General features: G+C 37.6%; 1 protein-coding gene, 3 non-coding genes and 1 pseudogene across 6 annotated transcripts; all 5 read right to left on the bottom strand.

Moving 5' to 3' along the window:
* Window positions 1–63,655: 63,655 nt before the first annotated feature.
* Window positions 63,656–118,472, bottom strand: LOC112773152 (uncharacterized). Of its 3 annotated transcripts, none has more exons than XM_072225181.1 (13): window positions 118,198–118,472; window positions 117,515–117,704; window positions 116,703–116,774; window positions 116,503–116,574; window positions 116,246–116,317; window positions 115,950–116,021; window positions 115,765–115,836; window positions 115,586–115,657; window positions 115,416–115,487; window positions 115,239–115,310; window positions 114,570–114,641; window positions 114,408–114,485; window positions 63,656–64,273 (listed from the first exon to the last, which is right to left on the bottom strand). In XM_072225181.1, exons 1-13 carry the CDS (start codon window positions 118,307–118,309, stop codon window positions 64,222–64,224), a joined length of 1,080 nt encoding a protein of 359 aa, XP_072081282.1. In that variant the 5' UTR covers window positions 118,310–118,472; the 3' UTR covers window positions 63,656–64,221. The 3 variants fall into 3 exon arrangements, with proteins under 3 accessions (XP_072081282.1, XP_072081283.1, XP_025673998.2); XM_072225182.1 differs by lacking the exon at window positions 63,656–64,273 and adding an exon at window positions 81,913–82,375; XM_025818213.3 differs by lacking the exon at window positions 63,656–64,273 and adding an exon at window positions 83,316–83,982.
* LOC112774075 (small nucleolar RNA R71) lies at window positions 90,449–90,544 on the bottom strand (annotated as a pseudogene).
* On the bottom strand, window positions 95,816–95,919 carry LOC112774610 (small nucleolar RNA R71). The gene has a single exon (XR_003189088.1). It is a non-coding gene; the product is annotated as a small nucleolar RNA R71 (small nucleolar RNA).
* Window positions 118,473–130,687: 12,215 nt separating the features above from the next.
* Window positions 130,688–130,791, bottom strand: LOC112773763 (small nucleolar RNA R71). Its single transcript, XR_003188295.1, has one exon. It is a non-coding gene; the product is annotated as a small nucleolar RNA R71 (small nucleolar RNA).
* Window positions 130,792–141,870: 11,079 nt separating this feature from the next.
* On the bottom strand, window positions 141,871–141,978 carry LOC112774713 (small nucleolar RNA R71). Its single transcript, XR_003189179.1, has one exon. It is a non-coding gene; the product is annotated as a small nucleolar RNA R71 (small nucleolar RNA).
* Window positions 141,979–144,179: the final 2,201 nt, after the last annotated feature.

The following is a 144,179-nucleotide window of genomic DNA, read 5'->3' as shown; positions in this document are numbered from 1 at the left end:
ATCCAAGAGAGGAGTGCAAGGCTGTCACCTTGATAAGTGGACAAGTGGCAAGTAAGGAAACACAAGTTACTGAGGAGTCGGTTGAAAAAGAAGCTCCATAGCAGACTGAAGACACAGTAGTACACGCCCTCCTAGGCGTGCAGACAACCCCTTCCCAATCTCTCTTGACACTCATCCTACATTGCCTAAAGCTCCTGAGTACAAGCCCAAGATGCTATATCCTCAGAGACTTCAAAAGGAACCAAGGACAAACAGTTTTCAAAGTTCTTGAAAGTTTTTAGAAAGTTACAAATCAATATTTCTTTTGCTGAGGTTTTGAAGCAAATGCCTCTCCATGTTAAATTGATGAAAGAGTTGTTGTCAAAAAAGAAGCCTTTAAAGGGAGATGAGACAGTGGTTCTGACTAAGGAATGTAGTACCATCATTCAGAATAACTTGCCAAGGAAGATGCCAGATCCAGGGAGCTTTCAAATTTCATGCACCATTGGGAGCACAACCTTTGAGAAAGCTTTATGTGATCTGGGAGCAAGCATCAATTTAATGCCCTTATCTGTGATGAAGAAGTTGTAAATCCAAGAGGCACAACCCACAAGGATAGCATTACAGATGGCAGACAAATCTATAAAGCCTGCATATGGATTAGTGGAGAATATCTTGGTCAAAGTGGGTAAGTTCTTCTTCCCAGCAGATTTTGTGATTCTTGACACAGGGGAGGATGAGAATACCTCTATAATTTTAGGAAGACCATTTATAGCCACTGAGCTTATTAATCCAAACCTTCAAGAGTCCCCTAATGATGCACAACAAAATCTGCAGCTCAAACCTCTTTTGGTGACAATCAATAAAATTTCTCCTGACATCAAACCTAAGTTTGGTGTCGGAAATGCATCATCCACCAAGGAGGAGATTCCCAAAAAGAAAAAAATACCTAGGGAATGGAGAAACAAAAAGATTCCCACTGAAGACTTCTCCATAGGAATGAAGGTGGTATTCACTACATGTTCAATCCTGCCTCATACAATGAACAGGAATCTGTCTCTTGAGCATATAAAGTTGATCAGTGGGAGCACAAGAAAGAAGTTCACAGTGAGGGGTGAAGAGCTGAGCCCCTATGATTCTCCTCCTTAAAGGAGCTGACCGTCAAGCTAGTAACGGTAAAGAAGCGCTTGTCGGAAAGCAATCCGATGTTTTCGTATCCTTGAGTTTGAACTTTATCTTGATATTTTTATTTTTATTTCATTATTTTTGTTTGAGTTTCTATTGTTTTTCCTTTGTTTTATATGTATTTTGATCATGCAGAGTGATTAGAATAGAAACATGTGCATGAAGACAGAGTTTCAGACACCCTAAAAAAACTAGTTTCGGACTGGCTGGCGCCTAACTTCACTTTCTGAAGTTAGGTGCCACATATAAGCTGATTTTGGAAGAATGTTTCGGGAGGGGTGACACCTAACTTCACATAATTAGGCGCGAGAGAAAGCATAACATACGGGAGGCCTAGGGCCTAACTTCGCCATTTTCAAGTTTGGCGCCAAGTGAGAAACATGCTTCAAGTTAAGCGCCATGGGGGAGAGAAGCATATGAAGTTAGGCGCTGAGTTATTAAAGTTAGGCGCCAGCTACACTTCCCTCCACTAATTCCAAACCAAATCCCACTTATCATGAAGCATATCTCAAAACTTATCCCCACACACCCTTCCAACCCGTCACCCCAACCATTCATATATATATATAGATATATATCCCTTCCATACACTCACACTACAAGAAAAAGCGTGTTTTTCGACGCCAAAAATCGACGGCTATCTCTGCCGTCGATAATTTTTGATGGCCTGCTGTCGATATTACTAAAAAAATAATTAAAAAAAAAAATATTAAAATCGACAGCCTAGTCGTCGATATTTTTATAATGCATTAATTTATTTCCCTATTATCGTCATATTGTAGGCGAACCAGAAGTCGAAAATAAAATCGACGAATATGGCGTCTATTTTATTATTTTAAATATCGACAACTTTGCCGTCGATAAATTTGAACGGTCTAGATTACTTTCTAAAATGGGATGAACGGTCTAAATTTAATCTATATAATAGACGCTATATTATTTGTTTTTTTTATATTAAAATCGACGAATATGGCGTCTATTTTATTATTTTAAATATCGACAACTTTGCCGTCGATAAATTTGAACGGTCTAGATTACTTTCTAAAATGGAATGAATGGTCTAAAATTAATCTATATAATAGACGCTATATGTGTTGTTTATTTTATATTAAAATCGACGAATATGTCGTCTATTTTATTATTTAAAATATCGACACCTTTGCCGTCGATAAATTTGAACGGTCTTGATTGCTTTCTAAAGTGGAATGAACGATGTAAATTTAATCTATAAAATAGACGCTATATATGTTGTTTTTTTAATTAAAATCAACAAATAGGCCGTTGATAAGCCACTATTTCATGGTTTATCTTGTGCTCAATTGAGTGATTTTTATCAACTCTTTACCCACTTATTCATACTATTTGCATGGTTACGTTCTACATTTGCCTTCCTAATTATGTGCTTTGATTGAAAACATGCTTCTTTGGCCTTTAAATTGCTAATTATTAATCCTCTCTTATTACCATTAGATGCCTTGATATGTGTGTTAAGTGATTTCAGAGATTACAGGGCAGGAATGGCTCAGAGGATGGAAAAGAAGCATGCAAAAGTGGAAGGAATACAAGAAGTTGGAGAAATTGCTAAGCTGTCCAGCCTGACCTCTCAGCACTCAAACGGCTATAACTTTAGCTACAGAGGTCCAAACGACGCGGTTTCAGTTGCGTTGGAAAGTTAACGTCTGGGGCTTCGATTTGATATATAATATATCATAGTTGCCCTTACTCTAGGTGACGCGACCGCGTGCTCCATGCGGCCGCATCGCAGTGACGAAAATCAGCGTGTTTGAATTCTTCTCCAGCGATTTCCGGGCTGTTTTCGACCCAGTTTGCGGCCCAGAAAACACAGATTAGAGGCTATAAAGTGGGAGAACGCATCCATTCATAAACAAGCTTTCAACTTCACTTTGTATATTTTAGATGTAGTTTTTAGAGAGAGAGGTTCTCTCCTCTCTCTTAGGATTAGGATTTAAGACTTCTCGTAGTTTTAGAAGTGACTCTCAATCCCAGGTTCAATGTTCTTTTTATTTCTTTTCTCACTTTTGTTTATGACTCTTTATGATTGATTTTCTATTTTAATATATTTTGAGGTATTTCAGACTTATGATTGCTCTCTTTAATTTTTGTTACTGTTGCTTCCCATTTGAAGGCATTTTTATTCCGGTAAATTTACTTTTTCCCTTTTGGTCTTGGTTAAGAAAGCAGTAACTCAGGAGTTACCTTATCTCAACATAATTGATAACTGTTATCTTTGCTAATTGAACTGAACTTCAAATAATGCCAACCTTTTCTTAGGAAATAAATAGGATTCGAAGATCAAACTAATTAGTCCCTTGACTTTCCTTTGCTTTAGTAAAGGTCAACTAAGTGGAATTAAGATTCAACTTTCATTATTATTGATAAGGATAACTAAGTCTGGACTTCTAATTTCTTATACCTTGCCAAGAGATTTTATTATCATTACTTTATTTTACTTGTCATTTAAATATACCTGTGCCCATTGCCCAAACTCAACATTCCCCAGAAAACTCATAACCAATAATAAATACACCTCCCTGCAATTCCTTGAGAAGACGACCCGAGGTTTAAATACTCGGTTATCAATTTTAAAGGGGTTTGTTACTCGTGACAACCAAAACGTTTGTACGAAGGGATTTCTGTCGGTTTAGAGACTATATCTATAACGCGAATGTTTTTATGAAATTCTTTACTGGCAAAAATCCTAACGTCAAAATGGCGCCGTTGCCGGGGAGTTGCAAACGTGTGCCTTATTATTGGTTATTGTAAATATTTTATTTTTGCTTGTTTATTTGTTTTATTTTTGTTTTTATTTTTGCTTTTTCTTAAGTTAAGAGGTTATTGGTTTTTATTTTAAAATTTTTATTTTATCTTATCTTATTTCAAAAATCAATTTTCAAAATTTCAAAATTTAATTTTCAAAATTTAAATAACCTTTTAATTTAAAGTTGTTTTTATTTTTTATTTGCTACTATAAACTCTCACCCCTTTGGCTATGAGTCTGGTTACAATTATGTTGCAGGAAGAAGAAATTACAATGAGAACGGGCATCAAGGTTGGAACAATCAAAGATGGGAGGAGCCACAAGAATTTGATCAACCCTCATGGCAACAACCACCTCCAATGGACTATCAACAACTACCACCATATTTCTATAAACCCTCTCCTCAACATGACTTTGGACCACCATACTCACAAGCCCCTTTTCACCATTCACCTCCATATGACCCTAACCCATATCCACCATACCAACCACCTTATGAGCCATATGAACCATATATAGAACCACCCCAATTCCAACCCAATTACTCACAAGAACCACCACTTCAATATTCACCATCTCCATATCCATCAATCCAAGAGCACTATGATCCTATTTATGAAAGCCGAGCATCAAGAGATAAAGGATCGTTTCAAAGAAACAGTGGATCGATTTCAGGCAACCATTCATCAATTGGGGCAAGCAATAATGAGTCAATTAGCTTCCCGATGTTCAGACACTCAAGGAACCCCCATGGCTTCATGTGGACAATCTAATGAAGAACGTAGTATGAAGGAGATGCTAGAAACTCCAATGAACAGTACGGAGCATGACTTTGTACTGGAACAAGTAGAGGAAGCCGGAGTTATTGAAGAAGAAGAATTGGTTGAAGACTTAGGAGATGCTGAACCTCCTTGGGAAAGTCAAAACATAGAGCCTCCTTCCAAGACGGTTGCAATTGATGTTGAGGAGGGTGTACAACTTCCAAGGCATATCACAGTTGAAGATTTGGAAGAGGTTGATCAAGTGTTAGAGATTCAAGAAGAAGAAGCACAACCTCCCATGCCCTTGGAAAGCAATGAAGAGGAGATTGAATTGAAAGAGAGCTACCAAGAGGAAGAGGTTGAAATTAAAGAAGCTTGCAAAGAGGTGGTAGTTATCAGAAAAGAGCACAAGGGAGTGGAGCTTGCAATTCCATTAAAGATGCCTCCCCCTAAGTTACCATCATCCTTCACAACATTCAAGTGGGTAAAATTCATATCCCTTTGCTTTCTAATCCCACTTGAATATGGGCTACTGGAGACGGATGGTCAACTTAGAGCTCTTTGTGGCATTAAGAGTAAGAGGAAGATGGCCAGTGGTAAGAATTGTCAAGCAAGGTTCAACATGGTTGTGTGCTCAAAGTTTAAATGCAAAGGTTGGTGTAAAGCTCAACTGAATGGGTCTAGGAAGTTGTTTGGCCGCTTACGTGATAGTTTAGACTGCTTGCCACCCGGATGGAACAATATTGCTCAACCAAACGACGGGTGCAAAGGCAAGGTCTGGGACCCCGGAATTCAATCTAGAAATCAGCACTCTTGGGGCCTTGTCACTTGCTTTAACTTACTTGAAGGCTTTCTGCGCCTAGTTTGGGACCCCGGAGGCCATTGGAATCACAAACATTGGTGGAGATTCCTAGATGAGTTCAAGCATAAGCCGCCATGACAAGGAGCTCGCCAAATGTCCAACTTAAGGACTTTAACTAAAAGTGCTAGGTGGGAGACAACCCACCATGGTATGATTGTTCCTTTTTCATTTTTATTTAGTTTTATTTGTTTTTGAGTTTCATTTTATTTTATTATATTGAACCTGGAGTTTTGCATCACATTCATATTAACACTGCATTCTGCATTTTTTCAGATTATCAAAAAAAAAAAACACGCACGCGACGCGGCAGCGTCGCTGACGCGTCCGCGTCACCAGTGCATTAAGAGGAAAAGAAATTGAACAGAGAGTTACGCAGGAATAAGGCTGGAGGCGTGCCAATGGCACAAATCGTCCCACGCGACCGCGTCGCTGATGCTGCTGCGTCATTTGCAAAATAGCTTCCCCACGCGTCCGCGTCACCCACGCGACCGCGTGGCCCTGTAAATCAACGTAACAAGGGTGTATGGCCGAAAGTTGAGCTGGAATTGGGCTGGATCCGTGCTAGCAGCACAAGCCCTGCCACGCAAACGCGTCACCCACGCGTCCACGTCATATTGGAAATAAGGCCACCCGCTTGATCGCGTCGACCACGCGACCGCGTCACCCTGGGTTTTGGCAATACCAAGTTTCGAACAGAGAGTTGTGCGACCGCGAGACTGCACTCGCGCCACTAGCATAAATCAAGTCACGCGATCGCGTGCCCCACGCGTCCGCGTCGCCTGACCTTATTGCGCACCACGCGACCGCGTCGCCAGCGTCACACAACCTATCCAGATTAGTGCCAATTTTCTTCTCTTTTCTTCTCTAATCCTAATTTCTTCTATCTTTTCTTCTTTCTTCTTTCTTTCTTACTTTATTTCTTTTCCTTCTCATTCTTCTTATCTTTTATTTTATTTTATTTATTTGCATACTTTCATTCATTGCATATTTTTATTTTTCTAAATTTATTATTTTACCATTGGTGTTCAAATGTTCTTATTCAACTGTTACATCTTTTCTGGTATTTTCTTGGTGCTTAATGACTTGTTTAATTCTGATTGAGTAATATTATTTAAATCAATGCCAATCTTTTATATCTGTATTACTTTTGCATTGACATGAATTTATATTATCTCTCCTTCCCCATTGTTGTACATTTTGTACCACTGGCATGCCATGGCTTCTATTATTTTCTCATTTGCATGTTGTAGCTACCATGTAATTGAGACCCTTATTATTTGGCATTAACCCACCCATACTGTATTTATTTTCCTATCTTTATTTCTGGGTTACTCTTCTTCCCTTTTTCTTTCAGGATGGCCACCCGGAAGAGAACCGGAAGACGTTTACATGAGGAGACATGCAAGTCAATCTGCACAATCTATAGAGAAAAGCATCAGTTGAAGTCACCCGTCCACTTGCACATCTTAGCATGCACCGAGGACGGTGCAATCTTTAAGTGTGGGGAGGTCGATACCAATCTCCTTGGGTTAGTTATTTCCTGACTCAACACCAAAATTTTTATTTTATTTGTTTGTTCATTGTTGCATTTGCATGTTTGAATACATTTTTGTTTAATTTTGTGCATATTTTACCACTTGGTTGAAGTAATATTTTCTTTTTCAAGAAACCTTTTAGAGCATTTCACTAATTTGAATAAAATTTAATGTTACACTTGTTTGAAGAGATATTATACTGGAACATGGTTTAGAGCTCGAACACACAAAACCTGTGAGATTTTGAGCCTATTTGAATTGGTTGTATTTTTCAACCAATATTTTATTTTTGATGTGTATTTTTCTCTCTAAAATTGTGATCTTTGTCTTGCTTAATTCTATATTTCCATGGTTTGATGTATACATGCACTTATATGATTAAGGCCTTTGTTTCACTGAGCTTACATACCCATATGGCCTTACCTTTCATTATCCTTTGCAAACCAATTTGAGCCTATTTTACCCCTTTTATTCTTTACTTTAGCTCATCATTAACTCTAAGAGAAAAATAATAATGCCTTAATTTGAATCCTTGGTAAGCTTAGACTAGTGAGATGCTTATGATTTAAGTGTGGAAAAATTGAATTGGTTTGAAAATTGAGTATGTTAGAATTTTCTAAAAATGTGAAAAAAAATGTTTAGGACATGATTCATGCATCCAATAATTTAATCATATGCATTGAGAAAAATAAAAGAAAACAAATATATATTAAAAAAAAGAAAAGAAAAAGAACAAATAAGGAAAAAGGGGACAAAATGTCCCAAAGTAAGTGGTGAAAGCAATGCATATGTACTGTACTTAAAATTAGGATGCATGAATACGTGGAAACATGGTTAATGGATAGTTAGGGGTGGTATTATGATTACATGGATTGTCTAAAAGTTAGGTGGAAAGTTTAAGTTAATTAAGGATTCAAATTTTAGTCCACTTGGCCAAATACAATCCTACCTTGACCCTAACCCTATTACAACCCTTAAAAGACCTCTTGATTTGTGTATTTATGCATTAAATTTATGTTGATTGTTAGATGAAGAGCAAGCCTTAGAAAGCAAGGTTAGTAGAGAATTGAGAGAATCGAACCTTAAACACTTGAGAGACTAGAGTGATATACACTACCAGTAAGGGTTCAATGCTTAATTCTATGTTCCCTGCTTTCATGAGCTATCTTCTTACAAGTTTATTTGCTTTTTATTGTATGATTTGAATTAGTAAAATCCAGTTCATGTATGTTCTTAAAAGATTTGTTTACTTTTAACCAAGTAGGTAGAATCATATTGCAGGTAGTTGCATTCATATAGGTAGGTTGCATTTCATACTCTCTATCATTCCTCTTCATCTTTATAGCTTCTCTTGAGCTTAGCATGAGGACATGCTAATGTTTAAGTGTGGGGAGGTTGATAAATCACTATTTCATGGTTTATCTTGTACTCAATTGAGTGATTTTTATCAACTCTTTACCCACTGGTGCACGAATTGTAAATCACACTTTTTACAACTCGTACCACTAACCAGCAAGTGCACTGGGTCGTCCAAGTAATACCTTACGTGAGTAAGGGTCGATCCCACGGAGATTGTTGGCTTGAAGCAATCTATGGTTATCTTGTAACTCTTAGTCAGGAAAACAATAAAATAATTCACTTATCAAATTTGATTGCAAGGAATAAAAAGGCAGAACACAAATTATACTTGTATGCACTGATGGAGAGTATGTTGGAGTTTTGGAGATGCTTTGCCTTCTGAAATTCTGCTTTCCTCTGTTTTTTGATTCACGCATGCACGTCCTCCTATGGCAAGCTGTGTGTTGGGGGATCACCGTTGTCAATGGCTACCATCCATCCTTCCAGTGAAAAGGGTCCAGGTGCGCTGTCACCGCACGGCTAATCATCTGCAGGTTCTTAGTCGTACCGGAATAGGATTTACTATCCTTTTGCGTCTGTCACTACGCCCAGCACTCGCGAGTTTGAAGCTCGTCACAGTCATTCAATCCCTGAATCCTACTCGGAATACCACAGACAAGGTTTAGACTTTCCGGATTCTCTTGAATGCTGCCATCAATCTAGCTTATACCACGAAGATTCCGATTAAGAGATCTAAGAGATATTCATTCATTCTATGGTGGAACGTAAGTGGTTGTCAGGCACGCGTTCGTGGAGGAATGATGATGATTGTCACGTTCATCACATTCATATTAAAGTTTGAATGGATATCTTAGATAGGAACACGTATGTTTGAATGGAAAACAGAAATACTTGCATTAATTCATCGAGACACAGCAGAGCTCCTCACCCCCAACAATGGAGTTTAGAGACTCATGCCGTCAAAAGGTACAAAGTTCAGATCTAAAATGTCATCAGATGCGAAATAAACCTCTAAAAGTTGTTTAAATACTAAACTAGTAACCTAGGTTTACAGAAAATGAACAAACTATGATCGATGGTGCAGAAATCCACTTCTGGGGCCCACTTGGTGTGTGCAGAGACTGAGACATAAGCTAATCACGTGCATAGGGCTGTTTTGGGCGTTCAACGCCAGCTTTGGATCCTTTTCTGGCGTTGAACTCCAACTTGTAACTTGTTTCTGGCGCTGGACGCCAGACAGCAACATGGAACTGGCGTTGAACGCCAGTTTACGTCGTCTATCCTTGAGCAAAGTATGGACTATTATATATTGCTGGAAAGCCCTGGATGTCTACTTTCCAACGCAATTGGAAGCGCGCCATTTGGAGTTCTCTATAGCTCCAGAAAATCCACTTTGAGTGCTGGGAGGTCAGAATCCAATAGCATCAACAGTCCTTTTTCAGCCTGAATCAGATTTTTGCTCAGCTCCCTCAATTTTAGCCAGAAAATACCTGAAATAACAGAAAAACACACAAACTCATAGTAAAGTCCAGAAATATAAATTTTGCCTAGAAACTACTGAAAATAAACTAAAAACTAACTAAAACACACTAAAAACTATATGAAATTAACCCCAAAAAGCGTATAAAATATCCGCTCATCACAACACCAAACTTAAACTGTTGCTTGTCCTCAAGCAACTAGATAAATAAAATAGAATACAAATAATTTTAAGAAGCAATAATATCTCAGAGTTTTTTGAGTGAAGCTCAGATTCTAATTAGATGAGCGGGACTAGTAGCTTTTTGCTTCTGAATAGTTTTGGCATCTCACTTTATCCATTGAAGCTCAGAGTGATTGGCATCTATAGGAACTCAAAATTCAGATAGTGATATTGATTCTCCTAGTTCGGTATGTTGATTCTTGAACACAGCTACTTTATGAGTCTTGGCCGTGGCCCTAAGCACTTTGTTTTCCAGTATTACCACCGGATACATAAATACCACAGACACATAATTGGGTGAACCTTTTCAGATTGTGACTCAGCTTTGCTAAAGTCCCCAATTAGAGGTGTCTAGGGTTCTTAAGCACACTCTTCTTTTTGCTTTGGACCTTGACTTTAACCGCTCAGTCTCAAGTTTTCACTTGACACCTTCATGCCACAAGCACATGGTTAGGGACAGCTTGGTTTAGCCGCTTAGGCCGGGATTTTATTCCTTTAGGCCCTCCTATCCACTGATACTCAAAGCCTTGGGGTCCTTTTTATTTACCCTTGCCTTTTGGTTTTAAGGGCTATTGCCTTTTTTTGCTCTTGCCTTTTGGTTTTAAGAGCTTTGGCTTTTTCTGCTTGCTTTCTCTTTTTCTTTCTCTATATATATATATAATTTTTTTTTCTGCAAGCTTTGTTCTTTGCTGCTTTTTCTTGCTTCAAGAATCATTTTTATGATTTTTCAGATTATCAATAACATGTCTCATGTTCATCATTCTTTCAAGAGCCAACATATTTAACAGTCTTAAACATCAAATTCAAAAGACATATGCACTGTTCAAGCATTCATTCAGAAGACAGAGAGCATTGCCACCACATATAAATAATTAGAATTTATCTTATTAAAAACTCGAAAAAATATTGCCTCTTATTCTAAAGAAATTCTTCTATTTTATTCATGTTTACTGATGATGATAAAATTAAATTATAGATTAATTGGGGATAAAATAAAAAATATAGATACTAATTACTACTATATGACTCCTAAGGTAAAACTAATAAAAATATTTATCACAGAGTTAAGGCTAAGATTGGAATTTAACAACCTTTGTTCTGGGAAGTGGATGTTCCTCTAATCTGCGGGGTGCTTGGTCCTTCAAGAGATAATTTCTGGCGCTTCAATTCCCTTAAATCACGCCCTTGCTCCTCCTGTTCTTTAAGCAAATAGCAAAGAATGCTACTTTGTTCCTTCTGTTCTTTCTGTATTTGTTCCATAGCTTCTTGCATCTTGGTAATAGATGTTTCAAGATACTCCCAGTATTCAGATTGAGGGATTTCTGGGAGAATTTCCTATGTTCTCTTCTTGATGGGGTCATCCTGTGCTTGTTGTTTTTCCATTGATGCTTTGGTGATTGGCCGCTCAACTGAGATATACTCAGTTATTCCCATCCTTACTCCAGTGTCCTTGCAGAGCATAGAAATCAAGCTTGGATAAGCCAACCTGGCATCTTTGGAATTTTTGTTTGCAATTTTGTAGAATTCAGTTGAAATCAGTTGATGAACTTCCACTTCTTTTCCCATCATGATGGAATGGATCATCACTGCTCTTCTAATAGTGACTTCAGAACGGTTGCTAGTGGGCAGCAGAGAATGCCCAATGAAGTCCAGCCATCCTCTGGCGACTGGTTTGAGATCTTCTCTTTTGAGTTGGATTGGGACACCCTTCGTGCTGGTGGTCCACCTGGCTCCAGGGATACATATATCCTCTAGAATCTTATCCAGGCCCTTGTCTGCTCTCATCATTCTCCTATTGAAGGAGTCTGGATCATCTTTCAGCTGAGGTAGCTTTAAGATCTCCCTGATCTTGTCAGGGTGGGTATGAACAATCTTTCTTTTGACCAAGGTCCGATAGTCATAGATAGCAGATCCAGATAGTCTTTGCCTGTCTGTATGCCACATATTAGCATAGAACTCCTGGACCATATTCCTTCCCATTTTTGTTTCAGGATTGGCTAGGATCTCCCAGTTCCTGATTCGGATTTGCTCCTGGATCTCCGGATATTCGTCTTCTTTCAGATCGAATCTAACTTCCGAAATCACTGATCTTAGACACATTATTTTGTAATAATGGTCTGAATGTTCTTTAGTTAAGAACTTCCCTTGATTCCAAAGTGGTTTTGGAATACTCTCTTTCTTGCCTCTTGGAGTGGGTTGTTTTCCTTTAGGAGCCATGATCTTAGTGGGTATGGTTTAGTGATCACGGATAAACACACCAAACTTAGAGGTTTGCTTGTCCTCAAGCAAAAGAAAGGAGAGGGATAGAAGGAGAGCTAGTGTAGGATGGTGGATGAGAGGGGAGGGAGGCCGAATCCATATTTAAAAGGAGAGGGGGGTGGGTTATTTCGAAAATACAAAGAAAGATAAGATAGAAGATATGATTTAAGATTGAAAAGATATGAAAGATATTTGAAAAAGATAGATTTGGATTTTTGAAAAAGATAGTATGGAAATTTGAAAAAGATATTGATTATTTGAAAAGATTTTTGAATGAAAAGAGATAGATTTGTTTTGAAAATTTATAAAAAGGGTTGAATTGGATAAAAAAAGGATCTGTGCTTATGGATTAAGATATATTTGATATTTTTAAAATAGGGTTTTTAGAAATTAGGGATTTTAGAAATCAGGGTTCTTAACATGTTTATGCAAGAAATCATGAATTGAAACATGAAAATTAAATTTAGAATGAAAAATGTGAAGTAAAAACGAATTCACCTCCTCCCCACCATCCTGGCGTCTGAACGCCCAAACGCTGCATGTTTTGGGCGTTCAACGCCCAAATGCTGCCTCTCCTGGGCGTTCAACGCCCAGCTGTTGCTTCTTTTTGGCGTTGAACGCCAGGAACTCCTTTGTCACTAGGCGTTTTTCTGAACGCCCAGGACGCTGTAAATCTGGTGTTAAACGCCCAGAAGGAGCTTCTTTCTGGCGTTCAATGCCCAGAAGATGCTTCTTTCTGGCGTTTAACGCCCAGATGGCTATCCTTACTGGCGTTCAACGCCCAGTGGATGCTTCTTTTGGGCGTTGATCGCCCAAAACAGACTTTTACTGGCGTTTTCTTGCCAGTGAGCTCTTTTTCTCTGTTTTGTGTGCAGAATCCTTCTGTAGCCCTGTGAACTTATACAATTGACTCTTTACCTTAGTATCAGTGAACTTTATATAAACAAATAAAATCAAGAATAGGGCAAAATGCTTAGAGGAAGTGATGCCACATGGCTGGGTTGCCTCCTAGCAAGCACTTCTTTATTGTCTTTAGCTGGACCTTGCTGAGCTTTTAATCTAGCTTCAGCCTTGAGCACTCTTGCTCAACATTGCCTTCAAGATAGTGCTTGATTCTCTGTCCATTAACAATGAACTTCTTATCAGAATCAATGTCTTGAAGCTCTACATAACCATATGGTGATACACTTGTAATCACATATGGTCCCCTCCACCGGGACTTCAGTTTCCTGGGGAATAGCCTGAGCCTAGAGTTAAACAACAGAACCTTTTGTCCTGGTTCAAAGATTCTAGATGACAGCTTTCTATCATGCCACTTTTTTTATTTTTCTTTATAAAGCTTGGCATTTTCGAAAGCAGTGAATCTGAATTCCTCTAGCTCATTTAGCTGGAGCAATCTTTTTTCTCCAGCTAATTTGGCATCAAAGTTTAGGAATCTGGTTGCCCAGTAGGCTTTATGTTCCAGTTCCACGGGCAGGTGGCATGCCTTACCATACACAAGTTGGTATGGAGAGGTCCCTATAGGAGTCTTGAATGCTGTTCTGTAAGCCCACAGAGCATCATCCAAGCTTCGTGCCCAATCCTTTCTACGGGTGCTTACAGTCCGTTCCAGGATTCTTTTTAGTTCTCTGTTAGAGACTTTAGCTTGCCCATTTGTCTGTGGATGATATGGAGTCGCCACCTTGTGGTGAATCCCATACCGGACCATGGCAGAGTAAAGCTGTTTGTTGCAGAAGTGAGTGCCCCCATCACTGATTAGTACCCTGGGGACACCAAACCTGCTGAATATATGTTTCTGGAGGAATTTTAGCACTGTTTTAGTATCATTGGTGGGTGTGGCAATGGCCTCAACCCATTTTGATACATAGTCAACTGCCACCGGAATATAAGTGTTTGAGTATGATGGTGGGAAAGGCCCCATGAAATCAATACCCCATACATCAAACAACTCAATCTCCAAGATTCCTTGTTGAGGCATGGCGTAACTGTGAGGCAAATTACCAGCTCTCTGGCAACTGTCACAGTTACGTACAAACTCTTGGGAATCTCTGTAGAGTGTAGGCCAGTAGAAGCCACATTGGAGGAGCTTGGTGGCTGTTCGCTCACCTCCGAAATGACCTCTATATTGTGACCCATGGCAATGCCATAAGATCCTTTGTGCTTCTTCTTTAGGCACACACCTATGGATTATGCCATCTGCACATCTCTTAAAGAGATAAGGTTCATCCCACAAGTAGTACTTTGCATCAGTAATTAATTTTTTCTTTTGTTGCCTGCTGTACTCCTTGGGAATGAACCTTGCAGCTTTGTAGTTTGCAATGTCTGCAAACCATGGTGTTTCCTGAATGGCAAACAAATGCTCATCAGGAAAGGTCTCAGAGATTTCAAGAGAGGGGAATGACGTCCCTTCTATTGGCTCTATCCAGGATAGATAGTCAGCCACTTGGTTCTCTGTCCCTTTTCTGTCTCTTATTTCTATATCAAACTCTTGCAGAAGCAACACCCATCTTATGAGTCTGGGTTTTGAATCCTGCTTTGTGAGTAGATATTTAAGAGCAGCATGATCTGTGTACACAATCACTTTTGATCCTACTAAGTATGATCTAAACTTGTCAATGGCATAAACCACTGCAAGCAATTCTTTTTCTGTGGTTGTGTAATTTTTCTGGGCATCATTCAAAACACGGCTAGCATAATAAATGACATGCAGAAGCTTGTCATGCCTCTGCCCCTGTACTGCACCGATGGCGTGATCATTGGCATTACACATTAGCTCAAATGGTAATGTCCAGTCTGGTGCAGAAATAACTGGTGCTGTGACCAGCTTGGCTTTCAGCGTGTCAAACGCCTGCAGACACTCTGTGTCAAACACAAATGGCGTGTCAGTAGCTAGCAGATTGCTCAGAGGTTTTGCGATTTTTGAAAAATCCTTTATAAACCTCCTATAGAATCCTGCATGCCCCAAAAAGCTTCTGATTGCCTTAACATTGGCAGGTGGTGGTAATTTTTCAATTACCTCTATTTTTGCTTGATCCACCTCTATTCCCTTGTTTGAAATTTTATGCCCAAGGAGAATCCCTTCAGTCACCATAAAGTGACATTTTTCCCAGTTTAAAACTAGGTTGGTCTCTTGGCATCTTTTCAGAACTAGTTTTAGGTGATCAAGACAGGAGCTGAATGAGTCTCCATATACTGAGAAGTCATCCATGAAGACTTCCAGAAATTTTTCCACCATATCAGAGAAAATAGAGAGCATGCATCTCTGGAAGGTTGCAGGCGCATTACACAGTCCAAATGGCATCCTTCTATAAGCAAACACTCCAGATGGACATGTGAATGCTGTTTTCTCTTGATCTTGGGGATCTACAGCAATCTGGTTATAGCCTGAGTAGCCATCCAAAAAGCAGTAATAATCATGACCTGCCAATCTTTCTAGCATCTGGTCTATGAATGGTAAAGGAAAATGATCCTTTCTGGTGGCTGTATTGAGCCTTCTGTAGTCAATACACATGCGCCACCTTGTAACTGTTCTTGTAGGAACCAGTTCATTCTTTTCATTATGAACCACTGTCATGCCTCCTTTTTTGGGGACAACTTGAACAGGGCACACCCAAGGGCTATCAGAAATATGATAAATAATCCCAGCCTCCAGTAATTTGGTGACCTCTTTCTGCACCACTTCCTTCATGGCTGGATTTAGCCGCCTCTGTGGTTGAGCCACTGGTTTAGCATTATCCTCCAATAAGATTTTGTGCATGCATCTGGCTGGGCTTATGCCCTTAAGGTCACCTATGGACCACCCAAGAGCTGTCTTGTGTGTCCTTAGCACTTGAATAAGTGCTTCCTCTTCCTGTGGATTTAAAGCAGAGCTTATGATCACTGGAAAAGTGTCACCTTCTCCCAGAAATGCATATTTCAGGGATGGTGGTAATGGTTTGAGCTCGGGTTTAGGAGGTTTTTCCTCTTCCAGAGGAAATTTCAGAGGCTCTTTCATTTCCTCTGAATCCTCTAAATCAGGCTGAACATCTTTAAAGATGTCTTCCAACTCTGATTCGAGACTCACAGCCATGTTGATCTCTTCTACCAAAGATTCAATAAGATCAACTTTCATGCAGTCTTTTGATGTGTCTGGATGCTGCATGGCTTTGACAGCATTCAACTTAAACTCATCATCATTGACTCTCAGGGTTATTTCCCCCTGTTGGACATCAATGAGAGTTCGTCCAGTTGCTAGGAAGGGTCTTCCTAGAATGAGAGTAGCACTCTTGTGCTCCTCTATTTCCAGCACTACAAAGTCAGTGGGAAAGGCGAATGGCCCAACTCTGACAATCATGTCTTTAATCATGCCTGATGGGTATTTAATGGAGCCATCAGCAAGTTGGAGACATATCCGGGTTGGTTTAACTTCTTCAGTTAAACCAAGCTTTCTGATAGTGGATGCATGTATTAGGTTGATGCTTGCCCCAAGATCACATAAAGCTGTCTTGGTATAATTACCTTCTAATGTGCATAGTATCAGAAAACTCCCAGGGTCTTTAAGCTTTTCAGGAAAGCTTTTCAGAATGACTACACTGCATTCTTCAGTGAGGAGAACTCTTTTAGTTTCTCTCCAATCCTTCTTATAACTCAAGATCTCTTTCATGAACTTGGCATAAGAAGGTATTTGCTCAAGTGCCTCTGCAAATGGAATCTTTATTTCAAGAGTCCTGAGATAATCTGCAAAGCGAGCAAATTGCTTATCCTGCTCCTCTTGGCGGAGTTTTTGAGGATAAGGTATCTTGGCTTTATATTCCTCAACCTTAGTTGGTGTCAGTTTATTTCCTATAGAAGTGGTTGAGGAAGCCTTTTTAGATGGGTTGTCATCAGCACTTGTGTGTGTCTGATCCCTCACTGGCAATTGAGTGCCAGAGTTAGAGGCTGGAGTTACGTTAGACGCCAGCTCCTCATCTGTTCCTGGCATTTGAACGCCAGAACTGTGCTTCTTTTGGGCGTTCAACGCCAGATCCTTGCTTGTTTCTGGCGTTGAACGCCAGTCCTGAGCATGGTCTGGGCGTTCAGCGCTAGCCTTCCACCCAACTTCTGGCGTTTTAACGCCAGAATTATTTTTCCCTGGGCTCTTACTGTCCTCAGATGGATTTTGGGTGGTTTGCTCATTTCTTGGTTTCCTGCTGCTTTGAAGTGGGGTATTTAGTGCTTTCCCACTTCTTAATTGAACTGCTTGGCATTCTTCTGTTATTTGTTTTGACAGCTGCTACTTTGTTTGCTTTAATTGTACTTCCATGTTTATATTAGCCATCCTTGTCTCTTGTAGTTTATCCTTGAATTCAGCCAACTGCTTTGTTAGAAAATCCAATTGCTGATTGAATTCAGCAGCTTGCTCTGCAGGACTGAGTTCAGCAGTTACTGTTTTAGCCTCTTCTTTCATGGAAGAGTCACTGCTTAGGTACAGATGCTAATTTCTAGCAACTGTATCAATGAGCTCTTGAGCTTCTTCAATTGTCTTTCTCATGTGGATAGATCGACCAGCTGAGCAATCTAAAGAGATCTGAGCTCTTTCTGTAAGCCCATAATAGAAGATGTCTAACTGAACCTACTCTGAAAACATTTCAGAGGGGCATTTTCGTAGCATCTCTCTGTATCTCTCCCAGGCATCATAAAGGGATTCATTATCTCCTTGTTTAAAGCCTTGGATGTCTAGCCTTAGCTGTGTCATCCGTTTTGGAGGAAAGTATTGATTCAGGAATTTTTCTGTCAGCTGTTTCCATGTCCTTATGCTAGCCTTAGGTTGGTTATTTAACCACCTCTTGGCTTGGTCTTTTACAGCAAATGGAAACAGTAATAGTCTGTAGACATCCTGATCTACTTCCTTATCATGTACTATGTCAGCAATTTGTAAAAACTGTGCCAGAAACTCTGTAGGTTCTTCCTGTGGAAGACCGGAATACTAGCAGCTTTGTTGCACCATGATAATGAGCTGAGGATTCAACTCAAAGCTACTGACTCCAATAGAGGGTATGCAGATACTACTCCCATATGAAGCAGTAGAGGGGTTAGCATATGACCCCAGAGTCCTCTTGGACTGTTCATTTCTACTTAGATCCATGATGGAGAAAGGGAGATGATGTAAAATAAAAAATTTATTTTTATTTATTTATTTATTTATTTAATTATTTCAAAGATAAAATAAATTAAAATAAAATAAATAAAAATAGGTGAAGATTTTCAAAAAAATGAGGAGAGAGAAAGTGGTCAGGAAGTTTTGAAAAAGATATGAATTGAAAAAGATTTTAAATTTTGAAAAAAAAATCTGAATTTTAAAAATAATATTTGAAAATTTGTTTTTAAAAATAGAGAGAAAAGATATTTTGGAATTTAAAGAGGAAAGAGAGAAACAATAAGATAGCCCAAGATTTAAAATTTTTAGATCTAATGCTCCTTGTTTTCGAAAATTCTGGAGGGAAAACACCAAAGAACACCAAACTTAAAAAATTTAAGATCAAGACGCAAGGAAAACTCAATAACACTTTGAAGACTCGCAAGAACACAAGAACATGAAGAAAGAACACCAAACTTAAAATTTTTAGAAAACCAAGATAAAATTTTTAAAAAACAAAGGAAAACCAACCAGAAAACACCAAACTTAAAGTTTGGCACGAGATTTAATAGAAAAATTATTTTTTGAAAAATTTTTGAAAAGAAAATAAAAGACTCTGACCCAAAAGACAAAAATTTCCTAATCTAAGCAACAAGATTCACCGTCAGTTGTGCAAACTCAAACAATCCCCGGCAACAGCGCCAAAAACTTGGTGCACGAATTGTAAATCACACTTTTTACAACTCGTACCACTAACCAGCAAGTGCACTGGGTCGTCCAAGTAATACCTTACGTGAGTAAGGGTCGATCCCACGGAGATTGTTGGCTTGAAGCAATCTATGGTTATCTTGTAACTCTTAGTCAGGAAAACAATAAAATAATTCACTTATCAAATTTGATTGCAAGGAATAAAAGGGCAGAACACAAATTATACTTGTATGCACTGATGGAGAGTATGTTGGAGTTTTGGAGATGCTTTGCCTTCTGAAATTCTGCTTTCCTCTGTTTTCTGATTCACGCATGCACGTCCTCCTATGGCAAGCTGTGTGTTGGGGGATCACCGTTGTCAATGGCTACCATCCATCCTTCTAGTGAAAAGGGTCCAGGTGCGCTGTCACCGCACGGCTAATCATCTGCAGGTTCTCAGTCGTACCGGAATAGGATTTACTATCCTTTTGCGTCTGTCACTACGCCCAGCACTCGCGAGTTTGAAGCTCGTCACAGTCATTCAATCCCTGAATCCTACTCGGAATACCACAGACAAGGTTTAGACTTTCTGGATTCTCTTGAATGCTGCTATCAATCTAGCTTATACCACGAAGATTCCGATTAAGAGATCTAAGAGATATTCATTCATTCTATGGTGGAACGTAAGTGGTTGTCAGGCACGCGTTCGTGGAGGAATGATGATGATTGTCACGTTCATCACATTCATATTGAAGTTCGAATGGATATCTTAGATAGGAACACGCATGTTTAAATGAAAACAGAAATACTTGCATTAATTCATCGAGACACAACAGAGCTCCTCACCCCCAACAATGGAGTTTATAGACTCATGCCGTCAAAAGATACAAAGTTCAGATCTAAAATGTCATCAGATGCGAAATAAACCTCTAAAAGTTGTTTAAATACTAAACTAGTAACCTAGGTTTACAGAAAATGAAAAAACTATGATAGATGGTGCAGAAATCCACTTCTAGGGCCCACTTGGTGTGTGCTGGGGCTGAGACTTAAGCTAATCATGTGCATAGGGCTGTTTTGGGCATTCAACGCCAGCTTTGGATCCTTTTCTGGCGTTGAACTCCAACTTGTAACTTGTTTCTGGCGCTGGACGCCAGACAGCAACATGGAACTGGCGTTGAATGCCAGTTTACATCCTCTATCCTTGAGCAAAGTATGGACTATTATATATTGCTGGAAAGCCCTGGATGTCTACTTTCCAACGCAGTTTGAAACGCACCATTTGAAATTCTGTAGCTCCAGAAAATCCACTTTGAGTGCAGAGAGGTCAGAATCCAACAGCATTAGCAGTCCTTTTTCAGCCTGAATCAGATTTTTGCTCAGCTCCCTTAATTTCAGCCAAAAAATACCTGAAATCACAGAAAAACACAAAAACTCATAGTAAAGTCCAGAAAGATGAATTTTGCCTAGAAACTACTGAAAATAAACTAAAAACTAACTAAAACACACTAAAAACTATATGAAATTAACCCCAAAAAGCGTATAAAATATCCGCTCATCACCCACTTATACTATTTGCATGGTTCTACATTTGCCTTCCTAATTATGTGCTTTGATTGAAAACATGCTTCTTTGGCCTTTAAATTGCTAATTATTAATCTTCTCTTATTACCATTAGATACCTTGATATGTGTGTTAAGTGATTTCAGAGATTACAGGGCAGGAATGGCTCAGAGGATGGAAAAGAAGCATGCAAAAGTGGAAGAAATACAAGAAGTTGGAGAAATTGCTAAGCTGTCCAGCCTGACTTCTCTGCACTCAAACGGCTATAAATTTAGCTACAGAGATCCAAACGACGCGGTTCCAGTTGCGTTGGAAAGCTAACGTCTGGGGCTTCGATTTGATATATAATATGCCATAGTTGCCCTTACGCTAGGCGACGCGACCGCATGCTCCATGCGGCCGCGTCGCAGTGACGGAAATCAGCGTGTTTGAATTCTTCTCCAGCGATTTCCGGGCTGTTTTCGACCCAGTTTGCGGCCCAGAAAACACAGATTATAGGCTATAAAGTGGGGGAATACATTCATTCATAAACAGGCTTTCAAATTCACTTTTCATGTTTTAGATGTAGTTTTTAGAGAGAAAGGTTCTCTCCTCTCTCTTAGGATTAGGATTTAAGACTTCTCTTAGTTTTAGGAGTGACTCTCAATCCCATGTTCAATGTTCTTTTTATTTATTTTCTCACTTTTTTTTATGACTCTTTATGATTGATTTTCTATTTTAATATATTTTGAGGTATTTCAGACTTATGATTGCTCTCTTTAATTTATGTTACTGTTGCTTCCCATCTGAAGGCATTTTTATTCCGGTAAATTTACTTTTTCCCTTTTGGTCTTGGTTAAGAAAGCAGTAACTCAGGAGTTACCTTATCTCAACATAATTGATAACTGTTATCTTTGCTAATTGAACTGAACTTCAAATAATCCCAACCTTTTCTTAGGAAATAAATAGGATTCGAAGATCAAACTAATTAGTCCCTTGACTTTCCTTTGCTTTAGTAAAGGTCAACTAAGTGGAATTAAGATTCAACTTTCATTATTATTGATAAGGATAACTAAGTCTGGACTTCTAATTTCTTATACCTTGCCAAGAGATTTTATTATTATTACTTTATTTTACTTGTCATTTAAATATACCTGTGTCCATTGCCCAAACTCAACATTCTCCAGAAAACTCATAACCAATAATAAATACACCTCCCTGTAATTCCTTGAGAAGACGACCCGAGGTTTAAATACTCGGTTATCAATTTTAAAGGGGTTTGTTACTCGTGACAACCAAAACGTTTGTACGAAGGGATTTCTGTCAGTTTAGAGACTATATCTACAACGCGAATGTTTTTATGAAATTCTTTACTGGAAAAAATCCTAACGTCAGCCGTCAAATTTTATCACTAAAAACACATGTTCTCGCATCAACTCTCGCTTCCAAAGTTCAGAAACGCATACTTCCCCAAATTCAAGCTAGGTATTCTTTGGCTGACTTCGCTAGGTATTCTAGGTATCCTTTGGTTGAATTCGCTTTCTCTTCAACACCGCCTCCGTCCGACACCACCACCGGCGACCACCATCGCCTACCCTCTCTCTCTTCCTTATTCTCTTTCTTCCCCATTTCTCCATTTTTTCGTTCCTGCGTGCGACACCCCTGTTCGTGGAGTCACCCTCTGTCCGCGTTTTCAAGCACCGACAAGCAACCACCAACGGCGGCGACCTTCTGTGCCACTGCGACATCACCACCACCCCACCGCCTCTCCGTTCTTCTTCCTCCTTTCATCAATGCAGGTTCCCTTCCCTTGTTTCCTGTCTTTCTTTTCTTTATTTTCACTGCTTTTTTATTCTATTTTTAGAAATTTTGGTTAGGCTTAGGTTTGTTAAAACTTGTGTTTCTGGACTGAAATTGTTGTTGGCTGTATCTTTCTGAAATTACTGGGTTGAATGTTGCTTAGATTGAATTGAAATTTACTATTTTGAACTCTGCGCACCACATGTTCAAAGAAATGCCTGAATGGAATTTTTGATTTAATTTCCATGTCTGATCAGTATAGGCTTTACATTATGGTGATACTGCTAATGCTAACTTCACAACTTCCACGTGACTAGATCAGCATTACTCAACGTCACAGCATTACTATTTATTTGTTAAGTAGTAGTGAGTGTGGTAGCTAATAGGATTGCTAGCAATAATAAAGTAAAGACAAAAAGGGGTTTCACTACTTATATTCACTATTAATAGGATAGCTAGCAATATACTTATGTGATTTCTGATTCTCTCTTTTCTTTTTTTCTAAACAAAAATAGTATTCATATTGTTATAATAATAAAAATAAATATTTCAGTGCATGCCCATTGCTATTGCCATTGCCATATTTAAAAAAAAAGTAGTACTTGTCTTAGTCTCAGGCCTTTCTTTTTGATTTTGCTTCTATTCTTTGCACTTCATTTGTTTTACCCTTCCTTTCTTTTCCAATTGACATGTTTTTCACTTGTCCTTTCCCATTATAGAGAGCCGGTTTTTTGGTTAATTATAACTACAAACTGTTGAGTTATTTATCATAAGCACTATAGTATATTGTTGTTCTCTTAATTACTTGTAAGCCATAATTAAGGATAGATAGAGATAAGACTTCACTATTTTTCTGAACCCCAATTTGAATTTACAGCTGCATGTGAATCTGCTAGCTATATCTGGCCTTCTTCTTGTTGCCAACTACATACACCATCTCATTTTTATAAAAGTGGAAGTTGTCACCTTTGTTATTATTATCATGTACTTTTACTTTGGATGTATAGAAATGGAAGGACATTTAGGAACACGTACTATCATCTTTCTTCCAGTTCTATCTTATTACAAAAAAATATTGCTAACTTATTTGTTGATCATTAAAAGTTTTCAAATAAAATGTCATGGCTCGAGTTTTGATTTTATTTAATCTATTTACCTTGATCAATTATATTTTCTGGTACTATTACTACACTGTTTAGTTTTAGATTATGGTGCTTATGGTATTAGTTCAACTTGCTAGCTATATTTCAATGTCTCTAAATTGCATGCATTAATTTATGATTAATAGATAAGATCCATAACAATGGTCATTAGTGGACTGTTCTCTAGAATTAAACAGTTTAGTTGTGTATGACACAATCAAGATTTTGATCGGAACTATATGCCTGCCTGCCTCACAGACTGGCCGTCGACTAAAAATTACTTCGATCAGCATGTGGCTCGACGAATGTGGTGCGGTAGTGTGCCATTTTACAGAACCCATGTCAACCTAACCGTTTCATGAGTTTTGCTTAGGCTTGCCCAATAAAAAAGGGCTCACATGCTAATTACCAGTTTGGTTTTTCTTTTTATTTTTAGTGTCCTTTTAAGATATTTTGAACTGAATAGTGAAATCAAGAATGGGCTTATCGACATCATTATTCCTGTCTTAATGTTGAAACTACTGAAAATAGAAATCGAAATCGAAATCGAAGTGGTTGTAAACCTTGTGTATGCACCAATATCTCACTGCTGGAATTACTATCACTAGTTACTAGCTGGTGGAGAATTGATGTTTTACATAAAAATAGATGTTTCCAAAGTACATTATGGCCTCAAATAGATTCTTCTTCAGATGTTCTGTTTTCCTTTTGAAATCTGGAACAAATCTATTGGCTCTCTGGATTCCATCCTCATTTTTATTAATAATAGTCTCAAGACAAAAATATAAAAATATTAAAATAAATATTTTTTTATTGTTTCAATACCTTATAGTTTATATAGTATTTTAACGTGACTTCCATTTCTTCTCAAACATTTAGAGTTATATCTATAGATTGCAATGATTCCCTGTTCCTAACTTTATATTTTGATTTTCTAACAACAGCATATACATTTGAAGCAGCTTTCTTAAAAGATTCCCTCTCTCTCTGGTGCTGCAAAGTTAGGGTTTCCTATGACCAGGTACACTACCCTTTTCATTTCTTCAATTACTGCTTGCTGTAATTTCAGCTCAGGTATTAGCAATTGCCAACTTCTGCTTATTCTTCATGTGTTGATTGCTTGCTTGATTTCTTGTTAGCTAGGTTTAAGTTTGTTGAAATTTGAAATTTGGTTACTGATTAAGCATTTTGTTACTAACTGATTCTGTTTTCTGGTTTAGCTTCTTGGAGCTTAGTTAGTTTTCTGCTTCTTTGTGAAGTATGAGGAATCATCAATATTGAAAGAATATTCAGTTTTTTGCTACCGAACTCAAGATTCTGATATACTCTTTTGTAATATTTGATATTTCTATGCAGCATTTCATAGTGGGAACTATAGTGGTGTGGGTCAATAGAATCTTTTGATCAAAGAAACAATAGTGGAGTATTTGGTTCTTCAGCATATACACTATCACAAAGTATTGGTAGAGTTTAAGACTCCCAGAAAAGCTATTCAAGGTTTAACCTTCTACTTTTTTATTTATTTATTATCTCTGTTAAATTATTGAGTTTTATTTTATCTTTATCTTTATCTTTATTATCTCTGTTAAATTATTATGCATGCTTATCTATACTTACTTATGTATGCTTGTTTGTGTAAACTATTCATAGTGAAAGTATAAATTATATTGATGATAAGATTTTTATTTGTTGTGGTTTCTCGTTGAATAAAAAAATTAAAAGGTGAATATCATTCCTTTGATATATAGGAAATTAAATTCATTAATAATGGAAAACCAGAACCGAAGTTGGATGTATGATAGAACGTATGATCAGAGGCGGGGTCTTAAACCCAGTTTTATTAAAGGGGTAAATGAATTTGTTGATGTGTGTACTAGAACTCATGAATTTCTCAGAGGAGGTTTAGTTAGGTGTCTATGTGCCAGATGTCAATGTGGGACGTTTAAACAGTTGATCGACATTAAGATTGATCTATATACTCATGGGTTTAAACCTAATTATTGGGTTTGGACAGAGCATGGAGAAGAGATACCCACAGAGAATCAGATTAGGATAGAAGAAGACATTGAAAGTAGCTCTGAATTAGATGGTGTTACATGGGAAGAAAATTTTGATCGTTATCATGAGATGGTTGTTGATGCTTTGCAACCTGAGTTTCACATGTACATGCAACCAACAGTGGAGGAACCAAATCGAGATGCTAAGAGATTTTATGACCTCTTAGATTCAGTTAGTAAACCCTTGTGGGAAAATTGTATCCATTTACGATTATCACTTGCCAGTAGGATGCTGAGTATAAAATCAGAGACTAATCCCAGGGATCTTTTGACCAATGGGCAACTTTGTTTAGAGAAATGCAAATAACTCCAAATGAAATTCCTGCTAATTACTATGAAGCTAAGAAAATTGTTTCCCAACTTGGGTTTAAGGAGGTTAAGATAGATTGTTGTGTCAATGGTTGTATGATATATTACAAAGAGGACAAAGATCTTAGACAATGTAAATTTTGTGGGGAGCAGAGATTTAAGCCTAGGAAGGGAAAAAATAAAGAGGTGCCATATAAAAGAATGCATTATTTGCCATTGATTCCAAGGCTACAAAGGTTGTATGCATCAATGAGTACTGCCCCTCATATGTTGTGGCATCACCGAAATCGCAGAAAAATCTTCCATTAAAGAAAAATCTGCTTCTGCTATATTCTTTACCCAATTTCACTCATTTGTGGCATATCATCCAAAACACGCTGCTTTTTACTACTAGCTGATGTCACTACTAGCTGATTTTACTTTAATTGCATATTTGCTAATACTCCTCTTACTGCTGCTACTTCAATGAGCTGGCACTGCAGGGTTAGTATATGCTGTAAAAAAATCCTACAGCCATTGATTCCTTTAAACTTTGAAACATGCATTTTCCTCTCATCTTCCTACTCTTCCTTCCTATGCATTTTCCTTCCTACTCTTCCTACTCTTCCTACTCTTTACTGAATTCAAATCCGCAAAAGCATTTTACTACTAGCTGATTTTACTTTAATTGCATTTTACTTTAACTAGTATGGATAATAACTTGCTTATTTTAATGTGTACAGGATATCGTTGGTAGAGACAGAGATCGCGGTCGTGGTCGTGGCCGTGGCCGTGGCCGTGGCCGAGGCCAAAAGGGGAGGCCTAGGCTTTCTACTGGTCAGCCCCTTGACTTGGATCCATACTCTCTCGTTGGATCATCATCCGACACGACTGCTCCGACCAAGGGTACTATATGTACTGTACCTTTTGTTATTAACTTAATAATAATCTGACAGACAAGGGTAGTTTTAATCCTCCTTATAGGATTTGTTTTGAATGCATCCATGAATAATTAATTACATTAAAGACGCGAGTTTCTTCCTTTATAAAATAATTCTGATATCTTTTGCTATTAGAGAGAAATCTGATATCTTTAGATTATTATTACTTGTTAAACTCAGCATTACTTGTTATTTATTTGTCAGCAAAATAAATTTGTATCTGTTCAGAGGCTAAATTTTATTCCAATGATTTTTTTAAAATAGAAATACTTTGACATTATTGATACAGAAGAGGATGATATCTATCAAGCTTGGAGGTTTAGCGCTACCAAGTGCTTGCGAGGTATGCTCCATGCCATTCGCAAAAAAGGTGCCCGTCCATATTGGATCCCACCAGAAGTTCTTGGTGAATTGATGAGACGTTGGAACATTGATGCCTATAGACAATTACAGGCGAGAAATACAGCTGCCAGGAAATCGACTCGAGGTACTTCCCTTTACACTGCAGGAGGCACCACCTTTCCAGAAGCGAGGTTACGCTTGGTAAGTTGCTTATAGACACTCTTTACTATGATATTTGCTGTTCTGAAAGTTGTTTAATAGAAATGATCTCAAATGTCAATCAGTGAATGGTGACAGTTGCAAATGTTATGTTCCATGATACTAATAAACACACGTAACTGCCGAATGCCCATTACCATTTTCACACTTAGAATTTTATACAGATTCAAAATTTTATGTGCATTTTCAATATTTGTGAAGTTTTGATTGTCTATGTGTGGCTTGAATAATGATAATAATTGATGAAAGCCATGCATGAACCTTTTCTCTACAAGTTATGGACAAATTTGGCTAGCTAAATCTATATTCAGACGAGGCAAGCATTCTGTTTATATATAACTGACACTTTTTTACCAACACAAGATACATACCTATATATATAAATAAATAAATTAGTATAATTTGTATTTATATTATACAAAATTTTAATATAAATTGATAAAATAAATAATATGTATTTGCATGCACTATACATAGAAAGGACACAGTAGATAGCCTGCTTTATAATTCCTACTAATTATTAGATATTAGATTTAGAAAAAAATAAAAATAAATAAGTGTTTCCATTGTGTCGTTTACCTGGTAATTGGTATGTGAAAATATACAACTATACAAGGAAGCGTTAATGATATTAGTGTTCACTTCAATGTGGATGATGAAAATATGATACTTTCAAATGATTGATGAAGATACTGATTAATTAGCTAAGGGAAGAGTGAAGGAAACTGGAAAATATATAGAAATGACAAAAAAAGAAAAAAAAATCGTGAGGCTGACATGAAAAAGAGAAAACTACCACATATAGAAGTAAAGAATTTGTTCTTTAGTTAATTTTTTGTTTAGGTACCAATTGTTTATTCAAGCTATTCCCTTGCATTCTGATTGTTTATTCTTCCCTTCCCTTTAGTTATCAAAACTTACATACATCTCCTGAAGTTGCATCGATTTTCTGATTTTCAATACTAGCTTTGTTTATGAACTTCACTGCAGTTCTTCTGGATTTTCATGAGGTTTATCATTAGTAGTATGGTTCTGCACGAATTTTCTTGCTTATTTTATATCCAAATTCTCTGCATATGTAGATATGATTGAATTGGTTATTTGGTTATGCTTTGGTAAGCCTTAATCAATAGAGAGTGAAATCCGTTCTTAATAATGATCTTGATCTAGTTTCTTCTTGAATTGATGCAAACTGCTGAGTTTTATTTTCTGCTTAATCAATTGCTTAGTACAATACATCACATATTACATGATAATTTGGTTACATTATGTAGAATCATTCTCTTGGAAGACAATCACGTATGGATGAGTTTTTTGAGCACACTCATACTCGCAAAGAGGATAGGACTCAATGGGTTGATGAACACTCCCGAAAGACAAAGGTAACTTACCTTTATTAATTGTAACTATTTTGTTATCTAATTGTTATACATTATTAATACTTATAGTAGTTTATCAATCATTTCTCCTCATTGTAGGATATATTTCAAGAGCGTATGTTTCAGGCTGAGCAAGAGCGGCAGGCTGCTATAGAGGCTGGTGTAATTGATCCACCGTCTGTCTCTGAGGAAAGCATATGGATTGAGATAGTGGGTACAAAACGAAGAGGTAAGGTATATGGCATGGGTGAGGTAAGGGACTCTACCATGAGTTGATAGGCCAACCACGACCACCAGCACTGATGTTTTGGATCTTAGAGAATGAATCATAATACTCAATAGGGAAGCTGAACAACATGCTGCTAAATATAGAGAGCTTGAAGACCACTACCAAAGGGAGAAAAGAGAGTGGCAACAGACTGTTGAATCCTTGCGTGAGGATCTCAACATCAGTAACTCACAGATAGATCAATTTAGTCATCAGTTGAGCAGTTTGACTGAGTATGTGAGAGCCATGGGTCCTAGTAGTTGGATCACGTGTTCCCCCACCTCCTCCTTTTACTTTTCCAAGCTCTCAGAAAAGCACAGCCCCAGCCCCAGGTAGAAAACTCCCACCTATTCTGCTGCGACCAGGACAACCACAGAGTTCTCAAAGGGAGGATGATTCTGACGATTTTGATGACTCAGATGATTATTTAGACGAGTATGAGTAGGTTATTTAATTACTTTACTTTGAATATTTTGTATTATTATTATATTGCAATTTAAACGAATATAAGTCTAAGTTTAGTTATTTATCTTGTCTTGATTCTTTATGTTAGAGGGTTATTTATTATTTTGATAAGTTTGTAAACTCATTATCTAATATTTAGTATAAATTTTATTTTTATATTTAAAAGTTTATTTGTATTAACGGTTTACTATTTTTCAAATAGAAAAAAAAATAAAACATATAACTATTAAAATCGACGGCAAAGTTGTCGCTTTTAAAAGTTAAAATAGACAAATCTAAATAATTAAATCGACGACAACGGTGTCGATTTTATTCAAGCACATATCGACGGCCTTGACGTCGATTTTATTAAATATATTATAGACAAAAGTGTTGTTGATTTTATTGAGTTAAATATCGACACAAAGGCTGTCGATTTTATTGAATCAATTATCGACAAAGAGGACCTCGATTTTAAATAATAATATCGACGGCGATGTTGTCGATTTTATTAAGAATGTAAAATTCTCACACCCATATTACAGACGGAATGAACGTCGATTTTATTAAATTATTATCGACGGCAATGAAAGCTGTCGATTTTATTAACATTTTGAAAAATCGACAAGCTTTATAGCGACCAACTGCGCCGTCTATTTTGCCGTCGAATTTCAATATTATCAACGGCTAGGCCGTCGATTTGGCCGTCAATTTTAACGACGTTTTTTGTAGTGTCAATACCAACGTCCCCTTCCCCTCCACATTTCCTTTAATTCCTATTCCAGTTTTCCATTCCAAGAAAAAAATAAAAAAATAAATAAAAATAAAAAATAATAAATAATAAATAATAATAATAATTATATATATATATATATAAATTTTAATTTTAATTTTTCTTGCCCTTTTTTTTCATTTATGACTTCTTTTGTAATAATTTTTGTTTTACTCATCCGTGCACTTTTATATCCCTTCCTGTTTTCAATTTTTCTTTGCTTGAGGACAAGCAAACTTTTAAATTTGGTGTTGTCGCTTCGCTTGTGGCTTTTCCGTTTATTTTAATGACACCAAAGGGAGGCGAATCATCTTCACGGAGGAGCACAGCCTGAAGAATGAGACGACCAGTAGGATAACTGAGGTGGTTGAGTTCCTTTCATTCTATATCTCCTTCCATTCTTATTATGTTATATTCCTGTTTTCTCCTATTTTACTTGAATGTCTGCATGATCTTTGGTTGTTTTCATTCCTAGGTTCTAGTTTAATTTTGCTATTTTTAATTTTGTGCTGTCTCATGTACCACTCACTGAGCTTGAATCCAAAGAAAAAGAAAAGAAGTGATGTATTGCATGAGAAATTGAGTTTATATTTAATAGTAGTCTTATTTACTTAAATGTGGTGGTATTATTTGTGATTCTGAATGCATAATGTAAACAGTGCATATTTGAATTTGAATCAAAAGATGTTGATGCATGAGGAACAGAAATTTAGAGAAAAGAAATTAATCATTGAAGCAAAAGAAACAGCAAAAAGAAAATAAAGAAAAGCAAGGTCCAAGGCTCTAAGCATCAATGACTAGGAAGGTCAAATATGATTAAAAGCTCAAAGAGTTATTTTCCTAGTCATATACTTGTGGTGTAAATGTGTCAAGTGATCCTTGAGATAGAGCACCAAGAGTCGAGATCAAATGCATATAACAGAGTATGCCAAAGGCTTTGAGCACCACTGTCTGGAAGTAATTAACAAAAAAATCATAACTTAAAGAGAGTTCCCCAGTTAAGTGCTTGTGGTGTAGTTGTGTCAAGTAAAACTTTAGACAAAACATTTAAAGTCACGGCTAGGCTCAAAGTGCAAAGCACCAAAGAAGAAGGATAAAAGAAAATTTGCTATTTTCAAGGATTAATCCGAAGTAAAAAGGCCAGAAAATTAATAATACTATCCGGATTCTAATCCCGAATGACAGTGACATTCCTTAGATTCAAAGGATAGTGAGATGCCAACTCTATTAAGAATTGCAGTATATAAACTCCATTTTAAGGAGAGACAGCAGCTTAATTGAATACTCGCTTCTCATGCAAATTCACATCTGAAACCTGTATCAGTTTTGGTTGCTTGAGGACAAGCAACAATTCAAGTTTGGTGTTGTGATGCGTGAGCATCTTTCCTATCTTTTCCTAGTGAATTTGCATTCAAATTGTTAAGTTTAATCAAGAATTAATTATCTTTTAGCCACCATGTATGCTACTTTGAGTCGTGTGCAATTCTATTTATTTCAGGTAGCATTTGGATGGATTTGATGGACTTTCTATAGAAAAAGAGAAGAAAGCGAATGATGCTATCAACCCTGATCTCCTTGCACTTTAACCTAAATAATTCAAGCTACAGAGGTCCAATTGACGTGATTCTCATGGCGTTGGAAAGCTAACTTTTAGAGCTTTTCAACGATGTATAATAGTCCACATTTCTTCTCCATAAACTCAGCAAGGGTGGTGCCAAACTCTAGGTTTCTCAAGTTAGGCACCAAGATGAACATAATCCATGAATCCAAGGCAGCACAACGGTGATGCCCTACATAAAGCTTGCCATGGGAAGGAGTAGGAAAGATTGGATGAAGACAGCAGGAAAGCAGAGGTTCAGAGGAACGAAAGGCATCTCTATACGCTTATCTGAAATTCTCACCAATGAATTACATAAGTATCTCTATCCTAGTTTATATCTCAATTATGTTTTAATTATCAAATCTCCATAACTATCTGAATCCGCCTGACTGAGATTTACAAGGTGACCATAGCTTGCTTCAAGCCGACAATCTCCGTGGGATCGACCCTTACTCACGTAAGGTTTATTACTTGGACGACCCAGTGCACTTGCTGGTTAGTTGTGCGGAATTGTAGCAAAGTGTGATTCACATTTGAGAGCACCAAGCCATTGGCACCAATGTTGAAGATCATGATTTCGTGCACCAGTATGGTGGGTAAGGATCATGGTCATATGGAGGTGTTTGGTGAAAAGTAGCTTGTAAGTATGGTTGAGGGCTATGTTGAGGATATGGTTCATAGGCATATGGTGGTGGTTCTTGGAAATCACAAGGAGAGTCACCATAGCCATTGGATTGATATGCATCATAGAATGGCTCTTCTTCATAGTGTATTGGTGGAGGTTGTTGCCAAGAGGATTGATCATATGCATATGGCTACTGCCACCTTTGATTGTTCCATCCTTGATGCATTTTTTCATTGTAGCTCTCATTTCCTACAACATAGTTATAATCACACTCATAGCCAAAGTGAGAATTCATGATAGCAAGAGAAAATGAAAATAAAATCAAATAAGAAACAATGGAAACCAAATCCTAAAACTAGCAAGAACTAACAAAGAAGCAAAAGGCAAACATATTCACATATATACAATAACCAATAACACAACACCATTGCAATTCCCCGGCAACGGCGCTGATACATAAAAAATTAATTTCCCGTAATTACCAGCAAGTATACCGGGTCGTATCAAGTAATAAAACTCACTAAGAGTGAGGTCGATCCCACGGAGATTGGTAGATTAAGCAACTTTAGTTAAATGGTAGATTTAGTCAAGCAAACATGGTTTTGATATCATGAGAGTTGTTATTTTTGAACATAATTGCAAAAATTTAAATGGCAAAGAATTTAAAGAATTAGAAGAGAGAAAGAAGATGAAAGTAAATAACTGAAACTTAAAATGCAAGAAACTTAAATGACATTAAAGATAAATTGCAAGAAAGTAAAGATTTCAGAATTTTAAAGAGCATAAGAGTAAATAGCAAGAAATATAGAAACAGAATGTAAATGACAAGAATAATGAATTGCAAGAATGTAGAAGGGAATTGGGTAATGGGTATTCAAACAACTAAAGAGCAAAAGAAATGAGAATTGATGATGGAGAGGATCATTAGGGATCAGAGATGCAAATTTTCCTGAATTGATGTTGATCAATTCCTTCTCAATCATGGGTATAGATCCATGGCAAATTGTGGGTAATTGAGTCCCAATCTCTTGGTAACTCAATTTCTCTCAACACAACCAATTGCCACTCTCGTGATCTAATTGTTCATGAGAAGAGATGAAGTTCAATTTCTAATCCAAGCCACATAACTTCCAGAATCTCAACTAAGGAAGGTTACATCTCACATACCAACCAAAGTGTATTGATCAAGGAAATCATGAAAGGATGAACTCTAAACTGAATTATGTGACTCCTTTCTCAAATTCACCACATAATTCATATAGATTAATCCCTCTCTCGATGGTGATTGAATCTTTGAAGAACAAGAGTTTCCTCTTGGATTAACCACTTGAATTAAGAAGGAGGAGAAGAGTTATCAATTCATTCAAACAAGCAGAGCTCTTCCCCCTAATGAAAGTGGGGTTTAGTAAATCATAGCTCTAATTTCAATAACAATTGCAGTAGATGAAAATTAAACTAAGTGTGGAGAAAAATGAAGAAGAAGAAGAAGTTCTTAAAACTGAAATTCAAAGTTGCAAGGGAAACAAAATAGAAGACCGGTGAGAAAAAGTAAAGAATAGAAATTGCTAATGTAATAGAAAATGTCTAAGTGTCAAAAAGTCTAAAAACAAGTTTTAAAGCAAAAAGTCCTCTAAGTATCAAACTCTTCTCTATTTATACTACTCCTCAAACTCCTTCAGAGATCTTTAATTTGGGCTAGCAATGTGGGCTTTATCTTTGTTGAATTCTTGGCTCAATTGAAGAAGTATTGCTAAACAGGGAAGAAGGGGCTCATTCATAATGTTACTGGCCTATTGAGGGGCGTTACTGGCAAACACACCAGTGTTGTAGCACGTTGGCAACGTGCTTGTGATTGTCCTGGGCTGGTGGCTTGGTGCTGGGCGTTGTTAGCCCAAGTTGTTTCATTCTTGCTTCAATGCCTTCTTGTTTCATCACCTATCATTAACAAGGGTAATTGCTTCAAAGTCTTACCAATCCATGCAATCAATTTCATGAGATTCATTCATACTCATTCATTTATTCATTCCTTGAATCATTTGCATGAATTTGGCTACAATTAACCTGGTTCTTGGTACTTGAGTGCATGGAGATGGAACTCATTAAAATGCTTGTTTATTTCAAAGAAAATGAATGAATTTAAGCTAAAACTACTTCAACTAACTAGCTAATATAGCAAAGATGCAAATGCATCAGGCGCCATTTTGATGATTGGACTTTTGTGTGTTTAGAATTCACAATAAATTCTCGTTGCAATATAGTTTCTAAACCAACATCAATCTTTTCATACAAAAGATTGTTTGTCACTAAAACAAACTCCTAAATTTATAAACTGAAGTATTGAACCTCGGGTTGTTCTCCATAGGAATTATAATAGAGTGTTCTTGTTATTGGTTATGGGTCGTATATTGGGGTTTTTGAGATAGGAGACAAGAAATGTAAAATGTAATAAAAATAAACTAGCAACTAACAAAAATCTTGGCAAGGTATGAGAACTAGAAGTCCTATCCTAGTTATCCTCCTCAATTGTGACCACAATTGTCCATTGCTACCACTTAGTTAACCTCTAACTATGAAGGAAAGTCAAGTGGATGAATCAACTTGATTCCACAAGTCCTAGCCAACTCCCAAGGGAAAGACTAGCTTTAGTGGTATCCAAATCAATTAGCAACTTCTAATTATCAATCAACAAGGGAATTAGATAACTCAAGCATCACTAATTACTCTACCAAAGCCAAGAGGAACAAAATCTACACTAAAATCCAACCAAGAATTTCATCAAAAACTTGGAAGGCATAAAAGGAAAGCATAGTAAAAAGTACAAGGAAAGTAAATCTACACTACTCAATTGCGAGAAATTAAACAACAACAAATCAAATGAACAATAAAGGACCATGAATCATAAATTGCATTAAAGGAAAATAGAAGAACAAAAATGCATCAACATAAAAGCAAGGGATTACAAGAATTAAAAGCAAAATTAGAGAGAGGAAAGGTAGAAGGAGAAGAATTACAAAGAGAAAAGAAAATCAAAGCATGAAATTAGACTAGATCTAAGAGTTCCTAATCTAGATCTAACCTACTCCTAATTCTAGAGAGAAGTGAGAGCTTCTCTCTCTAGAAACTAACTAAAGGCATGTGAAAACTAAAATAAAACTAAACTAATGACTAGATTTCTCATCCCCCTTCAATCTTTGGATCAAATAGCATCAGAAATGAGTTGGATTGGGACCACAAGGCTTTAGAATTCGCTGGCCACGTATTGCTTTAAGTGGATCATATGGTAGCAACGATGTGTGCACGTACAGTGCGCGTACGCGTCACCATACGTGTAGCAACTATGGCAAATTTTATATCTTTTCGAAGCCCCAGATGTTAGCTTTCCAACGCAACTAAAACCGCATCATTTGGACTTTTGTAGCTCAAGTTATGGTTGATTAAGTGCGAAGAGGTCGGCTTGACAGCTTTTGCGATTCCTTCATTTCTTCATGAGTTCTCCATTTTTACATGCTTTTCCTTCATTCCCTTGATCCAATCTTTGCCTCCTAAATATGAAATCACTTAACAAACATATCAAGACATCTAATGGGATCAAAGGTAAATCAAGATTAAACAATTAAGGGCCTAAAAAGCATGTTTTCACACTTAAGCACAAATTAGGAGACAATCATGAAACCATGCTATTTCATTGGATAAATGTGGGAAAGGATGATAAAATCCCCCCTAAAATCAATACAAGATAAACCCTTAATATGTGGTTTATCAATCGCCGTACCGTTTATGACCACATGACTGCAGCGTCAAGCTCTACAAAGCCCATAAGGTAGTGTAAGAGGTAATCCACGTTTTCCTTCCAGTTTTTCCAACACTTAATTTCAAAATTATTGGGTAAAAAGTGTTGAGATTTTGAGCTTTTGATGTTATAGGATCCAATTATCTTGAGAAAAATACTTAATCTTTCCTCTTTGATCCTTGGTTGTGGTAAGAATTCTCAATCCTTGTGGAATTCTTGATTTATTGTATATGGGTGTTAGGTTGCTATGTTTAAATGTGATATTGTGGAATAGGTAGTGTAAATATGTATATTAGAGCTTGATTGAGGTTATGAAAAGCTTGAAAGTGGAGCTATATGCTGGAAAATTTGTTGGTGAGGTGTTGAGGCCTTGGAAGCTTGAGGATAAGTAAATTGAGAGTGTTTCGAGTTTGATAAGGGAATTAGCCAAGGTATAGTTTCGATTTCTCGTATCTAAAATATAATGTAATGTGAAAATTTAGGCTAGTGACCCTAGGATAAGAATTAAACTGTTGATGTTGAAGATTGGTTAAAAATGATTATTATGCATGTGGTTAATATCCTTGGAGATTGTGAATTTGTACTCTTGTTGATGAATGTATGAATTGTTCATGATATGGACTAGGTTGTGTATAATGATTGGTGAATTTGGAGTTGATATTGCATTTAATATGGATATTTAATGAGTTATATTGATTGTTGTGAAATTGAAAATATTCGGTTGGAACTTGATGAAAATGGAGAATTGGTTAGATGTGGATATAATGAGAAAGTTGATTATATGGATTGAGAATTCTTGATGTTGAATTGGTAAGTTTGGGTTGGTTTAAAGAGGATTTGAAATTGGGATATTTTAAAAATGGAGGTTTTGCAAGTTTTGTGAAAATTGTGATTCTGGCCCAACTTTGATGGAGCATAACTTGGTTTCTGAACCCCCGATTTGTGTAAAACATGTTTAGAAATAAAATTTAGTCCAAGATGTTTATGCCGTTCAAAGAACGGGGAAAAATGTTTTTAAATGAGGAGGTTATGCTCAATCATAGTTTGGTGTGCAAAACTGAAATAATTGTGTTTGTAACAACTGGTTCCTGTGGTGGTTGGGAGGTTTGAAGGAGTTGGAAAGGGGAGTTTTAGATAGACCGAAGACGCTTAGCTAGTTGCCTCTTACTTTTTCATGGCTTAGTTATGTTTATAAGCTTTAATTATATGTCAGAATTTTTAGGATTGCCTTCGGCTTTCCCAGGACATTATATGTTAGATATGTGGGCACTGTTACCATGCTGAGAACCTCCGGTTCTCGCCCATGCATATTTTGTGGTTTTCAGATGCAGGATGTGAAGCTCCTCGTTGAGACATGCTGGAAGCTTCTGATTTAGCGAAGACTCTTATCTCTCAGGGTTTTGTTTTGGTTATATGTATTTACATAGATACTTATTATCTCCATTGCTTATATATATATATATATATGATGTATTAGCTTCCTCTTAGAGGTTATTTTGGAGACACAGGTTTTGTAACTCTGTATTGGGGGTTTTTCGGGTTTTCCTATATATATCTGTATGTATATTTATATGCTCGGCCGGTTACCTTCCAAATCAAGTCTTGAGCTTTGTTATCTGTATTTTGGCACTCTTCTGTATATATACCTGTGTTATTTTATCTTTTACCTAGCTTCGCTTACGTTATTGGTTTTGGGAGTGTTGCGCTTTTCAATTTAACGACTTTGCTTAACGCTTTTCTTTAAAAGCTCCTAGTTATAAATATTTTTCCACACTATTATATATATATATAATTTTGTTTTTAGAGGTCGTAATACCTCGCCACCTCTGTTTTATGACTTAAGCATAAGACTTTGTGTGGCTGGCTATTACATTATGGTATTAGAGCAGTTCATTCTTGTAGAGCCTGAGGGATGGGCTGACTATGCTTCTGTGCATTCTCTGTGTATGTTTTTATGTGCTATTAGGATATCTTATTGATATAACTGGCATAAATTTTCATGAGCATGCATTTGGGACTTTGAATTACTAGATTTCCGATATTGAGACTGATCAACTTGATATCGACTATTTGGTGTGTATAGGAACCAGATGGCGCCTCATGGACGCGGTCGAGGCCGTGGGAGAGGTCATACTAGTACTCAGGGGCCGAAAACTGACACGCATAACCCGGTAAACTTTTTGGCAGCATTAAAGAATATGGCTGCTGCTATGCAGGCCACTGTTGAGGTGCTAGGGCAGCAAATGAACAATAATAATAATGGTGGAAATGTTGGAAATAGGCCGATGACACTGTCTGCATTCTTGAAGGTTAACCCGCCAGTTTTTAGGGGAACCACCAATCCGACTGAAGCCGATACTTGGTTTCAGGCCATGGAGCAACACTGCAAGCACAACTGGTGCCTAAAGAGTAGTGTGTCGAATTTGTTACCTATCAGCTTACTGGGGAAGCACTGCATTGGTGGCAGGCTACTCAATGCCTCTTACAGCATGGCGATGATCCTATCTCCTGGGATACTTTCCAGGTAGAATTTTATAAGAAGTACTTCCCAAATTCTATCAGGACGGCAAAAGAACTTGAGTTACTACAACTGAAGCAGGATGCTATGTCCGTGTCTGAGTATACTAACAAGTTCGAGGAACTATGCCGATTTTCTCGTATTTGTCAAGGGGCTCCTAAAGACTTAAGGAGTGGAAGTGCATTAAGTTTGAAGGAGGGCTTTGAAGTGACATCTTTAGTTCAGTAGGGCCAATGGAGATAAGGACTTTCTCAGAGTTGGTGAAAAAGAGCAGAGTGGCTCAGACTGTGTGAAAAGGGTAGCTGCAGAGAAAGGAAGTAATAGGGGGCCATTTCAGCAGAATCGAGGAAGGAGCTTTGCTCCTAGGGGTCAGACTTTCAAGCGTGGAGGCTTCGTACCACAGCAGACTCAAGGTTAGAATAACTTCAGAAGGCCCAACAATAACAATTATACTGGGAGAAAATTTGGGAAGCAGCCTCTGAATGAGTAAGCTTTTTCTAGATGCGGGAGTCATCATCCGGGAGTCCCGGGCAAGGCGGGATGGGGCTTGTGCTACTCTTGTGGTAAGGTGGGGGCATAAAGCCTCAAACTATCCAGAGAAGCAAAGGCAAGGTGCTGGGAGAGCACATCAGCCTGGTCGAGTGTTCACTACCTCAACTGTAGGTGCAGATGGGTCTGAAACACTTATCCGAGGTAAATACGAAATAGCTGGTAAAACTTTGAATGCTTTATTTGATTCTAGAGCTACCCATTCATTCATTGCATTTAAGAGGGCTAGTGAATTAGAACTGAAGATAATTGTGTTAGATTATGATATGAATGTGCATAATGCTACTTCGGAAGCCGTTGTGACTAGGTTAGGCTGTCCACAAGTGTCATTCCGAGTTAAACAGTGAGAGTTCGTACATGATCTGATTTGTTTATCAATGACTGGTCTGGATCTCATTCTGGGACTGGATTAGTTATCTAACAATCATGTTTTGCTTGACTGTTCTGAGAAGTCGTTATACTTTATGCTGGAAGGATCAGAGAGGCCGGTAGAAGTGAATGGCTATTATTTGAATTCTATGGTAGTAAGTTGTTCTGGATACGAATGCCAGGGTGTTATGTAATGCGTGAGCATCTTTCCTATCTTTTTCGAGTGAATTTGCATTCAAATTGTTGAGTTTAATTAAGAATTTATCTTTTAGCCACTATGGATGCTACTATGAGTCAATTGCAATTCTGTTTATTTCAGGTAGCATTTGGATGGATTTGATAGAGTTTCTGTAGAAAAAGAGAAGAAAGCGAATGATGCTGTTAACCCTGACATCCCTGCACTCTAACCTGAATAACAAGAGCTACAAAGGTCCAATTGATATGATTCTAGTGGCGTTGGAAAGCTAACTTTCAGAGCTTTTCAACGATATATAATAGTCCATACTTCTTCTCCAACAACTCAGCAGGGGTGGTGCCTAACTTGAGGTTTCTCAAGTTAGGCGCCAAGATGAACATAATCCATGAATCCAAGGCTGCATAAGTGGCGCCTAACTTGGGTTTTACTAAGTTAAGCACCAGAACAAGGGAAAGCATTAACGGAATTCTACCAAGGTGGCGCCTAACTTGAGATTTCTCAAGTTAGGCGCCAGACACAGCAATAACACTCACTTGGATGCTGCCTCCTCCAAGTTAGGCGTCAGGAATGCCCAGTTAGGCGCCAGGTGTAGCTAACTCACTCAATCCGATTCGGCCAGGTCCAAGTTAGGTGCCACTCCCCTCCAAGTTAGGCGCAACACTAAGAAGCAAAATGGTCCCACATCTAAATGGCCAAGCCACGAAGATCCTTATTTAATTCTGATTAAACTTTATTTTATTTAAAAATAGGAAATGATATTATTTAGTTTTAGAAAATATAATTTATATTAATTAGGATAGATATAAAAGGGAAAGGAATTAGCCCTTCGGGTTTTCTTCTCTTCTACCTCATTCTGGAATTTACAGTTTTTCTGAATCCTAGTTTTCTCTCTAAACCATGAGTAGCTAAACCTCCACTGTTAAGGTTAGGAGCTCTGTCTATTGTATGGATTGATACTATTATTTTTCTATTTTAATTCATGTACTGATTTCTATTTCAAGAATTGTTTTCGTTCTTTATCTTATGAATTTGGGTGAAACGGAAGTATGACCCTTGTTCTAATTGAGTTCTTACATAACTTGGAAAAGCTTTTTACTTGAACAACAGCTTGAAAAGAATTTCTCCTAAATTTTTAATTATCTGGACTTAACAGGATACGTGACATATAATCCTCTTATATTTGGGTAATTAGGGTTTTTGTGGCATATAAACTAGAATTGAACTTCACCCTCTAATTGGAATCAAGTGACCAAGTAATTGGTGGTTGATGAAAGTTAGAGGAGACTAAAAAGGTCTAAGGAATTAGGGTTTAATCACATATAGTTTGCCATGAATTGAATCTTGCATGATTAAAATAGTTAATAAGAAAAGTTAATCCGGAAGATAGATATCTCTGAAACCTTAACTGTTTTCTCCATATATATTTCACCTCAATTTACTGCTTGTTTTCTGATTTTCTGAATTACTGTTTGATGCATTTGAACTCTCAACACTCTTTTCTGTTTGTCTAACTAAGTGAATCACTTAACCATTGTTGCTTAGTTCATCAATCCTCATAGGATTGACCCTCATTCACTTGAGGTACTACTTGGTACGACCCGGTGCACTTGCCGGTTAGTTTGGGGACTTTAAATTCCTTCTTTATTTTCATTCATTTTCATTTTTCCTTCTTTATTTTCTTTTATTATTTTTATTTTTCTTATTTTATTAGTCTCATTTAAATTTTCAAAATTTTGCTCAACTATTTCTTTTTAATTTTTGAAATTAAGTTTGGTGTCTCCTAGTTATTTTTATTTTTATTTTTCTGTTTAATTTTTTATATATATAAATTTTGAAATTTTCATTCCCATTTTTCTTATAATTTTTAAAATTTTACTACTTTAATTATTTAGTAGTTTTATTTTATTTCTTTACACATGTTACCTCACTGGGAATTCTCTGTACTCTGAAGTAGAGATCCCCACTTTCCTTTGTTTTCTTTTTGTTTACGAGAAGGAACAGGGATAAAGAGCCCCCTTCTTGATTTTGATCCTAAACCTGAAAGGACTTTGAGGCGGCACTTGTAACAAGCTAGACTTTACAAGGCTAGTGAAAATCTGAGTGAGACTTTTAAAAAGGAAGCTGCAGAGTCCACTGTGGATCATAATCATGCTGTTAATGCCAATGTGGCTATTCCGAATGAGAATGAACAACCTAGAAGAGTTCTTGGCTCATACACTACCCCCAATGCAGATTTTTATGGGAAAAGTATTGTGGTGCCTCCTATAGCTGCAAACAACTTTGAACTGAAGCCTCAGCTATTCACTCTTATGCAATAAAATTGTCAGTATCATGGACTTCCTCAAGAAGACCCAAATCAATTTATTTCTCATTTCCTGCAGATTTGTGATACTGTGAAGAAGAATGGAGTGAATCCTGAGGTTTACAAATTCATGCTCTTCCTATTTGCTATGAAGGATAGAGTAAAGCTGTGGCTAGATTCTTAACCCAAGGAGAGCCTAGATACTTGGGATAAGGTGGTCACTGGATTTCTGACTAAATTTTTCCCACTACAAAAGCTGACTGAGCTAAGGGTGGAGGTTCAGACCGTCAAACAGAAAGATGGTGAGACCCTGTATGAAGCCTGGGAGAGATATAAGCTGCTGACCAGGCAATGCCCTCCGAACATGTTTTTTAAATGGACTCAACTGTATATCTTTTATGAGGGCTTATGTGAAATATCCAAAATATGTTTAGATAATTCTACAGGTGGTTCATTGCACATGAAGAAGACACCAGAGGAGACAACTGAGCTTATTGAGTTGGTTGCTAACAACCAATATCTCTACTCATCTAACAGGAATCCTGTGAACTTTGGGACCCCTCAAAAGAAAGGCATTTTGGAAGTAGAGGCTTTTGATGCTCTTCTTGCTCAGAACAAAATTTTTTCTCAGTAGATGAATCTGATTACTCAACAATTGAGTAGGATGCAAGTTTCAGCTGTTAATACTCAGAATGCACCTCAAGAGGCTCCTTATGACATGACTAGTAGCTTTATGCAAGGTGAGAATTATGATTATACTCAATTTCCTTTTGAACAGGTCAACTACATAGAGAATGCTCCTAAAAACCCCAATAATGATCCATATGCTATGACCTATAATCAGGGGTGGAGAAATCACCCAAATTTGGGGTGGAGAGAGCAACCTCAGAGACCACAGAATTTTAATAATAATTTTCAGGGCGATTTTTAACAGAATAATTTTAATAACCACCAGTTTCAGTCATCTCAGCAAGCAAATCCTCAATCTGAGAAGACTACTGATTTGGAAGCACTAATGGCGAGTTTTATACATAAAACCAGAGCATCAGTCAAGAACTTGGAGATTCAGATGGGTCAATTAGCCACAAAAGTTAATGAAATTGATCAGAGGACCACTAATAGCCTTCCTGGTAACACAATTCTAAATCCAAGAGAGGAGTGCAAGGCTGTCACCTTGATAAGTGGACAAGTGGCAAGTAAGGAAGCACAAGTTACTGAGGAGTCGGTTGAAAAAGAAGCTCCATAGCAGACTGAAGACACAGTAGTACACGCCCTCCTAGGCGTGCAGACAACCCCTTCCCAGTCTCTCTTGACACTCATCCTACATTGCCTAAAGCTCCTGAGTACAAGCCCAAGATGCTATATCCTCAGAGACTTCAAAAGGAATCAAGGACAAACAGTTTTCAAAGTTCTTGAAAGTTTTTAGAAAGTTACAAATCAATATTTCTTTTGCTGAGGTTTTGAAGCAAATGCCTCTCCATGTTAAATTCATGAAGGAGTTGTTGTCAAAAAAGAAGCCTTTAAAGGGAGATGAGACAGTGGTCCTGACTAAGGAATGTAGTGCCATCATTCAGAATAACTTGCCAAGGAAGATGCCAGATCCAGGGAGCTTTCAAATTTCATGCACCATTGGGAGCACAACCTTTGAGAAAGCTTTATGTGATCTGGGAGCAAGCATCAATTTAATGCCCTTATCTGTGATGAAGAAGTTGTAAATCCAAGAGGCACAACCCACAAGGATAGCATTACAGATGGGAGACAAATCTATAAAGCCTGCATATAGATTAGTGGAGAATATCTTGGTCAAAGTGGGTAAGTTCTTCTTCCCAACAGATTTTGTGATTCTTGACACAGGGGAGGATGAGAATACCTCTATAATTTTAGGAAGACCATTCATAGCCACTGGAAGAGCTATGATTGATGTGGAAAAAGGTGAATTAGTGCTTAGAGTGCATAATGAGCAACTGGTCATTCATGTCTTCAAAGATATACATTCAGCAGGTGAAGAAGAGAGGTGCATGCAGACTGAGCTTATTAATCCAAACCTTCAAGAGTTCCCTAATGATGCACAACAGAATCTGCAGCTCAAACCTCTTTTGGTGACAATCAATAAATTTTCTCCTGACATCAAACCTAAGTTTGGTGTCGAAAATGCATCATCCACCAAGGAGGAGATTCCCAAAAAGAAAAAAATACCTAGGGAATGGAGAAACAAAAAGATTCCCACTGAAGACTTCTCCACAGGAATGAAGGTGGTATTCACTACATGTTCAATCCTGCCTCATACAGTGAACAGGAATCTGTCTCTTGAGCATATAAAGTTGATCAGTGGGAGCACAAGAAAGAAGTTCACAGTGAGGGGTGAAGAGCTGAGCCCCTATGATTCTCCTCCTTAAAGGAGCTGACCGTCAAGCTAGTAACGGTAAAGAAGCGCTTGTCGGAAAGCAATCTGATGTTTTCGTATCCTTGAGTTTGAATTTTATCTTGATATTTTTATTTTTATTTCATTATTTTTGTTTGAGTTTCTATTGTTTTTCCTTTGTTTTATATGTATTTTGATCATGCAGAGTGATTAGAATAGAAACATGTGCATGAAGACAGAGTTTCAGACACCCTAAAAAAACTGGTTTCGGACTGGCTAGCGCCTAACTTCACTTTCTGAAGTTAGGTGCCACATATAAGCTGATTTTGGAAGAATGTTTCGGGAGGGGTGACGCCTAACTTCACATAATTAGGCGCGAGAGAAAGCATAACATACGGGAGGCCTAGGGCCTAACTTCGCCATTTTCAAGTTTGGCGCCAGGTGAGAAACATGCTTCAAGTTAAGCGCCATGGGGGAGAGAAGCATATGAAGTTAGGCGCTGAGTTATTAAAGTTAGGCGCCAGCTACACTTCCCTCCACTAATTCCAAACCAAATCCCACTTATCATGAAGCATATCTCAAAACTTATCCCCACACACCCTTCCAACCCGTCACCCCAACCATTCATATATATATATAGATATATATCCCTTCCATACACACTCACACTACAAGAAAAAGCGTGTTTTTTGACGCCAAAAATCGACGGCTATCTCTGCCGTCGATAATTTTCGACGGCCTGCTGTCGATATTACTAAAAAAATAATTAAAAATAAAAAATATTAAAATCGACAGCCTAGTCGTCGATATTTTTATAATGCATTAATTTATTTCCCTATTATCATCATATTGTAGGCGAACTAGAAGTCGAAAATAAAATCGACGAATATGGCGTCTATTTTATTATTTTAAATATCGACAACTTTGCCATCGATAAATTTGAACGGTCTAGATTACTTTCTAAAATGGGATGAACAGTCTAAATTTAATCTATATAATAGACACTATATTTTTTGTTTTTTTTATATTAAAATCGACGAATATGGTGTCTATTTTATTATTTTAAATATCGACAACTTTGCCGTCGATAAATTTGAACGGTCTAGATTACTTTCTAAAATGGAATGAATGGTCTAAAATTAATCTATATAATAGACGCTATATGTGTTGTTTATTTTATATTAAAATCGACGAATATGTCATCTATTTTATTATTTAAAATATCGACACCTTTGCCGTCGATATATTTGAACGGTCTTGATTGCTTTCTAAATTGGAATGAACGATGTAAATTTAATCTATAAAATAGACGCTATATATGTTGTTTTTTTAATTAAAATCGACAAATAGGCCGTTGATAAGCCACTATTTCATGATTTATCTTGTGCTCAATTGAGTGGTTTTTATCAACTCTTTACCCACTTATTCATACTATTTGCATGGTTACGTTCTACATTTGCCTTCCAATTATGTGCTTTGATTGAAAACATGCTTCTTTGGCCTTTAAATTGCTAATTATTAATCCTTTCTTATTACCATTAGATGCCTTGATATGTGTGTTAAGTGATTTCAGAGATTACAGGGCAGGAATGGCTCAGAGGATGGAAAAGAAGCATGCAAAAGTGGAAGGAATACAAGAAGTTGGAGAAATTGCTAAGCTGTCCAGCCTGACCTCTCTGCACTCAAACGGCTATAACTTTAGCTACAGAGGTCCAAACGATGCGGTTCCCGTTGCGTTGGAAAGCTAACGTTTGGGGCTTCGATTTGATATATAATATACCATAGTTGCCCTTACTCTAGGTGACGCGACCGCGTGCTCCATGCGGCCGCGTTGCAGTGACGGAAATCAGCGTGTTTGAATTCTTCTCCAGCGATTTCTGGGCTGTTTTCGACCCAGTTTGCGGCCCAGAAAACACAGATTAGAAGCTATAAAGTGGGGAAATGCATCCATTCATAAACAAGCTTTCAAATTCACTTTTCATATTTTAGATGTAGTTTTTAGAGAGAGAGGTTCTCTCCTCTCTCTTAGGATTAGGATTTAAGACTTCTCGTAGTTTTAGGAGTGACTCTCAATCCCAGGTTCAATGTTCTTTTTATTTCTTTTCTCACTTTTGTTTATGACTCTTTATGATTGATTTTCTATTTTAATATATTTTGAGGTATTTCAGACTTATGATTGCTCTCTTTAATTTATGTTACTGTTGCTTCCCATCTGAAGGCATTTTTATTCCGGTAAATTTACTTTTTCCCTTTTGGTCTTGGTTAAGAAAGCAGTAACTCAGGAGTTACCTTATCTCAACATAATTGATAACTGTTATCTTTGCTAATTGAACTGAACTTCAAATAATGCCAACCTTTTCTTAGGAAATAAATAGGATTCGAAGATCAAACTAATTAGTCCCTTGACTTTCCTTTGCTTTAGTAAAGGTCAACTAAGTAGAATTAAGATTTAACTTTCATTATTATTGATAAGGATAACTAAGTCTGGACTTCTAATTTCTTATACCTTGCCAAGAGATTTTATTATTATTACTTTATTTTACTTGTCATTTAAATATACCTGTGCCCATTGCCCAAACTCAACATTCCCCAGAAAACTCATAACCAATAATAAATACACCTCCCTGCAATTCCTTGAGAAGACGACCCGAGGTTTAAATACTCGGTTATCAATTTTAAAGGGGTTTGTTACTCGTGACAACCAAAATGTTTGGACGAAGGGATTTCTGTCGGTTTAGAGACTATATCTATAACGCGAATGTTTTTATGAAATTCTTTATTGGCAAAAATCCTAACGCAAAATGGCGCCATTACCGGGGAGTTGCAAACGTGTGCCTTATTATTGGTTATTGTAAATATTTTATTTTTGCTTGTTTATTTGTTTTATTTTTGTTTTTATTTTTGCTTTTTCTTAAGTTAAGAGGTTATTGGTTTTTATTTTAAAATATTTATTTTATCTTATCTTATTTCAAAAATTAATTTTCAAAATTCAAATTTAAAAATTTTCAAATTTCAAATTTTAAAAATTCAAAATTCAAAAATTTAAAATTCAAAATTTCAAAATTTAATTTTTAAAATTTAAATAACCTTTTAATTTAAATTTGTTTTTATTTTTTATTTGCTACTATAAACTCTCACCCCTTTGGCTGAGTCTGGTTACAATTATGTTGCTGGAAGAAGAAATTACAATGAGAACAGGCATCAAGGTTGGAACAATCAAAGATGGGAGGAGCCACAAGGATTTGATCAACCCTCATGGCAACAACCACCTCCAATGGACTATCAACAACTACCACCATATTTCTATAAACCCTCTCCTCAACATGACTTTGGACCACCATACTCACAAGCCCCTTTTCACCATTCACCTCCATATGACCCTAACCCATATCCACCATACCAACCACCTTATGAGCCATATGAACCATATATAGAACCACCCCAATTCCAACCCAATTACTCACAAGAACCACCACTTTAATATTCACCATCTCCATATCCATCAATCCAAGAGTACTATGATCCTATTTATGAAAGCCGAGCATCAAGAGATAAAGGATCGTTTCAAAGAAACAGTGGATCGATTTTAGGCAACCATTCATCAATTGGGGCAAGCAATAATGAGTCAATTAGCTTCCCGACGTTCGGACACTCAAGGAACCCCCATGGCTTCATGTGGCAATCTAATGAAGAACGTAGTATGAATGAGATACTAGAAACTCCAGTGAACAGTACGGAGCATGACTTTGTACTGGAACAAGTAGAGGAAGCCGGAGTTATTGAAGAAGAAGAATTGGTTGAAGACTTAGGAGATGCTGAACCTCCTTGGGAAAGTCAAAACATAGAGCCTCCTTCCAAGGCATATCACAGTTGAAGACTTGGAAGAGGTTGATCAAGTGTTAGAGATTCAAGAAGAAGAAGCACAACCTCTCATGCCCTTGGAAAGCAATGAAGAGGAGATTGAATTGGAAGAGAGCTACCAAGAGGAAGAGGTTGAAATTAAAGAAGCTTGCAAAGAGGTGGTAGTTATCAGAAAAGAGCACAAGGGAGTGGAGCTTGCAATTCCATTAAAGATGCCTCCCCCTAAGTTACCATCATCCTTCACAACATTCAAGTGGGTAAAATTCATATCCCTTTGCTTTCTAATCCCACTTGAATATGGGCTACTGGAGACGGATGGTCAACTTAGAGCTCTTTGTGGCATTAAGAGTAAGAGGAAGATGGCCAATGGTAAGAATTGTCAAGCAAGGTTCAACATGGTTGTGTGCTCAAAGTTTAAATGCAAAGGTTGGTGTAAAGCTCAACTGAATGGGTCTAGGAAGTTGTTTGGCCGCTTACGTGAGAATTCAGACTGCTTGCCACCCGGATGGAAAAATATTGCTCAACCAAAAGACGGGTGCAAAGGCAAGGTCTGGGACCCCGGAATTCAATCTAGAAATCAGCACTCTTGGGGCCTTGTCACTTGCTTTAACTTACTTGAAGGCTTTCTGCGCCTAGTTTGGGACCCCGGAGGCCATTGGAATCACAAATATTGGTGGAGATTCCTAGATGAGTTCAAGCATAAGCCGCCATGACAAGGAGCTCGACAAATGTCCAACTTAAGGACTTTAACTAAAAGTGCTAGGTGGGAGACAACCCACCATGGTATGATTGTTCCTTTTTCATTTTTATTTAGTTTTATTTATTTTTGAGTTTCATTTTATTTTATTATATTGAACCTGGAGTTTTGCATCACATTCATATTAACACTGCATTCTGCATTTTTTTCAGATTATCAAAAAAAAAAAAAAACACGCACGCGACGCGGCAGCGTCTCTGACGCGTCCGCGTCACCAGTGCATTAAGAGGAAAATAAATTGAACAGAGAGTTACGCAGGAATAAGGCTGGAGGCGTGCCAATGGCACAAATTGTCCCACGCGACCGCGTCGCTGATGCTGCCGCGTCATTTGCAAAATAGCTTCCCACGCATCCGCGTCACCCACGCGACCGTGTGGTCCTGTAAATCGACGTAACAAGGGTGTATGGCCGAAAGTTGAGCTGGAATTGGGCTGGATCCGTGCTAGCAACACAAGCCCTGCCATGCAAACGCGTCACCCACGCGTCCACATCATATTGGAAATAAGGCCACCCGCGCGATCGCGTCGACCACGCGATCGCGTCACCCTAGGTTTTGGCAATACCAAGTTTCGAACAGAGAGTTGTGCTACCGCGAGGCTGCACTCGCGCCACTAGCATAAATCAAGTCACGCGATCGCATACTCCACGCGTCCGCGTCGCCTGACCTTATTGCGCACTACGCGACCGCGTCACCCACGCGACCGCGTCGCCAGCGTCACACAACCTATCCAGATTAGTGCCAATTTTCTTCTCTTTTCTTCTCTAATCCTAATTTCTTCTATCTTTTCTTCTTTCTTCTTTCTTTCTTACTTTATTTCTTTTCCTTCTCATTCTTCTTATCTTTTATTTTATTTTATTTATTTGCATACTTTCATTCATTGCATATTTTTATTTTTCTAAATTTTTTATTTTACCATTGGTGTTCAAATGTTCTTATTCAACTGTTACATCTTTTCTGGTATTTTCTTGGTGCTTAATGACTTGTTTAATTCTGATTGAGTAATACTATTTAATCAATGCCAATCTTTTATATCTGTATTACTTTTGCATTGACATGAATTTATATTATCTCTCCTTCCCCACTCTCTTCCCCATTGTTGTACATTTTGTACCACTGGCATGCCATGGCTTCTATTATTTTCTCACTTGCATGTTGTAGCTACCATGTAATTGAGACCCTTATTATTTGGCATTAACCCACCCATACTGTATTTATTTTCCTATCTTTATTTTTGGGTTACTCTTCTTCCCTTTTTCTTTCAGGATGGCCACCCGGAAGAGAACCGGAAGACGTTTACATGAGGAGACATGCAAGTCAATCTGCATAATCTATAGAGAAAAGCATCAGTTGAAGTCACCCATCCACTTGCACATCTTAGCATGCACCGAGGACGGTGCAATCTTTAAGTGTGGGGAGGTCGATACCGATCTCCATGGGTTAGTTATTTCCTGACTCAACACCAAAATTTTTATTTTATTTGTTTGTTCATTGTTGCATTTGCATGTTTGAATACATTTTTGTTTAATTTTGTGCATATTTTACCACTTGGTTGAAGTAATATTTTCTTTTTCAAGAAACCTTTTAGAGCATTTCACTAATTTGAATAAAATTTAATGTTACACTTGTTTGAAGAGATATTATACTGGAACATGGTTTAGAGCTCGAACACACAAAACCTGTGAGATTTTGAGCCTATTTGAATTGGTTGTATTTTTCAACCAATATTTTATTTTTGATGTGTGTTTTTCTCTCTAAAATTGTGATCTTTGTCTTGCTTAATTCTATATTTCCATGGTTTGATGTATACATGCACTTATATGATTGAGGCCTTTGTTTCACTGAGCTTACATACCCATATGGCCTTACCTTTCATTATCCTTTGCAAACCAATTTGAGCCTATTTTACCCCTTTTATTCTTTACTTTAGCTCATCATTAACTCTAAGCGAAAAATAATAATGCCTTAATTTGAATCCTTGGTAAGCTTAGACTAGTGAGATGCTTATGATTTAAGTGTGGGAAAATTGAATTGGTTTGAAAATTGAGTATGTTAGAATTTTCTAAAAATGTGAAAAAAAATGTTTAGGACATGATTCATGCATCCAATAATTTAATCATATGCATTGAGAAAAATAAAAGAAAACAAATATATATTAAAAAAAAGAAAAGAAAAAGAACAAATAAGGAAAAAGGGGACAAAATGCCCCAAAGTAAGTGGTGAAAGCAATGCATATGTACTATACTTAAAATTAGGATGCATGAATACGTGGAAACATGGTTAATGGATAGTTAGGGGTGGTATTATGATTACATGGATTGTCTAAAAGTTAGGTGGAAAGTTTAAGTTAATTAAGGATTCAAATTTTAGTCCACTTGGCTAAATACAATCCTACCTTGACCCTAACCCCATTACAACCCTTAAAAGACCTCTTGATTTGTGTATTTATGCATTAAATTTATGTTGATTGTTAGATGAAGAGCAAGCCTTAGAAAGCAAGGTTAGTAGAGAATTGAGAGAATCGAACCTTAAACACTTGAGAGACTAGAGTGATATACACTACCAGTAAGGGTTCAATGCTTAATTCTATGTTCCCTGCTTTCATGAGCTATCTTCTTACAAGTTTATTTGCTTTTTATTGTATGATTTGAATTAGTGAAATCCAGTTCATGTATGTTTTTAAAAGATTTGTTTACTTTTAACCAAGTAGGTAGAATCATTTTGCAGGTAGTTGCATTCATATAGGTAGGTTGCATTTCATACTCTCTATCATTCCTCTTCATCTTTATAGCTTCTCTTGAGCTTAGCATGAGGACATGCTAATGTTTAAGTGTGGGGAGGTTGATAAATCACTATTTCATGGTTTATCTTGTGCTCAATTGAGTGATTTTTATCAACTCTTTACCCACTGGTGCACGAATTGTAAATCACACTTTTTACAACTCGTACCACTAACCAGCAAGTGCACTGGGTCGTCCAAGTAATACCTTACGTGAGTAAGGGTCGATCCCACGGAGATTGTTGGCTTGAAGCAATCTATGGTTATCTTGTAACTCTTAGTCAGGAAAACAATAAAATAATTCACTTATCAAATTTGATTGCAAGGAATAAAAGGGTAGAACACAAATTATACTTGTATGCACTGATGGAGAGTATGTTGGAGTTTTGGAGATGCTTTGCCTTCAGAAATTCTACTTTCCTCTGTTTTCTAATTCACGCATGCACGTCCTCCTATGGCAAGCTGTGTGTTGGGGGATCACCGTTGTAAATGGCTACCATCCATCCTTCCAGTGAAAAGGGTCCAGGTGCGCTGTCACCGCACGACTAATCATCTGCAGGTTCTTAGTCGTACCGGAATAGGATTTACTATCCTTTTGCGTCTGTCACTATGCCCAGCACTCGCGAGTTTGAAGCTCGTCACAGTCATTCAATCCCTGAATCCTACTCGGAATACCACAAACAAGGTTTAGACTTTCCGGATTCTCTTGAATGCTGCCATCAATCTAGCTTATACCACGAAGATTCCGATTAAGAGATCTAAGAGATATTCATTCATTCTATGGTGGAACGTAAGTGGTTGTCAGGCACGCGTTCGTGGAGGAATGATGATGATTGTCACGTTCATCACATTCATATTAAAGTTCGAATGGATATCTTAGATAGGAACACGCATGTTTGAATGGAAAACAGAAATACTTGCATTAATTCATCGAGACACAGTAGAGCTCCTCACCCCCAACAATGGAGTTTAGAGACTCATGCCGTCAAAAGGTACAAAGTTTAGATCTAAAATGTCATCAGATGCGAAATAAACCTCTAAAAGTTGTTTAAATACTAAACTAGTAACCTAGGTTTACAGAAAATGAACAAACTATGATAGATGGTGCAGAAATCCACTTCTGGGGCCCACTTGGTGTGTGCTGGGGCTGAGACATAAGCTAATCACATGCATAGGGCTGTTTTGGGCGTTCAACGCCAGCTTTGGATCCTTTTCTGGCATTGAACTCCAACTTGTAACTTGTTTCTGGCGCTGGACGCCAGACAGTAACATGGAACTGGCGTTGAACGCCAGTTTACGTCGTCTATCCTTGAGCAAAGTATGGACTATTATATATTGATGGAAAGCCCTGGATGTCTACTTTCCAACGCAATTGGAAGCGCGCCATTTGGAGTTTTCTATAGCTCCAGAAAATCCACTTTGAGTGTAGGGAGGTCAGAATCCAACAGCATCAACAGTCCTTTTTCAGCCTGAATCAGATTTTTGCTCAGCTCCCTCAATTTCAGCCAGAAAATACCTGAAATAACAGAAAAATACACAAACTCATAGTAAAGTCCAGAAATATGAATTTTGCCTAGAAACTACTGAAAATAAACTAAAAACTAACTAAAACACACTAAAAACTATATAAAATTAACCCCAAAAAGCGTATAAAATATCCGCTCATCACAACACCAAACTTAAACTGTTGCTTGTCCTCAAGCAACTAGATAAATAAAATAGAATACAAATAATTTTAAGAAGCAATAATATCTCAGAGTTTTTTGAGTGAAGCTCAGATTCTAATTAGATGAGCGGGACTAGTAGCTTTTTGCTTCTGAATAGTTTTGGCATCTCACTTTATCCATTGAAGCTCAGAGTGATTGGCATCTATAGGAACTCAAAATTCAGATAGTGATATTGATTCTCCTAGTTCGGTATGTTGATTCTTGAACACAGCTACTTTATGAGTCTTGGTCGTGGCCCTAAGCACTTTGTTTTCCAGTATTACCACCGGATACATAAATGCCACAGACACATAATTGGGTGAACCTTTTCAGATTGTGACTCAGCTTTGCTAAAGTCCCCAATTAGAGGTGTTTAGGGTTCTTAAGCACACTCTTCTTTTTGCTTTGGACCTTGACTTTAACCGCTCAGTCTCAAGTTTTCACTTGACACCTTCACGCCACAAGCACATGGTTAGGGACAGCTTGGTTTAGCCGCTTAGGTCGGGATTTTATTCCTTTAGGCCCTCCTATCCACTGATGCTCAAAGCCTTGGGGTCCTTTTTATTTACCCTTGTCTTTTGGTTTTAAGGGCTATTGGCTTTTTTTGCTCTTGCCTTTTGGTTTTAAGAGCTTTGGCTTTTTCTGCTTGCTTTCTCTTTTTCTTTCTCTATATATATATATATAATTTTTTTTTTCTGCAAGCTTTGTTCTTTGCTGCTTTTTCTTGCTTCAAGAATCATTTTTATGATTTTTCAGATTATCAATAACATGTCTCATGTTCATCATTCTTTCAAGAGCCAACATATTTAACAGTCTTAAACATCAAATTCAAAAGACATATGCACTGTTCAAGCATTCATTCAGAAGACAGAGAGCATTGCCACCACATATAAATAATTAGAATTTATCTTATTAAAAACTCGAAAAAATATTGCCTCTTATTCTAAAGAAATTCTTCTATTTTATTCATGTTTACTGATGATGATAAAATTAAATTATAGATTAATTGGGGATAAAATCAAAAATATAGATACTAATTACTACTATATGACTCCTAAGGTAAAACTAATAAAAATAGTTATCACAGAGTTAAGGCTAAGATTGGAATTTAACAACCTTTGTTCTGGGAAGTGGATGTTCCTCTAATCTGCGGGGTGCTTGGTCCTTCAAGAGATAATTTCTGGCGCTTCAATTCCCTTAAATCACGCCCTTGCTCCTCCTGTTCTTTAAGCAAATAGCAAAGAATGCTACTTTGTTCCTTTTGTTCTTTCTGTATTTGTTCCATAGCTTCTTACATCTTGGTAATAGATGTTTCAAGATACTCCCAGTATTCAGATTGAGGGATTTCTGGGAGAATTTCCTGTGTTCTCTTCTTGATGGGGTCATCCTGTGCTTGTTGTTTTTCCATTGATGCTTTGGTGATTGGCCGCTCAACTGAGATATACTCAGTTATTCCCATCCTTACTCCAGCGTCCTTGCAGAGCATAGAAATCAAGCTTGGATAAGCCAACCTGGCATCTTTAGAATTTTTGTTTGCAATTTTGTAGAATTCAGTTGAAATCAGTTGATGAACTTCCACTTCTTTTCCCATCATGATGCAATGGATCATCACTGCTCTTCTAATAGTGACTTCAGAACGGTTGCTAGTGGGCAGCAGAGAATGCCCAATGAAGTCCAGCCATCCTCTGGCGACTGGTTTGAGATCTTCTCTTTTGAGTTGGATTGGGACACCCTTCGTGCTGGTGGTCCACCTGGCTCCAGGGATACATATATCCTCTAGAATCTTATCCAGGCCCTTGTCTGTTCTCATCATTCTCCTATTGAAGGAGTCTGGATCATCTTTCAGCTGAGGTAGCTTTAAGATCTCCCTGATCTTGTCAGGGTGGGTATGGACAATCTTTCTTCTGACCAAGGTCCGATAGTCATAGATAGCAGATCCAGATAGTCTTTGTCTGTCTGTATGCCACATATTAGCATAGAACTCCTGGACCATATTCCTTCCCATTTTCGTTTCAGGATTGGCTAGGATCTCCCAGTTCCTGATTCGAATTTGCTCCTGGATCTCCGGATATTCGTCTTCTTTCAGATCGAATCTAACTTCCGGGATCACTGATCTTAGAACCATTATTTTGTAATAATGGTCTGAATTTTCTTTAGTTAAGAACTTCCCTTGATTCCAAAGTGGTTTTGGAATACTCTCTTTCTTGCCTCTTGGAGTGGGTTGTTTTCCTTTAGGAGCCATGATCTTAGTGGGTATGGTTTAGTGATCACGGATAAACACACCAAACTTAGAGGTTTGCTTGTCCTCAAGCAAAAGAAAGGAGAGGGATAGAAGGAGAGCTAGTGTAGGATGGTGGAAGAGAGGGAAGGAGGCCGAATCCATATTTAAAGGGAGAGGGGGGTGGGTTATTTCGAAAATACAAAGAAAGATAAGATAGAAGATATGATTTAAGATTGAAAAGATATGAAAGATATTTGAAAAAGATAGATTTGGATTTTTGAAAAAGATAGTATGGAAATTTGAAAAAGATATTGATTAGTTGAAAAGATTTTTGAATGAAAAGAGATAGATTTGTTTTGAAAATTTTGAAAAAGGGTTGAATTGGATAAAAAAAAGGATTTGTGCTTATGGATTAAGATATATTTGATATTTTTAAAATAGAGTTTTTAGAAATTAGGGATTTTAGAAATCAGGGTTCTTAACATGTTTATGCAAGAAATCATGAATTGAAACATGAAAATTAAATTTAGAATGAAAAATGTGAAGTAAAAACGAATTCACCTCCTCCCCACCATCCTGGCGTCTGAACGCCCAAACGCTGCATGTTTTGGGCGTTCAACGCCCAAATGCTGCCTCTCCTGGGCGTTCAACGCCCAGCTGTTGCTTCTTTCTGGCGTTGAACGCCAGGAACTCCTTTGTCACTGGGCGTTTTTCTGAACGCCCAGGACGCTGTAAATCTGGCGTTAAACGCCCAGAAAGAGCTTCTTTCTGGCGTTCAATGCCCAGAAGATGCTTCTTTCTGGCGTTTAACACCCAGATGGCTATCCTTACTGGCGTTCAACGCCCAGTGGATGCTTCTTTTGGGCGTTGATCGCCCAAAACAGACTTTTACTGGCATTTTCTTGCCAGTGAGCTCTTTTTCTCTGTTTTGTGTGCAGAATCCTTCTGTAGCCCTGTGAACTTATACAATTGACTCTTTACCTTAGTATCAGTGAACTTTATATAAACAAATAAAATCAAGAATAGGGCAAAATGCTTAGAGGAAGTGATGCCCCATGGCTGGGTTGCCTCCTAGCAAGCGCTTCTTTATTGTCTTTAGCTGGACCTTGCTGAGCTTTTAATCTAGCTTCAGCCTTGAGCACTCTTGCTCAACATTGCCTTCAAGATAGTGCTTGATTCTCTGTCCATTAACAATGAACTTCTTATCAGAATCAATGTCTTGAAGCTCTACATAACCATATGGTGATACACTTGTAATCACATATGGTCCCCTCCACCGGGACTTCAGTTTCCCGGGGAATAGCCTGAGCCTAGAGTTAAACAACAGAACCTTTTGTCCTGGTTCAAAGATTCTAGATGACAGCTTTCTGTCATGCCACTTTTTTTATTTTTCTTTATAAAGCTTGGCATTTTTGAAAGCAGTGAATCTGAATTCCTCTAGCTCATTTAGCTGGAGCAATCTTTTTTCTCCAGCTAATTTGGCATCAAAGTTTAGGAATCTGGTTGCCTAGTAGGCTTTATGTTCCAGTTCCACGGGCAGGTGGCATGCCTTACCATACACAAGTTGGTATGGAGAGATCCCTATAGGAGTCTTGAATGCTGTTCTGTAAGCCCACAGAGCATCATCCAAGCTTCGTGCCCAATCCTTTCTACGGGTGCTTACAGTCCATTCCAGGATTCTTTTTAGTTCTCTGTTAGAGACTTCAGCTTGCCCATTTGTCTATGGATGATATGGAGTCGCCACCTTGTGGCGAATCCCATACCGGACCATGGCAGAGTAAAGCTGTTTGTTGTAGAAGTGAGTGCCCCCATCACTGATCAGTACCCTGGGGACACCAAACCTGCTGAATATATGTTTCTGGAGGAATTTTAGCACTGTTTTAGTATCATTGGTGGGTGTGGCAATGGCCTTAACCCATTTTGATACATAGTCAACTGCCACCAGAATATAAGTGTTTGAGTATGATGGTGGGAAAGGCCCCATGAAATCAATACCCCATACATCAAACAACTCAATCTCCAAGATTCCTTGTTGAGGCATGGCATAACTGTGAGGCAAATTACCAGCTCTCTGGCAACTGTCACAGTTACGTACAAAATCTCGGGAATCTCTGTAGAGTGTAGGCCAGTAGAAGCCACATTGGAGGACCTTGGTGGCTGTTCGCTCACCTCCGAAATGACCTCTATATTGTGACCCATGGCAATGCCATAAGATCCTTTATGCTTCTTCTTTAGGCACACACCTACGGATTATGCCATCTGCACATCTCTTAAAGAGATAGGGTTCATCCCACAAGTAGTACTTTGCATCAGTAATTAATTTTTTCTTTTGTTGCCTGCTGTACTCCTTGGGAATGAACCTTGCAGATTTGTAGTTTGCAATGTCTTCAAACCATGGTGTTTCCTGAATGGCAAACAAATACTCATCAGGAAAGGTCTCAGAGATTTCAAGAGAGGGGAATGATGTCCCTTCTATTGGCTCTATCCGGGATAGATGGTCAGCCACTTGGTTCTCTGTCCCTTTTCTGTCTCTTATTTCTATATCAAACTCTTGCAGAAGCAACACCCATCTTATGAGTCTGGGTTTTGAATCCTGCTTTGTGAGTAGATATTTAAGAGTAGCATGATCTGTGTACACAATCACTTTTGGTCCTACTAAGTATGATCTAAACTTGTCAATGGCATAAACCACTGCAAGCAATTCTTTTTCTGTGGTTGTGTAATTTTTCTGGGCATCATTCAAAACACGGCTAGCATAATAAATGACATGCAGAAGCTTGTCATGCCTCTACCCCAGTACTGCACCGATGGTGTGATCATTGGCATCACACATTAGCTCAAATGGTAATGTCCAGTCTGGTGCAGAAATAACTGGTGCTGTGACCAGCTTGGCTTTCAGCGTGTCAAACGCCTGTAGACACTCTGTGTCAAACACAAATGGCGTGTCAGCAGCTAGCAGATTGCTCAGAGGTTTTGCGATTTTTGAAAAATCCTTTATAAACCTCCTATAGAATCCTGCATGCCCCAAAAAGCTTCTGATTGCCTTAACATTGGCAGGTGGTGGTAATTTTTCAATTACCTCTATTTTTGCTTGATCCACCTCTATTCCCTTGTTTGAAATTTTATGCCCAAGGACAATCCCTTCAGTCACCATAAAGTGACATTTTTCTCAGTTTAAAACCAGGTTGGTCTCTTGGCATCTTTTCAGAACTAGTTTTAGGTGATCAAGACAGGAGCTGAATGAGTCTCCATATACTGAGAAGTCATCCATGAAGACTTCCAGAAATTTTTCCACCATATCAGAGAAAATAGAGAGCATGCATCTCTGGAAGGTTGCAGGCGCATTACACAGTCCAAATGGCATCCTTCTATAAGCAAACACTCCAGATGGACATGTGAATGCTGTTTTCTCTTGATCCTGGGGATCTACTGCAATCTGGTTATAGCATGAGTAGCCATCCAAAAAGCAGTAATAATCATGACCTGCCAATCTTTCTAGCATCTGGTCTATGAATGGTAAAGGAAAATGATCCTTTCTGGTGGCTGTATTGAGCCTTCTGTAGTCAATACACATGCGCCACCCTGTAACTGTTCTTGTAGGAACCAGTTCATTCTTTTCATTATGAACCACTGTCATGCCTCCTTTTTTGGGGATAACTTGAACAGGGCTCACCCAGGGGCTATCAGAAATAGGATAAATAATCCCAGCCTCCAGTAATTTAGTGACATCTTTCTGCACCACTTCCTTCATAGCTGGATTTAGCCGCCTCTGTGGTTGAACCACTGGTTTAGCATTATCCTCCAATAAGATTTTGTGCATGCATCTGGCTGGGCTTATGCCCTTAAGGTCACCTATGGACCACCCAAGAGCTGTCTTGTGTGTCCTTAGCACTTGAATAAGTGCTTCCTCTTCCTGTGGATTTAAAGCAGAGCTTATGATCACTGGAAAAGTGTCACCTTCTCCCAGAAATGCATATTTCAGAGATGGTGGTAATGGTTTGAGCTCGGGTTTAAGAGGTTTTTCCTCTTCTAGAGGAAATTTCAGAGGCTCTTTCATTTCCTCTGAATCCTCTAAATCAGGCTGAACATCTTTAAAGATGTCTTCCAACTCTGATTCGAGACTCACAGCCATGTTGATCTCTTCTACCAAAGAGTCAATAAGATCAACTTTCATGCAGTCTTTTGATGTGTCTGGATGCTGCATGGCTTTGACAGCATTCAACTTAAACTCATCATCATTGACTCTCAGGGTTATTTCCCCCTGTTGGACATCAATGAGAGTTCGTCCAGTTGCTAGGAAGGGTCTTCCTAGAATGAGAGTAGCACTCTTGTGCTCCTCTATTTCCAGTACTACAAAGTCAGTGGGAAAGGCGAATGGCCCAACTCTGACAATCATGTCTTCAATCACGCTTGATGGGTATTTAATGGAGCCATCAGCAAGTTGGAGACATATCCGGGTTGGTTTAACTTCTTCAGTTAAACCAAGCTTTCTGATAGTGGATGCAGGTATTAGGTTGATGCTTGCCCCAAGATCACATAAAGCTGTCTTGGTGCAATTACCTTCTAATGTGCATGGTATCAGAAAACTCCCAGGGTCTTTAAGCTTTTCAGGAAAGCTTTTCAGAATGACTGTACTGCATTCTTCAGTGAGGAGAACTCTTTCAATTTCTCTCCAATCCTTCTTATGACTCAAGATCTCTTTCATGAACTTGGCATAAGAAGGTATTTGCTCAAGTGCCTCTGCAAATGGAATCTTTATTTCAAGAGTCCTGAGATAATCTGCAAAGCGAGCAAATTGCTTATCCTACTCCTCTTGGCGGAGTTTTTGAGGATAAGGTATCTTGGCTTTATATTCCTCAACCTTAGTTGGTGTAAGTTTATTTCCTACAGAAGTGGTTGAGGAAGCCTTTTTAGATGGGTTGTCATCAGCACTTGTGTGTGTCTGATCCCTCACTGGCAATTGAGTGCCAGAGTTAGAGGCTGGAGTGACGTTAGACGCCAGCTCCTCATCTGTTCCTAGCGTTTGAACGCCAGAACTGTGCTTCTTTTGGGCGTTCAACGCCAGATCCTTGCTTGTTTCTGGCGTTGAACGCCAGTCCTGAGCATGGTTTGGGCGTTCAGCGCCAGCCTTCCACCCAACTTCTGGCATTTTAACGCCAGAATTATTTTTCCCTGGGCTCTTACTGTCCTCAGATGGATTTTGGGTGGTTTGCTCATTTCTTGGTTTCCTGCTGCTTTGAAGTGGGGTATTTAGTGCTTTCCCACTTCTTAATTGAACTGCTTGGCATTCTTCTGTTATTTGTTTTGACAGCTGCTGCTTTGTTTGCTTTAATTGTACTTCCATGTTTATATTAGCCATCCTTGTCTCTTGTAGTTTATCCTTGAATTCAGCCAACTGCTTTGTTAGAAAATCCAATTGCTGATTGAATTCAGCAGCTTGCTCTGCAGGACTGAGTTCAGCAGTTACTGTTTTAGCCTCTTCTTTCATGGAAGAGTCACTGCTTAGGTACAGATGCTGATTTCTAACAACTGTATCAATGAGCTCTTGAGCTTCTTCAATTGTCTTTCTCATGTGGATAGATCGACCAGCTGAGCAATCTAAAGAGATCTGAGCTCTTTCTGTAAGCCCATAATAGAAGATGTCTAACTGAACCCACTCTGAAAACATTTCAGAGGGGCATTTTCGTAGCATCTCTCTGTATCTCTCCCAGGCATCATAAAGGGATTCATTATCTCCTTGTTTAAAGCCTTGGATGTCTAGCCTTAGCTGTGTCATCCGTTTTGGAGGAAAGTATTGATTCAGGAGTTTTTCTGTCAGCTGTTTCCATGTCCTTATGCTAGCCTTAGGTTGGTTATTTAACAACCTCTTGGCTTAGTCTTTTACAGCAAATGGAAACAGTAATAGTCTGTAGACATCCTGATCTACTTCCTTATCATGTACTATGTCAGCAATTTGTAAAAACTGTGCCAAAAACTCTATAGGTTCATCCTGTGGAAGACCGGAATACTGGCAGCTTTGCTGCACCATGATAATGAGCTGAGGATTCAACTCAAAGCTACTGACTCCAATGGAGGGTATGCAGATACTACTCCCATATGAAGCAGTAGAGGGGTTAGCATATGACCTCAGAGTCCTCTTGGACTGTTCATTTCTACTTAGATCCATGATGGAGAAAGGGAGATGATGTAAAATAAAAAATTTATTTTTATTTATTTATTTATTTATTTAATTATTTTGAAGATAAAATAAATTAAAATAAAATAAATAAAAATAGGTGAAGATTTTTGAAAAAATGAGGAGAGAGAAAGTGGTCAGGAAGTTTTGAAAAAGATATGAATTGAAAAAGATTTTAAATTTTGGAAAAAAAATCTGAATTTTAAAAATAATTTTCGAAAATTTGTTTTTAAAAATAGAGAGAAAAGATATTTTTGAATTTAAAGAGGAAAGAGAGAAACAATAAGATAGCCCAAGATTTAAAATTTTTAGATCTAATGCTCCTTGTTTTCGAAAATTCTGGAGGGAAAACACCAAAGAACACCAAACTTAAAAAATTTAAGATCAAGACGCAAGGAAAACTCAAGAGCACTTTGAAGACTCGCAAGAACACAAGAACATGAAGAAAGAACACCAAACTTAAAATTTTTAGAAAACCAAGATAAAATTTTTAAAAAACAAAGGAAAACCAACCAGAAAACACCAAACTTAAAGTTTGGCACGAGATTTAATAGAAAAATTATTTTTTGAAAAATTTTTGAAAAGAAAATAAAAGACTCTGACCCAAAAGACAAAAATTTCCTAATCTAAGCAACAAGATTCACCGTTAGTTGTGCAAACTCAAACAATCCCCGGCAACGGCGCCAAAAACTTGGTGCACGAATTGTAAATCACACTTTTTACAACTCGTACCACTAACCAGCAAGTGCACTGGGTCGTCCAAGTAATACCTTACGTGAGTAAGGGTCAATCCCACGGAGATTGTTGGCTTGAAGCAATCTATGGTTATCTTGTAACTCTTAGTCAGGAAAACAATAAAATAATTCACTTATCAAATTTGATTACAAGGAATAAAAGGGCAGAACACAAATTATACTTGTATGCACTGATGGAGAGTATGTTGGAGTTTTGGAGATGCTTTGCCTTCTGAAATTCTGCTTTCCTCTGTTTTCTGATTCACGCATGCACGTTCTCCTATGGCAAGCTGTGTGTTGGGGGATCACCGTTGTCAATGGCTACCATCCATCCTTCCAGTGAAAAGGGTCCAGGTGCGCTGTCACCGCACGGCTAATCATCTGTAGGTTCTCAGTCGTACCGGAATAGGATTTACTATCCTTTTGCGTCTGTCACTACGCCCAGCACTCGCGAGTTTGAAGCTCGTCACAGTCATTCAATCCCTGAATCCTACTCGGAATACCACAGACAAGGTTTAGACTTTCTGGATTCTCTTGAATGCTGCCATCAATCTAGCTTATACCACGAAGATTCCGATTAAGAGATCTAAGAGATATTCATTCATTCTATGGTGGAACGTAAGTGGTTGTCAGGCACGTGTTCGTGGAATGATGATGATTGTCACGTTCATCACATTCATATTGAAGTTCGAATGGATATCTTAGATAGGAACATGCATGTTTAAATGAAAACAGAAATACTTGCATTAATTCATCGAGACACAGCAGAGCTCCTCACCCCCAACAATGGAGTTTAGAGACTCATGCCGTCAAAAGGTACAAATTTCAGATCTAAAATGTCATCAGATGCAAAATAAACCTCTAAAAGTTGTTTAAATACTAAACTAGTAACCTAGGTTTACAGAAAATGAAAAAACTATGATAGATGGGGCAAAAATCCACTTCTGGGGCCCACTTGGTGTGTGCTGGGGCTGAGACTTAAGCTAATCACGTGCATAGGGCTGTTTTGGGCGTTCAACGCCAGCTTTGGATCCTTTTCTGGCGTTGAACTCCAACTTGTAACTTGTTTCTGGCGCTGGACGCCAGACAGCAACATGGAACTGGCGTTGAACGCCAGTTTACGTCCTCTATCCTTGAGCAAAGTATGGACTATTATATATTGCTGGAAAGCTCTGGATGTCTACTTTCCAACACAATTGGAAGCGCGCCATTTGGAGTTCTGTAGCTCTAGAAAATCCATTTTGAGTGCAGAGAGGTCATAATCCAACAGCATTAGCAGTCCTTTTTCAGCCTGAATCAGATTTTTGCTCAGCTCCCTCAATTTCAGCTAGAAAATACCTGAAATCACAGAAAAACACACAAACTCATAGTAAAGTCCAGAAATATGAATTTTGCCTAGAAACTACTGAAAATAAACTAAAAACTAACTAAAACACACTAAAAACTATATGAAATTAACCCCAAAAAGCGTATAAAATATCCGCTCATCACCCAGTTATTCATACTATTTGCATGGTTCTACATTTGCCTTCGTAATTATGTGCTTTAATTGAAAACATGCTTCTTTGACCTTTAAATTGCTAATTATTAATCTTCTCTTATTACCATTAGATGCCTTGATATGTGTGTTAAGTGATTTCAGAGATTACAGGGCAGGAATGGCTCAGAGGATGGAAAAGAAGCATGCAAAAGTGGAAGAAATACAAGAAGTTGGAGAAATTGCTAAGCTGTCCAGCCTGACCTCTCTGCACTCAAACGGCTATAAATTTAGCTACAAAGGTCCAAACGACACGGTTCCAGTTGCGTTGGAAAGCTAACGTCCGGGGCTTCAATTTGATATATAATATGCCATAGTTGCCCTTATTCTAGGTGACGCGACCGCGTGTTCCATGCGGCCGCGTCGCAGTGACGGAAATCAGCGTGTTTGAATTCTTCTCCAGCGATTTCCGGGCTGTTTTTGACCCAGTTTGCGGCCCAGAAAACACAGATTAGAGGCTATAAAGTGGGGGAATACATTCATTCATAAACAGGCTTTCAAATTCACTTTTCATGTTTTAGATGTAGTTTTTAGAGAGAAAGGTTCTCTCCTCTCTCTTAGGATTAGGATTTAAGACTTCTCTTAGTTTTAGGAGTGACTCTCAATCCCATATTCAATGTTCTTTTTATTTATTTTCTCACTTTTGTTTATGACTCTTTATGATTGATTTTCTATTTTAATATATTTTGAGGTATTTCAGACTTATGATTGCTTTCTTTAATTTATGTTACTGTTGCTTCCCATCTGAAGGCATTTTTATTCCGGTAAATTTACTTTTTCCCTTTTGGTCTTGGTTAAGAAAGCAGTAACTCAAGAGTTACCTTATCTCAACATAATTGATAACTGTTATCTTTGCTAATTGAACTGAACTTCAAATAATCCCAACCTTTTCTTAGGAAATAAATAGGATTCGAAGATCAAACTAATTAGTCCATTGACTTTCCTTTGCTTTAGTAAAGGTCAACTAAGTGGAATTAAGATTCAACTTTCATTATTATTGATAAGGATAACTAAGTCTGGACTTCTAATTTCTTATACCTTGCCAAGAGATTTTATTATTATTACTTTATTTTACTTATCATTTAAATATACCTGTGCCCATTGCCCAAACTCAACATTCCCCAGAAAACTCATAACCAATAATAAATACACCTCCCTGCAATTCCTTGAGAAGACGACCCGAGGTTTAAATACTCGGTTATCAATTTTAAAGGGGTTTGTTACTCGTGACAACCAAAACGTTTGTACGAAGAGATTTCTGTCGGTTTAGAGACTATATCTACAACGCGAATGTTTTTATGAAATTCTTTACTGGCAAAAATCCTAACGTCAGCCGTCGAATTTTATCACTAAAAACACATGTTCTCGCGTCAACTCCCGCTTCCAAAGTTCAGAAACGCATACTTCCCCAAATTCAAGCTAGGTATTCTTTGGCTGACTTCGCTAGGTATTCTAGGTATCCTTTGGTTGAATTCGCTTTCTCTTCAACACCGCCTCCGTCCGACACCACCACCGGCGACCACCATCGCCTACCCTCTCTCTCTTCCTTCTTCTCTTTCTTCCCCATTTATCCATTTTTTCGTTCCTGCGTGCGACACCCCTGTTCGTGGAGTCACCCTCTGTCTGCGTTTTCAAGCACCGACAAGCAACCACCAACGGCGGCGACCTTCTGTGCCACTGCGACATCACCACCACCCCACCGCCTCTCCGTTCTTCTTCCTCCTTTCATCAATGCAGGTTCCCTTTCCCTGTTTCCTGTCTTTCTTTTCTTTATTTTCACTGCTTTTTTATTCTGTTTTTAGAAATTTTGGTTAGGCTTAGGTTTGTTAAAACTTGTGTTTCTGGACTGAAATTGTTGTTGGCTGTATCTTTCTGAAATTACTGGGTTGAATGTTGCTTAGATTGAATTGAAATTTACTATTTTGAACTCTGCGCACCACATGTTCAAAGAAATGCCTGAATGGAATTTTTGATTTAATTTCCATGTCTGATTAGTATAGGCTTTACATTATGGTGATACTGCTAATGCTAACTTCACAACTTCCTCGTGACTAGATCAGCATTACTCAATGTCACAGCATTACTATTTATTTGTTAAGTAGTAGTGACTGTGGTAGCTAATAGGATTGCTAGCAATAATAAAGTAAAGACAAAAAGAGGTTTCACTACTTATATTCACTACTAATAGGATAGCTAGCAATATACTTATGTGATTTTTGACTCTCTCTTTTCTTTTTTTCTAAACAAAAATAGTATTCATATTGTTATAATAATAAAAATAAATATTTCAGTGCATGCCCATTGCTATTGCCATTGCCATATTTAAAAAAAAGTAGTACTTGTCTTAGTCTCAGGCCTTTCTTTTTGATTTTGCTTCTATTCTTTGCACTTCATTTGCTTTACCCTTCCTTTCTTTTCCAATTGCCATATTTTTCACTTGTCCTTTCCCATTATAGAGAGCTGGCTTTTTGGTTAATTATAACTACAAACTGTTGAGTTATTTATCATAAGCACTATAGTATATTGTTGTTCTCTTAATTACTTGTAAGCCATAATTAAGGATAGATAGAGATAAGACTTCACTGTTTTTCTGAACCCCAATTTGAATTTACAGCTGCATGTGAATTTGCTAGCTATATCTGGCCTTCTTCTTGTTGCCAACTAAATACACCATCTCATTTTTATAAAAGTGGAAGTTGTCACCTTTGTTATTATTATCATGTACTTTTACTTTGGATGTATAGAAATGGAAGGACATTTAGGAACACATACTATCATCTTTCTTCCAGTTCTATCTTATTACAAATAAATATTGCTAACTTATTTGTTGATCATTAAAAGTTTTCAAATGAAATGTCATGGCTCGAGTTTTGATTTTATTTAATCTATTTACCTTGATCAATTATATTTTCTGGTACTATTACTACACTGTTTAGTTTTAGATTATGGTGCTTATGGTATTAGTTCAACTTGCTAGCTATATTTCAATGTCTCTAAATTGCATGCATTAATTTATGATTAATAGATAAGATCCATAACAATGGTCATTGGTGGACTGTTCTCTAGAATTAAATAGTTTAGTTGTGTATGACACAATCAAGATTTTGATCGGAACTATATGCCTGCCTGCCTCACAGACTGGCCGTCGGCCAAAAATTACTTCGATCAGCATGTGGCTCGACGAATGTGGTGCGGTAGTGTGCCATTTTACAGAACCCATGTCAACCTAACCGTTTCATGAGTTTTGCTTAGGCCTGCCCAATAAAAAAGGGCTCACATGCTAATTACCAGTTTGGTTTTTCTTTTTATTTTTAGTGTCCTTTTAAGATATTTTGAACTGAATAGTAAAATCAAGAATGGGCTTATCGACATCGTTATTCCTGTCTTAATGTTGAAACTACTGAAAATAGAAATCGAAATCGAAATCGAAGTGGTTGTAAACCTTGTGTATGCACCAATATCTCACTGTTGGAATTACTATCACTAGTTACTAGCTAGTGGAGAATTGATGTTTTACATAAAAATAGATGTTTCCAAAGTACATTATGGCCTCAAATAGATTCTTCTTCAGATTGTTCTGTTTTCCTTTTGAAATCTGGCACAAATCTATTGGCTCTCTGGATTCCATCCTCATTTTTATTAATAATAGTCTCAAGACAAAAATATAAAAATATTAAAATAATTATTTTTCTATTGTTTCAATACCTTATAGTTTATATAGTATTTTAACGTGACTTCCACTTCTTCTCAAACATTTAGAGTTATATCTATAGATTGCAATGATTCCCTGTTCCTAACTTTATATTTTGATTTTCTAACAACAGCATATACATTTGAAGCAGCTTTCTTAAAAGATTCCCTCTCTCTCTGGTGCTGCAAAGTTAGGGTTTCCTATGACCAGGTACACTACCCTTTTCATTTCTTCAATTACTGCTTGCTGTAATTTCAGCTCAGGTATTAGCAATTGCCAACTTCTGCTTATTCTTCATGTGTTGATTGCTTGCTTGATTTCTTGTTAGCTAGGTTTAAGTTTGTTGAAATTTGAAATTTGGTTACTGATTAAGCATTTTGTTACTAACTGATTCTGTTTTCTGGTTTAGCTTCTTGGAGCTTAGTTAGTTTTCTGCTTCTTTGTGAAGTATGAGGAATCATCAATATTGAAAGAATATTTAGTTTTTTGCTACCGAACTCAAGATTCTGATATACTCTTTTGCAATATTTGATATTTCTATGCAGCATTTCATAGTGGGAACTGTAGTGGTGTGGGTCAATAGAATCTTTTGATCAAAGAAACAATAGTGGAGTATTTGGTTCTTCAGCATATACACTATCACAAAGTATTGGTAGAGTTTAAGACTCCCAGAAAAGCTATTCAAGGTTTAACCTTCTACTTTTTTATTTATTTATTATCTCTGTTAAATTATTGAGTTTTATTTTATCTTTATCTTTATCTTTATCTTTATTATCTCTGTTAAATTATTATGCATGCTTATCTATACTTACTTATGTATGCTTGTTTGTGTAAACTATTCATAGTGAAAGTATAAATTATATTGATGATAAGATTTTTATTTGTTGTGGTTTCTCGTTGAATAAAAAAATTAAAAGGTGAATATTATCCCTTTGATATGTAGGAAATTAAATTCATTAATAATGGAAAACCAGAACCGAAGTTGGATGTATGATAGAACGTATGATCAGAGGCGGGGTCTTAAACCCAGTTTTATTAAAGGGGTAAATGAATTTGTTGATGTGTGTACTAGAACTCATGAATTTCTCAGAGGAGGTTTAGTTAGGTGTCTATGTGCCAGATGTCAATGTGGGACGTTTAAACAGTTGATCGACATTAAGATTGATCTATATACTCATGGGTTTAAACCTAATTATTGGGTTTGGACAGATCATGGAGAAGAGATACCCACAGAGAATCAGATTAGGATAGAAGAAGACATTGAAAGTAGCTCTGAATTAGATGGTGTTACATGGGAAGAAAATTTTGATCGTTATCATGAGATGGTTGTTGATGCTTTGCAACCTGAGTTTCACATGTACATGCAACCAACAGTGGAGGAACCAAATCGAGATGCTAAGAGATTTTATGACCTCTTAGATTCAGTTAGTAAACCCTTGTGGGAAAATTGTATCCATTCACGATTATCACTTGCCAGTAGGATGCTGAGTATAAAATCAGAGGAAAACCAATCACAGGGATCTTTTGACCAATGGGCAACTTTGTTTAGAGAAATGCAAACAACTCCAAATGAAATTCCTGCTAATTACTATGAAGCTAAGAAAATTGTTTCCCAACTTAGGTTTAAGGAGGTTAAGATAGATTGTTGTGTCAATGGTTGTATGATATATTAAAAAGAGGACAAAGATCTTAGACAATGTAAATTTTGTGGGGAGCAGAGATTTAAGCCTAGGAAGGGAAAAAATAAAGAGGTGCCATATAAAAGAATGCATTATTTGCCATTGATTCCAAGGCTACAAAGGTTGTATGCATCAATGAGTACTGCCCCTCATATGTTGTGGCATCACCGAAATCGCAGAAAAATCTGCCATTAAAGAAAAATCTGCTTCTGCTATATTCTTTACCCAATTTCACTCATTTGTGGCATATCATCCAAAACACGCTGCTTTTTACTACTAGTTGATGACACTACTAGCTGATTTTACTTTAATTGCATATTTGCTAATACTCCTCTTGCTGCTGCTACTTCAATGAGCTGGCACTGCAGGGTTAGTATATGCTGTAAAAAAATCCTACAGCCATTGATTCCTTTAAACTTTGAAACATGCATTTTCCTCTCATCTTCCTACTCTTCCTTCCTATGCATTTTCCTTCCTACTCTCCCTACTCTTCCTACTCTTTACTGAATTCAAATCCGCAAAAGCATTTTACTACTAGCTGATGACACTACTAGCTGATTTTACTTTAATTGCATTTTACTTTAACTAGTATGGATAATAACTTGCTTATTTTAATGTGTACAGGATATCGTTGGTAGAGACAGAGATCGCGGTCGTGGTCGTGGCCGTGGCCGTGGCCGTGGCCGAGGCCAAAAGGGGAGGCCTAGGCTTTCTACTGGTCAGCCCCTTGACTTGGATCCATACTCTCTCGTTGGATCATCATCCGACACGACTGCTCCGACCAAGGGTACTATATGTACTGTACCTTTTGTTATTAACTTAATAATAATCTGACAGACAAAAGTGTTGTTGATTTTATTGAGTTAAATATCGACACAAAGGCTGTCGATTTTATTGAATCAATTATCAACAAAGAGGACGTCGATTTTAAATAATAATATCGACGGCGATGTTGTCGATTTTATTAAGAATGTAAAATTCTCACACCTATATTACAGACGGAATGAACGTCGATTTTATTAAATTATTATCGACGGCAATGAAAGCTGTCGATTTTATTAACATTTTGAAAAATCGACAAGCTTTATAGCGACCAACTGCGCCGTCTATTTTGCCGTCGAATTTAAATATTATCGATGGCTAGGCCGTCGATTTGGCCGTCAATTTTAACGACGTTTCTTGTAGTGTCAATACCAACGTCCCCTTCCCCTCCACATTTCCTTTAATTCCTATTCTAGTTTTCCATTCCAAGAAAAAAATAAATAAATAAATAAAAATAAAAAAATAATAGATAAATAATAATAATAATAATAATTATATATATATAAATTTTAATTTTAATTTTTCTTGCCCTTTTTTTTCATTTATGACTTCTTTTGTAATAATTTTTGTTTTACTCATCCGTGCACTTTTATATCCCTTCCTGTTTTCAATTTTTCTTTGCTTGAGGACAAGCAAACTTTTAAATTTGGTGTTGTCGCTTCGCTTGTGACTTTTCCGTTTATTTTAATGACACCAAAGGGAGGCGAATCATCTTCACGGAGGAGCACAGCCTGAAGAATGAGACGACCAGTAGGATAACTGAGGTGGTTGAGTTCCTTTCATTCTATATCTCCTTCAATTCTTATTATGTTATATTCCTGTTTTCTCCTATTTTACTTGAATGTCTGCATGATCTTTGGTTGTTTTCATTCCTAGGTTCTAGTTTAATTTTGCTATTTTTAATTTTGTGCTGTCTCATGTACCACTCACTGAGCTTGAATCCAAAGAAAAAGAAAAGAAGTGATGTATTGCATGAGAAATTGAGTTTATATTTAACAGTAGTCTTATTTACTTAAATGTGGTGGTATTATTTGTGATTCTGAATGCATAATGTAAACAGTGCATATTTGAATTTGAATCAAAAGATGTTGATGCATGAGGAACAGAAATTTAGAGAACTATTATGAATTTTTTGAATTAAACAAGAAATTAATCATTGAAGCAAAAGAAACAGCAAAAAGAAAAGAAAAGCAAGGTCCAAGGCTCTAAGCATCAATGACTAGGAAAGTCAAATATGATTAAAAGCTCAAAGAGTTGTTTTCCTAGTCATATACTTGTGGTGTAAATGTGTCAAGTGATCCTTGAGATAGAGCACAAAGAGTCGAGATCAAATGCATATAACAGAGTATGCCAAAGGCTTTGAGCACCACTGTCTGGAAGTAATTAACAAAAAAATCATAACTTAAAGAGAGTTCCCCAGTTAAGTGCTTGTGGTGTAGTTGTGTCAAGTAAAACTTTAGACAAAACATTTAAAGTCACGGCTAGGCTCAAAGTGCAAAGCACCAAAGAAGAAGGATAAAAGAAAATTTGCTATTTTCAAGGATTAATCCGAAGTAAAAAGGCCAGAAAATTAATAATACTATCCAGATTCTAATCCCGAATGACAGTGACATTCCTTAGATTCAAAGGATAGTGAGATGCTAACTCTATTCAGAATTGCAGTATATAAACTCCACTTTAAGGAGAGACAGCAGCTTAATTGAATACTCGCTTCTCATGCAAATTCACATCTGAAACCTGTATCAGTTTTGGTTGCTTGAGGACAAGCAACAATTCAAGTTTGGTGTTGTGATGCGTGAGCATCTTTCCTATCTTTTCCTAGTGAATTTGCATTCAAATTGTTAAGTTTAATCAAGAATTAATTATCTTTTAGCCACCATGTATGCTACTTTGAGTCGTGTGCAATTCTATTTATTTCAGGTAGCATTTGGATGGATTTGATGGACTTTCTGTAGAAAAAGAGAAGAAAGCGAATGATGCTATCAACCCTGATCTCCCTGCACTTTAACCTAAATAATTCGAACTACAGAAGTCCAATTGACGTGATTCTCGTGGCGTTGGAAAGCTAACTTTTAGAGCTTTTCAACGATGTATAATAGTCCATACTTCTTCTCCATAAACTCAGCAAGGGTGGCACCAAACTCTAGGTTTCTCAAGTTAGGCACCAAGATGAACATAATCCATGAATCCAAGGCAGCACAACGGTGATGCCCTACATAAAGCTTGCCATGGAAAGGAGTAGGAAAGATTGGATGAAGACAGCAGGAAAGCAGAGGTTCAGAGGAACGAAAGGCATCTCTATACGCTTATCTGAAATTCTCACCAATGAATTACATAAGTATCTCTATCCTAGTTTATATCTCAATTATGTTTTAATTATCAAATCTCCATAACTATCTGAATCCGCCTGACTGAGATTTACAAGGTGACCATAGCTTGCTTCAAGCCGACAATCTCGGTGGGATCGACCCTTACTCACGTAAGGTTTATTACTTGGACGACCCAGTGCACTTGCTGGTTAGTTGTGCGGAATTGTGACAAAGTGTGATTCACGTTTGAGAGCACCAAGCCATTGGCGCCATTGTTGAAGATCATGATTTCGTGCACCAGTATGGTGGGTAAGGATCATGGTCATATGGAGGTGTTTGGTGAAAAGAAGCTTGTAAGTATGGTTGAGGGCTATGTTGAGGATATGGTTCATAGGCATATGGTGGTGGTTCTTGGAAATCACAAGGAGAGTCACCATAGCCATTGGATTGATATGCATCATAGAATGGCTCTTCTTCATAGTGTATTGGTGGAGGTTGTTGCCAAGAGGATTGATCATATGCATATGGCTACTCCCACCTTTGATTGTTCTATCCTTGATGCATTTCTTCATTGTAGCTCTCATTTCCTACAACATACTTATAATCACACTCATAGCCAAAGTGAGAATTCATGATAGCAAGAGAAAATGAAAATAAAATCAAATAAGAAACAATGGAAACCAAATCCTAAAACTAGCAAGAACTAACAAAGAAGCAAAAGGCAAACATATTCACATATATACAATAACCAATAACACACACCATTGCAATTCCCCGGCAACGGCGGTGATACGTAAAAAATTAATTTCACGTAATTACCGGCAAGTATACCGGGTCGTATCAAGTAATAAAACTCACTAAGAGTGAGGTCGATCCCACGGAGATTGGTAGATTAAGCAACTTTAGTTAAATGGTAGATTTAGTCAAGCAAACATGGTTTTGATTTCATGAGATTTGTTATTTTTGAACATAATTGCAAAAATTTAAATGGCAAAGAATTTAAAGAACTAGAAGAGAGAAAGAAGATGAAAGTAAATAACTGAAACTTAAAATGCAAGAAACTTAAATGACATTAAAGATAAATTGCAAGAAAGTAAAGATTGCAGAATTTTAAAGAGCATAAGAGTAAATAGCAAGAAATATAGAAACAGAATGTAAATGACAAGAATAATGAATTGCAAGAATGTAGAAGGGAATTGGGTAATGGGTATTCAAGCAACTAAAGAGCAAAAGAAATGAGAATTGATGATGGAGAGGATCATTAGGGATCAGAGATGCAAATTTTCCTGAATTGATGTTGATCAATTCCTTCTCAATCATGGGTATAGACCCATGGCAAATTGTGGGTAATTGAGTCCCAATCTCTTGGTAACTCAATTTCTCTCAACACAACCAATTGCCACTCTCGTGATCTAATTGTTCATGAGAAGAGATGAAGTTCAATTTCTAATCCAAGCCACATAACTTCCAGAATCTCAACTAAGGAAGGTTACATCTCACATACCAACGAAAGTGTATTGATCAAGGAAATCATAAAAGGATGAACTCTAAACTGAATTATGTGACTCCTTTCTCAAATTCACCACATAATTCATATAGATTAATCCCTCTCTCGATGGTGATTGAATCTTTGAAGAACAAGAGTTTCCTCTTGGATTAACCACTTGAATTAAGAAGGAGGAGAAGAGTTATCAATTCATTCAAACAAGCAGAGCTCTTCCCCCTAATGAAAGTGGGGTTTAGTGAATCATAGCTCCAATTTCAATAACAATTGCAGTAGATGAAAATTAAACTAAGTGTGGAGAAAAATGAAGAAGAAGAAGAAGTTCTTAAAACTGAAATTCAAAGTTGCAAGGGAAACAAAATAGAAGACCGGTGAGAAAAAGTAAAGAATAGAAATTGCTAATGTAATAGAAAATGTCTAAGTGTCAAAAAGTCTAAAAACAAGTTTTAAAGCAAAAAGTCCTCTAAGTATCAAACTCTTCTCTATTTATACTACTCCTCAAACTCCTTCAGAGATCTTTAATTTGGGCTAGCAATGTGGGCTTTATCTTTGTTGAATTCCTTGCTCAATTGAAGAAGTATTGCTAAACAGGGAAGAAGGGGCTCATTCATAATGTTACTGGCCTATTGAGGGGCGTTACTGGCAAACACGCCAGTGTTGTAGCACGTTGGCAACGTGCTTGTGATTGTCCTGGGCTGATGGCTTGGTGCTGGGCGTTGTTAGCCCAAGTTGTTTCATTCTTGCTTCAATGCCTTCTTGTTTCATCACCTATCATTAACAAGGGAAATTGCTTCAAAGTCTTACCAATCCATGCAATCAATTTCGTGAGATTCATTCATACTCATTCATTTATGCATTCCTTGAATCATTTGCATGAATTTGGCTACAATTAACCTGGTTCTTGGTACTTGAGTGCATGGAGATGGAACTCATTAAAATGCTTGTTTATTTCAAAGAAAATGAATGAATTTAAGCTAAAACTACTTCAACTAACTAGCTAATATAGCAAAGATGCAAATGCATCAGGCGCCATTTTGATGATTTGACTTTTGTGTGTTTAGAATTCACAATAAATTCTCGTTGCAATATAGTTTCTAAACCAACATAAATCTTTTCATACAAAAAATTGTTTGTCACTAAAACATACTCCTAAATTTATAAACTGAAGTATTGAACCTCGGGTCGTTCTCCATAGGAATTATAATAGAGTGTTCTTGTTATTGGTTATGGGTCGTATATTGGGGTTTTTGAGATAGGAGACAAGAAATGTAAAATGTAATGAAAATAAACTAGCAACTAACAAAAATCTTGGCAAGGTATGAGAACTAGAAGTCCTATCCTAGTTATCCTCCTCAATTGTGACCACAATTGTCCATTGCTACCACTTAGTTAACCTCTAACTATGAAGGAAAGTCAAGTGGATGAATCAACTTGATTCCACAAGTCCTAGCCAACTCCCAAGGGAAAGACTAGCTTTAGTGGTATCCAAATCAATTAGCAACTTCTAATTATCAATCAACTAGGGAATTAGATAACTCAAGCATCACTAATTACTCTACCAAAGCCAAGAGGAACAAAATCTACACTAAAATCCAACCAAGTATTTCATCAAAAACTTGGAAGGCATAAAAGGAAAGCATAGTAAAAAAGAACTAGAAAAGATGCAAATGCATCACAACACCAAACTTAAACCTTGCTTGTCCTCAAGCAAGAAAAGAACTATGCACAAAGGTTTCTTTTAATTGGAACAAGTTGAGGGATAGCTTGTAATGCCTTGGTGAGTGAAGTGATTAAGTGATAGTGGGATGAACTCTGAATTATATTCTCATGCAAGGATTTCAGTGCTTATTAGTCCCTATATTTTGGAAGTCTTAGATCTTAGGACTTTCATTCAAATGATATCATGGAAATCTCTCTATAGGTAATCACCTTGAAGCAGTCTTATAGTTTTTGTGTTTTGGCCTTGACTCTAAGTGTCATGTCTCAAAGCGGCTCTTTAGATAAGCTTTCAATCAATACTCCCAAACCAGTTGGTCTTAAGGTATTAGGTGTTGAAGCACCCCTTAGGATTTACTTGCTCAAGCCTCTCTCTTTGACACAATTCTACCACAAGTATTTAACTAGGATAATAACTCTTTGAGTTCTTATTTCTTTCTTCTTCTTCCTAGTAATTGATGCTCAGAGCCTTTTGCCATGTTCTTCTTTTTTTTTTTTTTTTGCTGCTTCTTGGATCAAAAGATATTTGAGAATCTCCACAATACTTCTTTGAACTCTATTTCCTGCCTATGAGCTCCCATGCAGGTTTTCACAAACATGCAACCTCAATACACAATCATACAACTAGAACCACCACTTCTCTTAATCTTTTGCTTTCCTCAAAACAAATTTTTGACTCCTCAATCATTCTTTTCAAATAACTGTTCTCTGTTTTCAATTTATGGATCTTGAGTGTAAGCAAATTCTTAAGTGTATGGTGCTATGATGTATTTAGCATCTTAGTTATTGAACTTTTAAAGAGATTATGCTAAGCAGACAAGCAGGGGTGCAGTATCACTTTCAATCATAACAGTTTTAAGTAAAAAATAATCACTTAACAATACAACCTTTTGGAGTTCACTTGCTTTACTCCTTATCATCATCATTGTTGGTCTTTACATCCTTCTTTTCCTCTTTGATTGATGATGCTTAATCCTTCCCAAGATTGAAGTGACTGCCTACAATGAACTTTGAAAGTTGCTTGTCCCAAAGCACTTGAAAAATGGTTAGCATGCAGGTATGCTTATGAGTTCTTAACCTTAAGTTGGTGTGGGAACACCAAACTTAGTTCCTTGCCTACTTCTATATGCTAACACAGAATGCTTCTTTCATGCATGCATACTACATCATGTGCTTTAAGTTTATGAGTAAATAAAATGCAGGACTAAAAGGTAAACAAATGAAATTGCAGGCTTAGTCAATTTCTATGATTGTTTGGGATTTGTGATTATTCATAATTGTTTCAAGGGTTACTTTGTTTTTCATGAATATTGGTGGAACACCAAACTTAGTACCATGCATTCACCCTTAATTTTTTTCTTTGTTGATACAATCACATTGGTGTGGAACACCAAACTTAATTCCTTGCAATACATAGAAGTTGAACTAACCATTTATTCTGAGAAGAGTATAAAAAAATAGTTACCTAAGGTTGGGTTGCCTCCCAACAAGCGCTCTTTTATCGTCATTAGCTTGACGGTTGTCCCTCTTTAGGGAGGATGATGATCATAGTGCCTTACTCCTTCCCTTCTCACCGTGAGCTTCCTTCCAGTATCCTTCTTGATGATTTTCACATGTTCAAGTAAGAGTATTTTGTTCACTGTGTAATATCCAGAAAAGTGTGGAGATGTTTCCATTGGTTAGTAAGTTAGCATCACTTTATCCCCTGGTGAGAAACCTTCAGTGGGGATTTTCTTGTTTCTCCATCCTCTTAGCACTTTCTTCTTGGGGTTCTTTTCTTTTTCAGGAGGTAGTTCAGGTTTTGGAGCCTCAATTTTTAGAATGTCCTTGCTGAGAATCTCAAATGCACACTTTGGTTGTAGCTTCTCCTCTATTCTTTGAGCTTGTTGCAACACTTCTACCTCTTCCTTTCTTTTCCAGCATGAGCTTAGGTGCATTGGAAGTGTTTCATCAGGTGCCTCTTTTAAGTTTGGGTCTATGGAATCAATCTTCATACACTCTTCCTCTTGGGTGGAATCTTGCAAATTCTTGAAGACATGAAATACTATATGCTCTTCATGCACCCTTATCATCAATTCTCCTTTTTTAACATCTATCAATGCCCTGGCAGTAGCTAAGAAGGGTCCCCCTAGGATGATGGGAGTGTTGTCATCTTTCTCTATGTCTAGAATGACGAAGTCAGCTGGGAGGAAAAATTTGTCCACCTTCACCAATACATTCTCCACAACCCCAAGTGCTTGATGAATGGATTTGTCCGCCATTTGAAGGGCTATTTTTGTGGGTTTCAATTCATGAATCTGAAGCTTCCTCATCAAAGATAGAGGCATCAAATTTATGCTTGCACTAAGGTCACAAAATGCTCTCTCAATCATCATGTTGCCTATGGTGCAGGGGATATGAAAGCTCCCTGGGTCCTTCCTCTTTCTTGGCAACCCTCTCTGGATGATGGCACTACACTCTCTGGTCATCACAACCGTTTGTCCCTCTTTCAAGGATCTTTTCTTTGTCAACAATTCCTTCATGAACTTAGCATATAGGGGCATATGTTCAAGTGCTTCAATGAAAGGGATGTTGATGTGTAGTGTCTTGAATATCTCCAAGAATTTGGAGTATTGCTTCTCTTTGTTCCCTCCCTTGAACCTTTGAGGGTATGGAATCATTGGTTGATATGCTTTCACTGCCTCCTTCTTAGCTAATTTATCACTTTGTGTAGAGGTTTCTTGCTCCTGCTTTTGTTCCATCACCTCCTCTTTTAAGCCTTCTTTGTTGTGCTCTTCTTTAGTGATGGCTTCTGTCTCCACCTTCTTCCCACTTCTCAGAGTGATTGCTTTGCACTCCTCCCATTTTATGGCTTTTTCTGTGTCCTTTGGATTGGAGATTGTATCACTTGGGAGAACATTGGTTGGCCGTTCAGCTTGTTTGGCCAATTGTCCCACTTGTCGTTCAAGGTTCTTCATGGTGGCTTCATGTCTCTCTTGTCCTTTGAGCAAAATCTCTTGCCCCTTGGCTAAACCTTGAGTGGTTTGGGCAAGTGACTGTGTGTTTTGGGTAAGGGCTTGCAAGGCTGCTTCAAGACTTGAGATTCTGGTTTCATGATTGTCAATGGGTGGTATGGTAGGGTATGATTGTTGTGGCTGGAAATTGTTTGGAGAATTGAGGTGGGCATTTTGTGAGTTGAATGGTGGTGTGAAGAAGTTATTTTGATGAGTTTGTGGATTGTTGTGAGGTGGTTGATATGTGTTTTGTGGTTTCTTGTATTGGTTAGTGTTGTTAGATGAGTGGTTTTGATTGTGTGTGTTGCGGGAATGGTTAGAGTTGTTGTTCTTCTGCCAGTGGTTTTGATTATCACCCCATCTCAGGTTGGGGTGGTTCCTCCAGGATGAGTTGTATGTGTCACCATGAAAGTCATTTTGAAATGAACTTGAGGTGTTTTGCATGTATTGAACTTGTTCTTGTTACTGCTCAATATTGCCTGCTTCATTTTGACCCCATTCAATTGAAGCTTGATTTGTTGTGCTCACTGAAGCTAGTTGGAGGCCATCTATTCTCTTAGCCATCATTTCCATTTGTTGCTGGATCTGTTGGTGCATCAACTTGTTCTGTGCCAAGATTGTGTCTACTCCTTCTAGTTCCAACACACCCTTCCTTTGAATAGGTTGGCGTTGCCTTTGATGAGCAAAGAAGTATTGGTTATTTGTCACCATGTCTATGAGATTCTGAGCTTCTTCGGTTGTATTCATCAATTGTAGCGAGCCTCCTGCAGAGTAATCCAAAGACTCTTGAGATTTTTCAGTCAACCCTTCATAGAAATTTTGAAGTTTATCCCATTCACTGAACATCTCAGGTGGACATTTTCTAATCAGGGTTTTGTATCTTTCCCATGCTTCATACAATGATTCCCCATCCATTTGAGTAATGTTTGCATCTCTGTTTTTAACCTGATGATCCTCTGAGGCGGATAGAATTTGGATAGGAATTTATTCACCAGATCATCCCAAGTGTTGATACTTTCCTTGGGGAATGTCTCTAGCCATTGAAATGCCTTGTCTCTCAAAGAAAATGAGAATAATAGCAGCTTGTAAACATCTGGATGCACACCATTTGTCTTGACAGTTTCACATATTCTTAGGAAGACAGATAGGTGTTGGTTTGGGTCCTCAAGGGGGCCTCCTCCATAGGAACAATTGTTTTGCACGAGAGTGATGAGCTGAGGCTTCAATTCAAAGTTGTTTGCATGAACATTGGGAGCGAGTATACTGCTCCCACAGTGTCTTGGATTTGGGAGAGTGTAAGAAGCTAGAACTCTCCTTTGAGGTGGGTTGTTATTGTTGGCAACTCCCTCTGGGTTGTTATTGTTGGCAACTCCCTCAGCAGGATTATGTGAATTGCCCTCCATGACTTGGTCTTCTCCTTCTGAATCCTCCTCACCAATTATCCCTTTTCCTGCTGCTTTTCTTCTTAACCTTCGGAGGGTTCTCTCGTCTTCAGGATTAAATCTCCTTACCTCTGACATACACAAACACACAAACTAACAACACAAATGAAACACTCTATTGCTAGAGTGAAGTTAAAGTTAGCAAACAAAATATCAAACAGTTAGTGGGCTTTAACAAAGAAAAGAAAAATGCCTAATCTAAACTACCATTCACTTAATCATTGTCAATCTTTTCCAATCCCCGGCAACGGCGCCAAAAACTTGATACGTAAAAAATTAATTTCACGTAATTACCGGCAAGTATACCGGGTTGTATCAAGTAATAAAACTCACTAAGAGTGAGGTCGATCCCACGGAGATTGGTAGATTAAGCAACTTTAGTTAAATGGTAGATTTAGTCAAGCAAACATGGTTTTGATTTCATGAGATTTGTTATTTTTGAACATAATTGCAAAAATTTAAATGGCAAAGAATTTAAAGAACTAGAAGAGAGAAAGAAGATGAAAGTAAATAACTGAAACTTAAAATGCAAGAAACTTAAATGACATTAAAGATAAATTGCAAGAAAGAAAAGATTGCAGAATTTTAAAGAGCATAAGAGTAAATAGCAAGAAATATAGAAACAGAATGTAAATGAATAGAATAATGAATTGCAAGAATGTAGAAGGGAATTGGGTAATGGGTATTCAAACAACTAAAGAGCAAAAGAAATGAGAATTGATGATGGAGAGGATCATTAGGGATCAGAGATGCAAATTCTCCTGAATTGATGTTGATCAATTCCTTCTCAATCATGGGTATAGATCCATGGCAAATTGTGGGTAATTGAGTCCCAATCTCTTAGTAACTCAATTTCTCTCAATACAACCAATTGCCACTCTCGTGATCTAATTGTTCATGAGAAGAGATGAAGTTCAATTTCTAATCCAAGCCACATAACTTCCAGAATCTCAACTAAGGAAGGTTACATCTCACATACCAACCAAAGTGTATTGATCAAGGAAATCATAAAAGGATGAACTTTAAACTGAATTATGTGACTCCTTTCTCAAATTCACCACATAATTCATATATATTAATCCCTCTCTCGATGGTGATTGAATCTTTGAAGAACAAGAGTTTCCTCTTGGATTAACCACTTGAATTAAGATGGAGGAGAAGAGTTATCAATTCATTCAAACAAGCAGAGCTCTTCCCCCTAATGAAAGTGGGGTTTAGTGAATCATAGCTCCAATTTCAATAACAATTGCAGTAGATGAAAATTAAACTAAGTGTGGAGAAAAATGAAGAAGAAGAAGAAGTTCTTAAAACTGAAATTCAAAGTTGTAAGGGAAACAAAATAGAAGACCGGTGAGAAAAAGTAAGGAATAGAAATTGCTAATGTAATAGAAAATGTCTAAGTGTCAAAAAGTCTAAAAACAAGTTTTAAAGCAAAAAGTCCTCTAAGTATCAAACTCTTCTCTATTTATACTACTCCTCAAACTCCTTCAGAGATCTTTAATTTGGGCTAGCAATGTGGGCTTTATCTTTGTTGAATTCCTTGCTCAATTGAAGAAGTATTGCTAAACAGGGAAGAAGGGGCTCATTCATAATGTTACTGGCCTATTGAGGGGCGTTACTGGCAAACACGCCAGTGTTGTAGCACGTTGGCAACGTGCTTGTGATTGTCCTGGGCTGGTAGCTTGGTGCTGGGCGTTGTTAGCCCAAGTTGTTTCATTCTTGCTTCAATGCCTTCTTGTTTCATCACCTATCATTAAGAAGGGAAATTGCTTCAAAGTCTTACCAATCCATGCAATCAATTTCATGAGATTCATTCATACTCATTCATTTATGCATTCCTTGAATCATTTGCATGAATTTGGCTACAATTAACCTGGTTCTTGGTACTTGAGTGCATGGAGATGGAACTCATTAAAATGCTTGTTCATTTCAAAGAAAATGAATGAATTTAAGCTAAAACTACTTCAACTAACTAGCTAATATAGCAAAGATGCAAATGCATCAGGCGCCATTTTGATGATTGGACTTTTGTGTGTTTAGAATTCACAATAAATTCTCGTTGCAATATAGTTTCTAAACCAACATAAATCTTTTCATACAAAAGATTGTTTGTCACTAAAACATACTCCTAAATTTATAAACTGAAGTATTGAACCTCGGGTCATTCTCCATAGGAATTATAATAGAGTGTTCTTGTTATTGGTTATGGGTTGTATATTGGGGTTTTTGAGATAGGAGACAAGAAATGTAAAATGTAATGAAAATAAACTAGCAACTAACAAAAATCTTGGCAAGGTATGAGAACTAGAAGTCCTATCCTAGTTATCCTCCTCAATTGTGACCACAATTGTCCATTGCTACCACTTAGTTAACCTCTAACTATGAAGGAAAGTCAAGTGGATGAATCAACTTGATTCCACAAGTCCTAGCCAACTCCCAAGGGAAAGACTAGCTTTAGTGGTATCCAAATCAATTAGCAACTTCTAATTATCAATCAACTAGGGAATTAGATAACTCAAGCATCACTAATTACTCTACCAAAACCAAGAGGAACAAAATCTACACTAAAATCCAACCAAGCATTTCATCAAAAACTTGGAAGGCATAAAAGGAAAGCATAGTAAAAAGTGCAAGGAAAGTAAATCTACACTACTCAATTGCAAGAAATTAAACAACAACAAATCAAATGAACAATAAAGGACCATGAATCATAAATTGCATTAAAGGAAAATGGAAGAACAAAAATGCATCAACATAAAAGCAAGGGATTACAAGAATTAAAAGCAAAATTAGAGAGAGGAAAGGTAGAAGGAGAAGAATTACAAAGAGAAAAGAAAATCAAAGCATGAAATTAGACTAGATCTAAGAGTTCCTAATCTAGATCTAACCTACTCCTAATTCTAGAGAGAAGTGAGAGCTTCTCTCTCTAGAAACTAACTAAAGGCATGTGAAAACTAAAATAAAACTAAACTAATGACTAGATTTCTCATCCCCCTTCAATCCTTGGATCAAATAGCATCAGAAATGAGTTGGATTGGGACCACAAGGCTTTAGAATTCGCTGGCCACGTATTGCTTTAAGTGGATCATATGGCAGCAACGATGTGTGCACGTACAGTGCGCATACGCGTCACCATACGTGTAACAACTATGGCAAATTTTATTTCCTTTTGAAGCCCCAGATGTTAGCTTTCCAACGTAACTAAAACCGCATCATTTGGACTTTTGTAGCTCAAGTTATGGTTGATTAAGTGCGAAGAGGTTGGCTTGACAGCTCTTGCGATTCCTTCATTTCTTCATGAGTTCTCCATTTTTACATGCTTTTCCTTCATTCCCTTGATCCAATCTTTGCCTCCTAAATATGAAATCACTTAACAAACATATCAAGGCATCTAATGGGATCAAAGGTAAATCAAGATTAAACAATTAAGGGCCTAAAAAGCATGTTTTCACACTTAAGCACAAATTAGGAGACAATCATGAAACCATGCTATTTCATTGGATAAATGTGGGAAAAGATGATAAAATCTCCCCTAAAATCAATACAAGATAAACCCTTAATATGTGGTTTATCAATCGCCGCACCGTTTACGACCACGTGACTGTAGCGTCAAGCTCTACAAAGCCCATAAGGTAGTGTAAGAGGTAATCCACGTTTTCCTTCCAGTTTTTCCAACACTTAATTTCAAAATTATTGGGTAAAAAGTGTTGACATTTTGAGCTTTTGATGTTATAGGATCCAATTATCTTGAGAAAAATACTTAATCTTTCCTCTTTGATCCTTGGTTGTGGTAAGAATTCTCAATCCTTGTGGAATTCTTGATTTATTGTATATGGGTGTTAGGTTGCTATGTTTAAATGTGATATTGTGGAATAGGTAGTGTAAATATGTATATTAGAGCTTGATTGAGGTTATGGAAAGCTTGAAAGTGGAGCTATATGCTGGAAAATTTGTTAGTGAGGTGTTGAGGCCTTGGAAGCTTGAGGATAAGTAAATTGAGAGTGTTCCGAGTTTGATAAGGGAATCAGCCAAGGTATAGTTTCGATTTCTCGTATCTAAAATATAATGTAATGTGAAAATTTAGGCTAGTGACCCTAGGATAAGAATTAAACTGTTGATGTTGAAGATTGGTTAAAAATGTTTATTATGCATGTGGTTAATATCCTTGGAGATTGTGAATTTGTACTCTTGTTGATGAATGTATGAATTGTTCATGATATGGACTAGGTTGTGTATAATGATTGGTGAATTTGGAGTTGATATTGCATTTGATATGGATATTTAATGAGTTATATTGATTGTTGTGAAATTGAAAATATTCGGTTGGAACTTGATGAAAATGGAGAATTGGTTAGATGTGGATATAATGAGAAAGTTGATTATATGGATTGAGAATTCTTGATGTTGAATTGGTAAGTTTGGGTTGGTTTAAAGAGGATTTGAAATTGGGATATTTTAAAAATGGAGGTTTTGCAAGTTTTGTGAAAATTGTGATTCTGGCCCAACTTTGATGGAGCATAACTTGGTTTCTGAACCCCCGATTTGTGTAAAACATGTTTAGAAATAAAATTTGGTCCAAGATGTTTATGCCGTTCAAAGAACGGGGAAAAATGTTTATAAATGAGGAGGTTATGCTCAATCATAGTTTGGTGTGCAAAACTGAAATAATTGTGTTTGTAACAACTGGTTCCGGTGGTGGTTGGGAGGTTTGAAGGAGTTGGAAAGGGGAGTTTTAGATAGACCGAAGACGCTTAGCTAGTTGCCTCTTACTTTTTCATGGCTTAGTTATGTTTATAAGCTTTAATTATATGTCAGAAGTTCTAGGATTGCCTTCGGCTTTCCCAGGACATTATATGTTAGATATGTGGGCACTGTTACCATGCTGAGAACCTCCGGTTCTCGCCCATGCATATTTTGTGGTTTTCAGATGCAGGATGTGAAGCTCCTCGTTGAGACATGCTGGAAGCTTCTGATTTAGCGAAGACTCTTATCTCTCAGGGTTTTGTTTTGGTTATATGTATTTATATAGATACTTATTATCTCCATTGCTTATATATATATATATGATGTATTAGCTTCCTCTTAGAGGTTATTTTGGAGACACAGGTTTTGTAACTCTGTATTGGGGGTTTTTCGGGTTTTCCTATATATATCTGTATGTATATTTATATGCTCGGCCGGTTACCTTCCAAATCAAGTCTTGAGCTTTGTTATCTGTATTTTGGCACTCTTCTGTATATATACCTGTGTTATTTTATCTTTTACCTAGCTTCGCTTACGTTATTGGTTTTGGGAGTGTTGCGCTTTTCAATTTAACGACTTTGCTTAACGCTTTTCTTCAAAAGCTCCTAGTTATAAATATTTTTCCACACTATTATATATATATATATATATATATATATAATTTTGTTTTTAGAGGTCGTAATACCTCGACACCTCTGTTTTATGACTTAAGCATAAGACTTTGTGTGGCTGGCTGTTACATTATGGTATTAGAGCAGTTCATTCTTGTAGAGCCTGAGGGATGGGCTGACTATGCTTCTGTGCATTCTCTGTGTGTGTTTTTATGTGCTATTAGGATATCTTATTGATATAACTGGCATAAATTTTCATGAGCATGCATTTGGGACTTTGAATTACTAGATTTCCGATATTGAGACTGATCAACTTGATATCGACTATTTGGTGTGTATAGGAACCAGATGGCACCTCAAGGACGCGGTCGAGGCCGTGGGAGAGGTCATACTAGTACTCAGGGGCCGGAAACTGACACGCATAACCCGGTAAACTTTTTGGCGGCATTAAAGAATATGGCTGCTGCTATGCAGGCCACTGTTGAGGTGCTAGGGCAGCAAATGAACAATAATAATAATGGTGGAAATGGTGGAAATAGGCCGATGACACTGTCTGCATTCTTGAAGGTTAACCCACCAGTTTTTAGGGGAACCACCAATCCGACTGAAGCCGATACTTGGTTTCAGGCCATGGAGCAACACTGCAAGCACAACTGGTGCCTAAAGAGTAGTGTGTCGAATTTGTTACCTATCAGCTCACTGGGAAAACACTGCATTGGTGGCAGGCTACTCGATGCCTCCTACAGCATGGCGATGATCCTATCTCCTGGGATACTTTCCAGGTAGAATTTTATAAGAAGTACTTCCCAAATTCTATCAGGACGGTAAAAGAACTTGAGTTACTGCAACTGAAGCAGGATGCTATGTCCGTGTCTGAGTATACTAACAAGTTCGAGGAACTATGCCGATTTTCTCGTATTCATCAAGGGGCTCCTAAAGACTTAAGGAGTGGAAGTGCATTAAGTTTGAAGGAGGGCTTTGAAGCGACATCTTTAGTTCAGTAGGGCCAATGGAGATCAGGACTTTCTCAGAGTTGGTGAAAAAGAGCAGAGTGGCTCAGACTGTGTGAAAAGGGTAGCTGCAGAGAAAGGAAGTAATAGGGGGCTATTTCAGCAGAATCGAGGAAGGAGCTTTGCTCTTAGGGGTCAGACTTTCAAGCGTGGAGGCTTCGTACCACAGCAGACTCAGGGTTAAAATAACTTCAGAAGGCCCAACAACAACAATTATACTGGGAGAAAATTTGGGAAGCAGCCTCTGAATGAGTAAGCTTTTTCTAGATGCGGGAGTCATCATCCGGGAGTCCCATGCAAGGCGGGATGGGGCTTGTGCTACTCTTGTGGTAAGGTGGGGGCATAAAGCCTCAAACTATCCGGAGAAGCAAAGGCAAGGTGCTGGGAGAGCACATCAGCCTGGTCGGGTGTTCACTACCTCAACTGTAGGTGCAGATGGGTCTGAAACACTTATCCGAGGTAAATACGAAATAGCTGGTAAAACTTTGAATGCTTTATTTGATTCTAGAGCTACTCATTCATTCATTGCATTTAAGAGGGCTAGTGAATTAGAACTGAAGATAATTGTGTTAGATTATGATATGAATGTGCATAATGCTACTTCGGAAGCCGTTGTGACTAGGTTAGGCTGTCCACAAGTGTCATTCCGAGTTAAACAGTGAGAGTTCGTACATGATCTGATTTGTTTATCAATGACTGGTCTGGATCTCATTCTGGGACTGGATTAGTTATCTAACAATCATGTTTTGCTTGACTGTTCTGAGAAGTCGTTATACTTTATGATGGAAGGATCAGAGAGGCCGGTAGAAGTGAATGGCTATTATTTGAATTCTATGGTAGTAAGTTGTTCTGGATACGAATGCCAGGGTGTTATGTAATGCGTGAGCATCTTTCCTATCTTTTTCGAGTGAATTTGCATTCAAATTGTTGAGTTTAATTAAGAATTTATCTTTTAGCCTCTATGGATGCTACTATGAGTCAATTGCAATTCTGTTTATTTTAGGTAGCATTTGGATGGATTTGATGGAGTTTCTGTAGAAAAAGAGAAGAAAGCGAACGATGCTGTTAACCCTGACATCCCTGCACTCTAACCTGAATAACACGAACTACAAAGGTCCAATTGATATGATTCTAGTGGCGTTGGAAAGCTAACTTTCAGAGCTTTTCAACGATATATAATAGTCCATACTTCTTCTCCAACAACTCAGCAAGGGTGGCGCCTAACTTGAGGTTTCTCAAGTTAGGCGCCAAGATGAACATAATCCATGAATCCAAGGCTGCACAAGTGGCGCCTAACTTGGGTTTTACTAAGTTAAGCACCAGAACAAGGGAAAGCATTAACGGAATTCTACCAAGGTGGCACCTAACTTGAGATTTCTCAAGTTAGGCGACAGACACAGCAATAACACTCACTTGGATGCTGCCTCCTCTAAGTTAGGCGTCAGGAATGCCCAGTTAGGCGCCAGGTGTAGCTAACTCACTCAATCCGATTCGGCCAGGTCCAAGTTAGGTGCCACTCCCCTCCAAGTTAGGCGCAACACTAAGAAGCAAAATGGTCCCCACATCTAAATGGCCAAGCCACGAAGATCCTTATTTAATTCTGATTAAACTTTATTTTATTTAAAAATAGGAAATGATATTATTTAGTTTTAGAAAATATAATTTATATTAATTAGGATAGATATAAAAGGGAAAGGAATTAGCCCTTCGGGTTCTCTTCTCTTCTACCTCATTCTAGAATTTACAGTTTTTCTGAATCCTAGTTTTCTCTCTGAACCATGAGTAGCTAAACCTCCACTGTTAAGGTTAGGAGCTCTGTCTATTGTATAGATTGATACTATTATTTTTCTATTTTAATTCATGTACTGATTTCTATTTCAAGAATTATTTTTGTTCTTTATCTTATGAATTTGGGTGAAACAGAAGTATGACCCTTGTTCTAATTGAGTTCTTACATAACTTGGAAAAGCTTTTTACTTGAACAACAGCTTGAAAAGAATTTCTCCTAAATTTTTAATTATCTGGACTTAACAGGATACGTGACATATAATCCTCTTATATTTGGGTAATTAGGGTTTTTGTGGCATATAAACTAGAATTGAACTTCACCCTCTAATTGGAATCAAGTGACCAAGTAATTGGTGGTTGATGAAAGTTAGAGGAGACTAAAAAGGTCAAAGGAATTAGGGTTTAATCACATATAGTTTGCCATGAATTGAATCTTGCATGATTAAAATAGTTAATAAGAAAAGTTAATCCGGAAGATAGATATCTCTGAAACCTTAACTGTTTTCTCCATATATATTTCACCTCAATTTACTGCTTGTTTTCTGATTTTCTGAATTACTGTTTGATGCATTTGAACTCTCAACACTCTTTTCTGTTTGTCTAACTAAGTGAATCACTTAACCATTGTTGCTTAGTTCATCAATCCTCATATGATTGACCCTCATTCACTTGAGGTACTACTTGGTACGACCCGGTGCACTTGCCGGTTAGTTTGGGGACTTTAAATTCCTTCTTTATTTTCATTCATTTTCATTTTTCCTTCTTTATTTTCTTTTATTATTTTTATTTTTCTTATTTTATTAGTCTCATTTAAATTTTCAAAATTTTGCTCAACTATTTCTTTTTAATTTTTGAAATTAAGTTTGGTGTCTCCTAGTTATTTTTATTTTTATTTTTCTGTTTAATTTTTATATATATAAATTTTGAAATTTTCATTCCCATTTTGCTTATAATTTTTAAAATTTTACTGCTTTAATTATTTAGTAGTTTTATTTTATTTCTTTACACATGTTACCTCACTGGGAATTCTCTGTACTCTGAGGTAGAGATCCCCACTTTCCTTTGTTTTCTTTTTGTTTACGAGAAGGAACAGGGATAAAGAGCCCCTTCTTGATTTTGATCCTAAACCTGAAAGGACTTTGAGGCGGCGCTTGTAACAAGCTAGACTTTACAAGGCTAGTGAAAATCTGAGTGAGACTTTTTAAAAGGAAGCTGCAGAGTCCACTATGGATCATAATCATGCTGTTAATGCCAATGTGGCTATTCCGAATGAGAATGAACAACCTAGAAGAGTTCTTGGCTCATACACTACCCCCAATGCAGATTTTTATGGGAAAAGTATTGTGGTGCCTCCTATAGCTGCAAACAACTTTGAACTGAAGCCTCAGCTAGTCACTCTTATGCAATAAAATTGTCAGTATCATGGACTTCCTCAAGAAGACCCAAATCAATTTATTTCTCATTTCCTGCAGATTTGTGATACTGTGAAGAAGAATGGAGTAAATCCTGAGGTTTACAAATTCATTCTCTTCCTATTTGCTATGAAGGATAGAGTAAAGCTGTGGCTAGATTCTCAACCCAAGGAGAGCCTAGATACTTGGGATAAGGTGGTCACTGGATTTCTGACTAAATTTTTTCCACTACAAAAGCTGACTGAGCTAAGGGTGGAGGTTCAGACCTTCAAACAGAAAGATGGTGAGACCCTCTATGAAGCCTGGGAGAGATATAAGCTGCTGACCAGGCAATGCCCTCCGAACATGTTTTTTAAATGGACTCAGCTGGATATCTTTTATGAGGGCTTATGTGAAATATCCAAAATATGTTTAGATAATTCTACAGGTGGTTCATTGCACATGAAGAAGACACCAGAGGAGACAACTGTGCTTATTGAGTTGGTTGCTAACAACCAATATCTCTACTCATCTAACAGGAATCCTGTGAACTTTGGGACCCCTCAAAAGAAAGGAATTTTGGAAGTAGAGGCTTTTGATGCTCTTCTTGCTTAGAACAAAATTTTGTCTCAGTAGATGAATCTGATTACTCAACAATTGAGTAGGATGCAAGTTTCAGCTGTTAATACTCAGAATGCACCTCAAGAGGCTCCTTATGACATGACTAGTAGCTTTATGCAAGGTGAGAATTATGATTATACTCAATTTCCTTTTGAACAGGTCAACTACATAGAGAATGCTCCTAAAAACCCCAATAATGATCCATATGCTATGACCTATAATCAGGGGTGGAGAAATCACCCAAATTTGGGGTGGAGAGAGCAACCTCAAAGACCACAGAATTTTAATAATAATTTTCAGGGCGATTTTCAACAGAAAAATTTTAATAACCACCAGTTTCAGTCATCTCAGCAAGCAAATCCTCAATCTGAGAAGACTACTGATTTGGAAGCACTAATGCCGAGTTTTATACATAAAACCAGAGCATCAATCAAGAACTTGGAGATTCAGATGGGTCAATTAGCCACAAAAGTTAATGAAATTGATCAGAGGACCACTAATAGCCTTCTTGGTAACACAATTCTAAATCCAAGAGAGGAGTGCAAGGCTGTCACCTTGATAAGTGGACAAGTGGCAAGTAAGGAAGCACAAGTTACTGAGGAGTCGGTTGAAAAAGAAGCTCCATAGCAGACTGAAGACACAGTAGTACACGCCCTCCTAGGCGTGCAGACAACCCCTTCCCAGTCTCTCTTGACACTCATCCTACATTGCCTAAAGCACTCCTGAGTACAAGCCCAAGATGCTATATCCTCAGAGACTTCAAAAGGAACCAAGGACAAACAGTTTTCAAAGTTCTTGAAAGTTTTTAGAAAGTTACAAATCAATATTTCTTTTGCTGAGGTTTTGAAGCAAATGCCTCTCCATGTTAAATTCATGAAGGAGTTGTTGTCAAAAAAGAAGCCTTTAAAGGGAGATGAGACAGTGGTCCTGACTAAGGAATGTAGTGCCATCATTCAGAATAACTTGCCAAGGAAGATGCCAGATCCAGGGAGCTTTCAAATTTCATGCACCATTGGGAGCACAACCTTTGAGAAAGCTTTATGTGATCTGGGAGCAAGCATCAATTTAATGCCCATATCTGTGATGAAGAAGTTGTAAATCCAAGAGGCACAACCCACAAGGATAGCATTACAGATGGCAGACAAATCTATAAAGCCTGCATATGGATTAGTGGAGAATATCTTGGTCAAAGTGGGTAAGTTCTTCTTCCCAGCAGATTTTGTGATTCTTGACACAGGGGAGGATGAGAATACCTCTATAATTTTAGGAAGACCATTCATAGCCATTGGAAGAGCTATGATTGATGTGGAAAAAGGTGAATTAGTGCTTAGAGTGCATAATAAGCAACTGGTCATTCATGTCTTCAAAGATATACATTCAGCAGGTGAAGAAGAGAGGTGCATGCAGACTGAGCTTATTAATCCAAACCTTCAAGAGTCCCCTAATGATGCACAACAGAATCTGCAGCTCAAACCTCTTTTGGTGACAATCAATAAAATTTCTCCTGACATCAAACCTAAGTTTGGTGTCGGAAATGCATCATCCACCAAGGAGGAGATTCCCAAAAAGAAAAAAATACCTAGGGAATGGAGAAACAAAAAGATTCCCACTGAAGACTTCTCCACAGGAATGAAGGTGGTATTCACTACATGTTCAATCCTGCCTCATACAGTGAACAGGAATCTGTCTCTTGAGCATATAAAGTTGATCAGTGGGAGCACAAGAAAGAAGTTCACAGTGAGGGGTGAAGTGTGATGCCAAGGCATCATAGGCTAGTTTCACTAGCATTTTTCTGTTAGTTTTAGTTGTTTTATGCATTTTCTTGAGCTTAAAGTAACCAAAAATGGTTAAATGAAGAACAAAGTAATGAACCATCCAAACAATATGATTTTGATGCAAATTCCATGAGTTTTAGTTATATTACTTAAATGCTATGAATGGAAGATTTCTCATGAAATTTTGCAAGACTTTGATGCAATTGTTTGGATGATTTTAGGGAAGAAGAGGCTAAGCAAGGAAGCAACATAATCAAATAAGGAAGCTTGAATATCACATGTGGAGTTTAAGTTCCAGTTTAAGCCTAAACTGGAGCTTAAACGCCAAAATCATGAAGGATAAAAAAATGCTGGGATTGAAGTTTAACCTCCAGTTTGACCTCAAACTGGAGGTTAAACGCCAGAATGAAAAGCCTCACTTAAGGAGCATTCCACGTTTAACCTCCAGTTTGACCTCAAACTGGAGGTTAAACGCCAGAATGAGTATGCCACCCAGGGAGGAGTTCCACGTTTAACCTCCAGTTTGACCTCAAACTGGAGGTTAAACGCCAGAACCAGGAAGAGTACCAGGGAGCCATTCCACGTTTAAGCTCCAGATTGACTCAAACTGGAGCTTAAACGTGTTCGATAGCTTTTCTACTCCAGGGTTGCTCTCTCCATTTCCACGTTTAACCTCCAGTTTGACCTCAAACTGGAGGTTAAACGTGTTCGACACCTCCAGGGCCACCATTCTAAGCTTCCACGTTTAACCTCCAGTTTGACCTCAAACTGGAGGTTAAACGTGTTCGACCTCCAGTATGCCTCCACCCTTTTCCACGTTTAACCTCCAGTTTGACCTCAAACTGGAGGTTAAACGTGTTCGACCTCCAGGGCTGCCCTTCCTATCTCCACGTTTAAGCTTCAGTTTAACCTTAAACTGAAGCTTAAACGTGTTCGACTACATGACTCTCCAGGGCTACCTTCTTCCATTTCCACGTTTAAGCTTCAGTTTAACCTTAAACTGAAGCTTAAACGTGCTTCTACAAAAGGCCTCACTGGAAGTGTCTGGCGTTTAAGCTGTAGTTTAAGCTTAAACTACAACTTAAACGCCACTCTTGGAAAAGGTTTCTGGGCCAAAAATATTGTGATTTAAGTTAGTCTTTGAGCACAAATATTAACTTAAACTTACTTTGGTATGAAACCCAATTGAATATCACGGTTTATGGGATTGGGCCTGAAGGATTGATGAGTTTGAAATCTCAATTTATTGAGTCATGTGTCATTATTTGATTATCACTAAGTTGGCTCAATAAATGTTACAGGATTTGGATCAACAACCTCATCAAGATTATGGATCATAAACCCAAGGCAAAAGGAAAGCAAGGAGAGGCCTCAAAGCCCAAGAAGCACAACTGAAGCTCAATATAGAAAGTGTATAAATAGGATAGAAGTTAAGTTAGAGGGGACCTTTCACTTTCACTTTTAGCTAGTTTTCCTTTTCTTTGTAATTGAATTCAGAGCTATGATTCACTAAACCCCCTTTCATTGGGTTAGGGAGCTCTATTGTAATTCAATGAATCAATAATAGTTTATCTTCTTCTTCAATCTTTTCTCTTGAATTTTGTTAGAAAGCTTCTCGATCTAATTCCATTGAGTAGTTGTCTTGGGAAAGAAACTACTCATACTTGGAATCCTTCGGAGCCTTGGGAAAGGAATGGAGGATTCATGCTAGAGAAGCTTTCTCACAGTGGATTGGATTGGGGTTTGGATGGATATTGTGACATGTAATCCTACCAAATTGTGGTTCATGAAATTGTGTGGTATAATCAGTGATCAAGCATCATCTCTTCTGATGAACATTTAAACCAAGGGATTGGGAGTTTGTTTGTTTTTAGAGAGCATTGGTGAGCCAAGGAATTGGGATCCAATCATATAAGATTGCCAAGCAAAATTCAATGAACGCATTGGTTGAGGAAGAGATAAACATGTTTTGATTCGGAGATCTCAATATCTCCTATAACCCAATGAATTTCCCATTTCTGATTTCCACTTTCTCTTTACATTCTGCAACTCAATTCTTGCAATCACCCCCATTCCCTTTTAATTTCAGCAATTTACATTCTGCTCTTTAATTCATGCAATTTAAGATTCAGCCATTTAATTTTCTTGTCATTTACTTTTCCCGCCAATTTTACATTCCGCAATTCTCATCTCAAATCTTGATTCCGCTCAACTAGAACACACTTCTAATCCGAATTGCTCACTCAACCAATCCTTGTGGGATTCGACCTCACTCTATTGTGAGTTTTTACTTGACGACGATAACCGGTGCACTTGCCGGAAGGAATTTTGCCGATCGTGCAATTTCCTAAATCGTAGCATAACAAGTTTATGTGTATCAAGTTTATGGCGCCGTTGCCGGGGATTGGTTTTCGATTGACAATTCTCAAATTGGAAGCTAACTAGATTGAGCAATTTTCTCTTGCTTTGTTAATTCTGTTCTAGATACTTTTTGAATTTTAATTTCTGCACTTGGTTACATGCTTTCCTTCTTTATGCCTTTAAATTCATGCAACTAACTCACTGACTCACTAACTGTTTGAATTAATTCCTCAATTGAGCTAACCATACTCTTCCATTAACCAAGAGTATTTTACTTGTTTGTGTTTGAGCTGTGTTCTTGTATGACAGGTAGGAGAGGAGAGACATCAACTCCTCCATATACCGAACCAGAGAGGACCCTTCATAGACTTAGAAGGGAAGCAAGAGGGAAGAGAGTAGTGGGAGAAGAGGAATCTGAAGGAGAATCTGAGGACAATTTTGAGGAAGCTTTAGATCTCAACATGGATAGAGAAGTTCACAACCATGAGAGAGCGGATGGAAACGATGCCATCCCTGAGAGGAGGGTTCTTAGTTCATACATAAACCCAACCTCTGGGAATTGTGGTAGTAGCATCCAGAAACCACCCATTCAGGCCAACAACTTTGAGCTCAAGCCACAGCTAATATCACTTGTGGAAAATCATTGTTCCTTTGGAGGAAGTGCTAATGAAGACCCAAACCAACATCTCACAAAATTCCTGAGAATTTGTGACACTGTGAAGTCCAATGGAGTCCAGGAAGATGCCTATAAACTGCTTTTGTTCCCATTTTCACTTAGGGACAAAGCAGCTAAGTGGCTGGAATCATTCCCAAGGGGGAGTCTAACAACATGGGATGAGGTGGAAAGCAAGTTTCTGGCACGTTTCTACCCTCCACAAAGGGTCAATAGGCTTCGATCTGAGGTTCAGACTTTTAGACAACAAGATGGTGAAACTCTCTACGAGGCATGGGAGAGATTCAAGGACTTGACAAGGAAATGCCCACCAAACATGTTCCATGATTGGGTGCAACTGCACATCTTCTATGATGGGCTCTCTTATGAATCAAGGAAGGCTGTAGACCATTCATCAGGAGGTTCATTGAACAGGAAAAAGACTGTGGAAGAAGCCATTGAAGTGATCGAGACAGTGGCTGAGAATGAGTACTACTATGCATCAGAAAGGCACAACACTAAGGGAGTCATGGAGCTGAACCATGTTGATACAATTCTAGCCCAAAACAAGGTGTTTGCCAAGCAACTAGCAGAGCTTACCAGGCAATTAGAAACAAAGCAAGTGGCTGCAATACACACACAAGATCAAGAGGAAGTAGGCATTGAAGGAGGTGATTGGGATGAGGCTAACTATGTGGGAAACCAACAAAGGCAATCATATGATCCACATTCCAACACTTACAACCCAGGCTGGAGAAACCACCCAAACTTTGGGTGGGGAAACCAACAAACCCAACCACAAAACCACAAACTTTACAACCACAACCAACATAACAATTCCACATACCAAAACTCCAACCAAAGATCATACCAAGCCACACAAAACACTTACCCCCAATCATCATATCATGGCCAAAATAATCAACATACCCAACCTAATCCGAACCAACAATTTCAAGATCAATTAAACCGGATAGAAGGAATTATGGCAACCATGAGTCAAGACATCATTGAACTGAAGAGCTTCAGGGATGATGTGAGAACTACCTTAAGAAACCATGGTGAAAAACTCAAAAGGATGGAATCTCAAGTAGGAGAGCTATCTCAACAGGCACCCAAATCAACTGCAGTGTTCCCTAGTGACACAGAAAAGAATCCAAAAGGGAACAAAAGAGAGTAAGATGGGAAGAATGCAAAGCCATCACCATAATGAAGGAAGTCTCAGAAGAAGAAGGAATCAGGCCCTCAGAGCAGGAACCAGAAATCTTGAAGGAAGGTGTGGAAGAAGTTAAGCAAGAAGGAGGAACTGAGCAAGCCAAGGAACTGCAAAAAGGCATGATGGAAGTATACCAACCAAAAGCACCATTTCCTGAGAGGTTAGGAGGAGGTGAAAAAAGGAAAACCTATTCAAGGTTTCTAGAGACATTTAACTCTCTTCATGTCAATATTCCCTTTCTTGAGATTCTTCATCAAATGCCCACACACATCAAGTATTTAAAGGAATTGTTAAGCAAGAAAAGAGTTTTGAAGGGAGGACAAACGGTAACAATGAACAAAGAATGCAGTGCTCTCATCAAGAAGGACACACTCTCTAAGAAAACGGACCCAGGAAGTTTTCATATCCCTTGCATCATAGGGGAAACAAAAATTGACAGAGGATTCTGTGATCTAGGAGCTAGCATAAACGTGATGCCTCTAACTCTTATGAAGAGGCTACAACTGAATGAGGTGAGATCCACTGATGTAATCATACAACTGGCTGACAAAACTCAGAAGCAAGCTGAAGGGGTAGTTGAAAATGTGCTGGTGAAAGTGGGGGATTATTATTTCCCCACAGACTTTGTCATTGTGGACATGGAGGAAAGCTACTTACACCCTATCATTCTGGGCAGACCATTTCTAGCCACTACTAGAGCGCTCATAGATGTAGAACAAGGAGAGCTAATTCTGAGAATACATGATGAACAGCTCATTTTCAAAGTCTTCAAACCTGCATCTGAGCCTGAACCAGAACCTGAAAAGCCTAAAGATGATAGTAGCCATCCGTGTTTGGAGGAAAGTAATCCAGCAGCTGAGACTCTAAAATAGTCATGGGAAGGCAAACAAGAGTTGCAAGAGTTAGAGCCACAAGAATCAGTGGAAACAGATCAGAAGGATCCTCCTGACATTAAGGTCAATGAAGAAATCCTCAAGAGAAAGGGAAGAGTGATAGGGAGATTGCCAAGAGGATGGAGAAACAAGAAAATTCCCACTGAAGGTTTTTCTTCGGGAGATAACGTGATATCAAGTCATTATCTGCCAATCCCACCTGGCCTCAAAACCATTCCTTCCCAGCTCCCTCAAGTGTTCACAATCAGGAAAGTTCTTTCTATGGAACATTTAGAGGTCATGAATGAATCAAGTGGGGACGTTTTCATAGTGAGAGGAGAAGACGTCAAGCACTATAATCCACCCTAACAAGGGACAACCGTCAAGCTAGTGACGTTAAAGAAGCGCTTCATGGGAGGCAACCCATGTTTTTAGTATCCTTAATCTTTAGTGCTTTGCTTTACATCTAATAAAGCATGGTTTCTTATGCATGAACTTGGATCCTCAGGACAACTATTGATTAAGTGCACTAAACCTTGCATGTAAATTACAATTGGTCTCTAAGTTTGGTGTGCCTGATGGCACTCCCAAATCTTACTCAAATTGAATTCCATCTTTCATTCAAGGTGCACAACCAAACATTAAGTTTGGTGTTCTTTTTGAACACAGTTTATGAAAAGCAAGAAGTTCCTCTGGATTTCAAAATTCATGACAAGTATACCATTCACATGTTTTAATACTTTGGTTTCAATTACTTAGGGTAGTCACTTTGTTTAGAATCAAAGAGCCAAGGTGACTATGATTTATTAGAATTATGCACACTCATTAAGGACAACCAATATGGATTTCATGTCATCAGGAGAGACAAGAGGACTTTCATCTAAAAATGATGGATATGCAAAGGAACTTTGAATCAAGATTCTTCGATCTGCAAAGGGAACAAAATTTACACTTACAGGAATCCTTCAGCCACATATGCCAACACCAAGATGCCAATGTCTTGGCAATCAAGGAAGCCACCACTTTACAGAATGCAAGATACTCAGTCCAAGCTGATTACAACATCAGTTCGCAAATCAAGCTTAACTACATAGGGGAACATCTACACAAGATGGACCCAGCATTCCCAGCTTATGATGAGTATTTCAAAGGGAGGAAAGAAGGAGAAATAAACAAGGCAATGATCCTTGAAAAAGGAGTGGAAGAAACGATGAAAAAGGCTGGATTCTGGAAAAAGCTCATAAGAAAAGACAAGGGAGGCACAAGTGGTCAAAAAGAGGCAGGAAGCAAGAAGAAGCAGGATCCCAAGAATTAAGAAGAACCAAGCAATAAATAAGAGGTGGTCTCGTTCCTTAATAATCAAATGATAATTGGTGAATTGTCTTTATGAACGTGTTTTCATCATAAGTCATTTAAGTGTTATGTGGAGTCTTTTTTTTTATGAGTCGTTTTTTTTTTAGTATGTCTGTTTGTTAATTGCTTTGAATAAAGTGAATGCCTAGATGTTTGGATATAACTTCACCTTCTTAAACAAGTGCGTGCCATGCTTGTTCTGTTTCCAAAAATAAAAGAAAAGTTTGAACAAAAGTAACTTGGCTAAATTAGTGACAAATCAAGTAGAATTAAGTGGTGGTATGCATGCTTGATTGTTTAGTCAGATCACTAAAATTAGAGTGTAGAATTATCATTTTTTATGTGGAAAGTGAAAATTGTCTATGGATCTTGATGAATAAATGTCTTTGGCCATGAAAAAGAAAGAAAAAGAAAAAGAAAAAGCCACGGAAAAAGGCAACCAAAAAGCAAAAAAATTGAGAAAATAAGCTAGGTACCAATGGTTTGAACTTCTGAGACAAATGCCTGTGGTGTTTATGTATTGAGGATATGCTTGGATGAATAGGTTCTGAGGAGTGTTTCAACACTTGGTAACTTGGGTTAACTAACCCGGGATTATCAACCAAAAGTCCATTATCAAGAGCAACCTAAATACAAAACATTTAGTCACACAAAGAGGTGCTGGGCACCAATGTCTCAAGAAGAAATGTGAACTTAAATGCCTAAAGTGGATATGTGTAGTGCACTGATAAGAAAAAGAAAATGCCAAGGGCTTGTGCAACACATGACACTAAGCAAACAAGGAGCAAAAGAAGCTCTAAGAAAAAGAAAAGAAAAACAAAGAAGAAAAAAGTGCCAAAGACATAAGAATAACAAGAGACCATAGCAATGTTTGATGGATGCAATGAAAAAGTGATAATCCTACCTGATAAGTATGAAAAAGTGATGCTGCAACTTTCTGCATAAAACCCTTCTGATGAACTTCAAATGCTTGCTAATATAGCCAATGTAATTGCTTTCTGTTTCATACTTTCTTCTCAAATAACTCAGGACTTGCTTAGGGACAAGCAAGTATTAAGTTTGGTGTTGTGATGCCAAGGCATCATAGGCTAGTTTCACTAGCATTTTTCTGTTAGTTTTAGTTGTTTTATGCATTTTCTTGAGCTTAAAGTAACCAAAAATGGTTAAATGAAGAACAAAGTAATGAACCATCCAAACAATATGATTTTGATGCAAATTCCATGAGTTTTAGTTATATTACTTAAATGCTATGAATGGAAGATTTCTCATGAAATTTTGCAAGACTTTGATGCAATTGTTTGGATGATTTCAGGGAAGAAGAGGCTAAGCAAGGAAGCAACATAATCAAATAAGGAAGCTTGAATATCACATGTGGAGTTTAAGTTCCAGTTTAAGCCTAAACTGGAGCTTAAACGCCAAAATCATGAAGGATAAAAAAATGCTGGGATTGAAGTTTAACCTCCAGTTTGACCTCAAACTGGAGGTTAAACGCCAGAATGAAAAGCCTCACTTAAGGAGCATTCCACGTTTAACCTCCAGTTTGACCTCAAACTGGAGGTTAAACGCCAGAATGAGTATGCCACCCAGGGAGGAGTTCCACGTTTAACCTCCAGTTTGACCTCAAACTGGAGGTTAAACGCCAGAACCAGGAAGAGTACCAGGGAGCCATTCCACGTTTAAGCTCCAGTTTGACTCAAACTGGAGCTTAAACGTGTTCGATAGCTTTTCTACTCCAGGGTTGCTCTCTCCATTTCCACGTTTAACCTCCAGTTTGACCTCAAACTGGAGGTTAAACGTGTTCGACACCTCCAGGGCCACCATTCTAAGCTTCCACGTTTAACCTCCAGTTTGACCTCAAACTGGAGGTTAAACGTGTTCGACCTCCAGTATGCCTCCACCCTTTTCCACGTTTAACCTCCAGTTTGACCTCAAACTGGAGGTTAAACGTGTTCGACCTCCAGGGCTGCCCTTCCTATCTCCACATTTAAGCTTCAGTTTAACCTTAAACTGAAGCTTAAACGTGTTCGACTACATGACTCTCCAGGGCTACCTTCTTCCATTTCCACGTTTAAGCTTCAGTTTAACCTTAAACTGAAGCTTAAACGTGCTTCTACAAAAGGCCTCACTGGAAGTGTCTGGCGTTTAAGCTGCAGTTTAAGCTTAAACTACAACTTAAACGCCACTCTTGGAAAAGGTTTCTGGGCCAAAAATATTGTGATTTAAGTTAGTCTTTGAGCACAAATATTAACTTAAACTTACTTTGGTATGAAACCCAATTGAATATCACGGTTTATGGGATTGGGCCTGAAGGATTGATGAGTTTGAAATCTCAATTTATTGAGTCATGTGTCATTATTTGATTATCACTAAGTTGGCTCAATAAATGTTACAGGATTTGGATCAACAACCTCATCAAGATTATGGATCATAAACCCAAGGCAAAAGGAAAGCAAGGAGAGGCCTCAAAGCCCAAGAAGCACAACTGAAGCTCAATATAGAAAGTGTATAAATAGGATAGAAGTTAAGTTAGAGGGGACCTTTCACTTTCACTTTTAGCTAGTTTTCCTTTTCTTTGTAATTGAATTCAGAGCTATGATTCACTAAACCCCCTTTCATTGGGTTAGGGAGCTCTATTGTAATTCAATGAATCAATAATAGTTTATCTTCTTCTTCAATCTTTTCTCTTGAATTTTGTTAGAAAGCTTCTCGATCTAATTCCATTGAGTAGTTGTCTTGGGAAAGAAACTACTCATACTTGGAATCCTTCGGAGCCTTGGGAAAGGAATGGAGGATTCATGCTAGAGAAGCTTTCTCACAGTGGATTGGATTGGGGTTTGGATGGATATTGTGACATGTAATCCTACCAAATTGTGGTTCATGAAATTGTGTGGTATAATCAGTGATCAAGCATCATCTCTTCTGATGAACATTTAAACCAAGGGATTGGGAATTTGTTTGTTTTTAGAGAGCATTGGTGAGCCAAGGAATTGGGATCCAATCATATAAGATTGCCAAGCAAAATTCAATGAACGCATTGGTTGAGGAAGAGATAAACATGTTTTGATTCGGAGATCTCAATATCTCCTATAACCCAATGAATTCCCCATTTCTGATTTCCACTTTCTCTTTACATTCTGCAACTCAATTCTTGCAATCACCCCCATTCCCTTTTAATTTCAGCAATTTACATTCTGCTCTTTAATTCATGCAATTTAAGATTCAGCCATTTAATTTTCTTGTCATTTACTTTTCCCGCCAATTTTACATTCCGCAATTCTCATCTCAAATCTTGATTCCGCTCAACTAGAACACACTTCTAATCCGAATTGCTCACTCAACCAATCCTTGTGGGATTCGACCTCACTCTATTGTGAGTTTTTACTTGACGACGATAACCGGTGCACTTTCCGGAAGGAATTTTGCCGATCGTGCAATTTCCTAAATCGTAGCATAACAAGTTTATGTGTATCAAAGAGTTGAGCCCCTATTATTCTCCTCCTTAAAGGAGCTGATCGTCAAGCTAGTAACGATAAAGAAGCGCTTGTCGGAAAGCAATCCGATGTTTTCGTATCCTTAAGTTTGAATTTTATCTTGATATTTTTATTTTTATTTCATTATTTTTGTTTGAGTTTCTATTGTTTTTCCTTTGTTTTATATGTATTTTGATCATGCAGAGTGATTAGAATAGAAACATGTGCATGAAGACAGAGTTTCAGACACCCTAAAAAAACTGGTTTCGGACTGGCTGGCGCCTAACTTCACTTTCTGAAGTTAGGTGCCACATATAAGCTGATTTTGGAAGAATGTTTCGGGAGGGGTGACGCCTAACTTCACATAATTAGGCGCGAGAGAAAGCATAACATACGGGAGGCTTAGGGCCTAACTTCGCCATTTTCAAGTTTGGCGCCAGGTGAGAAACATGCTTCAAGTTAAGCGCCATGGGGGAGAGAAGCATATGAAGTTAGGCGCTGAGTTATTAAAGTTAGGCGCCAGCTACACTTCCCTCCACTAATTCCAAACCAAATCCCACTTATCATGAAGCATATCTCAAAACTTATCCCCACACACCCTTCCAACCCGTCACCCCAACCATTCATATATATATATATATATATATATCCCTTCCATACACACTCACACTACAAGAAAAAGCGTGTTTTTCGACGCCAAAAATCGACGGCTATCTCTGCCGTCGATAATTTTCGACGGCCTACTATCGATATTACTAAAAAAATAATTAAAAATAAAAAATATTAAAATCGACAGCTTAGTCGTCGATATTTTTATAATGCATTAATTTATTTCCCTATTATCGTCATATTGTAGGCGAACCAGAAGTCGAAAATAAAATCGACGAATATGGCGTCTATTTTATTATTTTAAATATCGACAACTTTGCCGTCGATAAATTTGAACGGTCTAGATTACTTTCTAAAATGGGATGAACGGTCTAAATTTAATCTATATAATAGACGCTACATTTTTTTTTTATATTAAAATCGACGAATATGGCGTCTATTTTATTATTTTAAATATCGACAACTTTGCCGTCGATAAATTTGAACGGTCTAGATTACTTTCTAAAATGGAATGAATGGTCTAAAATTAATCTATATAATAGACGCTATATGTGTTGTTTATTTTATATTAAAATCGACGAATATGTTGTCTATTTTATTATTTAAAATATCGACACCTTTGCCGTCGATAAATTTGAACGGTCTTGATTGCTTTCTAAAGTGGAATGAACGATGTAAATTTAATCTATAAAATAGACGCTATATATGTTGTTTTTTTAATTAAAATCGACAAATAGGCCGTTGATAAGCCACTATTTCATGGTTTATCTTGTGCTCAATTGAGTGGTTTTTATCAACTCTTTACCCACTTATTCATACTATTTGCAAGGTTACGTTCTACATTTGCCTTCCTAATTATGTGCTTTGATTGAAAACATGCTTCTTTGGCCTTTAAATTACTAATTATTAATCCTCTCTTATTACCATTAGATGCCTTGATATGTGTGTTAAGTGATTTTAGAGATTACAGGGCAGGAATGGCTCAGAGGATGGAAAAGAAGCATGCAAAAGTGGAAGGAATACAAGAAGTTGGAGAAATTGCTAAGCTGTCCAGCCTGACCTCTCTGCACTCAAACGGCTATAACTTTAGCTATAGAGGTCCAAACGACGCGGTTCTAGTTGCGTTGGAAAGCTAACATCTGGGGCTTCGATTTGATATATAATATACCATAGTTGCCCTTACTCTAGGTGACGCAACCGCGTGCTCCATGCGGCCGCATCGCAGTGACGGAAATCAGCGTGTTTGAATTCTTCTCCAGCGATTTCCGGGCTGTTTTCGACCCAGTTTGCGGCCCAGAAAACACAGATTAGAGGCTATAAAATGGGGGAATGCATCCATTCATAAACAGGCTTTCAAATTCACTTTTCATATTTTAGATGTAGTTTTTAGAGAGAGAGGTTCTCTCCTCTCTCTTAGGATTAGGATTTAAGACTTCTCGTAGTTTTAGGAGTGACTCTCAATCCCAGGTTTAATGTTCTTTTTATTTCTTTCCTCACTTTTGTTTATGACTCTTTATAATTGATTTTCTATTTTAAAATATTTTGAGGTATTTCAGACTTATGATTGCTCTCTTTAATTTATGTTACTGTTGCTTCCCATCTGAAGGCAGTTTTATTCTGGTAAATTTACTTTTTTCCTTTTGGTCTTGGTTAAGAAAGCAGTAACTCAGGAGTTACCTTATCTCAACATAATTGATAACTGTTATCTTTGCTAATTGAACTGAACTTCAAATAATGCCAACCTTTTCTTAGGAAATAAATAGGATTCGAAGATCAAACTAATTAGTCCCTTGACTTTCCTTTGCTTTAGTAAAGGTCAACTAAGTGGAATTAAGATTTAACTTTCATTATTATTGATAAGGATAACTAAGTATGGACTTCTAATTTCTTATACCTTGCCAAGAGATTTTTTTATTATTACTTTATTTTACTTGTCATTTAAATATACCTGTGCCCATTGCCCAAACTCAACATTCCCCAGAAAACTCATAACCAATAATAAATACACCTCCCTGCAATTCCTTGAGAAGACGACTCGAGGTTTAAATACTCGGTTATCAATTTTAAAGGGGTTTGTTACTCGTGACAACCAAAACGTTTGTACGAAGGGATTTCTGTTGGTTTAGAGACTATATCTATAACGCGAATGTTTTTATGAAATTCTTTACTGGCAAAAATCCTAACGTCAAAATGGCGCCATTGCCGGGGAGTTGCAAACGTGTGCCTTATTATTGGTTATTGTAAATATTTTATTTTTGCTTGTTTATTTGTTTTATTTTTGTTTTTATTTTTGCTTTTTCTTAAGTTAAAAGGTTATTGGTTTTTATTTTAAAATTTTTATTTTATCTTATCTTATTTCAAAAATCAATTTTCAAAATTCAAATTTAAAAATTTTCAAGTTTCAAATTTTAAAAATTCAAAATTCAAAAATTTAAAATTCAAAATTTCAAAATTTAATTTTCAAAATTTAAATAACCTTTTAATTTAAATTTGTTTTTATTTTTATTTGCTACTATAAACTCTCACCCCTTTGGCTATGAGTCTGATTACAATTATGTTGCAGGAAGAAGAAATTACAATGAGAACAGGCATCAAGGTTGGAACAATCAAAGATGGGAGGAGCCACAAGGATTTGATCAACCCTCATGGCAACAACCACCTCCAATGGACTATCAACAACTACCACCATATTTCTATAAACCCTCTCCTCAACATGACTTTGGACCACCATACTCACAAGCCCCTTTTCACCATTCACCTCCATATGACCCTAACCCATATCCACCATACCAACCACCTTATGAGCCATATGAACCATATATAGAACCACCCCAATTCCAACCCAATTACTCACAAGAACCACCACTTCAATATTCACCATCTCCATATCCATCAATCCAAGAGCACTATGATCCTATTTATGAAAGCCAAGCATCAAGAGATAAAGGATCGTTTCAAAGAAACAGTGGATCGATTTCAGGCAACCATTCATCAATTGGGGCAAGCAATAATGAGTCAATTAGCTTCCCGACGTTCGGACACTCAAGGAACCCCCATGGCTTCATGTGGACAATCTAATGAAGAACGTAGTATGAAGGAGATACTAGAAACTCCAGTGAACAGTACGGAGCATGACTTTGTACTGGAACAAGTAGAGGAAGCCGGAGTTATTGAAGAAGAAGAATTGGTTGAAGACTTAGGAGATGCTGAACCTCCTTGGGAAAGTCAAAACATAGAGCCTCCTTCCAAGACGGTTGCAATTGATGTTGAGGAGGGTGTACAACTTCCAAGGCATATCACAGTTGAAGACTTGGAAGAGGTTGATCAAGTGTTAGAGATTCAAGAAGAAGAAGCACAACCTCCCATGCCCTTGGAAAGCAATGAAGAGGAGATTGAATTGGAAGAGAGCTACCAAGAGGAAGAGGTTGAAATTAAAGAAGCTTGCAAAGAGGTGGTAGTTATCAGAAAAGAGCACAAGGGAGTGGAGCTTGCAATTCCATTAAAGATGCCTCCCCCTAAGTTACCATCATCCTTCACATCATTCAAGTGGGTAAAATTCATATCCCTTTGCTTTCTAATCCCACTTGAATATGGGCTACTGGAGACGGATGGTCAACTTAGAGCTCTTTGTGGCATTAAGAGTAAGAGGAAGATGGCCAGTGGTAAGAATTGTCAAGCAAGGTTCAACATGGTTGTGTGCTCAAAGTTTAAATGCAAAGGTTGGTGTAAAGCTCAACTGAATGGGTCTAGGAAGTTGTTTGGCCGCTTACGTGAGAATTCAGACTGCTTGCCACCCGGATGGAACAATATTGCTCAACCAAAAGACAGGTGCAAAGGCAAGGTCTGGGACCCCGGAATTCAATCTAGAAATCAGCACTCTTGGGGCCTTGTCACTTGCTTTAACTTACTTGAAGGCTTTCTGCGCCTAGTTTGGGACCCCGGAGGCCATTAGAATCACAAACATTGGTGGAGATTCCTAGATGAGTTCAAGCATAAGCCGCCATGACAAGGAGCTCGCCAAATGTCCAACTTAAGGACTTTAACTAAAAGTGCTAGGTGGGAGACAATCCACCATGGTATGATTGTTCCTTTTTCATTTTTATTTAGTTTTATTTGTTTTTGAGTTTCATTTTATTTTATTATATTGAACCTGGAGTTTTGCATCACATTCATATTAACACTGCATTCTGCATTTTTTTAGATTATCAAAAAAAAAAAATACGCACGCGACGCGGCAGCGTCGCTGACGCGTCCGCGTCACCAGTGCATTAAGAGGAAAAGAAATTGAACAGAGAGTTACGCAGGAATAAGGCTGGAGGCGTGCCAATGGCACAAATCGTCCCACGCGACCGCGTCACTGATGCTGCCGCGTCATTTGCAAAATAGCTTCCCCACGCATCCGCGTCACCCACGCGACCGCGTGGCCCTGTAAATCGACGTAACAAGGGTGTATGGCCAAAAGTTGAGCTGGAATTGGGCTGGATCCGTGCTAGCAGCACAAGCCCTGCCACGCAAATACGTCACCCACGCGTCCACATCATATTGGAAATAAGGCCACCCGCGCGATCGCGTCGACCACGCGACCGCGTCACCCTGGGTTTTGACAATACCAAGTTTCGAACAGAGAGTTGTGCGACCGCGAGGCTGCACTCGCGCCACTAGCATAAATCAAGTCACGCGATCGCGTGCCCCACGCGTCCGCGTCGCCTGACCTTATTGCGCACCACGCGACCGCGTCACCCACGCGACCGCGTCGCCAGCGTCACACAACCTATCCAGATTAGTGCCAATTTTCTTCTCTTTTCTTCTCTAATCCTAATTTCTATCGGAAAGAGCTCACCAAAAAACCTTAGGGATGGTCCACTTGGCAGCCACGTCAGCGATGCGTCAGCGCCACGTCAGCAATGTGTCAGCGCCACGTCAGCGGGTGATGACACGTGTCAGCACGGGAGAGGCGGAAGGAGACACGCTGGCGCACAGGTGGCACGCGGGTCTCGGGTCGGGTCGGGTCGGGTCGTCACGGGTCGGGTTGCCCAACCAGCTTACCTTGTGACACGTGGACGCTCCAGGGACGTCCGATCTGCACGAAGATCCAACGGCTGCTGAAGCCTCCGGATGAGAAAGAATGGTGGTCGGCAGCAATGTTCTGACGGCGCGTGTGGTGGTCGTTGGCGGCGATCTTGGTGGCGTTGGAAAGCTGACGGAGAGAAGAACACGATGATACCGGAGGTGACGAACCAAAGCGTCGGAAACAGCTCGAAAATCGCGAGCAAAGAGGCACGGGTGAAAGATCAACCTGGTCGTGACGACGTCTTTAGGCGGCGCGTGGAGGCGCGTCCGGCGGCGGATGGCGACGGTTCTGGTTGCGTTGGAATCACGGCGAGGAGACGAACAAGAAGGTTATGGGGGTGACGAACCAAAGCGTCAAGAAAAGTACGAAAAAGGAGGCCAAAGAACACTGCCGACAAGAAAAAAAACAAAGGGGCTATGAACTAATATTCATTGAAAAAAAAAAGGACCTAAGCTCTTGATACCATGTTAGAAACAAGAGACTGAGAGAATGATGTGAAAAGTGTATTATTGAGTTGTGTGTCAGGTACAATATACAAGGGGTATTTATAGGTGCTAAATAAATCAAAGTAATAAAGACATAGAATCCTACAATTAATGTACAGATATGCTATATAAATATAGACGATGCTAATTGATCTAAATTGATTCTAATGATTCTAATTGATTCTCTAACACAATATACTAATGCTCTTTCTATGTATAGAAGGCTAAACATAATTCAATTAATTCTATTAACTATATAACTAACTTATTTCTTATACTCTCCCCCAAATTTATGGTATTTTTAGAGGAGATTCTGAATTGGTTTCTAAAACGATCAATAGTGGCAGCTGATAGTGGTTTTGTTAAAACATCAGCAAATTGATCAAAAGCAAAGATGTGAACAACAACATATAGTTTCTTCTGCTGTACACATTATCTTACTACATGAAGATCTAACTCAAAATGTTTAGTTTTGTTGTAAAGGATATGATTTGCTGTGAGGAGAACAACATTAATGTTGTCACAATAGAAAAGTTCACGCCGGCCCTCTTTAATAAGTCTCTAATATATTTAGATTGAGTGAGAATGTATGACTCAGAATATGATTTGGTGAAAACCTTTTGCAATAAGCCTGACTTTGTATTTTAAAATTGAACCATCAAGAATGTTTCTTAATAGCAAACACCTATCTACATCTAATAACATTGCTATTAGAGGAGTAGTTCGCAAAATCTAAGTATTTGTTCTGTTTAAAGCTACCATTTCTTATTTCATAGCCTGAAACCAATAAGGTTCAAAATTTGAGAAACATGTGAAGTGATAACTTTGGTCATTGAGTGATCAGAGTTTAATCTTGTCATCATAGGGTGAATATTAGTGGCATATGAGGATGGTGGTGAGATAGGCAAATCAATGAAAATGCCTAAAATAGGGATAGTGGGTGTAGTAGGATTATTTGTAGTAGTAACTTGGGTAGGGGATTGTTGAGTTTGAAAACTCCAAATTAAGAAAATGATCAAATATTATTAAAATAGTAATTAGAAATTATTAAATTGATTTATGCTTTAAATATGTTTAATTAATAATTTCTATGTTACATGCAGATTTTGGTGATTGGGTTTAATGCAACTTAAAGCCCAACAATGTTGGCAAAAATAATCAGCATTGTGCAAAAATGTTCTTATAATATGTGGCTGAATTATTAGGCAACATAAATTGGGCCAAGAAATTTTGGTGCAGCCCAAAATCATAGTGATTGCAAGACCAACAAAGGCTTGGTCCAAAAATTGAAAAGGAAAGAAAACAAATGCTGCATGCTTCCCACGGATACCAAATCACTCCATGGTTGGAATTTAAATTTGATTAAATGGAGTTAATGCCTTGGTAACATGAGAGAGAAAATGCAAATATGATTTGATGCAATTAAATGTGAGCTACACGTTACAAGGTAGAAAAGAAAGAAAAGTGGATTTTTAATTGAATATAATTGATTTTAATTCCTTTCTTTATTTCATTTGGAAGCCTTTTTCTTTCTTCTTTCTCATCTCTCTTCTTGCCTTCGGTCACTTCACAGAGAAGAAGATGGAAGTTAAGGCAAGTTATCACAAGTTATCAGAAACAAAAAGAAGAAGCTAGAAGCAAGCTTGAAGTCATAGTGATGATGGCATCAAGAAAAAGTAAATCAAAGGCATGGTGTGGCTGAGATCTTTGCCACTTATGGTAAGAAGTGGCGAGGAAGTCTCAAGCTCTCCATGACCAAAAATGGTGGAGATCCACTTCGGTCAGAGGAAGAAGATCCTTGGAGGGATGGCTTGTCTCTGATTTTGCTCAACCACTACAGGAGGTAGCCACTGTAGCTACGTGGTGGATGAGGCAGAAGTTGGAGCAGATGAAGCTGTCATCATCAAGAACTCATCAAGGGCCAGGAATCCTTCTTGGAGTGCAAATCAAGATGGAAGGCCCAGATTGATGAAGCTTGGTGTAAAGGGAAGACACAGAGGTAATTGCATGTTGGGTTTTACATTTGGTTTCCTCTCCTTTCTCTCTCTGGCCGAACCGGTTTTGCTTGAAGAAGAAGAAGTTTAACTTGGTTCAACAGTTTTCAACCGTGGAGGCTTCCCCTTCTATAAATAAGGATGAACAGCCATGGCTTGAAGCAAGGAGTGAGAATGCAAGGCACAGAGTTCTCATAGCTACCTAAGCTAACAGAAGTTCTTCTCCTTCAATGTTCTGTTTTGTAATTTTCTGTTTAATTTTGTCTGTCTTGAGTCTCATGGAAAAAGGCAAACAGTGAGGTTTGTAAGAAAAAGTCATAGAGCGGAAAAAGGCAGAGAGTGCAAAATTAAAAGAAAAGTCATAGATGTCCTTAGAGGTCCTTTGTACATCTGTGTTGTATTTCATGATTATGTGGGAATCCCCTTGCAAGTTGGGTTAGCACTTAGCAGTTGAAAGCTTGGCAGTAACCAAGTCAAGTTCAGAATTGGGGTTTAGATTCTGGACTTGTCCCGGATAGGAAGGGTAGTTCCTAGGGAGAATTGGTGTATGTAATCATGATGATTATAGTGAAATTCCATCATTGTGGTGATGGAGACTGGATGTAGGCTGCATTGCACTTGGCAGCTGAACCAGGATACTTCGTGGTGTGATTTTCTATTTCTCTTCTACTCTATTTCTGTTTCTGCTGTATAGGAGATAAAACCGAAAAATATCTCGTGACGGGTTACGAGATAAAAAGAAAAAGTCTCGTGGTTGGGTACGAGACAAAAATCAAAAAGTCTCCAAAAATTATTTTAAAGACCAGCAAGTGTTACTAAGTAAAAAAGGGGTTAAGATTCAACTCCCTCCCCTTTTTCTTAGCCACTAAAAAATCATCAGGAGTAAACCAGAATTAAGTGATGGCAAAGAATTTTGATCAGGTGTGGGATAGGTTATGTGAGAAGAGGTGGAAGATGCTTAGAATTAATGATGTCATAGTTATTTAGAGTGGTAGAGGAAATGGTGAGTGGTGATGGTGAAGGTGTAATGAGAGGATGAAAATTTAAAGATGTTTGGGGTGAGGTTGCAGTTTTAGATGAGGCTTTAGGTTCAGAAGAAAAAAGAGATTAATAGAAAAATATAATCTCATCAAAGAGAATATACCTTGAAATAATGATTTTGCCTTCTGGTGTAAGGTACTTGTACCCTTTATAATTGGGGCATAGTCTAAAAATATACAAAGCTAAGATTTGTAGTCAAATTTGTGTGTGTTATATGATTTTAAATATGAATAATAGCCTAAAATACACAAAATTTATTTTATGCTGAAAAATTTTTTTTAGCCATCAATGATCGAATTTTAGATTTTTAAGTCATACAAACTTTGATATTATGTCGTTAAAGAAGATACTTGAATAATTATATTTTAATAATTTTGATGAAAAATATTTGTATTCTTAGAACATATTTAACATATTATAAATATAGAAACGTTATAATATTTGTCTTGATTGTCCTTATTTTTTAAGGAACACACAATTAAATAATTTTAATTTTAAAAATCAAATATTTTTTTATTTATTTCATTACCCAAATACATTTTTTTCTATTCCAACTTTTAAGAAATACTTTTATAAAATTAATAGATAGACTACATTTAGAAAAGAGACAGAAACTGACAGATAAAGACTAAATCAAATTATTATATTGTATTTGGTGTAAAGTGTATAAAACTAAATTATACATAAGATTAAGTTATGTCTCAATATCTATTAGATTTAATATAAATACAAAAATTGAAACAAACAAAATTATTTAAATATCTTTTTTTCTTTTTTTTTCCTCAAATTTTTTCTTCATGTCACCTCAGTCATCAAATTTCAAAATCAGATTCCAATTATCTAAAATAACAAAAATTCATTGCCAAATTGGGTCAAGGGATCTTAAATTGTTGAAACTTGATTCTAACTTGTTTATTAATAAGATGTCTCTGTTTTCCTCAAGTGCTTTTTGTAGAGGAAACAAGAATGGAGGAAGTGAGGTTGAGGGTCTTCAAATCTTGCATTGTAGAAACAAGAGTGTGTTGGTATTGGAAGTAGTTGTGACCTGAATGGCTAGGCTCCTTATCAACCACACCATAGTTTTTGTTGGAGAGGAGAAATCGCAGGGGTAGGGATGGCAAAACTCTTTGAGATGTAGAGATCCCTGCGAAAACTGTCTCGAATGAAGATATGACTGTGAAAAAAAAATTTTGTGGAGATGGAAACGAGGGGCAAAATTTTTTTGAGGCAGGCGCAGGAACCCGAGCAGGGATCCCCGTGGCGTTCTCGCTAATCCCCAAAATTTATAAATTTTTACTTAATTGTCCTTAATAATTTGTTTCTCATATATGTTTTTTAGTCATTTCACATGCCATATATATATATATATATATATATATATATATATATATATATAGAGAGAGAGAGAGAGAGAGAGAGAGAGAGAGAGAGAGAGAGAGAGAGAGAGAGAGAGAGAGAGAGAGAGAGAGAGAGAGAGAGAGAGAGAGAGAGAGAGAGAGAGAGAGAGAGAGAGAGAGAGACCCAAAATTCCTAATCCTTATTCGCATAACCCTTTTTCAATTCATAGATCCCTAGCGTCGCCCATACTCCATCCAACTTTTCTGTAGTGACCCTCTCGCCACTCTCCAGTCTCACCGCATTGTCATCCCTCATTGTTCCATTACCCTCACCGCGTCGTTCTTTATATTCGTGGCTTTCCTTTCTACAATTCTGTCGTCATGTCCATTCTCCTCTCTGATGCTGCGTCCCCCACCTTGTCCACTGCTCTATGCTCTGGCTCGCCGTGGCATCCCCACTACGTCATTTTGAAAGAAGTCACCATCTTGTTGTTTAGGCTTTTTGTATAAAATCTTGCTGTTTTTGTATAGGATGGATACTTTCAGCTTTATTTCTATGGAAATTAATAATTAGTTAGAACTATTAGAGAGATGGGGAATAGAATCCCAACGGAGAATGAAAATGGGGAGCAATATTTTTCTACGACAAAAAACGAAGATGGGGATAGAGAGCAAATGAGGGGACAGGAATGGAAAGCAGGGAGGCATCTCCCCGCCCCCGTTGATATCCCTAGCAGGAGGCGGGGGGAAGGGGAGAACCAGAGAACAATCGGAGAAAAAGAAGGGAGAACGACAACAACAAACTGACATTGCCGATGAAGAACGAAGGAGAAGCGGTCGAGATAGAAAGGTGCAACGCCGGAGAAAGTCACCGTTGCCACCACTGGATTTAAAGATACGGGAAAAAGAGAGAGAGAGAGGATGAGGAGGTTGCGAGGCAAGCTTCTTTGTTGCTGTTACCGTCGTTGCTACGACCTTTACTCTTATCGAGTTGCTCTGCTGATGTGTTCATGCCGGAGAAGGAGAGCCCATCAAAAAATTGTTACTATCCTATTTAACTTTGTTTTGTCTTCTGTTTTGGTGGAAGGGATAGACTTGGAATTCAAAAGATTAGATAAGAGTATTTTTAAAAATAAATATTATTAAAATTTTAGTTTATATTTCTAAAAATTTTAATTTCATATATTTTTATTTTTTAAAAGTATTGAAGAGATTAAAATTTTATTTTTCAAGACTAAAATTTTAATTTTAATTTTTATCTATTAAATATAATACTCGTAGTACTTTAAAACAAACAGTACTAAAGTCTCATAATGTGGTGAAATTAATTCAGTTATAAGCACCAAAAGACTACTGGAAAAGTATGATAAATAAGTTACATGTATGCCACTAATCGGGTGATAAGGCTCTCATATTGAGGTGGAATTGGTCCAGTTAATTTGTTGAAGCTGAGGTCTCTGAAAAAAAGTTAGAAAATCAGGAAAAAAAATTACATTAGCTAAATATATTATAAGAAAAATATGTTAAAAGTATGCAATTACAAGGTTTGTAAACTTGTCATGCTCCCAAGATATGTAGGCAGTGTTCCATTAATATTGCAACTCTTCAAAATCCTGCGAAAACAAAAGAGACAACACCAATCAATAGATAACATTTCCTCCATGTTGCACTCTACCTTTCTTTTTCTCTCAAATTTTAACTAGTATTTTAAACTGGCGCAATGCACGGAATAAATCTTTTTTACCAAAGAAAATTACTTATCAAATTAAAATTTACTCAACAATGAAGAAAGATTTCATTTAATATTTTTCCTTTTTTATTTTTTCATTATTTTATAAAAAAAATATGTATATTCATCAATTTTATTTCAAATTGAAAATAATGTTATTGGAAAAAAATTTGAATATTAGTTAAATTATAATTTATATTTGAATATTGTTAGAATACAATTTACATTTGAATTTAATTTAGACAATTATTTTTGTATTTTGCTTTTTATTTCTTTGACACCTATAAATAGTAATACTTTTATCATAGGATACATAATAGATTCACATACTAATATAAATATCCTTTTTTCCTAATGGCTTCTTTTAGTTTCCAACAAATGTATTTTGTTTTCTGTTTTCTCTGTTATCTTGGAAACTAATTTTGTTTACTTTCAACTTCAAATTATTTATAAGGGAATAAAATTAAAACAATAAACTCACAGATTTTTCATTGACATATTTTTAAGTTGAGGAAAAGATGAATTTTCATCTCCATTCAGATCACTTATTCTCCTGCATAAAATAATCAGAATCATAGCTAAATTAATAAACAGAACCATACTATATAAACAACTTTTGAAAACAATTCAACAATATAAAATTAAATATGATACTTACAAGTCATTTAAGTGTTCCAAAACTGAAATCCCGGAAGGAATTGGCCCACTAAGCCCACTCCCTTGAATTACTCTAACAAAATAAATAACAAGTAGAGCCGACTTCAGATAAGAAAAGTTTTAATTAATTAACAGAAAAATAAAAAATAAAGTAAAATATAGAGTTCACACAGTTGCTGAAGATTTGTCCAACTTTGAATAAAATCAGGTATCTTCCCCGAAAATTGATTGTCGGCAAGTTGACTGCATGCATATAGGATAAGGACACATGAAACAAAGAAAAACATAAAATTAAATTTTCTTTAGTTACATTTTTTTTTCCATGGTTTTGATAAAACTATGAAGCTTACACAATCTGCAATGAAGTGAGCTTGGCAAGTGTTGCAGGAAGCTCTCCGGTAAAATTGTTTGAGTTAATTTGCCTGTATATTTAGTGATTATAAAATCCAAGAAATGTTTGCTAAGATTATGCATGTGAAATATAATATAATATAAGATAAGATAAAGGTAAGTAATTAATAATTAAAGGTCTTACAGTCTTTGAAGTTGTGAGAGATTCCCAAGCTCAGGAGGAAGCTTTCCAGACATTTGATTGAACTCAACAACACTATATCCATTTCAAGTTATTGATAGTTAAGTTCAACAAATAATTAAAACTCTTTGAATGCAACTATGTTGTTGTATTGTTTAATTTTTAAATAACTATTTATTTGATCAAAGTAACACACAAAAATTATTTTATCCACATACATTTAATTTTAAACTAAATTTAAAAAAATAGTAAAAAATAATATTTTTTGGTAACTAAGGTGTGAAAGAGGAGCAACTCACAAAACTTGGAGTGTGGAAATGTTTGCTATCTCTTTTGGAATTGAACCCGTTATTCGATTTCCCCCTAAGGATCTGTAATAACAAAGATTATTAATGTTGACATTATTAGTTTCTTGTTGCTTAAACCTGTGATTTTGATGTTTTACAGAGATAATTCAATCATTGCTCTAAAGTTTCTCTTCGTATATTATACAGAATAATGATTCAAAATATATAGCTAATAAAAGAGAAATAATTAATAAAATAAAATAATATACATGAAGGTAAGATTCGTCATTCGGCCCCATTCTTTTGGAATAGTTCCATTCAGGAGGTTGTATGTAAGATCGCTGTAATAAAAACAGAGGAAGAGTCTTTGTCATGCACGCAACCTATATATTAAAGTTTAAGATATGAGAAAAAAAAAATCCAGAAATTATTGGGTATTGAATTTTGTGAAGTCAAGAGAGATACATACATTTGTTGAAGGTAAGGCAACCTCACAAGTTCTGGTGGGAGTTGACCTGGGAGACTTTGTCGTTTCACACATCTGTTTATTGGTTCAAAATGGTTTTAAAATAATATTTCATAAATTTAGTTAATTATTATTTTCATTTTATACCATAGTAATTTTTAATCATTTTATTAATTATTCGGCATGTTAAGTTTGTTGAAAATATTAACCATTCATAATAATTTGGCTTTCTTTCTCTTTAATTCCTCCTAATTTCAAATATACCCAAAAACAATTTTGTATAAAAAAACATATTTAGAATAAATTATATTTATATATCTCTCTTTATCAACTTAAACTTATTAAAAAAATAATATCATGACAAAGTTAATATATATTTTTTCTATTTTATCTTAATTGTCTCTAATTTTTTTTATCTAAACAAAAAAAATAGCCAAATTTTTTTAAACAAATTTATTTATATTTTGTCAGATACATAATTATTTATATATTTTTATTTAATAATTTAAATTTTTTAAAATAAATAATTTTATGATATTTTATTATTTTTTTGTAATATTATTTTCTTTTTTAAAAACATTTATTAATTATAAAAAATATTAAAAATTTATCAAAATTTATTATTTTTTGTTATTATTTTTAACCATTAATCTAATTACTTTAATCTAATAATTTAATAACATATTTTAACTCATATTTTTAAATATTAATAATTAACTATTAACCTATAACAATAAATTCTGAGAATCGGACACACTAGCGTTAATTATTAGGGATAAGAAGGATGGAGTGAGAGAGATATAGAGAAGTCCTACAAGCTAGTGACATGGCAGAGAGTGGAATCGGCATAGGAGCAGTTGCAGATGACAACAGTAGTTTGATTACCCTTCAACATCATGCACGAGCTCCCACTTTGTTCTTCTTCACTACTACTGCATACATCTTTTTCTTCAGAAAACAAATTCTCCTTTCCAAGCGTCTTAGCTATGTCGTTCAGAGCTTCCACTGTATACATTCATATGATATGAAATACCATCAAATTAAAAAATATCATCAAATAACAAAAAGAATTGTAATATATAAATTTAACTACACTTTTAAAGTAATACTACAGATTAATAGCTATCACAACATCCTGTTAGTATTAAAGATATAATTATTCATGTATTTCTTTTATTCATTTAAATCTTTTAAAAAAATAATTTCACTATATAATAATATCAGTTTTTATTACTCAAAAGTTTAGAATTCGATTTTTGTTGATCTAAAAAAAAATGAATTTCAACATAATTATATTAAGATTAATATAAGTTTTGTATCATTAACATGGAATATAGTTTAACATTAATATATAAAGTTGTGTATCATTCATGTATATCCTTCAATCATACAAAATCTTATTATCACATTTAAATCAAGTTCTCTACATAAAATATATTAAAAAGCATCATGATAGAGAGATGGATATATAAAAAGCATTATATTGTGAGAAAATTACCTTCATCTTGGGGCAAAGTGGCCTGTCCAAAAGCCAAAGAGGAAAAGCAAAAGGCAAAGAAGACAAAGAAGAGTACTAGGAAGAAGGAAATGTATGGTGAAGTTTTCTTCATGCTTGCTACTTGCTGATTTAGTTTGATCGATGACCAAATAAACTAATTAAGCTCCAGAGATGATTGAATTTAAAGAAAGTAATATTATGATGTCCATATATATGTAGGAGAGCAGAGGAAGATATTTAGCGTCGGTGAGAAAATGATGGAGGAAACTTAAAGAAGAGAATGTATGTATAAACTATAAATATATACCAACGACCAAATTTTGTTTTTTACTTTACAATTGGTGATTTTTTTTTTCTTTTGGAAAAGTCTAGGGTCCAGCAACTTTTGTGTTTTGTGGTCAGCACTTAACCATAAAAAAAAAAGTGAGTGATCTCCAACCATTGAATGTAGTCTCACACCATTAAAAATACTATTAATAGCCAATTGATAGTTACAAAACACAAAAGTTGCTGGTTCTCTAGCACTCTTCTTTTTTTTTTCCTTTTATTTATTTAAAGATGTTTTATGACTCAATTCAATGGCCATTCACTTATTCTTATTCGTCTAAGTCTAATTATGACTAGCCGTAGCTTATACAGATAGAATTTTTTTTGGGTTGAAAATGACGAATTTATTCTTAAAAAAAATTATCTATATATAACATTATAAATTTAATTTTGATTAATGTTATATCAGTAAAAATAATTAACTTTTATATTATTGCAATCATTAAAAAAAACAGATGTAATTATAATTGTTTAAAATGTTTTATAGCATCAAAATTAAACTCAAATCATTCTTATACTTCTATTTAACAGAATAAAATTTTAGAATAAATAATTTCATATAATATGATATTAAAATTTTTATAATTAAATAAAAATATAAAATTTATTATTTAAATATTTTTATTTAACTGTTTAAATTTCTAGTATAGATGATTTTTTGACAATGTGAAATGCATGAATTTATTGTCCTTTAATAACTATTAAAGGCGATTTTATGTATCTGAATACATAAACTGAATCGGTTAGGGATTAGCAAGAAGTTGTTTCATAATGAACGGGAAAACTCTCTAAATTAATATTTGAATGTTCAGTAAATATAGATTTAAAAAAATAGATTTTATTATGACGAGTATATCATTTATCATACACATACTTTTCTTCTAACCCACAGTTCTCTCTAACTTAAAGTGTTCTGTCAAAGTAGAAATTTGTAGTAGACCCGGCACATGCAGATGCATGCAATGTATATATATATATATATACTTAAATGTGAAATGTGGATCAATCATCAATGACTTTTCAAAAAGCATTTATAGCACCTGTTTTCAGTAGGGTCATAAACACGAAAATGTGTAAAGAGGAGTATATGAAAGGAAAAACGAAAATTGACTATTATTATATTGGATTAATATAATATAGAAGAACAAAATCAACAATCAATTTTGTTGCAGCAATAATATGCAGAAACAAATGTTGCAGAGCAAGAAACAGAACAGAGTGAGAGTAAAAATTATGTACTTGCTGAATAGAATGATTTGCTTATGAATGATCAATGGATGAAGGTTATTAGGCAACAAGGTTATATATTGCATTAATTTCTCTAAAAGGATCCAAGTGATTTTCACTTTGGTGTGAATTTTTTTTATAAGTTTTTTTTTTATTAATTTTATAAATCTTTTTTAAGGCAACAAAAATAAAAAATTATTAAGTCATAAAAATTCTGATACCATTTTACAAACTATTTCTTCAATTAACATAACAAAATTCGTTTTATTACTTTTGGATCATTTTTAATACTAATTTACTTGTATGCTCTATAAATTAACATAAACTTTTTTTACAAACTTTTTTATAATTATTTATCAACATCACCGTATGATTATTTTTATGGAATTACAAATTATTTATTTTATATACGTGTAAATACTGTCTGAAAATCTAAATAAATAACTGTATATGTTGTAACACCCTACCACACAGAGTCTTATGCTTAAGTCATGAAACAGAGGTGGCGAGGTATTACGACCTCTAAAAATAAAATTTAGTATGTATAGTATTGCAAGGATGTTCATAACTAGGAGCTTTTGAAGAAAAAGGGGTAAATTAAAACCGATAAATCAAAACGCGCAACACTTCGATCGGTAACGTAGATTAACAGATAGAGAGTAAGATGACGCTAAAAGATATACAAAAGAGTGTCAAAATACATATATCAAGACTCGGGACTCGGCTTGCGAAGATAACCGGTCCGAGCATATAAGTATACATACATATATATAAGAGAATTACCTAAACAACCCCAAAAGACAAAATACAAAACCTGCTTCTCCAAAATAACCTCTAAGAAGAGTAAATACAAAATACATATACAGTGGAGAATATAGTATCTAAACAGGTATATGATAACCAAAATAAAAATCCAAGATACTAAGGGTCTCCGCCAAAAGGAAGTCTCCAGCATGCCTCAGCGAGGAGCCTCACATCCTGCATCTGAAAACCACAAAATCCGCATAGCTGAGAACCGGAGGTTCTCAGCATGGTAACAGTGCCCAAATATCTAACATGTAATGTCATGGGAAAGGCGAAGGCAATCCTAGAACTTCCAGATTATAATCAAAGCGTATAAACAAGTCTAGACCATAAGAATAAAACACATGTAACTAACTAAGGGTCTCCAGTCTAACTACAAATCCCCATTCCAAGTCCTGCAAACCTCCCAACCGCCAACAGTAATCGAGAGGCAAACACAAGTATATCAAACAAAGAAATGCACAAGTAGGAAGCAGATAAGACAATTAGGCAATTAGCAAATAATGATGCAGTTAATTAGGCAATCCAGATAAATCATACATAATGCATATGATGCATGCCTGTCCTAGTGGCTGATGAGTCTCATCTGTCGGTTATCTAGCCAACTCGACGAGTCAGGTAGCTAACCCAGCTACAGTCTCTCTGTTGCGCGTCAATACCATTAGAGGGAATACGTGCCCTGTCACCGTTAGAGGGTATATGCACCCTGTCGCCATTAGAGGGTATCTGTGCCCTGTCACCAATTTACCATTAGAGGGTATCTGCGCCCTGTCGCCCATTTACTATTCGAGGGTATCGGTGTCCTGTCACCCTTACAACCAGAGAGAAAACATACAAACATACTCACATCCAACCTTTTCCATTCATTGTTCATTTACTATATTATTCATGAATTACACATGCATGTATCCTCAGCCATACTCAACATTCATCTCAGCCGCCCGGCTCAAGTTCATAATTCACAATCAACCATAAACCATCATCGCACACAGCCATTCGGCTCACATCATACTCAGCCTCTCGGCTCATATCACACTCAGCCATTCGGCCCATATCATATACAACACTCCACCATCCTCCTCAACAACTCATATCATCATCTTTCATTATAACTCATCATGACATCCCCTTTCTTCACCCACAAGTCACCCTCTTCCCTAGCTTACTCTCATTCACTAGGCATTCTATATTAATTTAAGATTAAGGGATGAAATTGGGGGTTTATAAGCCTGAAATAACGTCTCGGAAGGTTACGAGCTTGTTGGGAATGTGAAGAGCTTGAAAACAAAGGTTTAGAAAAGAACTGGGTCGCGTGCGTACGCACAGGGGTGTGCGTGCGCATGCCCAGAAGTATTTTTAAACGTGTGCGTACGCACGGGCTTGTGCGTACGCACAGAAAGTAAAATCTCCAGGGTTCAGCGCGCGCACAAGGTGTGCTAGCGCCACCACCAGCATGCCATTCCCAACGTGTGTGTGCGCACAGGCTTGTGCGTACGCACAGCTCGCAATCCTTCATTGGTTTGGCGTGTGCACAGGGCATGCTGGCGCTGCCACCAGTAGCCCAGTCTCTGCGTACGCACAAGGCTGTGTGTGCGCACAGGACCAAATTCTAGCCTAGTGTGCGTGCGCACAGGGCTGTGCGTCCGCACACAAACTAGAAATTACAAATTCTGCAGAAGTTGCAGAATTCAGATTTTTTGCCAGAACTTCCATCGATCATATCTCTTTCCACAAAAGTCAGATTTCAACCAAATTTAAACCATTTTAAAGCTTATGAAATTATCTTTTTATTGATATAAAAATCATCAAATTTTGAAAACAAAAGCTCAATATATGATCCGTTAAAGTTCATCAAAATCTCGATTTTACCAAAACTTATAAACTCCGCATTTTTAAACATACATTTACCAATTCCATATAAAATCAACCCAAAACTCATCCATTCCGACATAAAAAATTTTCAAACCTTTTCCAATCAACAATCCACCAATTTTACCATATTTAACCAAACTTCAATTTAACAAGTTTCACCTCATAATCAACATTTCATAATTCAAGTTCCAAACAAATTTTCAATCCATCAATTACCATATATACATACATATTTCAATATCACCCTTCAACACATGCTCACCAATAAAAGCCTCAACATAATCATCAATTAAACACATTAATGCACATCACATACGACATCACATGCTTGCCCACCATTATCATCATAATTCACATATCCAATCCAAATCCAAATCACCCCACAATTACATCAACATTCCATAATTCATCAAATATATCAATATGTCACAACCCACCAATGTTCATGCATAACGACACAATTTACATCATTCATCAACTAACTCATTATTTCAAAAACCCTATCCTATGGCCACTAGCCTACGTTTTTACACAACATTACATTTTAGATACAGGAAACCGAAACCATACCTTAGCTGATTCCCGTTCCACCCGGAACACTCTCAAATTCAACTTCCAAGGTTTCCAAAGCATCACCAACAAATTTCCCACACAAGGCTCCTTTCCAAACTTTCCAAAATCACCAATCAAGCTCCAAAACACATATATATAATGCCTAAGCCACAATATCACATAAAAACACAATAACCCAATCACCAAATCACAAAATCTCAAGTCTTAAGCTTAGGATTGAAAATCTCACCTTACCCAAGGATCAAGGGAGCAAGAACAAGCCTTTTTCTCAAGCTAATTTGATCCTATAACACAAAAGAGTTCAAAATCTCAACATTATTACCCAAGAAACTCGAAAATCAAGGCTGAAATTTCGAAGAAGAAAACGTGGCTTACCTCAAGATTGTTTGTATGGGTTTTATAGAGCTCGACGCCGTGGTCGTGTGCCTGTAAACGGTGTGTCAATCGGAGCTCCGAATCAAAAGTTATGATCCATGAAAGTTTGAGGTGAATAGTAGCAAGGGTTTCAATCTTCCCCCTCCCCATTTCTTTAATTTCCAGCGTGTGTGTGTGTGTTTTAGAGGGAAGAGAGAGCTGAGCTTTCTCATTAAATGAGAGTTGGTTGGGACCTTGGGGCCAACTTGGATCCGGTTGGCCCGGTTTGTCCCGTTCAGCCCAATCTTGAGCCGATTTCTTTAAAGTTTGTGTCAAAATTCTTGTTTTTAATTTCTCTATCACATTACACCATAAAAACCTCATTTCTCACTTTCTAGAATATATTTTAATTTATGGGTTAATTAGCCATTAATTAACCGGATTTTACATTCTACCCACTTAAATGGGAATTTTGCCCACAAAATTCGAATTTAGTTAACTGAGAACAGGTGTGGGTAGTCTACTCGCATCTCTGACTCAAGTTCCCAAGTGTGTTCCCCAACACTGGCTCGACTCCATGCCACTTTCACTAATAAAACTTCTTTTCCGCGCAACTCCTTAATACTTGTGTCATCAATCCTGACCGGAGTCACCGGTAGAGTCAAATATTCTCTTAACTACACCGATTCTGGTTCTAACACATGGCTAGCATCAGGAGTATACTTCCGAAGCTGCGACACGTGAAATACGTCGTGCATGTTCGAAAGATGAGGCGGTAGAGCCATCCGATATGCCACCGGTGTAATTCTCTTAAGAATCAGAAATGGTTCGATGTATCGAGGGTTCAGCTATCATCTCGGGCCCTAAAAGACTCTTCTCCCCAGCTTCATACCATCATAGTGGAGATTGGCATTTTCCCCAATTCAAAGCCTCATACGAAGCCATTCCGATGCTCACATGGTAGCTATTATTGTACGCAAACTCCACAAGCGGCATATACCGATCCCAGCTTGCCGGCTGATCTAGAACACAAGCCCTCAGCATATCTTCTAGGGTCTGGATCGTCCTCTCAGATTGACCATCTATTTGAAGATGGTACGCTGTACTTAAGCTCAAACGGGTTCCAAAAGCTTTCTGAAACGCACCCCAAAACCTCAAAGTGAAGCGGGGATCTCTGTCAGAAATTATAGTCGTAGGCACACAATGAAATCTCACAAAGTGAGCCGACTTTGTCAGTCGGTCCACAATTACCCAGACAACATCAATAGCGGTTCTAGTCCTCGGCAAGTTCCAGCTCATGCGTTGGGTAATTAACTTCGTGAGGTCTCAACTGTCGTGAGGCATGAGCCACCACATTCCGGTGCTGCATCGGCACGCACCCCAGGCCCTTTAGTGAGGTATCACAATACACCTCGAAAGGTTGATTTGGTTTAGGTAACACCAACATAGGTGCGGTAGTCAACTTTTGTTTCAACGCTTGAAAGCTCTCTTCACACTCAGAAGTCCAAACGAATGGCGCGTCTTTGCGGGTTAACTTTGTCAATGGCAAAGCCAAATGCGAAAAACCTTTGATGAACCTCCGATAGTAGCCAGCTAATCCCAGAAAACTCTGTATCTCAGTAACTGAGGTCGGTCGTCCCTAATCCATCACTACCTCCACCTTAGAAGGATCTGTAGCTACCTTTGTTTACCCACTACTTGGCCAAGAGACTTCACTTTATCCTTGAAAATATTGTTCGCTCCATGAGTCTGCGTGAGTGGTTCCTTTCTCCACCTAGCCAATAGTCACTCGCGTTTTACCAATCTTTGCAGCGCCTCACCTCTGGAGTCTCTCGCTTCCGCTGTGTCACTTTGATCACATTTTATTAAGGACCTACCTATTCATTTATGCTAGCCAAACCTTCTATTAAAATAACTTAGTGTCGTCTAGAACATATCATAATTATTCGACCATGTGTTATGAGTGAATACCAATCTCCAATATTGTCTAAAGTAGCAAAGAATTAAGTTATCGGTTTTCTTATTATCTCAAATCTGAGGATCGGATCCGGCAGTACCTCGATCCCTCCTGTATGGGCAATCTTTGACCAAATGCCCTGACTTCCCGCAATTGTAACACAAACCCAAACCATAACGACACGACCTATTTGGGTGATGACGTCCACATCTTTGACAGCTCAAAACATCTGAAGTAGCCGCTGTCTGTTTTCCCTTACCTTTTCCTTGTAAACCCTCGTTCATCGCAAGGTCATTTCGTCCTTGGGGGTAATGCTGTGGGTATCCTCTTCTCTTAAACTCTTATCCTCTTGTTGTGAATCCTTGGTTGTGCTCCCTGCGGTGGGATTCCCGGTGGTCATAATCTGCCTCAGCAGCCTTCCTCACACATTCATCAGCGATACGACTCTTGTTCACAAGTTCGGAAAAGACTCTAATTTCCATCGGTCCAACGGAGCTCAGAATGTCACTCCGAAGTCCTCCCTCATACTTGATGCACTTTCACTCCTCGAAGTCTCCCGGAGCCCCTTAACACATGCGGGAAAATCTGAACAACTCCTCAAACTTATCCGTATACTCAGATACCGATATTGCACCCTGCTTCAGCTGTAGTAACTCCAGTTCCTTGGCCGTCCGGGCGGAATTCGGAAAGTACTTCTTGTAGAATTTCACCTGGAAGGCATCCCAGGTGATAGGATCATCACCCTGTTGTATGAGACTTTGGGTTCCCTGCCACCAATGTGACGCTTCCCCAGTGATCAGATAAGTAGCAAACTCGACACACTGCTCTTCAGGCACCAGCTGTGCTTGTAGTGCCCACTCTATAGCTTGAAACCAAGTGTCGGTATCAGTTGGATTAGTAATCCCCTTGAACTTCGGTGGATTGACCTTTAAGAAGGTCGCCAATGTCATTAGACCTTGAGTCCTGTTTCCACCATTCCCCCCATTATGGTTATTGTTGTTCATCTGCTGTCCGAGAGCCTCAGCAGTGGCCTGCATAGCAGTAGCCATGTTTTGCAATGAAGCCATGAAGTCCACCGGATCATTCGGATTGGTTTTCGGCTCATGAGTGCCGGTACGTCCTCACCCACGGCCTCGACCGCGTTCACGAGGCACTATCTGGTTCCTATACACACCAAACAAGCGATATCAAGTTGATTGATGAGCGGATAATTTATGCGCTTTTTGGCATTATTTTTAGTATGTTTTTAGTATATTTTAGTTAGTTTTTATTATGTTTTTATTAGTTTTTAAATAAAAATCACTCTTCTGGACTTTACTATGAGTTTATGTATTTTTCTGTGATTTCAGGTATTTTCTGGCTGAAATTGAGGGACCTGAGCAAAAATCTGATTCAGAGGCTGAAAAAGGACTGCAGATGCTGTTGGATTCTGACCTCCATGCACTCAAAGTGGATTTTCTGGAGCTACAGAAGCCCAATTGGCGCGCTCTTAATTGCGTTGGAAAGTAGACATCCTGGGCTTTCTAGCAATATATAATAGATTAAGGTGTGGAGCTCTGCTGTTCTTTGCCCAAGATTTGACGGCCCAAATAGACGTTCCAAGTCAGCTCAAGAATTCTGGCGTTTAACTCCAAAACTGGCACAAAAGCTGGAGTTAAACGCCCAAACTGGCACAAAAGTTGGCGTTTAACTCCAAGAAAAGTCTCTACACATTGAAGCTTCAATGCTCAGCCCAAGCACACACCAAGTGGGCCCGGAAGAAGATTTCTACATTAATTACTCATTTCTGTAACCCTAGGCTACTAGTTTTCTATAAATAGGACCTTTTGCCATTGTATTTTCATACTTTTGATCTTTGATAAGTCTTATGCTATCCTAGACACGTTTGGAGGCTGGCCATTCGGTCATGCCTAGACCATGTTCTTATGTATTTTCAACGGTGGAGTTTTTACACACCATAGATTAAGGTGTGGAGCTCTGCTGTTCTTCATGAATTAATACAAAGTACTATTGTTTTTCTATTCAATTCACGCCTACTTCTTTTCTAAGATATTCATTCGTTCTTCAACTTGATGAATGTGATGATCCGTGACACTGATGCCAAGGCATCTTAGGCTAGTTTCACTAGCATTTTTCTGTTAGTTTTAGTTGTTTTATGCATTTTCTTGAGCTTAAAGTAACCAAGAATGGTTAAATGAATAACAAAGCAATGAACCATCCAAACAGTATGATTTTAATGCAAATTCCATGAGTTTTAGTTATATTACTTGAATGCTATGAATGGAAGATTTCTCATGAAATTTTGCAAGGCTTTGATGCAAATTGTTTGGATGATTTCAGGGAAGAAGAGGCTAAGCAAGGAAGCAACAAAATCAATAAAGGAAGCTTGAATATCACATGAGGAGTTTAAGTTCCAGTTTAAGCCTAAACTGGAGCCTAAACGCCAGAATCAGGAAGGCTAAGAAATGCTGGAATTGAAGTTTAACCTCCAGTTTAACCTTAAACTGGAGGTTAAACGCCAGAATGAAAGTCTCACCAAAGAAGCATTTCCACGTTTAACCTCCAGTTTAACCTTAAACTGGAGGTTAAACGCCAGAAGTGAGAAGGGCACCAAGGGGGGCAGTTCCACGTTTAACCTCCAGTTTAACCTTAAACTGGAGGTTAAACGCCAGAAAAGGGAAAAGCACCAGGGAGCCATTTCCACGTTTAAGCTCCAGTTTGACCTTAAACTGGAGCTTAAACGTGTTCGACCAAGTTTTCTCCTCCAGGGTTGCTTTCTCCATTTCCACGTTTAAGCTCCAGTTTAACCTTAAACTGGAGCTTAAACGTGTTCGACACCTCCAGGGCTACCTTTCTCAGCTTCCACGTTTAAGCTCCAGTTTAACCTTAAACTGGAGCTTAAACGTGTTCGACCTCCAGGATGGCTTTCTCTATTTCCACGTTTAAGCTCCAGTTTGCTCCAGTTTAACCTTAAACTGGAGCTTAAACGTGTTCGACCTCCAGGGCTGCCTTTTCTATCTCCACGTTTAAGCTTCAGTTTAACCTTAAACTGAAGCTTAAACGTGTTCGACTATATTACCCTCCAGGGCTGCCTTCTTCCATTTCCACGTTTAAGCTTCAGTTTAACCTTAAACTGAAGCTTAAACGTGCTTCCACAAAAGGCATCACTGGAAGTGTCTGGCGTTTAAGCTGCAGTTTAAGCTTAAACTGCAACTTAAACGCCACTCTTGGAAAAGGTTTCCGGGCCAAAAATATTGCGGTTTAAGTTAGTATTTGAGCACAAACATTAACTTAAACTTACTCTGGTATGAAACCCAATTGAATATCATGGTTTATGGGATTGGGCCTGAAGGATTGATGAGTCTGAAATTTCCATTTATTGAGTCATGTGTCATTATTTGATTATCACTAAGTTGGCTCAATGAATGTTACAGAATTTGGATCAACAGCCTCATCAAGATTATGGATCATAAACCCAAGGCAAAAGGAAAGCAGGGAGAGGCCTCAAAGCCCAAGAAACACAACAGAAGCTCAATATAGAAAGTGTATAAATAGGATAGAATTTAAGTTAGGAAGGACTTTGACCTTTTCATTGAGCTAGTTTTCATATCTTTGTAATTGAATTCAGAGCTATGACTCACTAAACCCCCTTTCATTGGGTTAGGGAGCTCTATTGTAATTCAATGAATCAATAATATTTTATATTCTTCTTCAATCTTTTCTCTTGAATTTTGTTAGAAAGCTTCTTGATCTAATTCCATTGGGTAGTTGTCTTGGGAAAGAAACTACCCATAATTGGAATCCTTCGGAACCTTGGGAAAGGAATGGAGGATTCATGCTAGAGAAGCTTTCTCACAGTGAATTGGATTGGGGTTTGGATGGATATTGTGACATGTAATCCTACCAAATTGTGGTTCATGAAACTGTGTGGTATAATCAGTGATCGAGCATCATCTCTTCTTATGAACATTTAAACCAAGGGATTGGGAATTTGTTTGTTTTTAGAGAGAATTGGTGAGCCAAGGGATTGGGATCCAATCATATAAGATTGCCAAGCAAAATTTAATGAATGCATTGGTTGAATGAAGAGATAAACATGTTTTGATTCGGAGATCTCAATATCTCCTATACCCAATGAATTCCCCATTTCTGATTTCCACTTTCTCTTTACATTCTGCAACTCAATTCATGCAATCACCCCCATTCCCTTTTAATTTCAGCAATTTAGCTTCTGCTCTTTAATTCATGCAATTTAAGATTCCGCCATTTCAATTTCTTGTCATTTACGTTTTCCCGCCAATTTTACATTCCACAATTCTCATCTAAATCTTGATTCCGCTCAACTAGAACACATTTCTAATCCGAATTGCTCATTCAACCAATCCTTGTGGGATTCGACCTCACTCTATTGTGAGTTTTTACTTGACGATAGCCGGTGCACTTGCCGGAAGGAATTTTGCCGATCGTGCAATTTCCTAAATCGTAGCATAACAAGTTTATGCGCATCAAGTTTATGGCGCCGTTGCCGGGGATTGGTTTTCGATTGACAATTCTCAAATTGGAAGTTAACTAGATTGAGCATTTTTTTTGTTTTGATTAATTCAGTACAAGTTACTTGTTGAATTTTAATTTCTGCACTCTGTTATATGCTTTCTTTCTTTATGCCTTTAAATTCAAGCAACTAACTCACTGACTCACTAACTGTTTGAATTAATTCCTCAATTGCTCTAACCATACTCTTCCATTAACCAAGAGTATTTCACTTGTTTGTTGCCTGTGCTGTGTTCTTGTATGACAGGTAGGAGAGGAGAGACATCAACTCCTCCATATACCGAACCAGAGAGGACCCTTCATAGACTTAGAAGGGAAGCAAGAGGGAAGAGAGTACTGGGAGAAGAAGAATCTGAAGGAGAATCTGAGGACAATTTTGAGGAAGCTCTAGATCTCAACATGGATAGAGAAGTTCACAACCATGAGAGAGCTGATGGAAACAATGCCATTCCTGAGAGGAGGGTTCTTAGTTCATACATAAACCCAACCTCTGGGAATTGTGGTAGCAGCATTCAAAAACCACCCATTCAGGCCAACAATTTTGAACTCAAACCACAGCTAATATCACTTGTGGAGAATCATTGTTTATTTGGTGGGAGTGCTAATGAAGATCCCAACCAACATCTCACAAAATTCCTGAGAATTTGTGACACTGTGAAGTCCAATGGAGTCTAGGAAGATGCCTATAAACTGCTTTTGTTCCCATTTTCACTTAGGGACAAAGCAGCTAAGTGGCTGGAATCATTCCCAAGGGGGAGTCTAACAACATGGGATGAGGTGGAAGGCAAGTTTTTGGCACGTTTCTACCCCCCACAAAAGGTCAATAGGCTTCGATCTGAGGTTCAGACTTTTAGACAACAAGATGGTGAAACTCTCTACGAGGCATGGGAGAGATTCAAGGATTTGACAAGGAAATGCCCACCAGACATGTTCCATGATTGGGTGCAATTGCATATTTTCTATGATGGACTGTCTTATGAATCAAGGAAGGCTGTAGACCATTCATCAGGAGGTTCATTGAACAGGAAAAAGACTGTGGAAGAAGCCATTGAAGTGATTGAGACAGTGGCTGAGAATGAGTACTACTATGCATCAGAGAGGCACAACACTAAGGGAGTCATGGAGCTGAACCATGTTGATACAATTCTAGCCCAAAACAAGGTGTTTGCCAAGCAACTAGCAGAGCTTACCAGGCAATTAGAAACAAAGCAAGTGGCTGCAATACACACACAAGATCAAGAGGAAGTAAGCATTGAAGGAGGTGATTGGGAAGAGGCCAACTATGTGGGAAACCAACAAAGGCAATCATATGATCCACATTCCAACACTTACAACCCAGGATGGAAAAATCACCCAAACTTTGGGTGGGGGAACCAACAAACCCAACCACAAAACCACAAACCTTACAACCACAACCAACATAACAATTCCACATACCAAAACTCCAACCAAAGATCATACCAAGCCACACAAAACACTTACTCTCAACCACCATATCATGGCCAAAATAATCAACCTACCCAACCTAACCCGAACCAACAATTTCAAGATCAATTAAACCGGATAGAAGGAATGATGGCAACCATGAGTCAAGACATAACCGAATTGAAAAGCTTCAGGGATGATGTGAGAGCTACCTTAAGAAACCATGGTGAAAAACTCAAGAGGATGGAGTCTCAAGTAGGAGAGCTATCTCAACAGGCCCCCAAATCAACTGCAGTGTTCCCTAGTGACACAGAAAAGAATCCTAAAGGGGAACAAAAGAGAGTGAGATGGGAAGAATGCAAGGCCATCACCATATTGAAGGAAGTCTCAGAAGAAGAAGGAATCAGGCCCTCAGAGCAGGAGCCAGAAATCTTGAAGGAAGGTGTGGAAGAAGCTAAGCAGGAAAGTGGAACTGAGCAAGCCAAGGAACTGCAAAAAGGCATGCTGGGAATATACCAACCAAAAGCACCATTTCCTCAGAGGTTAGGAGGAGGTGAAAAAGGGAAAACCTATTCAAGGTTTTTAGAGACATTTAAGTCTCTCCATATCAATATTCCCTTCCTTGAGATCCTCCAGCAGATGCCTACACATATCAAGTATTTAAAGGAATTGCTGAGCAAGAAAAGAGTTTTGAAGGGAGGACAAACGGTAACAATGAACAAAGAATGCAGTGCCCTCATCAAGAAGGACACAGTCTCTAAGAAAACAGACCCAGGAAGTTTTCATATCCCCTGCATCATAGGGGAAACAAAAATTGACAGAGGATTCTGTGATCTAGGAGCTAGCATAAATGTGATGCCTCTAACTCTTATGAAGAGGCTACAACTGAATGAGGTGAGATCCACTGATGTAATCATACAACTGGCTGACAAAACTCAGAAGCAAGCTGAAGGGATAGTTGAGAATGTGCTGGTGAAAGTGGGAGATTATTACTTCCCCACAGACTTTGTCATTTTGGACATGGAGGAAAGCTACTTACACCCTATCATTCTGGGCAGGCCATTTCTAGCCACTACTAGAGCGCTCATAGATATAGAACAAGGAGAGCTAATTCTGAGAATACATGATGAACAGCTCATTTTCAAAGTTTTCAAACCTGCATCTGAGCCTGAACCAGAACCTGAAAAGCCTAAGGATGATAGTAGCCATCTGTGTTTGGAGGAAAGCAATCCGGCAGCTGAAACTCTGAAACAGTCCTTGGAAAGCAAACAAGAATTGCAAGAGTTAAAGCCACAAGAATCAATAGAAACAGATCAGAAGGATCCTCCCGGCATAAGGGTCAATGAAGAAAGCTTCAAGAGAAAGGGAAGAATTGTAAAGAAATTGCCAAGAGGGTGGAGAAACAAGAAAATTCCCACTGAAGGTTTCTCTCCGGGAGATGAAGTGATATCAAGTCATTATCTGCCAATCCCACCTGGCCTCAAAACCATCCCTTCCCAGCTCCCTCAAGTGTTCACAATCAGGAAGGTTCTTTCTATGGAACATTTAGAAGTCATGAAGGAATCAAATGGGGACGTTTTCATAGTAAGAGGAGAAGACATCAAGCACTACAATCCACTCTAACAAAGGACAACCGTCAAGCTAGTGACGTTAAAGAAGCGCTTCATGGGAGGCAACCCATGTTTTAGTATCCTTACTCTTTAGTGCTTTGCTTTACATCTAATAAAGCTTGGTTTCTTATGCATGAACTTGAATCCTCAGGACAACTATTGATAAAGTGCACTAAACTTTGCATGTAAATTACAATTGGTCTCTAAGTTTGGTGTGCCTGAAGGCACTCCCAAATCTTACTCAAATTGGATTCCATCTTTCATTCAAGGTGCACGACCAAACATTAAGTTTGGTGTTCCTTTTGAACACAGTTTATGAAAAGCAAGAAATTCCTCTGGATTTAGAAATTCATGACAAGTATACCATTTGCATGTTTTAATACTTTGATTTCAATTACTTTAGGTAGTAAAATTGTTTAGGATCAAAGCGCCAAAGTGACTAGGATTATTTAGAATTATGCACATTCATTAAGGACAACCAACATGGATTTCATGTCATCAGGACACATTACCAAACACTAAGTTTGGTGTCCAGTAATAAGTGTGCATACATACAAAAGTCACGGCTATAAGCTCAGGAAGTCAATCATTGATTTACAATTCAAAAAGAAGAAGAAAAAAAAGACATGTACAAGTACTATTCATTATTCACATGCACGAAAAAAATGATAGCAAATTTGTTTGTTTGTGCAGGTACAAAAGGAAAGATAAAAATGGAGGAAAAAGACAAAGGGGAGGTGCCGTGCTTGGTCAAAAAGGAAGTTCACAAGTCTTTGAAACTAACATATGGGAAAAGGAAGTTCTGCATGAAAAGATAGCTACATGTACAACCTAATGCACTCAGAATACTTCCAAGAAAATGAAAAGCAATTCGTCCTTCTCCCTAATTCATGTATTACCATCAAGCCACCCTTCACAAATCACCCTAGCCGTCCAGTCTTCACTTACAAGCACTATAAAGAACCACTTGGGGAACGAGTTCCACACCACCAATTCTCCTTCATGCACATTTTCCTTCATCATAGCATAAATATATCTTGCCGAAAACAACCTCACCACACTTCCAACAACACTTCTTGCTTCACCTTGTCAACTTTAGCTTGTAACTTACCAAAACCAAAGAACCAATGGCAGCCTCATCTAGCCACAAAAGAAGAAAAGACAAGCAACCAATGGAGGAGAACAGGGAATTCGATGCAAGGAGATACAAATCAGTTTTCCATGAGATTCAAGCCGAATGGATGAGACCTAAAAGGGTACTAGCTGAGGTTCCCTTTGACCTTGAAAAGGATGAGTTCCCAGGTGTTTGGGAGAAGATCAAAAAGAGGAAGTGGGAGCTCCTGACTAAGCCAATCACTAAAATCAACATCAACTTGGTGAAGGAGTTCTATGCAAATGCAGTGAGGGAAGACTCAACCAAGAAACCCACATACAAAAGCTATGTGAGAGGGGTGGAAGTTGACTTCAGTCCCAAAGCAATCATGAAAACTCTTGGCCTGAAAAACATACATTTCAGCCAAGCAAGTTATGAAGAAAGGATGATAGGAGAACCTGACTATACAACTATTGCTGAAGACCTTTGTGCCATCAGAGCTGAATGGGTGAGAAAAACAAGAGGGGCTCCAAGAGTCTTGAGAAGGGGAGACCTAACACCGGAAGCTAAAGGGTGGTATGCAATAGTTAGGAGATCCATCCTACCCACTGCAAACTCTTCAGAAATAGTCCCTAAAAGAGCCATCTTGCTACATTGCATTATGGTGGGAGGGGAAATCAAAGTTCATAAACTCATTGCTGAACAGATACAAGAGTTTAGTGAGAAAAGTGACCCTGAATCCTGGCTCCACTTCCCTAGCACCATCATCAGACTATGCATCGATGCCCAAGTACCACTTGAAGATGAAAGACCTACTTGGCTATATCCGGGACTGGCCATAACTGCATACAGAATGACTCTTGGCCCAACTGCTCCAAGACACACAAAAAGAAGAAATGAAGAAGGGCAACAAGCGGAAAAAGAGCAAGAAGCGGAACAAGAAGGACAGGAAGGAGAAGACAGAGAAGAAGAGCAAGAAGAGCAAGCAATTCCAGAAAGAAGACAACGAACTCCTAGAGACCCCATGGATATGAGCAGAATGCAGGAAATCATGGAAGGAATGTCTCAACAATACATGAGGTCTCAGGAGAGACAAGAGGACTTTCACCTAAAAATGATGGATATGCAAAGGAACTTTGAATCAAGATTCTTGGATCTGCAAAGGGAACAGAATTTACACTTACAGGAATCCTTCAGCCACATATGGCAACACCAAGATGCCAATGTCTTGGCAATCAAGGAAGCCACCACTTTACAGAATGCAAGATACTCAGTCCAAGCTGATTACAACATCAGTTCGCAAATCAAGCTTAACTACATAGGAGAACATTTACACAAGATGGACCCAGCATTCCCAGCTTTTGATGAGTATTTCAAAGGGAGGAAAGAAGGAGAAATAAACAAGGCAATGATCCTTGAAAAAGGAGTGGAAGAAACAATGAAAAAGGCTGGATTCTGGAAAAAGCTCATAAGAAAAGACAAAGGAAGTTCAAGTGGTCAAAAAGGGGTAGGAAGTAAGAAGAAGCAGGATCCCAAGAATCAAGAAGAACCAAGCAATAAATGAGAGGTGGTCTCTCTCCTTAATAATCAAATGATAATTGGTGAATTGTCTTTATGAGCTTTCTTTCATTATAAGTCATTTAAGTTTTAATGTGAAGTCTCTAGTATGTTTGTCTGTTTATTGCTTTGAATAAAGTGAATGCCTAGATGTTTGGATATAACTTCACCTTCTTAAACAAGTGCTTGCCATGCTTGTCCTGTTTCCAAAAATAAAAGAAAAGTTTGAACAAAAGTAACTTGGCTCGATTAGTGACAAATCAAGTAGAATTAAGTGGTGGTATGTATGCTTGATTGTTTAAGTCAGATCACTGGAAATAGAGTGTAGAATTATCATTTTTTGTGTAGAAATTGAAAACTGTCTATGGATCTTGATGAATAAATGTCTTTGGCCATGAAAAAGAAAGAAAAAGAAGAAGAAAAAGCCACTGAAAAAGGGCAACCAAAAGGCAAAAAAAAAAAATTGAGAAAATAAGCTAGGCACCAATGGTTTGAACTTCTGAGACAAATGCTTGTGGTGTTTATGTATTAAGGATATGCTTGGATGAATAGGTTCTGAGGAGTGTTTCAACACTTGGTAACTTGGGTTAACTAACCCGGGATTATCAACCAAAAGTCCATTATCAAGAGCAACCTAAATACAAAACATTTAGTCACACAAAGAGGTGCTGGGCACCAATGTCTCAAGAAGAAATGTGAACTAAAATGCCTAAAGTGGATATGTGTAGTGCACTGATAAGAAAAAGAAAATGCCAAAGGCTTGTGCAACACATGACACTAAGCAAACAAGGAGCAAAGGAGCTCTAAGAAAAAGAAAAGAAAAACAAAGAAGAGAAAAGTGCCAAGGACATAAGAATAACAAGAGGCCATAGCAGTGTTTGATGGATGCAATGAAAAAGTGATAATCTTACCTGATAAGTATGAAAAAGTGATGCTGCAACTTTCTGCATAAAACCCTTCTGATGAACTTCAAATGCTTGCTAATATAGCCAATGTAATTGCTTTCTGTTTCATACTTTCTTCTCAATTAACTCAGGACTTGCTTAGGGACAAGAAAGTATTAAGTTTGGTGTTGTGATGCCAAGGCATCTTAGGCTAGTTTCACTAGCATTTTTCTGTTAGTTTTAGTTGTTTTATGCATTTTCTTGAGCTTAAAGTAACCAAGAATGGTTAAATGAATAACAAAGCAATGAACCATCCAAACAGTATGATTTTAATGCAAATTCCATGAGTTTTAGTTATATTACTTGAATGCTATGAATGGAAGATTTCTCATGAAATTTTGCAAGACTTTGATGCAAATTGTTTGGATGATTTCAGGGAAGAAGAGGCTAAGCAAGGAAGCAACAAAATCAATAAAGGAAGCTTGAATATCACATGAGGAGTTTAAGTTCCAGTTTAAGCCTAAACTGGAGCCTAAACGCCAGAATCAGGAAGGCTAAGAAATGCTGGAATTGAAGTTTAACCTCCAGTTTAACCTTAAACTGGAGGTTAAACGCCAGAATGAAAGTCTCACCAAAGAAGCATTTCCACGTTTAACCTCCAGTTTAACCTTAAACTGGAGGTTAAACGCCAGAAGTGAGAAGGGCACCAAGGGGGGCAGTTCCACGTTTAACCTCCAGTTTAACCTTAAACTGGAGGTTAAACGCCAGAAAAGGGAAAAGCACCAGGGAGCCATTTCCACGTTTAAGCTCCAGTTTGACCTTAAACTGGAGCTTAAACGTGTTCGACCAAGTTTTCTCCTCCAGGGTTGCTTTCTCCATTTCCACGTTTAAGCTCCAGTTTAACCTTAAACTGGAGCTTAAACGTGTTCGACACCTCCAGGGCTACCTTTCTCAGCTTCCACGTTTAAGCTCCAGTTTAACCTTAAACTGGAGCTTAAACATGTTCGACCTCCAGGATGGCTTTCTCTATTTCCACGTTTAAGCTCCAGTTTAACCTTAAACTGGAGCTTAAACGTGTTCGACCTCCAGGGCTGCCTTTTCTATCTCCACGTTTAAGCTTCAGTTTAACCTTAAACTGAAGCTTAAACGTGTTCGACTATATTACCCTCCAGGGCTGCCTTCTTCCATTTCCACGTTTAAGCTTCAGTTTAACCTTAAACTGAAGCTTAAACGTGCTTCCACAAAAGGCATCACTGGAAGTGTCTGGCGTTTAAGCTGCAGTTTAAGCTTAAACTGCAACTTAAACGCCACTCTTGGAAAAGGTTTCTGGGCCAAAAATATTGCGGTTTAAGTTAGTATTTGAGCACAAACATTAACTTAAACTTACTCTGGTATGAAACCCAATTGAATATCATGGTTTATGGGATTGGGCCTGAAGGATTGATGAGTCTGAAATTTCCATTTATTGAGTCATGTGTCATTATTTGATTATCACTAAGTTGGCTCAATGAATGTTACAGAATTTGGATCAACAGCCTCATCAAGATTATGGATCATAAACCCAAGGCAAAAGGAAAGCAGGGAGAGGCCTCAAAGCCCAAGAAACACAACAGAAGCTCAATATAGAAAGTGTATAAATAGGATAGAATTTAAGTTAGGAAGGAGTTTGACCTTTTCATTGAGCTAGTTTTCATATCTTTGTAATTGAATTCAGAGCTATGACTCACTAAACCCCCTTTCATTGGGTTAGGGAGCTCTATTGTAATTCAATGAATCAATAATATTTTATCTTCTTCTTCAATCTTTTCTCTTGAATTTTGTTAGAAAGCTTCTCGATCTAATTCCATTGGGTAGTTGTCTTGGGAAAGAAACTACCCATAATTGGAATCCTTCGGAACCTTGGGAAAGGAATGGAGGATTCATGCTAGAGAAGCTTTCTCACAGTGAATTGGATTGGGGTTTGGATGAATATTGTGACATGTAATCCTACCAAATTGTGGTTCATGAAACTGTGTGGTATAATCAGTGATCGAGCATCATCTCTTCTTATGAACATTTAAACCAAGGGATTGGGAATTTGTTTGTTTTTAGAGAGAATTGGTGAGCCAAGGGATTGGGATCCAATCATATAAGATTGCCAAGAAAAATTTAATGAACGCATTGGTTGAATGAAGAGATAAACATGTTTTGATTCGGAGATCTCAATATCTCCTATACCCAATGAATTCCCCATTTCTGATTTCCACTTTCTCTTTACATTCTGCAACTCAATTCATGCAATCACCCCCATTCCCTTTTAATTTCAGCAATTTAGCTTCTGCTCTTTAATTCATGCAATTTAAGATTCCGCCATTTCAATTTCTTGTCATTTACGTTTTCCCGCCAATTTTACATTCCGCAATTCTCATCTAAATCTTGATTCCGCTCAACTAGAACACATTTCTAATCCGAATTGCTCATTCAACCAATCCTTGTGGGATTCGACCTCACTCTATTGTGAGTTTTTACTTGACGATAGCCGGTGCACTTGCCGGAAGGAATTTTGCCGATCGTGCAATTTCCTAAATCGTAGCATAACAAGTTTATGCGCATCAGACACTCATCATCATTCTCACCTATGAACATGTGCCTGACAACCACCTCTGTTCTACTAGCAATGGCTTGAATGCGTATCTCTTGGGTTTCTAATCTAAGATTGGAACCTTCGTGGTATAGGCTAGAATTATTGGCGGCCATTCCTGAGATCCGGAACGTCTAAACCTTGTCTGTGGTATTCTGAGTAGGATCTGGAAAGGGATGACTGTGACGAGCTTTAAACTCACGATTGTGGGGCGTGTGACAGACGCAAAAGGATCAATGGATCCTATTCCGACATGATCGAGAACCGACAGCTGATTAGCCGATGTTGTGATAGAGCATCAGGACCATTTTCACTGAGAGGACGGGATATAGCCATTGACAACGGTGATGCCCAACATAAAGCTTGCCATGGAAAGGAGTATGAATGATTGGAAGAAGGCAATAGGAAAGCAGAGGTTCAAGGGGAACAAAGCATCTTCATACGCTTATCTGAAATCCACCAATGATTTACATAAGTATCTCTATCTTTACTTTATGTTTATTTTCATCACCTTAAACTCCATAACTATTTGAATCCGCCTGACTGAGATTTACAAGATGACCATAGCTTGCTTCAAACCGACAATCTCCGTAGGATCGACCCTTACTCACGTAAGGATTATTACTTGGACGACCCAGTGCACTGCTGGTTAGTTGTGCGGAGTTGTGACAAAACAGTTGAGATTACAAGTGTGCCACACCAAGTTGTTGGCGCCATTGATGATCACAATTTCGTGCACCAAGTTTTTGGCGCCGTTGCCAGAGATTGTTCGAGTTTGGACAACTGACGGTTCATCTTGTTGCTTAGATTAGGTATCTTTTCTTCAGAATTTTTAAGAATGAATTCTAGAGTTTCAAGGTGATGTTCCCACCATCACAAAAGCTAATTGATTCTCATCAATTTAGCTATTGAATGTAATGTCCTGCTAAAGCTTGGCCAAACATGTCTAATCCTTTTTAGACTGAAGCTTTAGACTAACATTGCATGATTCCTAGAATTCTTATTAAAAGTTTTGATTGTCTTTATTTTCTTTTCTATATAATTTTTGAAAAAAAAAATACAAAGAAAAATTTTTTAAAATCATAAAACCAAAAATATTTTATGTTTCTTGTTTGAATCTATTATCTAATTTTAAGTTTGGTGTCAATTGCATGTTTCTATTTTTCTTGCATTTTTCGAAAATTACATGCATGTGTCTTCATTAATCTTCAAGTTGTTCTTGATGATTTCCTTGCTCTGATCTTTAAATTCTCTTGTTTAGTGTGTTTTGTTGTTTCTCATATGCATTTTTACATTGTTATAGTCCTTAGTATACAAACTTTTAAGTTTGGTGTCTTGCATGCATTGTTTATTTGATCTTAGTTGCATTTTTATTGTTTCTCATCATCAAAAATTCAAAAATATTTTTAAAACTATGTCTTTTCAAGTCAATAACACAGAGAATTGAAGATTCAGAACAGTCAGCAGAGGAATCAAACAGAAAAAGCTGGGCGTTCAAAACGGCCAGTGAAGAAGGAAAACTGGCGTTTAAACGCCAGCCAGGGTACCTGGCTGGGCGTTTAACGCCCAAAAAGGTAGAGATTTGGGCGTTAAACGCCAGGATGACACTAGAGGGAAGATTTTCTTTTTAATTCATATTTTTTTCAAGTTTTCATAATTTTTCAAAATCAAATCTTTTTCAAATCATATCTTTTCAATCATATCTCTTTCAAAATCAATTTCTTTCCATTTTATATTTATTTTTACTATTTTCAAAAATCCTTGCTTCAATTCAAGATTTACTTCAAAATTTTCAAGTTGTTACTTGCCTATTAAGAAAGGATCAAATTTTAAATTTTTAGAATCATATCTTTTAATTTCTTGTTAGTCAAGTAATCAACTTTAGTTTTAAAACTTTCTCTTTTTAATTTGATTTTCAATCATATCTTCTCAATCATATCTTTTCAATCACATTTTTTTTCAAAATTAATTTTCAATCATATCTTTTTGATTTCTAATTTCAAAATCTTTTTCAAAATCACTTAATTTCTTTCCCAAACTTAATTTTCGAAAATATCAATCAAATTTTCAAAATTTTATTTTTATTATTTCAAAATCTTTTTAAATTATTTTCGAAAATTTCTTTCCCTCGTCTCACATCCTTCTATTTAAGGGACTAACACTCCTCCTCAAGGTGCAATTCGAACCCTAATTCTTTAATAAGTTCGAATTCTCTCATCTCTATCCCCTCCTTCTATTCTTCTTTTCTTCTGACACTTCAAGGAATCTCTATACTGTGACATAGAGGATTCCATACTTTCTTGTTCTCTTCTCTTTCATATGAGTAGGAGCAAGGATAAAAGCATTCTTGTTGAAGCTGATCCTGAACCTAAAAGGAACTTGAAGAGAAAGCTAAGAGAAACTAAAGCACAACTCTCGCTAGAGGGCCTAACAACAATGCCAACAATGCAAGGAAGGTGCTTGGTGACTTTACTGCACCTACTCCTGATTTCTATGGGAGAAGTATCTCTATCCCTGCCATTGGAGCAAACAACTTTGAGCTTAAGCCTCAATTAGTTTCTCTAATGCAACAGAATTGCAAGTTTCATGGACTTCCATTGGAAGATCCTCATCAGTTCCTGGCTGAATTCTTGTAAATATGTGACACTGTCAAGACTAATGGGGTTGACCCTGAAGTCTACAGACTTATGCTTTTTCCTTTTGCTGTAAGGGACAGAGCTAGGACATGGGTGGATTCACAACCTAAGGAAAGCCTGAACTCTTGGAAAAAGCTAGTCAATGCCTTCTTGGCAAAGTTCTTTCCACCTCAAAAATTGAGTAAGCTTAGAGTAGAAGTCCAAACCTTTAGACAGAAGGATGGTGAGTCCCTCTATGAAGCTTGGGAGAGATACAAGCAATTGATCAGAAGGTGCCCTTCTGACATGCTTTCATAATGGAGCATCATAGGTATTTTCTATGATGGTCTGTCTGAACTATCCAAGATGTCATTGGATAGCTCTGCTGGAGGATCTCTTCATCTAAAGAAGACGCCTACAGAAGCTCAGGAACTCATTGAAATGGTTGCAAATAACCAATTCATGTACACTTCTAAAAGGAATCCTGTGAATAATGGGACAACTCAGAAGAAAGGATTTCTTGAGATTGATACTTTGAATGCCATATTGGCTCAGAATAAAATATTGACCCAACAAGTCAATATGATTTCTCAGAGTCTGTCTGAAATGCAAGCAGCAACAGGCAGTATTAAGGAAGCTTCCTCAGAAGAAGAAGCTTATGATCCTGAGAACCCAGCAATGGAAGAGGTGAATTACATGGGAGAACCCTATGTAAACACCTATAATCCTTCATGGAGAAATCATCCAAATCTCTCATGGAAGGATCAACAGAGACCTCAACAAGGTTTCAACAACAACAATGGTATAAGAAACAGGTTTAGCAATGGCAAGCCTTTTCCATCATCTTCTCAGCAACAGACAGAGAATTCTAAGCAGAGCCCCTTTGACTTAACAACCATTGTCTCTGATCTAATCAAAACCACTCAAAGTTTCATGACTGAAATAAGGTCCTCCATTAGAAATTTAGAGGAACAATTGGGTCAGCTGAGTAAGAAAATTACTGAACTCCCTCCTAGCACTCTCCCAAGCAATACAGAAGAGAATCCAAAAAGAGAGTGCAAGGCCATAACCACATCTCACATGGCCGAACCTGGAGAGGAGGAAGAGGTAGTGATCTCCACTGAGAAAGACCTCAATGGACGTCCACTGACCTCTATGGAGTTCCCTGATGAGGAACCATGGGAATCTGAGCCTCCCACAGAGACCATAGAGATTCCATTGAATTTACTTTTGCCATTCATGAGCTCTGATGAATATTCTTCCTCTGAAGAGGATGAAGATGTTACTGAAGAGCAAGTTGCTAAGTACCTTGGAGCAATCATGAAGCTAAATGCCAAGTTGTTTGGTAATGAGACTTGGGAGGATGAACCTCCACTGCTCATCAAAGAATTGGATGACTTGACTAGGCAGAAATTACCTCTGAAGAGATAAGATCCTGGAAAATTCTCAATCCCTTGTACCATAGGCACCATGACCTTTGAGAAGACTCTGTGTGACCTGGGATCAAGTATAAACCTTATGCCTCTCTCTGTAATGGAGAAGCTAGGGATCATTGAGGTACAAGCTGCAAGAATCTCACTGGAGATGGCAGACAATTCAAAGAAACAGGCTTATGGACTTGTAGAGGATGTCTTGGTAAAGGTTAAAGACCATTCCATCCCTGCTGATTTCATAATCCTAGAAACTGGGAAGTGTATGGATGAATCCATCCTCCTTGGTAGACCCTTCCTAGCCACAGTAAAGGCTGTGATTGATGTTGACAGAGGAGAATTGATCATTCAAGTGAATGAAGACTCCCTTGTGTTTAAAGCTCAAGGATATCCCTCTGTAACCATGGAGAGGAAGCATGAAGAGCTTCTCTCAATACAGAGTCAAACAGAGCCCCCACAGTCAAACTCTAAGTTTGGTGTTGGTAGGCCACAACCAAACTCTAAGTTTGGTGTTGAACCCCCACATTCAAACTCTAAGTTTGGTGTTGGGAGGTTCCAACATTGTTCTGAACATCTATGAGGCTCCATGAGAGCCATTGTCAAGCTATTGACATTAAAGAAGCGCTTGTTGGGAGGCAACCCAATTTTTACTTATCTATGTTAAATTTCTATTTTCTTTTGTTATTTTATGTTTTCTATAGGTTGATGATCATGTGAAGTCACAAAAACAATTGAAAAAGCAAAAATAAAGTGAAAAACAGAATGAAAAATAGAACACCCTGGAGGAGACAGTTACTGGCGTTTAAACGCCAGTAAAGGTAGCAGAATGGGCGTTAAACGCCCAGTCTGGCACTATTCTGGGCGTTTAACGCCAGAAAAGGGCACCAGACTGGCGTTTAACGCCAGGAATGGGCAAGAAGCTGGCGTTAAACGCTAGAAATGGGCAGCAGCCTGGCGTTTAACACCAGGATTGGCAGAAAGGTGCGTTTTGCACGCCACATGGTGCAAGGATGAGAAATCCTTGACACCTCAGGATCTGTGGACCCCACAGGATCCCCACCTACCTCACCTCTCTCTCTCTTC

The sequence above is a fragment of the Arachis hypogaea genome, chromosome 18 (genome assembly GCF_003086295.3).
Source record: "Arachis hypogaea cultivar Tifrunner chromosome 18, arahy.Tifrunner.gnm2.J5K5, whole genome shotgun sequence".
Classification (NCBI taxonomy): domain Eukaryota; kingdom Viridiplantae; phylum Streptophyta; class Magnoliopsida; order Fabales; family Fabaceae; genus Arachis; species Arachis hypogaea.
The sequence above is the reverse complement of the archived record's forward strand: the minus strand, read 5'-3'. Positions and strand labels throughout refer to the sequence as shown.

Excerpts from the sequence above, each read along its gene's own strand:
- LOC112773152 (XM_025818213.3), bottom strand. The coding sequence starts at position 118,309 with ATGAAGAAAACTTCACCATACATTTCCTTCTTCCTAGTACTCTTCTTT. Across the intron at positions 116,775-117,514 it reads CTCTGCCATGTCACTAGCTT|ATGTGTGAAACGACAAAGTC; the intron begins GTAGGACTTCTC and ends ACCAATAAACAG. Across the intron at positions 115,837-115,949 it reads CTCTCACAACTTCAAAGACT|GCAAATTAACTCAAACAATT; the intron begins GTAAGACCTTTA and ends CTAAATATACAG.